Below are 117,050 nucleotides of genomic sequence, written 5' to 3' on the forward strand. Positions count from 1 at the left end.
TATAGTTGATTTTCTTCAGTAAATGCTTGCATTTGATAATGTGTTGGCAAAATTAGTTCAATTTTAACTTAAGTTTTCGTACAATTATTATTCAAGCATACTATCTTAGGCACACGCCATAGCTATCTGGGCTGTCTGTCCAGGGCCCAGTTCCAAAACACGATCGCAAGGCTACGACTGTCGTAAGTAGCTACTGTCGTAGCAATAACTACTTCTAAGACGGTCGTATCGTTACGATGGTTTCGTGGAACAGTGCCCCAAAAACAGTGGAATAATGGTTAGTTGTCATTGACTACTGAGCCAGAAGTCGGTGTGATGGACTTACACCTCTCCATCGAGTCATTAAGAAGACGTGAGAATCGGCGAACCCACTTGGACCCAATATCTACCAGCCGATAACCTAACCACAACAAAACAAGGCTGATGTAGCATTTACTACGCACTCCCTAAGAATACGCACACACCAGCGTTTAAATACATATAATTTACACTACCCCAGTTACAATTATACTCTGTGCCCTGGAGTATCTAACCCCGTTTCACGAAGCAATCTTAGCACTAAGACCACCTTAATTACATACCTACCGTATGCAATTACGGTGATCTTAGCGCTAAGATCGCTGTATGGAACGGGGCCCTGAATCTTAAGTGTATAGGGGCACGCAAAGTTCCTGTTGCTATATTTTATACATTACTGTCAACAAATGGTATTCATATAATACAGTTATTATGCACTGCAGCTTTTTACTACGTTTGAATACTGATAAATTTGCAAATAGCTTTCATAGTTCATAATTACTTAATAAAATTATGTCACTGAAAACATCAATACGTCATTTTTATATTCATTTGGAATAATGTTCTCGAGATATTTGGTAAAAAAAAGAGCCCCAAATAATGGTAGCCGTTTTGGACTCGATTTTAAAAAGCTGTGTGGATTCCTCGAGGAACATTTCTGAAATTTGTAGCTTAGGTTATAGGTATCTCTTGGAAATAAAGTAACAATATTTTTCATTTACATTTATTGTATTGCTAAAAAATTGTTGTTACATACAAAAAAGACAACAACCCAAAAAAAACCCAAACCCTACCCCTGTCCTTTCGAATCACATGTTAAAGCAATATATACATTTACTACAAACATGCAATACAAATGTAAAAATATCACAAAAACACAACTGGAGTGGAAGTGCATATTATATTTAACGAAGGGGTGCTTATTATTCAGAGGGTGTGCATTGCGTATTCCTCATCCAATCAAAAATCAATTCATTTTAATTAATTACAATAAAATACCACTGCTTAACGGTACAGAGAGTATAACAATGGCTAGCTTATGTTTCTAAATCTACTACCAATCATTGGCATAGGTAGGATTTAAATAGGGAGTTGGTGAGCTGGGGGGGGGGGGGGGGCGGCCACATAATAAATATTCTCGATGAAGAAATGATTGCCAGTCTGCCTCCTCCTTCCTCTCTCTCTCTCTCTCTCTCTCTCTCTCTCTCTCTCTCTCTCTCTCTCTCTCTCTCTCTCTCTCTCTCTCTCTCTCTCATACCCTCTCTGTGTGTGGCTGTAATAATACCACGCCAATTTAATGCTGAATAATGTCGCTTCATATTCAGTAAAAACAATTACATCAATAGAAGAGGTTCATTGCTCTCACGTGGTTATTTCTGGAGCAGCAGGTTAATTTCTAGTAAATGTTCATTAGACGACCGTACGACGTAACACATCACAACTGTACAGCCCGTACGATAATATATCGAACTCTCTTTACGTCAAACCAACATCAGTTCTCTCCAAAAAATAATAATTTAAAGCTAAAAGTGTTTATTATTAGGGCATGGTGAAATATATATATACATATACACATCTACTGACATTTTAGTATAATTATATAATTTACAAATGAAACAATACTGTCCTCTCTTTTAAACTTATCAGTATTTTGTACACAGTCTATGTCTGTCTGTCTGTCTGTCTGTGTGTGTGTGTGTGTGTGTGTGTGTCTCTCTCTCTCTCTCTCTCTCTCTCTCTCTCTCTCTCTTCTCTCTCTCTCTCTCTCTCTCTCTCTCTCTCTCTCTCTCTTTGTCAGTTTTAAAATACTAATTTGTTACAATAATTTTACAATATACTCGAATGACAAAATATCTATTTTGATGAACATAAATACAATATTTATAATTTATATCATCACATCAATTCTTAATTTTGGCAGAATGATGATTGTTAATATACAATAGCCATCTTAATCATGAAGCATTTAATCTCAATGAAAACACACATAGCGCAGCAAATCAGCAAAGCATTCTGACCGCATGAAGTTATTTAAAAGGAATTGTTTTTGTTTCATTTATCAATACGCAGCCATAATTCAGCTATATACCAAAACATTGACAGTAAGCGGTGCTGGCTAATGAAAGTACTGTTTGTTATAAATGAAATATATATGTTTTCAGGCCATATTTTATTAGACGATTTATAGGTGAACTGCCATACGCGTCTGAAGGGCATGCTTTATATTTAGTATCAAAACAGAATTCGGAGAAACATATCGTCGCCATTTCTCTTCGAAATTCAAAAAGTGGAGGTCGCTCGGTTTGCTTTTTTACTTCCGAGTTTTCAAGTCAAAAATAAAAGCTTCGGAGCATTTTGGACGGTATTTTCAAGTCGGAAGTTGTCGAAACAGTAATTACCACCACACCCGAACGAAGAATTATTTTTAGTATTGGCCCCATGCTTAGTCTACACACGTGATAGCAACGTCACTAAAATATCAATCTAGATCCTAAAGTTAAGCGCAGGCCCATGTTAGGCTCATATTAGGCCCAAACCATACCGAAGCTGGGTTTGAATCCGAGTCTGGAGAACGTTTATTTATTTTTCTTAATAACCAACATGAAATATGTAGATTAATCTCATAATTATTGTTGGTGTTTATAGAAGAAAATAAGTCTAAATATATAAACGCAGCTAATTTATAATGATAACAAGTAACAGTTACAGACGTCAGATGCCAAAATACACTAGACATGGTGTCTTTGCCACACCCTGCAGGCCTAGACCCAGACCCAGCTTCGATGTGTTTTGGGCTTTAATCTTCAAAACCAATTTCAGATGTGAAAACGTTAAAGCTACAATATCACCTCACCATCACTTAACAAAAGACAAAGTGTACAGCTTTAATTGTAACAAACTCGTGTGTGTTGACCATCGACGAACATGGTAAGCTGTACTGATACTAGACACATCTCGTCGCCATTGACACAGGTTTTTGGCCCTCTTATATGTTATCGTATTTCTGTCTAAACTTAGTTTCTTGCTTTAAATAGCACATTTTTGTTCTAAATCTAGTCATGATAATCTTATTTTCGAGTGTTTAAACACCCACAATGCAGACTTGCAGGTAACAAGCCCAAATTTTCTAATCTTATCTGAAAATGAGTAGGGGAGACCGGGGTTGGTTGCTACACGGGTTGGTTGTCACAGTGGCCATATCTCTTCCATTAAACGGCATAAACATACTGGACCAAGACAGGTATGTGGTTTGAAATGTTCATATTCCGCCATATTTAAATTATAAAGAATTCACGGCATTTTTCTAAGATTTCAAAAGTTGACATTTCTTTTCGCTCTGTATTTTTTTTTTTATAAAATTATTAATATCATTATATTCTAGTTTTTTACCAATTGTACATTTTGTTTGAGATTAGTACAGTGTTAAACAGATATGAAAGTCTGCTTCTTATGGTGTAGACGTATAAACAATAGACTAGTACACTGTCTGACGGACAGTAATTATTGTGAATGGGTCGTGAGGGGACAGGTTGTCACACGGTGTCGGGGGTTGATTGTCACATACAATAACACGTGACAACCAACCCCGGTAACGCAAAAGCATGGTGAATTGCAATTTACATACCTGCATGCACGCAATACATACGTACATGCATGCGTACATACATACATACATACATACATCCATCCATACATCAATACATACATACTTACATACATACATACATACCAAGGATGGTATATCAACTGTTGTGGTATGTACTATCCTGTCTATGGGATGGTGCATATGAAAAATCCTTTGCTACTAATGGGTACATGTAGCGGGTTTCCTCTCTAAGACTAAGTGAGAATTACCAAATGTTTGACATCCAATGGCCGATTATTGATAAATCAATGTGCTCTAGTGGTGTCGCTGAACAAATCAACGTTTAAAAGTTTGTATACATTCATACTTACATACATATCGTGGTAATCGTGGTGGTCAAGGAAATGTGAGCGATTGGGTGCCATATGTTCGAGTCCAGAAACGGCATGAGATATAATCTGAGGCTAAAACAGATTTTTATCTCCTATGCCCGTCAAATCCGACATGTATACAATATATAGATATTCATACATTTATAAATACATACATACATACATACATATACTTTTGAAAATTCAAGTATATCGTTACTGTTTAAAGTATGGCATATTAAATAATTATTTTCTTGAAAATATTTTTTATTTTTAAATTAATAAAAGTCTTAAATTTGACAACATTGAGTTGTGATATCCAATCACAAGAACTTCAATGTATTGTGTTTTACTGTATTTTCATACATTAAACGTATAGTGACAACCAACCTCAGGACCTGTGACAACCAACTCCGTAACGGGGCAGGTTGTCTCAACAATTCTAATATTTTCAATAGCCCGAATCCTATATTTAAATGAAGCTGGGCGAAATTTATCTTTACAGTATATGGCTGATATAAACGACTTCAACTTTACAAGAAAATCAGTTGACAATAAGACTTTATAAATTGTAAAAATGTAACGATATAAAAAGTTTGACAACCAGCTCCGGTCTCCCTTACATGTTTAAATATGCGAGTTCATTTGAAGTGCCGGTATTCCGAATTGTTACCCATTGTCACTGTTCACTAGAGTGTATTTCGAACAGTCTCAGCATGGATGAATGTTTCACGAAATAAATAAAGTTTGTTTTGTTTAACGACACCGCTAGAGCACATTGATTAATTAATCAATCATCAGCTATTGGATGTCAAACATTTGGTAATTCTGACTTGTAGTCATCAGAGGAAACCCGCTACATTTTTCCTAGGGAAAAAAAGGATCTTTTATATACACTTTCCCCACAGACAAGAAAACACATACCACAGCCTTTAACAAGTTGTGGTGCACTGGTTGGAACGAGAAACCCCCCAATCAGTTGAATGGATCCACCAAGGTAGTTCGATCCTGCGACACAAACGAATGTTTAACGACACGTGGGAAAAATAGTCTCCAGAGCATTTTCCATGGCAGTGTTGAGGTTAATGTGTAAGAGAGGAATTTAATATGTCAGTATTACTAAACAACCCCACCCACACCAACCCCACCCCAAAGAAAAACACACAAAGAAAACCCCACCAAACAAAAAGAAAACAACCCAAACAACAACAACAATTAATTACGAAAACTGATACAGAGAATTAAAAATTCCACGTCAAAAATACATGCCGCAGAAAAATAAAAATACCACGGCAATTTCCACGGCTTTGCTGATTGCCGTGGTTAATTGACATGATTGCTCCGTGCCATAAAAATTATGGGTGGGACTAAATAGTCACACACACATACTGTCTTGGGTTTTCATAAATATTAGGACAAGCAAGAGTAGTAACCTAAGTTTGCAACTTAATGTCTTATGACGACCATGCACCTTTAACGGGTTGTAAACTAATGTCTTATGACGACCATGCACCTTTAACGGGTTGTAAACTAATGTCTTATGACGACCATGCACCTTTAACGGGTTGTAAACTAATGATTTCATAAGCACCCCACTCTTGGTGATATGTAATTGCCAATAGTGTAATTGTTATCTTACCTAGATTGAACATAGTAGTCACCCACTCCTCCAAAAAAAAAATAAAGAGAGAGAGAGAGAGAGAGAGAGAGAGAGAGAGAGAGAGAGAGAGAGAGAGAGAGAGAGAGAGAGAGAGAGAGAGAGAGAGAGAGAGAGAGAGAGAGAGATGGGGGGGGGGAGAGGAGAAGAAGGAGGAGGAATTCAGTGTAACGGAAAGAAGTTTAAACTGCATGCTTTATTCTAGACGCTTGGATATTTAAAATGCATTTTAGAAACATTGCTCAAAAGTAGAAGAAAAGTATATTTAAAATGTACTTTAGAAGAAATGTAAACTATTTGATCTATTCTAAACGTTTGGATATTTAAAATAATCTCTACAATGCCGCATTTATTGCAGATTGAGATCAACGAATACTGCATGAACAAATCACCACTGATATCCATATGCAACTGCAGCCCCTAGTATTGTATAACATTTAGTAAAGTCTGTTATAATTTCTTGCTTTAAAGTCTCTAACCCAAGTTATTAGGCAGCGTGAATTATTTTGAGCACATTACGTAAAAGTTCTTGGTTAAATGTTCAATTTTGACAAATGCGCATCTTTGCTAGTCTTGTGCCAAATGATCAGGTCTAATCAAAGAATGCCTTACAACGAACAACCGTAATATCCAATCAAATAGTTCCTTATATAAAGAGAAACAGTCGCGTGTGTCATGGATAGTAATATCAAGAGGCATTTTATTATGTCACTTCCTGCACGAATTCCGATAGGTAATCGGCTATCTTCGGTTCATTACGTAGCACTTCATTCCGGTCGTGTTTACGGCTTACGATTAATATTGATGACTTGACTGAATGACATATTGATCTAAGACGCAGATTGTTAGCAGGTAACACTGCATGGTACCAAAACCTATGGGCTCGAATCCCATATTAGATATTACAATGCAGTGTCCAAAAATAAAATCGTATTCTTGTAATGCAAATTCTCTTCTGAAGTTGGATGCAAGCTTTTGGTATACGACCTTTAAGTCATTACCGGCGAAATACACATCTCAGCTCAGATCTGAAAGCAATATTTAATTGTGGGCTAGCCTTTCATTCATTCATTCATTTCAACTTATTTTCGTGCTTATATCCAATTAAGGTTCAAGCACGCTGTCCTGGGCACACACCTTAGCTACCTGAGCTGTCTGTCCAGGACAGTGGGTTAGTTGTTAGTTGATTAGTGGTTAGTGAGAGAGAAGAGGGTGTAGTAGTCTTATACATACCCACTGCCCTTAAGAACTCACTCTGGGTTGGAGCCGGTACCGGGCTGCGAACCCTGTACATATGGCTTAACCACTGCGCCACCGAGGCCGGTGACTAGCCATTACCGATAGCATGAAAATATCAACTCGTATATAAAAGCAAGACTGAACGTTCCATTACTACCAGAATAATAAAATCCGTCTTATATATGAAAGAGAGTTTTAACAGCGTATTAGTCATTACTTGCGGAATGAAAAATTCCGCGGACCCACAAACGCAGATACTCAGCTGGTATGTAAAGCAAGGGTGAATTAGCGATTCCGTCTGTTATGTTTCTTCTGCAGATTGTTCAGCTCGTGTATCGATCTTCTCAAACGATATTCGGTATTCCGCGATCAATTAACCTCCTTCAAAGTGACGTCCGTTGATTACTATGGCAAGACAAGAGACCTATTCCCAAGAGCAGGTGGCAAACCGTCTCAATGAAGGTGGATTGTGACCTGTTCGCCACCTTCACGTTATTGTTTTGTTTATAGGCAGAATGGCAAACAAAACAAGCCTAGGCGTGTTGGGCGACACGTTACAGAGGAGACTGGGTTGGGGGAGAGAGAGCATAAAACAACTTAAAATTAAATGAAAGGAATATTTGTTTATCGACTCGGCACAGTTTAAATTACGGCCGATTTTTTTTTGTACGCTCACTATCCCATAAGCATATTCACAGTACATATACATACCACGGTTTTTGATGTACAAGTCATAGTATAAGTAGCGGATTATGGGGATGGGTTCAGGGGTCCGAACCCCACCTACCCCCCACCCTTTTTGAAAAGCGCCCATAACCTTTAAAGAGAAACGTGATTATATTAATTGTTCTAAAAGCTTAAATAATAAAAATATCACATTTGGACCCCCCTTTCAGATTTGGACACCCCCCCCCCCCCCTTTAGAAATCCTGCATCCGCGCCTGGGTATGGACAGAACAAACTCCAGTCCACTGAGGATCCATCGACCCACCACACACGATGCAAGCGTTCCACTACTGATCCACGTACTGCACAATTAACTTTAGCCTCCTCATTCACAAGTTGCCATTTGGGAAAACAACCGGCAAAGCTTATTTTATTTTTCCGAAATAATTTCGTGTAATAATCAATATTTTGTTCTGTAAGGTTTGACGTTTAATGAATAATTGGACAAAATGCTCTGCTCACACTGAGCTAGCCCTGGCTGGTGAACAAGACAAGCAGCCAATGAACTATATTATTCACATGCATTCATTACTTTTTTCATTCCATTTATTTTCGTGCTTATTAAGGTTCAAGCACGCTGTGCTAGGCACACACCTCAGCTATCTGGGCTGTCTGTCCAGGACAGTGGGTTAGTTGTTAGTTGGTTAGTGAGAAAGAAAGAAGATGGTGTAGTGGCCTTACACCGACCCACTAAGCCCTTAAGAACTCGCTCTGGGTGGGAGCCGGTACCGGGCTGCGAAACCTGTACCTACCAGCCTGTAGTCTGACGGCTTAACCAAGACAACCAACCAATAAACTATATTCACATGCACTAATGACTTCTTTTCATTCCATTTCAATCTATTTTCTAAAGTCTGTTAGGCCGTTTCTAACGCATTTACTGCTTATTCTGACTGTGACGTCACGGCCACTTCCGCCTTAAATACTAGTTTAGCTAAACTAGTTTGCGTTCACACGTTCAAACTGTTTTAGTTATACTAGCTTAACTAAACCACACACCGAAGTATTTTAGCCATACCGGTATAGTGAAAAGACTGCGTTCAGACATATTTTAAACTGGTTTAGTTAGGTCAGGTTAGGTCAGGTCAGGTCTTAACATGCACATTCAGAGTAAGCTTTTGTAGCGCACGCCTATCATAGATGCAGGTGTCGACGTACGCCAGCCCCAACTTCCAGGACAGGAAAGGTATTTGGGGTTTAGTTATACCAGTTAAAATAGCCCTTATTACAGTTACTGTACTACGGTAGGAGGTGCAATGGTGGTCGCTAAGTAGCCTATGTGACGACAGCGCGTTTCCCCTCTAGACCAATTGGAGCCATCATTAAGTGCTAGACACTAAGTATCCGCAATTTAACATGTGTTGAGTTGTCGTTAAACGTTTATTTCCTTTCTCTGGCCATTTTGAATAAAACGAATACTTCAGGCACGTGCACCTGCTTTCCAGACAGGAAAAATCAATACTTCAATAACATGTTATGCCAGATAAGAAAACAAAAAAGACTTTCAATAACAATTTCTTCTTCTTCAAAAAGTGCATCCAGTACGGTGTTTCGAAAGCACCTTTTCTCCATCAGGATACATAAACACACATCGCACGACATCCCTTTGGGTACTGGCCTACAATTAATATTTTTGGCAAAGACAACATCAGTGAGTAGTCGATGCCTTTTAAACGAATAATGTCCTAGGATGTAGATTTTACCAAATCGATGCTCGGAACAACGCAATAAGATGAGGGCAGAAAGAAACTCAGTATAAAAATCAATCAAGGGAAATAAATTCCGAAAACAACTTTACAAGACCTTGAACCTGTTTAGGAATTGCACACGAGACGCATATTATATTAACAGCTTATCAAACTTAGCATGAAAAACAGGCGTTTTAAAGCGTCAATATCGAGTTTACTTTTACTTACCAGTGTTTGCTTGCTCTAGAGATGTGAATGAAAGTGTAAAAAGCAGACATTTTTTAACACAAGTTGGTCAGCCATTTTGAATGAGGACGCCTGAGGTGCAGTGGGTCGTAGGATCGATCATGTTCTAGCTTCGACCTCCGCATTTCTGGTCACAGCGGGTTAAAGTAACCTGCTTGACGACAGCGGGTTTCCCCTCTATTTAGACAAAGTGTAGCCATAACTCTATGTTAGACACAAAATATCTGTAATTTAAAATGTGTCGAGTTGTTAAACATTAATTAATTTCCTTTCCCTTTCTATTTTAAAATACTATAACACTATAAAGCTTTTCAGATAGGCGGCCCTAAGGGGAAAACAAGAGATGCAATAACATTTGTTTTCTCTTCTCAGAAAGTTCTTTTGATATAATGTTTTTCTATCAGAGAACATAATCACACATTGCACGACACCCCTTGGGTACTAGCCTACAATTATTATTTTTGGCAAAGGAAATGCTTTCGTAGCGTAGTCGTGTAGTCAGTCAATGTTTTTCAATTCGAATAATGTCCCAGCTTGTAGACTTTACCAAATCGATGCACAGAACAACGTAATAAGTGGAAGAAACTCAGTATAAAATTCAATCAAGGGAAATAACTTACGAAAACAACTTTTAGATTGCAAAACCTTGAACCTGTCTAAGAAAGACACTCGTGACGCATACATTACAACGTGCAAAGATTAGCATGTAAAATACATGTAGGTGTTTTAAAGCGTCAGTATCGACTTTACCTAGTAGATAATCGATTCTCGTTTTCTTTCCGTTACACTATTCTTCGATGTCGTCTGTTTGCAAAGGCTAATCTAGGTAACATAAAGATGCAATATCCATTTCAACACTCGAATTCGGAAAGGTGTGAAGCTTCTTTACTGTTCTTCTAGTAATTAATATACGACTCACTTACGTATCGTGTTGTTAATTACATCCACCGACACGAGGTTATTAAGTTTACTTTTCTTTATTATTACGTTTTATTAGGACCGGCTTGGCTTGGCTAGGATTTTAACCTTTGCGGTTTCGAACACGCCTATCTCGAATCCGGCTTTCGATCAGATCGGGGGATTAGGACTTTACAAGTCGTAGGCAAGGAAGGTGAAATTGTAGCTATAAGAAGTGACGTCAACAAAACACCCCAGAAAACCCAAAACTAAACGGAGACCTCTTAAATGGACTGCCCCCAGTCTGCTGCCATAGTAACATGTTTCTGATTTGCAGAGACTGATTAACCACTAAAACTACATGTTAAATAACATTTCTTGTTTAAAATATCAGTGTTTGTGTGTCAATGCGAATCCGGTCGTTTTAATGTTTGTAGCAGCCCAAACTGGATGTTACCTCTCAATAATTGCGTACGTACTGAAATCGCTCTCTCTCTATATATATACCTATACTAGTATTAGGAAATAAAGTGACGATTGAGCTACTGCAAACGTTATGACAATTATAAACACATGCAATATACAGACATTAATATTTATAACCTTTCTCCCATGAGACTAGTTCAAGGGCGGATTACAAAAATATAGTACTACTTGAAAAGGATTATTGAGCATTGATATATAATGATAATTAATCCTTTTGTTATACTCTATTTTATGTATATTATATGATATCTGAAATGGCTCCTCATAATCTGAGTTAGGAGAGCAATTAATCACCCCCCCCCCCCCCCCCCACCCCGGTTTGTTTTCCACGGCCAGGCCTCGAAAATGTACTGCATATGTAATTTTGGTGGTAAAACAGCCAAAACATCTTTACAATGGCAATGAAGAATCGTTTAGATATCAACTTAACGCATACCAAACTGTACAGTTAGGTGATAGGAGGAACAGTAAGGTGGTCTCTTAAAGCAGATGCCTGCTCAATACAGGTGGTCTTGTGAATAATTATGTCTATGCACAGCAGCATCTTCGCCAGTCAAGGTACCATTCCGTATGATATACATTACGAAATACTGTATACTATACGGAATGGCCCCCTGACTTTCAAAGATGGCAGAATGGACTCATGGACATAAAATCCCACCATGGACAGGTGTTTATCTTTTACAAAGACATTTTGTTTACATAGATTTGAAAATCAAACTGACTACTCATTGTAAACAAATATTGTAAACTTAATAATGCTGTATAAACGAGAAATCTTATATTTTTAATGGGTACGAAATACTATAAAATAAAATATAAATAAAGTAATGTAAAACATGACCAGCACAGTGAAAACGTGTCGATATGGCTTGGTAAAAATCACATTTGATCATAATTAATCCTTGTTTTAGTCACAATGATGAATAATCAGCGGATAACGAGCAATTGTTTTAGACATTATTAATAACTTTGTACATAAAAAGCTGCACAATATCACAACAAGAAAATACTTCCTCTGACAAGAGTTGGAACCACTGTAATCACAGACAGGGAGAACATCAGCAAACAATCAATTCCGTTTTCCTTCCCAAATATATAAGCAGACGACCAATTTGATTTTCCCGCGAAAATATAACACGTGCAATTCCTTTTTTTGTGAACAAATATATATACCAATCACAGAGAATCCAGCTTGCCGAATCTTGATTTCCATATTTCTAAATAACAAACACTATTTATATCCTCACAACACCCTTTAAATAATTGTTGGCCATTCAGTCTTTAATTTGTGGACAATTATCTACATTTTTATCCATATCGTCAAGCCACTGACGTATCCGACCAGCCTGGAAGGATTTCTTGTCCTTGCTGTAGTGATAGGCTACTGTGTGTGAACAGAAACTTTCGTCGATGATTTCCTCGGGCGACTTTAGCACTTGTCTTTTGTTCGCCGAGTTCTCCTGCTTGACGAGGTCCGTGGACAGCGACAGGTCCGTCTCGATCTTGTCACAGAACGACGAGTCGGACTCCGGGGCGTTCACCGCTTTGAGATTAACGCAGGATTGGGAAGTCCGTGTGGGAATCGTGTCCACGTCCGCCGTGTCATCCTCGGGGTTCGACATGAGGCGCCGCAAGTGGGACTGCTTGTCGTTACTGGTCACGTCGTTATTCCGTCCGGAGAGCGAGGCACTGTCAGAAGAGGAATCGTTGGAAATTAATCCGATACTCCTGGCGGTGCACTCGCTGTTGAGCGACACAGAACTGCCGACCCGGCTGGAAGTGGTGAGCACTCGCAGCGTGTTGGCCGGGTCGAACGTCTCCATCCACTCGTTGTTCGGGTCCTTCGAGCTGATCTCCAGGTCCACCGACCGTCTCGACATTCTCGGCGAACAGTACACGCCCAGTTTGTGGCCCGGCCCGTCCGGTCCTTCCCCTTCGGGTCCCATGAAGCGCTCGAGCGCCAGGTTGGGCATGCTGGACGCGGGTATGCCCATCTCCCCGCCGGGCGGGCGGTTCACGCCCTCGTACACGTCCGGTACACCCCGATCCCGGTCGTCGAGGATGATCTTCGGAATGTTCGTCATGTCGCTGGTTTTCGGAGCAGACGACGGTCTTCTGCGCTGCACGTCTGCTCGCCTGGGTTCCGCCGCCATCGCCAAGCTGCCGAGTTAAAGCCACATCTATTGGCTGATTCGCCGAGGAAGCGAGACGTAAAGAGATATATATCGATTGGCGGATTCGGCCGTTCACTGTGTGCCCATGTGGTTGATCACGTCTGGCGTCAATGAAATCGATCGCGGGGCTTTCTCCTTCTCCTGAAGGGGGTCTTGATTGCGTCATCTCGTTACGTCCAGTGTCTCCACTAACTTCTCAATTAAGACTTTTCTCTGAAAATTCTGTCTGGGCGTTAATCAGCTATAAAAATGGAAGGACTTTGGGGAGTTCATTTCTTTGCTAACAGAGCTATTAAAATCGATTCTACAAGACTGCGTTCTGCATTATCCAGTGTCAATGAACTTCATCGAGCTTTTTGGAGTGGGATGTACCAGTCTTGATGGAGCGATCGCTCATTAAAAAGTAAAAAGTACGTCCTTGAAAAGATCTGATAACCTACTTCATCAGCTAAATCTAGTTTAACAAAAGACAGCGACTAAACATGTAGTATATCTCTACACTTTGGACGGTTAACTAAGTGTGAAGGTCCAGACTCGTATCAGTATGGTTGATTATGTCTATTTATTTATCTTCTTTCAGTATCGGTAGACCAGGGGATGCGGTGCGTGTATGGATAAAACGAGTTTACTCTCGGACTATTACCGACTAGACAGGACATCCGCAGTGCGAGAAGCGGAGGGTTACGAGTCGACTCTTTGACTAGTAGCAGTCACGTGTACTAGTACACAGACTGTTTATAGTTGGACAGATACGGTCTGCAGGCCGCGCTTTCATGCCACAGAGAACTCATTAGTAAAACGATGCATTTATTATAATGGAGTTAGAATAAAGGTTTTAAATTTCAACCACACGGGAAAACAACATCAAAACATCCCGATGCTTTGCACGCGGCGTACTTTGTTGTTGTTCAGCCAATGGGATCCCTGTATTTGGGGTCAGGTCATCATGACTGATGAATAACGAGTGTTATCAGCCCACATTTACAGCCAAGATTGATCCGACCTCGATGGTTTAGCCACGGGACTTTAGACTTGTTTGTACGGAGTTCCCACCCCGGTACTGACTCCTACCCAGAGCGAGTTTAACGACTCAATGGATAGGCGTTAGATTACTACGCCGACTTCTCTCTCACTAACCCAAGTTGTCCTGGACAGACAACCCAAATAGCTGAGATGTATGTGCCCAGGACAACGTGTTTGAAGTAGATTATAAGCATGAAAATAAGGATACCGGTAAATGAAACGAAATACCAAGATGGAAACAGTTAACCGGAACGCTAAACGCCGCCTGTTTGGTGGTCGCTCTATAACGCGTCAAACGGGGAGTGACAACGCGGCGTAAAACTCTTAGAGTTTAGTGAATTAGGCCCTGGTCTTTATCACGCGTTTTAGGTAGCATTTTCATACTCCGTTTCACACCCCCGTTAAACTACCAGCAATTACTTTTGCTGGTCTGCACACCGGTCAACAGTTTTCATCTTAGCGGTGAACGCAGGCGGAAAGGGCTCGCTGTTCACATCCAAATGATCTGACCCAAAATACAGGAATCTCTTTGACATTGGAATCTTGTATATAGCTATTTTGTAATATCTATATATTCTGCGAAGAGCCCATGTTGTCATCTTGTCCTGTAAATACACATTGTACAATAATTTCCCCCATCCCTAGCCATGCAAGACAGGCGTATTCCATGACGTCAGCCCATGGGAATAAATCGGTCTTGCATGACCACGTGACTTCTGTTGTTTGAGCTGATATTGACATTGGGTGACGTCACGTAAACGGCAAAATAACGCAAGAAGTGCTTTTTATGTGTCATAAAACAAGGAAACCTGCTTTTATAATGAAATTATACTATCATTTTCGGTTTATACTTTTAGTATAAACCATTTTTGGGTAGATCTTTTCAATGGTTATGATTATTATATTGTAAGATAAAAAATAAAAAATGTAGGTTTTTCACCTTTTCCCGAAATGCTTGTTTTTCATCTACGGGATGGAAGAAAAATAATCCTCCATTATGTATCCATGTGGGACAGGGCTATTCTACCCTCGGGTACACAATATGATGTCAGGGATCCTTAGGTGGAATAGCCCTGTCCTACATGGACACATATGAAGGATTCTTTTAGTCTTATATGCTGTCGTTTGAAGGCCTGGGTTAGCCCGAGTACTCTGACTGTAAGAGAGCTAGACGGACATTTGGACATAAACACGCTCTCATTACAGTCAGAGACCAACCTATGTCTTTTTTTGGCAATTCCTGACTACCAAACGGTAGGCAACGAGTCCCGCTCTAATACCACAACAATCCTATGTTTGACGTCAAATACCTTTACATCAATCATTTTCGAGTTAAGTGATACAAAAAAATCCACATATTAATCACTAATACACTTACTACAGAAAGAAACCCGACTGCACCCACATTCAGCTACGCTTCGTGACACTCCGTCGCAACAATTGCAAAGCTCGGCGATCTATTTCGAGACGTAGACCACGTGATCGCGCACTGGGCGATTCCGCCTTGTGCAGCAGTTACAGGGGCCGTCTCATATCAAGCGAAGTTACAACATGGAAGAGTTGGCTAATGCCGTTTTGGATGAATTTGGATTTCATTACGTCATTAAACCAAAACAATTACACATTATTGATTCCATTTTGAATTTGAAGGATACATTTGGGGTGTTATCGACAGGATACGGCAAAAGTATGTGCTACGTACTGCCTCCTCTTATGAGACGACCCCTGTAACTGCTGCACAAGGCGGAATCGCCCAGTCTCGAAATAGATCGCCGAGCTTTGTAATTGTTGCGACGGAGTGTCACGAAGCGTAGCTGAATGTGGGTGCTGTCGGGTTTCTTTCTGTAGTATGTGTAAAATAATATATACTTATTGCTAGTTTACTCGGATTGATATTATTACAGAACATTGCGATGTATGCCTGTTTCGTCATCACTGAACAATCAGGTACGTTTGTTTCTTCAGTTCTAAGACTAATTCCTGACGTGACGCGTAAGTATTACGTAACCACTGGCTCGCCAGAGGGCGTATTTACTGCGAGGGAAGAAAATGGCTGTGCCCGTCACATTTAACCGTTTCATTAATTAAATATAATACTATACTTGTTGATATTAAGCAATAATAATACTGAAGTGTTAGAGATAACCCGCTACATTTTCTGATTACCAAAAAAAAAAAAGAAAAAAAAAGAGTTTTTTATGTGCACTTTCTCAGACATACCACGGCCTTTGTTATCAACATGGTTCCGACGTTTTGTGTCGTTATTGAATGAGTGTGGCATTTACTTTCTGAACATTGTATATTCAGACGTGTTTATGGATGTAATTTTACACCCATTTATCTAAAAAGAAACAAAAATAGCAGAGACAAAACCCTCCACACTTAACTACGGTGCCAACAAAACATAAAACAAAAAACAAAGGAAAACCCCCACAAAAAGCCCAAAGCCCCCCCCCCCCCCCCAAAAAAAAAAAAAAAAACCCCACAGAAAGCAACAACAACAAAAAAAACACAACAACAACAACAACATGGAATAAGTCAGTTAGAACTCTTTTATTTTCAGACGGGGTCAGGCTTACTAGGACATACGATATCTGTCTATTCATAGTGTATATATTCCAGCCTCTATTCAGCTATATTTGGCCGCATACACTTGACTGATTATATTCAAGGATACCCGATACGGATCACAAGTTCGGGTTGACTGCCGAACATATAATCGAATCCAACAGAACAGAACAGAACTTTATTTCACTCAGGGAGTTATTAAAGAAAGAGCATGTAAGTAGATAGTGAAATTCGTCTCCGATGTGATTTTGTTACATAGTGTACATAGTCTGCTTTCTACTGGGGTGTTGTTCCATCGCCCTGTTTCGATTGGTAAGTAATGATTTGATGTTCTAAATTTTAGTAACGTAGTCCAGGATATTTGTCGTAATTTTATAATATATTTTTCTAATGTTAGATATCCTTTAAATGTGATGTACATTTTACCCCTTGATGATGAAGCTTTATTTATTTTTTTATTTTTTATTATTATTATTATTATTATTTTTTTTTTTTGGGGGGGGGGGGGCAGAGGAGGAATGGCTTCATTTTTAACGTAAATTGATTAAATCAATTCTAATAGTAAGTATTACACATTAAGTCACATTTCAGAATTGAGCACTTGGGTTGGGGGAAAGGGGGAGGCAATTTTGTTGTATACTCACCACTAATAAAATGAATATTTTTTTTTTACCACGGATGCAAAGAGAACAAAATTGCAACAGACCTATGATACATAAAACAATAATTGCAGCCCATCCGCCCCCGCCTCTCCGTGTGATTATTAAAATGTCTGGATCTAACCTTGATCTAGGGGCGGGACGTAGCCCAATGGTAAAGCGTTCGCTTGATGCGCGGTCAGTCTGGGATCGATCCCCGTCGGTGAACCCATTGGGCTATTTCTCGTTCCAGCCAGTGCTCCACAACTGGTGTAGCAAAGGCCGTGGTATGTACTATCCCGTCTGTGGGATGGTGTATATAAAAGATCCCTTGCTGCTAATCGAAAAGAGAAGCCCATAAAGTGGCGACAGCGGGTTTCCTCTCTCAATATCTGTGTGGTCCTTAACCATATGTCTGACACCATATAACCGTAAATAAAATGTGTTGAGTGCGTTGTTAAATAAAATATTTCCTCCCTTCATGTGAGCTACAGAAAGCCTGAGATAATTGACAATAAACCTATTTCAGTTTGTTTCAAACCGGCTTCGGTGGCGCAGTGGTTAACCCATTAGACTACAAGCTCGTAGGTACTCGTTTCGCAGCCCGGTACCGGCTTCAACCCAGAGCGAGTTCTTAAGGGCTCAGTGTAAGGCCACTACACCCTCTTCTCTCTCACTAACCAACTAACCCACTGTCCTGGACAGACGGCCAAGATAGCTGATGTGTTTACTCAGGACAACGTGCTTGAACCTTAATTGGATATAGGCAAGAAAATAAGTTAAATGAAATAAAAGTTTGTTTGGAGGTTTCTTTTGTTCTTCGGGTTTTTTTTTCTCTCAACAACACTTCAGTACACGGCAAATGATGAAGATGATGATCATAATCATTAGCTCAAGAATTCTGCCGTTCGAGATAAAGCTAGTACGGTTATGATCGTACTCTCGGCCAGATATAACTCTATATCGAAAACACGGAATTGCTGCCTACCACCGGCAACGATTACTGCTCTAATACAACAATAACCCTAAGTTTGACGCTAAATAGCATTACACTGACCATTTTCGAGTTCGCCGATAGCCTAACAGATATTTCACATATTAATCCCTAATACACACATTACAGGAAGAAACCCGACATCACCTTCGTTTTACAATGTTCCAGTTAAAACATTTAGAGAGCGATCATAACATCCAAATGTCCGTCTAGCTCTCGAACGTCAGAGTACTTGGGCTACATCATCATCATTATCATCATCATCATCATCATCATCATCATCATCATCATCATCATCATTATTCTGGGTTTTATCCAGGGTATTTCGCCAGGATCCAATATTTGATGGGATTGGGGAAATTAGCGCGAGTAAATCATACTTGGAACATGCTTCAGGCCGCTGAATGATGCAGTACACCACTGTTAGATTAACTTACTAAGTATTAGAACAGATATATATATATATCAGAAATGGGGTAATCGTAATCAGTAATCGTAATCGACTGTAATCGATTACGTGTTTTCATGTAATCGCAATCGTAATCGATTACATTGTTTGAGAATGTCATGTAATCGCAATCGTAATCGATTACATTGCTAATGTAATCGTAATCAGCGATTACTTTCATGATTACTCATAATTATTTACTATATATATTATATATATATATATATATATATATATATATATATATATATATATATATATTATTTTCAGTGACACTTTCTTTTGGGAAGGGGTCTATGTTCGGACCCACAGAACGCCTGGATAAATCCCTGTCATCTGCATGGCGTTTTCTAATTTCAGTCTACATAGTGAGTGAATAGATATGCTTGTGGCTGGCATTCTTCTCGTGGTGGTTGTCTACATACTAGTTAGATGGCTTCTTGGCCTTCCGCGTGTTGGAGACTACGGCGACAAGTACGTCTTCATCACAGGCTGTGACACGGGCTTCGGCAACCTGCTGGCCAGACGTCTCGACAAGATGGGCTTCCACGTGTTCGCCGCGTGCTTCACGCGCGAGGGGGCAGACGACCTCCAGAAGGCGACATCCAGCAAGCTGCTGACCGTATCACCAGTCGACATCACCAGCGCGGAGAGCATCGAGAACGCCCATCGGTTTGTCGTCGATCACCTGCCCGAGGATAAAGGTAAACATACAGAGATTTTGTTTTTAAAAGTTTGTTTTGTTTAAGCACACCACTAGAGCACATTGATTTCTTAATCATCGGCTATTGGGTGTCATACGTTTGTTAATTATTATTAATAGTCTTAGAGAGGAAACCCCTTAGTAGTAAAGGGATATTTTATACACACTTTCCCCACAAACAGGAGAGTACATACCACGGCCTTTGATATAACATTCGTTGTGCACTGGTTGGGACAGGGTAAGAACGTAATCAGAGAATGGTCCACTGAAATCCTACGACGCAAGCACCTCAGGTCAGACGATCACTTTGCCGACTGAGATCGATCCCGCCCCTTTTGTTATGATAATAACACTTTTTTATGTTTTTGGAAACATTCTTATCAGGGTCGTATCTATCGGACAATAACAGCGAGGACAAGTAACAATAGTATCGAAGAATAGAAATGCAAGGAGTTCGAAAGGAGAACAAAGGCATTTTAGACTAAAGGCGACGCCACACGAAACGACTGCCTCGTACGAGAATAACCTATTGCATAGCAACCGGTGAAATCGCAATACAGTATTTGTCTTGTTACAATCAGTTACTCCCGTACCACGTACGCATATCATGTGGTGTCGCCTATCTCCTGCAGCGCTAGAGTGTGCATTTAAAACGACCGCCCGGTCGCTCGAGATGTGTCAAAACCGTATATTTGTGTCTCCCGTCTGCCAATACAACCCGTTATTGGTGTTTAAAATGTTTCAGGTCTGTGGGCGATAGTGAACAACGCCGGGGTGGGAGGGGCAGCGCTGGGGCCGCTTGAGTGGCACAGACGAGATGTGTACATCGACATCCTCGCCGTCAACCTGCTCGGTATGGTGGACGTCACGAGGATATTCCTGCCTCTTGTCCGCAAGTGTCAAGGTCGAATAGTGAACATGTCCAGCATGGCGGGACGCCTTGCCGCGGTGGGGAACGGACTATACTCCGTGTCCAAGTTCGCCGTCGAAGGTTATTCTGACTGTTTGAGGTACTAGTATTTATATGAGTAATACTCAAATTGGAGACATTCCTTCACAATTGAGGCAATGTCTGAAATTTGCAAGCGTAATCCGTATCATCGTATACGTGTACGTGTATCTGCACTGCGTCAGCACGTTTCCATTTATAACGGTATTTGCGCCTAAGACAGACCACTCGCCGTAATTTATAATCAGAACGATGAAAGAATCATACAATCTTCCATAAACACACCATCACCATAATACAAATCAAATCCCCCCCCCCCCCCCCCCACCAAAAAAAAAAAAAAATCCCCCCAAAACCAACATCCTCTAAAATACAAATAAAAATAAAAATCCACAACAGAACCTCAATAATCCACGTGTTAAACGTCATTATTAACTGTTAACTGTACATGGTAACTACAGTGCCAGTTGGAAACTAGAATTTGAACCCATCACCACACATTTTGTTTTTAAACCAACAGGATATTTAATTTTCAGAATTAGTATGATTTGACTTCTCCTTCCATCTTCAAACCTTTGAAGAGACATTTAAAGTTTTAACCACACGTGTCACGCCTTTTGTCATGATGCAGTATTTATAATTACTCTCAGATTATAAAATACACGTGTTTGTACTTGTCTGTTACAGGAGCGAACTATACAGACAAGGAATAAGTGTCTGCATGTTAGAGCCGAGCGGTTTCCGGACTCCACTCGTTGACTACACGAAATTAAGCCAGCTAGCAAGAACTGCATTTTCCAGTACCTCGCCTGCTGTACAAAGGTTCTACGGGAAACGTTATGTTGACAAATGTAAGTGCATTAAAACTACCAACTAAACAGTGGGTGTATTGTTTTAAATAATCTTACTGTGAGAATACGTCATTCACAATAACTGTCGTTTCGTTATCATTTAGGTACAGGAGATGTGTTTCGCAACCACAGTATGACTGTTACAGATAACCATGATCCGTATTTACAAAGCCTGTTTATGTCTTACACAGTTACTACATACATTTACGCTTTAAGAGAAACAGTATTTGGAAATTCCGCCCAATATGATTAGCTACAAGTAATAATCGTTTAGTTAGTTTCGCAGATCTAATGATGAATTAAAGATAGCGGCATTCTTAGAAGTGTTATTTATTTATTTATTAATTAATATTTAAATTATATATTAGCTACGAAATTTTATTACGTGTAGCAGGCATTTTAATCGTAAAGAGCGGGAAGCAAATTTCTGTAACTACCCTTAAAGTGGTGACCTATCACTATTAGTAACACTAAAGGTATGGTTGCGAAACCTATCCACAAAGTGGTGACCTGTCCACTTAGTAACATTAACGGTGTGGTTGAGAAACCTGCACTCAAAGTGGTGACCTATCACTATTAGTAACACTATAATATTATAATACTATAATATATGCTATTGATTTATTATATCCTGCCTGATGAAAAGGTGAAAGTACACGACGGATTAAACCTTTGGCGCACTTGAACTCGACTCATGTTAGCACTAGACGATTTGATGATAACAAATGAATTCGTTAGTGTATGCTCTCAACAAAACCTACGTACTAGTATCAAATCCGATTCAACTATTTGGTGCTGTTACAAAACCTACGTAGTAATATCCAGTCAAAATCGGGTATTTATGGTCAGGTAACAAAACCTATAATGTATTGATATCCAATCAAGTATTTTGTGCCAAGTTACAAAACCTAGAATCAGAATCAAGTATTTAGGGCCATTGTACTAAACCTTCCTATTAATATCCAGTCAGATCAGGTATTTGGGGCCATGTTACAAAACATAAAATGACCATCACTTGAAAATATTTCCAGTATATTGTATGTGTTATTACCATCACGTCAGCACACTAAAATAAGACTGGCTTTCTTTTTAAATTTTAACTTATTTAAAAAAAAGTCTGTTTCTACTTTACTCAAATGAGTAGCTTGATGTACTGAGATATTATGGGCCGAATTTACAAAGACTGGGTTTTTTTAAACGCAGATGTTTAAACATTTTAAATGTATGTAATGTAGTTACACGCATGTAAAACATAAACAGGCTTGGTAAATTTGGTCCTATTATTTTTATTGCAGTTTGTGAGTCTGTGAAGATCATGGTAGACACGATGGTGTGTGACGATCTTAACCGAGTCATCGACTGCTATGTGCACGCAATCACAGCCAAATTTCCAAGAGCGCGGTACAACCCCGGAAACTGGACTGTAACCGGCGCTCTTGCTATGCTGTTGCTGCCCACGTGGATGTCTGATTGGATTCACGGTCGACTGGCCACCGTACCCGAGCCAGATGTTAACGAGAGCAGCGCAACGCGCTAGGAAACCAGCGTATAGCCTTGATCGTTGGTGTATAACCGTGATCTTTAGTGTATAACCGTGACCTTTGATGTATAACCGTTAACCTTTGTCTATAACCCTGAATCATGTTGTTTTAAACAATGTTATTCCATCTGTGTTATGGCACTGGGATTGGTCGACGTCATGCATCCTTTTAAAGGACAATGAGTTTTTGATCTCGAACAATGTAACACATTTATCTTTATATGCAATTAAAAAATATTTTACAGTTGAACTGTGTTTAAGACATATTATATAGGAGAGGACCCAATAATGAATGAATGAATGCATGTTTACCGAAACCCCCAGTCCCCCCCCCCCCCCCCCCGCACACTATATATATATATATATATATATATATATATATATACACATATATATACACATATATATATACATGTGTGTGTGTGTGTGTGTGTGTGTGTACATGTATACATGTATATATATATATATATATATATATATATATATATATATATATATGTATACACACACACACACACACACACACACACCTACACACACACACACACACACACACACACACACATATATATATATATATATATATATATATATATATATATATATATATATATATCCGTTAATGCGAAATGAACAAACTGTAACAAAAGGCAATAATGAAAACTGAATAAAATTAACAGAAAACAGTAATGAAAACTGAACGAATTAATAATGCAAAGTGAAATATATTTAGTTAAATAGTTTATTATATTATCAAGTCATTTATGTTGTTTTACAAGTCAGGTTGATAAAAGCGTAGCGCCTTGTCGTAAATGACTGCCTTTGTTTACACTGTGCATACAGGAGTTGGTCGGAGCTGACGTCACTTCACCCCAAGCTAGAATTCCGGGCACACCGGAAACAAAAGAAAATGGCTACCCCCAGTTAGCAGGAATAATCACGTTTTTTAGTAACACTAAAATTACGCGGTTTTCATTTCTTAAAGTGTCAGTATGTGTTGGCGGTCCGGGTATGCATCTTTCCAACACATACGGCTTATGTTTGAGTTTACTCTCCCTTCAACTGCAGCAAAAACCAGTGAAGCGAACCGAACAAACTCTATCAGAAATCAATCACTATAATTCAAAAATAATAAAAGTAAAAAGAAATAAAAAGTCACCCCCCCCAAAAAAAAAAAAAAATAAAAAAAAAAAAAATTATAATAATAATAATAATAATAAATAATAATAATAATAAAACCAAACAAACTGTAAGTACAATCACTAATGAAAAATAAAAAATTCTTAACAGAAATAAATTTATGGGAATTAAATTGTGACAAAAAGAAATAATGAGAACTGAACTAACATAAATTAATAATAAAAACTGACGAATCTAGCAGAAACTCATTGAACTACGTATCTCGTAGTAATAATAATAATAATAGTAATAAATAATAATAATAATAAAAATCAATAAGAACTGGTTAAAATGTAACAAAAAGAAATAATGAGAACTGAACAAATTTTAACAGAAGTCAACAATGCGACTTAACAAATCGTAATAGACACCAATATGGTAATAATGAGAACTGAACAAACTGTAATATAAACCAGTAATGCGAACTTAACATTTTGTAGCATATTGGTAATGTAAACTGGAGAAATTGTAACACAAATGAATGTAAACTAAGCAAACTGTAACCGAAACCAGCGATGCAAATTCAACAAAGTGTAACACAAATCGGTAATGAAAAATTTAAAGTTTGTTTTGTTTAACGACACTACTAGAGCACATTGATTTATTAATAATCGACTATTAGATGTCAAACATTTGGTAATTGTGACATACAGTCTTAGAGAGGAAACCCGCTACATTTTTCCATTAGTAGCAAGGGATCATTTATGTGCACCATCCCACATACCACAGCATTTGATATACCAGTCGTGGTACACTGGCTGGCATCAAAAATAGCCCAAATGGGCCCACTGATGGGGATCGATCACAAACCGACCGCGCATCAAGCGAGTGCTTTTCCACTGGGCTACGTCCCGCTCCTAAACCGGTAATGAATGAATGAATGTTTAACAACACCCCAGCACGAAAAATACATCGGCTATTGGGTGTCAAAACTATGGTAATGCAAACAAATAAGTGATGATCAACATCAATATAAAATTCAGGATTTAAATAAATACACAGTGTAAAGAACTGTGCAAAAACACAAATACCACAGATAGATACTGACTTTTACTTAAAACTTTAATTGTATCCCGAAGAAAACAAGGGGATTTGTGCTGTATTGGCCATTCTCAAAGAGAATGTTACACCCCTGCACCACGGCGAGGTTACAGCACGCGCAATGGAAACCGGTAATGAGACCGAACAAACTGTAATAGAAACCAATAACATGATGTTTGATCTGAACAAACTGTGACAGAAACCAATAAGATGATGATTGATCTGAACAAACTGTAACAGAAACCAATAACATGATGATTGATCTGAACAAACTGTAACAGGAACAAATAATGAGAACTGAACAGATTCTTAACAAAGATCGTTAATGCGAAGTGAACAAACTGTTACAGAAATCAATAACAAGAACTGAACAAACTGTAATAAACTGCAATAATACAAACCGAACAAACTAATTGCAACATAAATGAATCCTGTAAGTAGTGGTAGAAAATATGAGTTGATAAACACTTACAGTCCTGCAGCAGAGGCTGAAAAAGAGCCTTAGTTTTTGAGTAACCGGGGCCGGAAGTATAACATTTGTCACTGTGGCTGAAATTAATCTCAAGGGTATGGAGTTCATGAAAATATAAGATGACATTTTCTAAAGTTGGTGCGAACAAGATGGCGGCCGTTTTTTAAAATGGCCGCCAATTCATCATCAAAACTATATCTTCAGAACTACAGCACTTAAAAATGTGATATTGGTGTCAAAGTGGATGTTTATGGGCTCAACGAGTTCATTAACACTGTAATGCTGTCAGATATTGGGTTGATAAACATTCAAAATGGCTGCTAAAAGGGCGGTCATTTTGGTATTTGAAAATCTGAAAATATTTGTAATATGACTTAGAAAAAGTAAATTTTATGTCTAATCCTAGGTTTAGATTGTTAATACCTTTACTTACATGTTTTGAAAATTACTAAAATAACATATAACTGCAAATTGTAATTAACTGTAAAAAAAAAAATCAAAAAAAAATCAAGTATGTAATACTATTGATCAAATGGTTCCCCAGTAAGAACGTGTTATCATTATACAACTATTAGAATCCACAAATACCTAAAAGCTAAGGCCTGAATAAATAAACGAATGGATACATTAGTGAATGGGTGTGTTAATAAATGAATGAATGAACGAAAGGATCAATCAACGAATGTTTAGCAAAATTCCTGTAACACAAAAAGTACCCCCCCCCCCCCCCCCCGAACAAAATCACCAACAAAAAACCCCACAACAAAAAACAACACAAATCCCTCCCCCTCCCCCCAAAAACAAAACAACAACCGCGAGTGTAGTTCACAAAACGACCTCAATGTGTGGCCATACTACATTTACTGTTTTCATATTCATTCTCCACTGACATAACTTGTGTTGGTGGATTGACAAATGCAACAGAAAGGAAGGAAATGTTTTACTTAACGACGCACTCAACACATTTTATTTACGGTTATATGCCGTCAGACATATGGTTAAGGACCAGACAGATATTGATAGAGGAAACCCGCTGTCGCCACTCCATAGGCTTCTCGTTTCGATTAGCAGCAAGGGATCTTTTATATGCACCATCCCATAGACAGGATAGCACATACCACGGCCTTTGATGATCCAGTGTGATACACTGGCTGGAGTGGGAAATAGCCCAATGGGCCCACTGACAGGGATCGATCCCAAACCGACCGCGCATCAAGCGAGCGCTTTACCACTAGGCTACATCTCACCCCCCACCCCCACCCTCAAAATCAACAGAATCATCTGGTGCATCCACTGGATACATTGCCCTACGTTTGCATGCTGCTGTGCAAGGTTGTCCAATGTCAAGACATGAGCACTTTGAATAACACGAAAAGGGCCAACTGGTACACATCAGGATGTTGAACCATTGTGGATCAATTAAAGGTCTCACTACACAGATGTCATCAGGCGCGGATCCAGGATTTTTAAATAGGGGGGCCCGAGGGCATGATCCCCCGTAGCCCGAGTACTCTGACTGTAAGAGAGCTAGACGGACATTTGGACATAAACACGCTCTCATTACAGTCAGAGACCAGCCTATGTCTTTTTTTGGCAATTCCTGACTACCAAACGGTAGGCAACGAGTCCCGCTCTAATACCACAACAATCCTATTTTTGACGTCAAATACCTTTACATCAATCATTTTCGAGTTAAGTGATACAAAAAAATCCACATATTAATCACTAATACACTTACTACAGAAAGAAACCCGACAGCACCCACATTCAGCTACGCTTCGTGACACTCCGTCGCAACAATTGCAAAGCTCGGCGATCTATTTCGAGACGTAGACCACGTGATCGCGCATGGGCGATTCCGCCTTGTGCAGCAGTTACAGGGGCCGGTCTCATATCAAGCGAAGTTACAACATGGAAGAGTTGGCTAATGCCGTTTTGGATGAATTTGGATTTCATTACGTCATTAACCAAAACAATTACACATTATTGATTCCATTTTGAATTTGAAGGATACATTTGGGTGTTATCGACAGGATACGGCAAAAAGTATGTGCTACGTACTGCCTCCTCTTATGAAAGATAAAGTAAGTAGTAATTTAATTTGATTATTTTATGTTTTATGAATTAGTCATTAGTACAGTAGTAGAGTGTGTGTGTGTTTTTTTTTTTTTCAACAATTACGTAACGCTCTTGAGGGGATGGGGTATCATAAGATGTATTCCGAGGCGTTAAGGGGAAGGATGGCAATGCTTGTTACTGCAAAATCAAAATTGAATCGGTGCATAGCTCATTCGATCTTTAAAACTTATCTTATAGTTGTTTTGCTATTCAGATCAAACTAAAAAATATTGAAATTTGTTTTGTTCAACGACACCACTAGAGCACATTAATTAATTAATCACTAGCTATTGGATGTCAAACATTTGGTAACTCTGATATGAGTATTGGAGAAGAAACCCGCTACATTAGCAATGGATCTTTTATATGTACTTTCCCACAGGCCACTGACCAGTTCTGGTGCATTAGTTGGAACGACAAAGAAATCAATGGTTGAATGGATCCATCGAGGTTGTTCGATCCTGCGACGCGAACACTCAAACGACTGAGCTGAAACCCACTCCCTAAGAAATATGTGGAAATGACTCAAATGTGAAACTGTGGTGTAATATCTCATTAAAAAGCAAAAAGAAAAATAAAGAAGAAAAAGGCGGTAGGATACTAGTAAATTAAGTAATAAAAATAGTTCAAATTTTGATTTGGGTTGGTTGTAAGTATTCTGTTTGCTTAATAACTAATTTCATATGAACGATCGTTTTATCCAAGCAAATGTAAATCACATATATGTATGGTAGTTAATAATTATTGACAATGAATTAACCTACGTAGAACACAGCCCAATTGTTTTCAACAACTGAACAAAGACCGATTCTGTAACACAATACTCAAAGATCAGTTGTAGACAGGAGTTCCGTCATAGTAGACAAGCTGACGCCTAGGGACCGATGGCGATGAGTTTCGCCGTATGCATGTATGGCCACAAATGACTGCCAGGTCCGATGTCGGGAATTAACCTGCTTATATCAGTTTGATGTTCAAGTACGCTACCACGATTTCTGATCAGGGCCACAAACTGTACTCAGAACGAGAGGGTGTGTGGGAGTTTTAAAAAAAGGTTTAGAACTTTTTCAGCGTAGAATGTAGCCACAATTAATGAGATTACCCATCGATACGCATTGGCAGTTAACAGTAGGACAATGATATTTGTCGCTGATTTACAAGTTCTTTTTTGACTGACGATTTGTTTATGAAAATAATAACCGCTTGATATGAGACGGCCCCTGTAACTGCTGCACAAGGCGGAATCGCCCAGTGCGCGATCACGTGGTCTACGTCTCGAAATAGATCGCCGAGCTTTGCAATTGTTGCGACGGAGTGTCACGAAGCGTAGCTGAATGTGGGTGCTGTCGGGTTTCTTTCTGTAGTAAGTGTATTAGTGATTAATATGTGGATTTTTTTGTATCACTTAACTCGAAAATGATTGATGTAAAGGTATTTGACGACAAACATAGGATTGTTGTGGTATTAGAGCGGGATTCGTTGCCTACCGTCTGGTAGTCAGGAATTGCCAAAAAAAGACATAGGTTGGTCTCTGACTGTAATGAGAGCGTGTTTATGTCCAAATGTCCGTCTAGCTCTCTTACAGTCAGAGTACTCGGGCTAGATCCCCCGCTAAATTTTGAAATAAGTGCATTTTTGTGTAATTTCACTCTAGTGTATGCTATTGTTAAAACAAAATAATAACTTGACCCCAAAAAATAGGGGGGGGGGCCGGGCCCCTTGGGCCCCCCCACTAAATCCGCGCCTGGTCATCTGCCATTGAAACCCATGTTAAATTGCCCAACTTCAAATCAATTAAAGCAAGTGGAGTTTTGGAGTTAAGATGACGTATTAACTTTCGCAAAGTAAGTTAACATGACGTCATCAGTAATCTGCGGCCATGTTGGACTTCACGGTGTCAATCTATTCAAACCAGGTTTAAGTGGATTTTGTTGTTAATTTTTTGTTATCTTTCTCATTTTTATAGTAAATAACGTCAAGCTTTGGTGATGGTTTCACTCTATACACTAGTATCTTTATGAAAATGTTATATGCCAGGGACGCAGACCTCGCCAGGGAAACGACTGCGGCGACTGATTCTTTGCTTCCGTGACTTCCTTCTCTGGGCAGGGAACACCTTTTTTCCCCCCATGCTATGGAATTTACTACAGTTATTTATTTTTGAGCAAATTGTTTTGTAAATTGCACACAAAAATGTTTCTTTGGGTTTTTTTGTTGCTTTTTTTTTTTGGGGGGGGGTATATTTTCAAACGAAACAAATTATTTACACACACACACACACACACACACACACACACACCGCCCCCATTTTTATAGGAAGATGGGACGGACTATAGATTATGGGGAGCTATGTAAGTTATTACCATCAAGAGCACTGGTATTTTATCCTTTTGTAGTACTTAACCAAAAAACCCAACAACCAAACATAGGCCTACATGTTAATTGGCGAGTTCTGGGGAAGGCAGTTAAATTTGGTACATATGTTGATAAATTTGATTATTTTCCACAAGATTTTGCCATCTCCTGTTCATACTTATTACGTTTATTGCCATTTAACATGTATTTATTTTTGACACAAATTTCGTTTAACATTATAATAAAATAATACAAGGTAAGACAGGGTGTTCAGATTTTCAATGCAGCTGAGGAATTATAGTCCGAACTACATTGTTAACAACTACGATAAATTAACTTTATTTATCAGTAGATTATCCCCACATTTTTTCTAGACAGAAATCTTGAGAGAAAACAAAAACCCATTACAGTGACACAGATTCCACATACTAGATGATAACTATGTTACCTATATCAACTTCGCTGAGGTGCAAAAAGCATGTAATTGTGTGCCGGCTGCCATGTTACCTTTTTATGGAATACTCTCCAAAAGGGGTGAAAGAATATGACATAATCTAACAACATGATAACGTTATGACATAAAAGCAATCGCGATGACGTCATTAATAACACCCCACTTGAATTTTATTCCATAAAAAAGTAAAATGGCAGACAGCTAAAAATATATTTATTGCATGCATTTTGTCCTAGGAAATCTTAGCGAAGTTGAGATAGGTGACATGTTTATGATCTAGTATGTGGAATTTGTATCATTGTAATGTTTTTCTGTCTGGACAAAATATGAGTAAAATTTATTGTAAATCCGAACCACATTGTTAAGAACTACGATACATTATTCTCCTACCTTTAAATACGGCCAGAATTTCCCCATGTAATTTTGTGCCGGCTGCCTTTTTATGGAATACTCTTCAAGAGGGGTGAAAGGATGCGACGTAATCTAACAACATATCGGGTTGTGATATAAAGGCACCCGTGATTACGTCACGTACTTCGGAGGCTTCCACTCCTCTTGAAGAGTTATTCCATTAAAAAAAGTAAAATGGCTGACGGCGAAAAAAAATGCATGCTTTTTGTCCTAGGAGATCTTAGGAAAGTCTAGATTGTGGAATTTGCGTCATTGTAGTGTTGTTTTTTCACGATTTCTGTCTGGACAAAATGTGGGGGAAATCTATACATAATTAAAGATAGGAGAACCATTTATCGTAGTTGTTAACATTGTGGTTCAGACTTTAGATGTCTACACATTTTGTAATTTTGAAGGCTTAATATTTTAATAGTGTAGTTTTAAAAGGATTCCATCACACCTATAATCTTATTTTTGTTTTTCTGTTCGTGATTAGGTCTAAAGGACAATCGTAGAATTGACTGATTAAAAAACACCTTAATTTAATAAGCTACTTTGGGGTACCTTTACGCATTGGCCGATCCGGTTGTGGTTACATGGGTCCCGTAAAACACACACACACACACACACACACACACACACACACACACACACACACACAAAGCCGTCGTAAGAAGTGCCTTTTTTTTTCTTCCTTTTTTTTAAATAATAAAAATGGCTTCTTCTTTTTTCGCGACGACATATCAATGTGATTTTCTAATGATCGCATAAACGATAACCCATTTATAATTTTGTGACCCACCTTACAAAATCCTGGATCCGCCTCTGTATAATGCATGTTTTCACAGAGCTTATCACGAGAAGGAAACTAATGAATAGGTAGATATGAGACCAAGGGTGCGAGGAAACTAACCTTGCTTATGTTGGCTTACTTTTTAAACTAAAATATTTAAAAATGTCAAAACGTGTAGAAATCCAATTCCTCGGCTACATTACAAATCTGATTCCGTTCAGTTCCGGTCCAGTCCGCGTTTTACCAAACCCGGTAAAGCACTCGCCATCTTGCCTAGCATGGTTTTTCTATTTCTAATTTTATTTATTTATTACGAAATAATCGACCACCTGCTGAAACTGTGTGTGGTGGAGACTCAAAATATAACAATAAAACACCTTCCATACTTACAACTTCGTTATTCACTTTATTTTTTTATTGGAATCGAATTAAATTGTCATCATAATACCGGAAAACATTTTGTCCGGTACCACCTCCGGGTACGGAAGTACATTGTGTAGCAAATCACGCCGAGGACAATGGTCAGGTCATTCGAAAGGTCGCTAGTATGTGTAATATAGCAAAGGAATACACAATCCCTCATCATTTGATTCTAAAATAGGTAGGATTGGGATATTTTCAAAAAGTGGGGAAACACAGCTGGCTAACCACTGCAAATCTATGGCGAAATTTGCTGACGGCAATTTACGGGTATTGTTGATGGCAGGTGATGGCAGAAAGTCTAGTCCCGTTAAATGGAGGGAATTCCACCAACAACAAGACCTGGTTTGATGGATTTGTCAAGCGCCTCAAGGACGCACATTCAGAAAGTAAAGAAGCGAGATAGCATAGGACCACACTGAGTTATAGAAAGTACTGGTTATGCTAAGTGTGAAAAATAAGCCACAACATATATGGAATGTTGATGAGAGTGGTATCCAGTTGAACCACACCCCTCCAAAAGTTACTGCTGCCAAAGGAGAACGACCACTTGTAGTTACCACCGGGAGTTCTGCCAACACTACGGTGATCGCTGCGGGCAGTGCCCTGGGTGAGACAATACCTCCATATATAAGGGACAGCCCCAACCAATGATCGTATATCTGGATGCCTACCCGAGACCAAACTGACCACAACACTTTCTGGGCGGTCAACTTCAGACGCGTTCTTAGATTTCTTAGAGCATCACTTTATAGCTTATGAACAAACAAGGCCAATTCGTCTGTTATATGATGGGCATTCCACTCATATTACAACTGATGTAATAGAGAAAGCAAAAGGTGTTGTTACCCACCTGTTTGTGTTGCCATTACATTCCAGCCATGTTCTCAAACCTCTAGATGTTTGTTTGTATAGTCCAATTAAAGCTGCCCTATCATCTGAAAGCCACATATTAATGCATTCATAAACAGGAAGGAAAATTATTACAGAAGATCTCACTTCGTTAAATGCCAGATCTTATGAGTCAGCATTCACTGTGCAAAATCTGACGAGTGCATTTCGCAAGACCGGGATTTTTCCATTTAATCCGGAAACTAACCCCACAAACCCACAGGAAACACCACAGGTGGGCAAACCAAAATCAAGACACGCATTGCAAGGGTGGATATGAGGAGCATAAAGCTGCTACTTACCAATAAAGAAAATGAGGCAAACAGCAGTTTGAAGCAACAACAGCGACAGGTAAAATTTATATAGTATGTCATTTCTCCAAGGTCACGGCAAGAACGCAGGATGAATGCATCAATAAGCTTCAAGAAAGCAAAACTCATACAAGTGCAAATGAAATCAAGAAACAAAAAAATCAACGTAAACGTTTTTGTTAAATACTTAAAATGTATTGACAACATACGTTTCTGTCCAGTTTATTTGATGCAATTAAAAGCTAAAAATATTTAATGGAAAGGACACCATTCATATAAAATAAAGTTCCATAATCTGAAGTAATTTGACTATAACTGTTACTTGTGGTCTACCCTACTATCTTGAGCGATACTGACGAGACCTGATTTTTGTTGATAGTGCCTGCTGCTCCGACTAATGTGCCGTCACGCATGTTAGTGAATACACGGGGATATCATCACTAAAGTAGAGTTTGGTTAAATAATTCAACTTTTAAAATTATTACTAGTAATGTCTTTATTGTTCCATAACAATGTGACACTTGAAATATATATACATGTATATATATATATATATATATATATATATATATATATATATATATATAATGCTTTACGCAAATAACAAATATTTTGTTGCGCAGAAATGTTGTCAATCTGGTTAAAACCAGGTCCACTGGTCTTATAACTATTACCTGTTGTAAACCAGTAGAGCTGAGTTTAATCGGATTGAAATTTTGTAAATAGCTTTATCGTGTACTGTTACAGATCAAGTTTGACTTTCATTGGCGATTTATCTGTTGTTCAGGGAGTTAGAGTTATGGCCACTGGACTTCGGAAATACGAAAATTTGTCCTTTTTTTTTAAATTTTATAATTTTTTTTTTTTTATAATGCCTTAAGATATTGAGCTGAAATTTGTGTGCATAGCTTTATTATGTACTGTTATAGACAACGTTTGATTTTCATGGCAATTTACTCATTTTTCACAGGACCGGCCTCGGTAGCGTCGTGGTAGGCCATCGGTCTACAGGCTGGTAGGTACTGGGTTCGGATCCCAGTCGAGGCATGGGGTTTTTAATCCAGATGCCGACTCCAAACCCTGAATGAGTGCTCCGCAAGGCTCAATGGGTAGGTGTAAACCACTTGCACCGACCAGTGATCCATAACTGGTTCAACAAAGGCCATGGTTTGTGCTATCCTGCCTGTGGGAAGTGCAAATAAAAGATCCCTTGCTGCCTGTCGTAAAAGAGTAGCCTATGTGGCGACAGCGGTTTTCCTCTCAAAATCTGTGTGGCCCTTAACCATATGTCTGACGCCATATAACCGTAAATAAAATGTGTTGAGTGCGTCGTTAAATAAAACATTTCTTTCTTTCTTTTTTCATTTTTCACAGTTATGGCCCTTGAATTTAGAAATAAAAAGATTTGTTTTCTACACTTTTTTCGCAATGTCCTAAGATACAGAGCTGTATAGTTTGTTTGTATTGTTTAACGACACCACTAGAGCACATTGATTTAATAATCATCGGCTATTGGATGTCAAACATTTGGTAATTGAGCTGTATAGCTTCATCATGTATAAGTTTGAAATATGAACGTTTATTGAGTGCGTTAAGGGACATGTCTTGCTTCAGCAGTACTCTGAGAATATTTATTTATTTATTTTTATCTTTTATATTTTCCTATATCGGTGACACACGACGAACAAATAACCAACACTATAGGTCTTGTAGTACATTAAATTTTGTAATTTACTCTCCTTTTTTTTCTATTTCTGTTGTCTAAGAATGTATTTCTGATTGCTGTGGGCATCAGCATAGCCTACATGGTCATCAGGTGGCTAGTCAGTGGCCTCTCCGTTGGACACATCGAGGACAAATATGTCTTCATCACCGGTTGCGACTCTGGTTTCGGCAACCTGCTGGTCAAACGCCTGGACGCCTGGGGCTTTCACGTGCTTGCCGCGTGTCACACAGTCAAAGGAGCAAATCATCTTCAACAGGAGTCGTCTCCCAATGTGAAGGTTTTCTCACCACTCGAACTGGCCGACGAGGAGAGTGTGAAAAAGGCCTACCAGTTTGTACTGGAACACCTGCCCGATAACAAAGGTAAAGCGATCTGTATCGAACTCTCTTCTTTGTTCTTTTTTTTTTATTACACGACTGGTAGACCAAAAACAATACGGTTTTGAAAGTTTGTTTTGTTAACGATACCACTAGAGCACATTGATTTATTAATTATCGGCTATTGGATGTCAAACATTTTGTAATTTGGCATATAGTCTTAGGAAACCCGCTACATTTTCCCATTAGTAACAAGGGATTTTTTTATACGCACTCTCCGACAGATAGGATAACACATACCACGGCCTTTGGTATACCAGTCGTGGTGCGCTGGCTGGGACGAGAAATAGCCCAATGGGCCCACCGACGAGGATTGATCCTACACCAACCGCGCACCAAGCGAGCGCTTTACCACTGGGCTACGTCCCGGCTCCAGTACGGATTTGACTTCAAATTACACCAATGATAATATAAATTTTATTCTTCATGTAAATAGCATTTCCATATACATGTTCGATCCTTTTTTGACACCCAATAGCCGATATGTATTTTTGTGCTGGGGGTGTCGTTAAACATTAATTCATTCCATTCCATTCAAATTACACCAGGGTAGGCACATGGGCGTAAAATGTTATGGCCTAACTAATGGTGGGTGAGTAGGGCAGTACGTTTTTTCTAGCCAAAAATAGTGGGGGAGGGGGAAGGGGCGCGACAAAGAAGAGTCCGGTCACACTGATATGTAAGGGCAATTTTTCGTTTGTGTGTTTGTTGTTTTGTTGGGTTTTCTTGTTAGGGGAAGGGGGTTGTGAGAGCGGGTAAACTTGCCCCGTTTGCACGTTAAGTAATTACGAGACCCGTGGGAACGATATCAGAAGTGAGCATTTATTACATTTAAAAATATATAAAATCAAAATGGTAGATAAATATAGGTTTTTTTCCTCTCTTTTTTGGTTGTTTGTTTTGTTTGGGGTTTTTTGTTGTTGTTGTCGGGGTTGTTTGTTTGGAGAGTTTTTTGGAGGAGGATTTCTTTATTAAATTAGACGCTGTTATAACAGGACATTTTGTTTTCTCTACAGGTCTTTGGGCCGTTGTAAATAATGGTGGCTGTCAGGCCTCGGGGGTCGGGCCGCTGGAGTGGCACCAGCGAGCCGTGTACGAGCGCGTGTTCGCCGTCAACGTGTACGGCATGCTAGACGTCACGCGGATGCTGTTGCCCCTCGTACGTAAAGGTCAAGGTCGTATCGTCAACATGTCCAGCCTGGCAGCTCGATTCGGAACATTTGGTGTGGGACCTTACGCCATGACGAAGTACGCAGTTGAAGGCTTTACAGATTGTCTCAGGTTAGTCTGAAAGTGGTAGTATTTCCTAATTTTTTTTGTTTAATTTGTTGTTGTTGATGTTGAGTGTGTGTGTTTTGTTTTGTTTGTTTTTGTTTTGTTTTGTTGTTTTTGGTGTGTGTGTGGCGGGGTGGGGTGGGGTTATATTGTTTTGCCAGTGTGTAAGGTCCCGAATATTCTCCAGTAGAGATTTGGTCCACGACATTATATGAAAAATAAAGAAGGCTCCCCATAATATCTTCGAAACATTTGTTAGTACATGTCTGTCACTTACTTATGCCCATTGTCCCTCCTGGAGAATAGACCGTCGACAACCGCTTTCCGGAGTCTTCTGTCCTCGTCTCCTTTCCAGCTGTCTCTGGGTGTAGCCTGTGTTGTTGGTGTCCGCCTAGAGGTCACTTCGACATGTGTTCTTCGGGCGGCCTCTTTTTCTCTTCCCTTGTGGGTTCCATGTCAGAGCATGCATGGGGATAGATGATGGTGGTTTCCGGAACGTGAGACAAATTCATCCCCATCTTATTATTTCTTCGGTCGTCAGCTAGTATGTTCTCTGCCTCAGGTCAGTGTTGTCGATAGTGTCTGGCCAGCGGATCTGTAGGATTCTTCTTAGACAGTTGTTGATAAATAGCTCTAGTTTCTTGACGGTGGTGTTGTTTTATCACCTATCATCAATGTAAAGGTTCAGATCTTCTATATTTGAACCAGCGCCTAACGACTGGTATATGTCTGTTCTAACAAATCAATTTAACATCGGTGTACTCATCATTCAGTGGCCTGAACAAATATTCCAAGTATGATTTACTCACGGTAATTTTCCCAATCCCATCAGACATGGGATCCTGGTCAAACAGTTCAGGATAAATCCCTAGAGTATTAAAATGTCTAGAAAAAATGGTACTTTACTACTAGCTATGACCAATTGGACTTGCTTTATGCATAGATACAAGTTTTAAGATATACAGAGAATTTGGTGCAAGTAGTAGGCCTATACCTATAAGGAAGGAAATGTTTTATTTAACGACACACTCAACACATTTTATTTACGGTTATATTGCGTCGGACTTATGGATAACACATACCACGGCCTTTGATATGCCAGTTGTGCTGCACTGGCTGGAGCGAGAAATAGCCCAATGGGCCCACCGACGGGGATCGATCCCAGACCTACCGCGCAACAAGCGAACGCTTTACCACTGGGCTACGTCCAGCCCCATAATTTTCAGACCAACCCCCCCCCCCCCAAAAAAAAAAAAAAAACTACAAAAAAAAAACCCAACCAGCCCTTCAGTTGCTAATCGATTCTAAACTCATTTAGGTGCCTTTATTCACTGAAGGTTCATGCACGGTTTAGATCAGTGGCCGAGTGCGTTGTAGTACTAGTTACGTAGTGGTAAGGACAATGTCACTTGAATCATATATTGGTTTATTAAACAATTTGTATTACAAGCTAGTAGCTATACGGCATATCCAAACGTTCTCTCAGGTTCGTTCCGGCCCATGTCTACATAGGGGACTCATCCCCCATTGTCCGTGGGTGAGTCTCGTTGTGTATACACCGCGGGTCGAGATGTGGGTGTGCTCCACCCCGTGTCTACGTAGGGGTCTCATGCCACATCGCCCGTGGGTGAGTCTTGTCGTGTATACACCGCCGGTCGAGATGTGGGTGTGCTCGTTGTATTGTCGTCAACATCATGGGCCATCTATTTCTCATAGCTGGACAGATGTAATGGATTACATATGTGATATTGTCTTCATACTAGGTTATTAATCGCACCGGTAACATCATTGAGACAGTGCGAAGTTCCATTAATTAAGAATTACATCTATATCGCCTATTTATCATGCAACCATGCTTACTGTGACCCGATAATCCCTACCTGATCATTGGAAGTATTAGCATGATAACCTTGTCGTTGCTATGTGTTATCAGTTCACTAGGAAATGAATTCTGCGCATGACAGATGTTTTGAACTTGAACTATTTTACCATGCCCCTATACCACTAGGGTTTCAGGCATATCCATCCCGGTCTCTGGCAAAGCCAGGGACCTGACCTGCGACAGAAATCAGCGTTTTGAATTAAAAAATTTAAAACAAAAAGTCAAATAGCTTTCTGCAAATAATGTTTACATTGGAAGTACGTCTGACGTCACAGTCAATCAGTGATGTAGATCTTCACGTCACACATAAAATTGCGTTTATTTTCACAGAAACATTTACAAAAATTGTAATGTTGTGGGTTTTGTAGTTCTGTGTGTGTTTGTTTGTTTTCTTTTCTTTTTTTGTTTAATTTGTTGTTGTTGATGTTGAGTGTGTGTGTTTTGTTTTGTTTGTTTTTGTTTTGTTTTGTTGTTTTTGGTGTGTGTGTGGCGGGGTGGGGTGGGGTTATATTGTTTTGCCAGTGTGTAAGGTCCCGAATATTCTCCAGTAGAGATTTGGTCCACGACATTATATGAAAAATAAAGAAGGCTCCCCATAATATCTTCGAAACATTTGTTAGTACATGTCTGTCACTTACTTATGCCCATTGTCCCTCCTGGAGAATAGACCGTCGACAACCGCTTTCCGGAGTCTTCTGTCCTCGTCTCCTTTCCAGCTGTCTCTGGGTGTAGCCTGTGTTGTTGGTGTCCGCCTAGAGGTCACTTCGACATGTGTTCTTCGGGCGGCCTCTTTTTCTCTTCCCTTGTGGGTTCCATGTCAGAGCATGCATGGGGATAGATGATGGTGGTTTCCGGAACGTGAGACAAATTCATTCCCATCTTATTATTTCTTCGGTCGTCAGCTAGTATGTTCTCTGCCTCAGGTCAGTGTTGTCGATAGTGTCTGGCCAGCGGATCTGTAGGATTCTTCTTAGACAGTTGTTGATAAATAGCTCTAGTTTCTTGACGGTGGTGTTGTTTTATCACCTATCATCAATGTAAAGGTTCAGATCTTCTATATTTTTGAACCAGCGCCTAACGACTGGTATATGTCTGTTCTAACAAATCAATTTAACATCGGTGTACTCATCATTCAGTGGCCTGAACAAATATTCCAAGTATGATTTACTCACGGTAATTTTCCCAATCCCATCAGACATGGGATCCTGGTCAAACAGTTCAGGATAAATCCCTAGAGTATTAAAATGTCTAGAAAAAATGGTACTTTACTACTAGCTATGACCAATTGGACTTGCTTTATGCATAGATACAAGTTTTAAGATATACAGAGAATTTGGTGCAAGTAGTAGGCCTATACCTATAAGGAAGGAAATGTTTTATTTAACGACACACTCAACACATTTTATTTACGGTTATATTGCGTCGGACTTATGGATAACACATACCACGGCCTTTGATATGCCAGTTGTGCTGCACTGGCTGGAGCGAGAAATAGCCCAATGGGCCCACCGACGGGGATCGATCCCAGACCTACCGCGCAACAAGCGAACGCTTTACCACTGGGCTACGTCCAGCCCCATAATTTTCAGACCAACCCCCCCCCCCCCCAAAAAAAAAAAAAAAACTACAAAAAAAAAACCCAACCAGCCCTTCAGTTGCTAATCGATTCTAAACTCATTTAGGTGCCTTTATTCACTGAAGGTTCATGCACGGTTTAGATCAGTGGCCGAGTGCGTTGTAGTACTAGTTACGTAGTGGTAAGGACAATGTCACTTGAATCATATATTGGTTTATTAAACAATTTGTATTACAAGCTAGTAGCTATACGGCATATCCAAACGTTCTCTCAGGTTCGTTCCGGCCCATGTCTACATAGGGGACTCATCCCCCATTGTCCGTGGGTGAGTCTCGTTGTGTATACACCGCGGGTCGAGATGTGGGTGTGCTCCACCCCGTGTCTACGTAGGGGTCTCATGCCACATCGCCCGTGGGTGAGTCTTGTCGTGTATACACCGCCGGTCGAGATGTGGGTGTGCTCGTTGTATTGTCGTCAACATCATGGGCCATCTATTTCTCATAGCTGGACAGATGTAATGGATTACATATGTGATATTGTCTTCATACTAGGTTATTAATCGCACCGGTAACATCATTGAGACAGTGCGAAGTTCCATTAATTAAGAATTACATCTATATCGCCTATTTATCATGCAACCATGCTTACTGTGACCCGATAATCCCTACCTGATCATTGGAAGTATTAGCATGATAACCTTGTCGTTGCTATGTGTTATCAGTTCACTAGGAAATGAATTCTGCGCATGACAGATGTTTTGAACTTGAACTATTTTACCATGCCCCTATACCACTAGGGTTTCAGGCATATCCATCCCGGTCTCTGGCAAAGCCTAAACACATAACTTGTTTGGTTAGCTAATAGTTTCTATACCACTTTTGATTGAAATATATTGTAAAAATATAGCTTGAAATGGGTAGCATGATAAATAGGGAATAACTGGTTACTGTCTTAATATATCGGCTTTATCCTGCATTCGACATTCGACCTGAGCAGGATAGAGCCGATATCTTAAGACAGTAACCAGTTATTTTTTTTATCATTGATAATTTGGTTGTCACGGGTCATAGTGTTTCAGCATGGCCTTCTCTTGTCATACGTACCGTGAAAAATCTCCCTTTTGTTCACAGGGTGGAGCTATTAAAGCAGGGTGTAAGTGTCCATGTCATCGAACCGGGAGGTTTTCGGACAGCATTTGCAGATGAAGATAACTTTCGTAGATTGGCTCAAGAATCATTTGAAAATACTTCACCAGATCTTAAACGATTTTACGGCGGGAATTACGTCGAAAAATGTAAATATTCTTCAACATTAAGACCTATTGTCCGAACCAAATTGTTAACAACTACGAAAAATTACTCTCCTACCTTTAATTGCCGTTAGATTTCCTCCAAAGTTTGTCCAGACACTAATCTTGAAAAAACCATTACAATGACACAGATTCCACATACCAGATGATAACCATGTCACCTGTATCGACTTCGCTGAGAGCGCATAGGGAAAAAAACACGTAATTTTGTATCAGCTGCCATTTTGACTTTTTATGGAATATTCTTCAAGAGGGGTGAAAGGATAGGACTTAATCTAACAACGTCATAACATGTTATGATATAAAAGCAAACGTGATGACGTCATATTATTTTTTATTAATTATTATTATTATTATTTTAATGATACCACTAGAGATAATCGATTTCATATTAATTGTGTCACATACTTTGGAGGCTTTCACCCCTCTTGAAGAGTATTCTATAAACAAGCAACATGGCAGACGGCAGAAAACTGCATGTATTTTTCCCTATGCAATCTCAGCAAAGACAATATCGGCGACATCGTTGCAATCTCGTGTGTGGAATCTGTATATTTGTAGTGGGTTTTTTTGCGATTTGTGTCTGGACAAACTTTGGAGGAAATCTAACGGCAATTAAAGGTAGGAGAGTAATTTTTTGTAGTTGTTAACAATTTGGTTCGGACAATAGTGTTCCCTTTCTTGTAAATATTCTTTCTTGTTTGATTTTCTTTTTTTCTTCTTTTTTTTTCTTTTTTTTTTTTCTTCTCTTTGTCCGTATAACTTAATTATGAATGAATTAATGAATGAATGTTTAACGACACCCCAGCACGAAAAATACATCGGCTATTGGGTGTCAAACTATAGTAATGCAAATAAATAAAGTGATGATCAACATCAATATAAAAATTCAAGATTTAAAAATTCAAGATTTAAACAAAAACAGTGCAAAAACACAAATATCACAGAATTTTACAGATACTGAATTTTACTCAAAATTTTAATTTTGTGCTGTATTGGCCATTCTCAAAGAGAATGTTACACCCCTGCACCACGGTGAGGTTACAGCACGCGCAGGGGAACTTAATTATGAATGACGTAATGAAGTTGTCTCCTGTTTGTTTAATGACCTGCACTTTTTTCTCTTGCAGTTTGTGACAGCATAGCCCAGTTGAGACCTGTGGTCAGCGATGACCTTGACCTTGTAGTAGACTGCTACGTGCACGCCGTGACATCCCGCTTCCCCTTAGACCGGTACACCCCAGGGAACTGGCTAGCGGTTAGTTCTCTGGTGCTGTGCTGGCTGCCCAGGTGGATAGGCGACACGGTTATCAACAGCACTGTCGTACATCCAGCGGGGCTGATCCGTTGAACATGTATCCCTTTCCTGTTCTCATCAAATTCTGAATACAATTAAAATGGGGAAGTGAACTCTGATGATGATATGCTAGGCTCAGACCATCAGCTGTTACGACGAAGTTGGTCAACTTGACGGTGGTGTTGTAATTTCCCCAACTCCCGACTTAGACGTGTGCGCTCAGATTAACAACTAATGGGGTATACGACGAAAATCGAGTTGTAAGAGTGCTTAGACTTGCAAATGTACAGTCGTAGAAGTCGTGACAGCAGAAAGTTGGCCAACTTTGTACTGGCAGTTGGTAGTCTGAATCTATCATAAGGGTTATAAAAGAGATGGTAATAGAAGTAGTCCAGCAGCAGAGACAATTCAGAATTCTTGGTAATAATGTTTGGGATTTTTTATTTTTTATTTTTAATGCTGTTTATCTTTGGGGATACATCACAATATCCAGATAGGTGTAGAATTGTCACCTTTGAGCAATTTAAAATATTCAATATGGCCACCAAGGCGTCTGAAAAGTCAACAAAATGCTATATATCTGTAACCAGATATGATAAAAACACGTGTATGTTTTAAAAGGCAAGGATTTCAATGAAATAATTATTTGAAGCAAGTAGTAGAAATCATTAATATAATATTCAGTATTGCCACCAAGGGATGTGAAAATCGACAAAGGGCTGTGTACCTGTAACCAGATATGAAAGAAGCATGAATTATAACTGCTGAAAAGCGATCTGTGACACAAGTGTTTGGAGTACTATTACTGATCGGTGTTTTTTCAACCATTCAGAACATAGAATTTTGAATTTGTGTTGAAAGGGGTGTGTTCAAATGTTTTGCAGAGATTATATCAGTATTGTATTATATTGATCAGTATGATATTAAATAGAAAACAGATTATATTATATCAGTGTTATATTAAATAATGAATTCAGATTAATATGATATCAGCGCTATACTAGATAACTCATATTGTATTATATCAGTTTTATATTAAACTCAGATTTATAGGATATTAAACGAGCTTCCATTTCGTATCATGTTTATGTCCCGAGTGAAATAATTTTCAGTTGTCACGAGCTTTAGCTTTAGCTCGTGTCAATAAAACTTATTTCACGACGGACATAAATATGATACGAAATGGTAGCGAGTTTAATATCGTATTTATTACCCATAATCGATCTTAATTTAAATCACTCAACTCGTTTGGCTGACGTTCCTGTAAGGTTGAAGTACGCCAATCGATGGCGTAATTGTGTGACGTAGAAGTGTTACGTCCCACTTGGCGTTCTAGTGGTACGTATCACTTTGATATGTACCAATATATTTTTAACCATATGGGTTATAATATATTATATTAGTTTATATTAGATAACAGAGATTATATTATGTCAGTGGTTTATATATAGATGTCAGATAACTTAAATATGTCAGTGTATATCAGTGTTATAACAAAACTGAGATATATTATATCAGTTTTATACTAGATAACAAACAGATTATGTATATATCAGTGGTTATATTGGATATCTCAAACTGAGACTTTTTATATCAGTGATATACTAGATAACTGAGACTATATTATATCAGTTTTATACTAGATAACAGAGATTATAGTATGTCAGTGTTATATTAGATAACAAACTGAGACTATTTTATATCAGTGTTCTACTAGATAACTGAGACTATATTATATCAGTTTTATACTAGATAACAGAGATTATAGTATGTCAGTGTTATATTAGATAACAAACTGAGACTATTTTATATCAGTGTTCTACTAGATAACTGAGACTATATTATATCAGTTTTATACTAGATAACAGAGATTATAGTATGTCAGTGTTATATTAGATAACAGGAGATGTATGTCACAAACTGAGACTATTTTAATAGTGTTCTACTAGATAACTGAGACTATCAGTTTATACCTTATAGTATGAAAAGATAACATTCATTTTAGATAACTGAGACTATTTATATCCGGCTTTATATCCAATTATAGGTTCAAGCACAGCTGTCAGTGTTCTACTGGGCACAACTTAGCTATCAGGACTATTTTATATCAGTGTTCTACTGTAACTGAGACTATATTATATCAGTTTTATACTAGATAACAGAGATTATAGTATGTCTAGTGGTCTTATACACCATTGGGTCGTTAAAACTCACTCTGGGTGGGAGCCGGTACCGGACTGCGAACCCAGCCGTATGTCCGATGACTTAACCACGACACCACCGAGGTCCAGGGGCGGCGGACGGTACAGACGGTACGGCCGGTACGGCCATGGCCGTACCACTTTTCAAAGGGCCGTACTTTTCAAAGAGGTACGCATGGCCATACCACTTATGTGTGTGTGGGGGGGGGGGGGGGGGGGGGGGGGGTATATTTGTTAAATATCTGTGAAAATGCCCATACAAGTAATTTGAAAGGCAAGTCTGGCAACCACGAGCCGTACCACTATTTGTTACACTGTGCCGCCCCTGAGGCCGGTTGAAAACAAAATGTTCCGCGAGAGTTTTAGCAGATAACTCGGTTATATATTAGTCTTAATTTTATGTGACTGGCGACTCAGTACCTCTAGGCGTTTTGTGGTCACTGTTGAAAACCAAAATCATATTTATATGCGATACATTTAGAGAAAGTAGAATGGGTTTTTTGGTACTATATTAGCGAATAGTTTGTAACAGCTTCGAAAATACACTCAGTATTATGAGCAAATGTTCTAAGGTGGGGTTTTTTTGTTTTTTGTTTTTTTTTTTTTGGGGGGGGGGGAGGGTCTACAATAGAGAATACTACATAAGTGATCGTTAAATACTATTTATCTTTTAAAACAACTAGTTGTAAAATAAATGGTATATAACAGTGTGGTAACCTATTTCCTACAAATCCTCAGAAAACCAAGTTTATAATAATTTTAAACGTTCTTTTCCAGTTTACAGCCCTAGCTCTTGTAGTTAACTTATGCGTCGCAGATATATCAATTTCAGGTTAACTTATACGTCACAATGGAGTTCGACCGTGCTAATTGTTTTTATTGGATGGTATGGCAGTGGCGACCTGGTCATCACCTAGGAGCAGCCAGTCATTTGTCTTTAAATTGTTATCACACATATGTGTGTTATTAATTATGTTATCAAAATAAGTCATGTTCTCACCAACGGGTACGTAAGAAATATAATTTTGACAGCTGTGTTCATCTTTCCTTGTTATACTTCATCAATTCTTACATTATTATGCCTCATATGTACAGAAATATTCTGGTATGCCTTAAATGATTTTGGGGTTAGTTTATACATACACCCGCCCAAAATGATCTGGAAGGCTTTGTACGAATTTTGGGCCAATTTCACACCTAATAGCTTAAAAGGATGTGGAATGCCTTTCATAAATTTGGGATGGTTAACGTACACCCCTAACTGCCTCAAAGGATATGGTGTACCAAGTGTACGTTATGGGGCCAAATTTGTTGTTTGTTGTTTTGTTTGTTTGTTTGTTGTTTTGGGTTTTTTAAATTACCTAAAAATACAACAACAATACAAGTTTGTTAAAACGTCTTATTTTATAATATTACTTCAAAATAAACTGTATTTATTGTTCCTGCACTGACATTTTACTATTTTCTTTTATGTGTTCCAGTTGTGTAAAGATGCGTAGATATGTTATTCAATCCCAAATTATACTCTAATAACTGTTCTAGAATGTATCACGGAGTGTGTGCATTTGTTTTAATAACAGCTCCAAAACACTTACTTTTCTTCTTATGTCAAATCAAACAGAAATTATATACAAAAACAACAATGTCCATGGAGTCTGTGATGGACTATAGCTACAGAAGATCCCTTGTTATGCTCTGATATATGTATTTCACCTTTTTCTTTATTCAATTTAAACGCAGGGTCGTACCCAGTGTGATGGGGGTAGGGGCAGAAAAAGATAGGATATTGTTATTTTTAGTTTAAAGTTCTCTTTGTCTAACTGGAAAAGACCCTATATCAGGGCGCCCCGATTCTCGTTTTACTGGATACAAGTTCTTTAGGATAGGCAGTGTTAGGACTGCTCTGAAATGTCAAATGTAACATACCACTTGAGCCTTGAATAATATAAACTTTAAAACTTTAAAAAGCGTCAGCCAAGAACTCCAGTCCAAAATGGTTTCAGTCAGAAACCAAAGTTCACTGTGGGCGACTACGATTTACAAAATAGTCCAGTAACAAACCACTGCATTGTGGATAACTGCTATTTACAAACAAGTTCCAATTTCTGTATCATGGTACTCTACAGCTCACTGACATCGGATAGTCTTTTACCATCACATAGATCATGTTCGAAAAATATCCGTGGTCCTCCTACGTGCACTGTCGTTCACTTTTACGCTAAAACCTGTAGCGTTGTGAATGTCTGTGTAACGACATCGCAGGACGATATTAAATCAGCGGCTGTTTAGCATGGTGTAAACAGAAGGAAGAAACCAACTGCGGCCAAGTGTAGTATTGTAAAGTGTTTTGTGTTGATGGGTAGGTAACATGTCATGAATTTAGAGTTGTATTGTCAGTTGTATTGATGGAAATCTGGACCCGTATTCACAAAAAAGTGTAAATTTACGTCTACGACTAGCACTTACATCTGCCGTAGATTTACGTTTACGTGCAAGAAGCACCTTATTCTCAAAGACGGTCGTAAATGTAAACGTAACTTAGTTGGACATAAATCTATGATTTAACACTCTCACTGGAGTAATTAAAAATACCTATTAGAAACGATGGCTACCAGGTAAATAACAAATGCGCAAAACGCAATTTTGTTTGTCGTCTGCTAACAATAACATCGAGAACAGTGAACCATAGCATTTTGGTATTGGTGAGGGTCCGCGTTTTGGCACGAACTTCAGGACATTTCTTAAAAAGGAAAAGATAACTCAGGAGAAATTGGCCGAGTCGAAAACATCGGTTCGATCGCCGACAAAAATATGTTCAATCCGTGGGTGTTTGCCATCGCAAACTGCTTCAATTACTAAAAATACTGCCAGTTTCCGTAAATAATAGTAAATAACGGCGATCGTGCTTGATTTATTATATGTACACGACTTACGTGCAGAGTTAGTTGTAACCGGAGGCACTCTTATATTTACGTCCAACTTTACACGTAACTTACGTTTTCGTTGTTTCGTGAATAGCTCTTCAGTCGTAGATTTACGTTTACGTGTAAAACTAGGCTTACGGTATTTTGTGAATATGGGTCCAGGTGGATAACATGTTATGACTTTCGACATGTATGCTGGCTGGTAGGTAATGCATTTTGACCAGAGATGTGAGCTGTATTGATTGAAATCTGGTGAGAAACGTGTTATGACTTTAAAGCTGTGAGCTGTGTTGATCGAAATCTAGTGGGTATCGTGTCACGACTTTAAAACTGTTGATGAAAATCTGGTGGGTATCGCGTCATGACTTTAAAGCTGTGAGCTGTGTTGATCGAAATCTAGTGGGTATCGTGTCATGACTTTAAAACTGTTGATGAAAATCTGGTGGGTATCGCGTCATGACTTTAAAGCTGTGAGCTGCATTGGTGGAAATCGGTTGGGTAGCGTGCCACGACTTTAAAGCTGTGTTGATGGAAATCTGGTGGGTATCACACCATGACTTTAAAAATGTGAGCTGTGTTGATGGAAATCTGGTGGGTATCACACCATGACTTTAAAGCTGTGAGCTGTATTGATGGAAATCTGGTGGGTATCGCAACATGATTTTAAAGCTGTGAGCTGTATTGATGGAAATCTGGTGGGTATCGCATCATGATTTTAAAGCTGTGAGCTGTATTGATGGAAATCTGATGGTATCGCGTCATGACTTTAAAGCTGTGAGCTGTATTGATGGAAATCTGGTGGGTAGCAGTGCACGTCGTCGTGGAAATCTCGATGCCGACTGTAAAAGGATAAAAAAAAAATTGTTTACAATACTGTTGAGATGTAGTCATTACAAGGAGCGTGTGTTTAACGACACCTTCACAGATGCTACTCTCGAATAACAGCAAGGCATATTTTATCTGCATTTAGACTGGACAGCACATATGACATTTGATATACCAATCGTGTGACACTGGCTAGGCCTGTGAAAACCCGACTAGGGCGAGCATTCGCGGTCGCTCGCTAGACTGGTTTTTGCATCTAACATTATGCAAATGTAATTTAATAGAAGACGATGGTACAAGGCAAATTGTTCGCCATCATTCAGCCTGAACACGGCAAAGATGTGCTAATCAAGGGCGATCAATCGCACCACCTACTGCAGTTCAACCATCGAGCTACATCCCGTCATCTGGGCTATGCATAACACATATTTAGGCTTTGGTCAAGGATGACGGGTTTTATTTAAAGACGCAAAGAATTTGCAAAACTGGCGTTAAAAAATTAATACTTACGTTGTACATTTGCCGTAAAGCTTCGTTTTCACACTTCCAGGCGTTGCCTGAAATTACAAGAGCAAACCAATATATAATGTAGCAAGTGGATTCTAGTCTATATATATTAAGTAACATTTACTTTTTAAAAACACATAAATATATCTTTATTACATTTACAATATTGCTATGCTGAATGGGGTTGTTTTTTTTTTCATATTTAAATATACACGTATGTACATAGTGAACTGTAACCCTGTTTAGTGACGTGGGCGGGGGGGGGGGGAGGGAGAGGGGGGCACTGGGTTCATGTCTCGCCCCAATCAAACCTTTTTTTTTACTGTATTAAATTTGATAAAACCATACATACATACATACATACATACATAGTGTGGGTTGGCCCCCCACCTCCCACCCCCACACCCCCCACCCCAATATAACATTCAGTGACTATTCTACCCTGTTGTTTTTCTCCTTTTTAAAAAATAATGATTCTACACGTAATGTGATATATTTAACTTCTTTTTTTAATTTCAAATACTGCTTTTGAGATGTGTAATATCAGATACATACCAATCCACGTTCTTGCCCTGCTCTTTTGAACTGTGGACCTCCTCGTAAAGTTGAACTACAAAGATAAAATTTAAATAACAACATTTTGGTTTTGATATAGGCCCTATATATATTGTCAACGGTAATATTTGTAGTAAATCTTAAGGCAAAGATGAATTTTACTTGTGGAAAGAAAGACAAAAAATGTTTTATTTAACGACGCACTCAACACATTTTATTTACGTCGTTAAATGAAACATTTCCTTCTTCCTTTTAGCAAGTCAGATTTGTTGCCGTCTGCTGATCGTTCATTTGTAAGGTTTTATCTTCACAATTCTGTAGCATTTTCATCAACAGTAAAGTTTAAATAAGTCAGTATCTAATTAGAAACCTTTACAAAGCCCTAAAACCAGTAATTTCACTGTCCTTTTTTGTCAGTTCATTAAAATTTACGATATCGGGTCCATATTGACTCATAGAAGTTGCTTAAAACAAGACATTTTCCAGTTTACTGGATAATGGGGTGCACTTTTGTTTGGTTTAAACAGAATATATTGCATTAAAAAATGTGTTTAATAATAATAAAATAAAAAAAATTGCGGCATGGAGATTGGCCAACGGGCATTAGACTATATTAAGGCCTCGTGTAATATTTTACAATAAGAATACTTTACAAGCAATAAAATAAAACATAATAATTACAACTGTTGTTTAAATACTAGGAAGGATTTGTTTTATGTTCAGGTTATTTTTCACGTGATCTGATCGGGATATATTTTATTTCACGTACAATAATTGCAAAATGTAGAAAGGTATTGTATTCACATTTTGGTCATCATCCTAATGGAATTTAGGATGTCGATAGTTTAAAATGTTAAATATTCTTTCATTAAGTATCGTATTGACGTTTTTATCATCACCCTAACAGAAAATAGAACGCTGACGTCAAGTCCCTGCCTATTCACGTGGATACTTTGATTCAAATCCAATACCACCAGCCCAATCCCAAACACAAAGTCGGCCCATTTCAAATCCAATACCACCAGCCCAATCCCAAACACAAAGTCGGCCCATTTCAAATCCAATACCACCAGCCCAATCACAAACACAAAGTCGGCCCACTTCAAATCCAGTACCACCAGTCCAATCCCAAACACAAAGTCGGCTCATTTCAAATCCAATACCACCAGCCCATTTCAAATCCAGTACCACCAGCCCAATCCCAACCAGCCCAATCCCAAACACAAAGTCGGCCCATTTCAAATCCAGTACCACCAGCCCAATCCCAAACACAAAGTCGGCCCATTTCAAATCCAGTACCACCAGCCCAATCCCAAACACAAAGTCGGCCCATTTCAAATCCAGTACCACCAGCCCAATCCCAAACACAAAGTCGGCCCATTTCAAATCCAATACCACGTGCCCAACCCCAAACACAAAGTCGGCTCATTTCAAATCCAATACCACCATTTCAAATCCAATACCACCAGCACAATCCCAAACACAAAGTCGGCCCATTTCAAATCAGGGTGTCGGGCTTTCTTCTCGTTACGTTTGTATTAGTAACTAACATGTAAGTTTAATGTCATTAGTAAATTTAAAATACCAGTTTAAATATTTGTGACGTTAGATTTAGAAAACAGTGTATTCTAGAGAATATTTGGCGAAAATAACAGTTTCCAACCTTAGCATTTATCAGAACTTATCTGAATGTGTTTCCGACCCTCTTTCGCTCAGTCGATACGTTTTGAAACAACTTGTTGTAAGGTAAATGGCATCTGGCCCCGTGGCTTAACGTCATGGCAACGCCATTCAAATAGCATTACGTTAAAGTCTGGACTTTATTAAAGTCTAGATTTTAAGTTTCATAAGCGCGGGCCCAGCTGTTTGCAAAGTATCCTTGAATAATTATGAAATATCATACCTGTTTGTATATATTTATCCCATATAGAAAACTAAATTCGTCTAGAATGCAACACTTTTCCTCAATATAGTCAAGTGAATCCACGTAAGCAGAACATTCAAACAGGTCTCTCTGTTGTAAAAGTCTTTCACGTCGGTGAGTATCGCTCACTGTGCTCACAGCTGATTTTGCCCTCATGTCAGATCTTCCGGAAAGACTTGACGGACATCTCCGATAACACACGGAAACTGATCGGATGTAGTTGGGTTCGACAACACCTGTTAAAGTGAAACGTTTTTATATACTGAACGGGAAAATAGCAATAACGTCAATGGACAACAATACAGAAAGATTATGAATCAAGATACGAGCTTAAAAACAGGAAAATATTTGTTCATAGATATCCTACAGTGATTGCAAACCACCCCCACCCCCCACCCCACTTCCACCCCAAAAAAACAAACAAAAAAACAACCAACAACCCCCAAAACCCACCAGAAAAACAACAACAAAAAAGAAAAAGAAAAGCAAAACACAAACAAACAACCTATTTTGCTAATAAATTGGAATAAGAGAATATACAGGTTTAGTCCATTTCAACAAAAGTCAGTGTAGTGTGACACAATAATACATGTACTTTGAAATATAATACGGGACTAAATACGTGTGTCTATATGCGTCTCAAATAATGCCATGGATCAAACATGAGAAAACTGGGGGTTTTCTTGTGGGTTTTTTTTTTTTTCTACAGTAGAGCTAATTTTTTTGTCTATTGAAAAACAGTATATGAACTATTGTGCGACCCTGCCTATAACATGTTCGGTTGAAAATAACAGACATATGCACGCACACGCACATACCACACGTTAAACATGTGTTTTAATATATCGTACATTATTGTAAGAAATATATCTGCAAATTTAACATTTTAATTTCCGTGTATACGTAGTTCATTGCCCTATTATTATTATTATCCATTCTTGATCAGTATTATCAACCGTGAAAAAAAAATTCGGTTAAACCCAGATTAGTAAAAGTCGACATGGATTTTCGATCTCATTCCATAACTTTCTTTCGCGTAATACATACGTATAATCTATATATACATAATCATGTATATATGAAAGCTAACAAACAAACGAGAGAGAGAGAGAGAGAGAGAGAGAGAGAGAGAGAGAGAGAGAGAGAGAGAGAGAGAGAGAGAGAGAGAGAGAGAGAGAGAGAGAGAGAGGGGGGGGGGGGTTGTTTGCTTTTGTTTTAACGACACCTCTAGAGCACATTGATTAATTAATCATCGGCTATAGGATGTCAAACATTTGGTAATTCTGACCCGTAGTCAACAGAGGAAACCGACTACATTTTTCCTAATGCAGCAAGGGATCTTTTATATGCACTTTCCTATAGAAAAGCACATACCACAGATTTGATATACCAGTCGTGGTGCACTGGCTGGAACGAGAAATAGCCCAATGGGCTCACCGACGGGGATCGATCCCAGACCGACCGCGCATCAAGTAAGCGCTTTACCACTGGGCTAGACAGACAGAGACAGACAGAGAGAGACGTTGGGGCGGGGGTGGAAAGAGAGAAAGAAAGAAAGAGACTCCGACAAAAACAATCACATAGACAGAGAAACGGATGGATAAACATTCAAAGAGACAGATAAATGCACCGACGAGGGTGACAACTTCGACACTTAGAAAAATGTTAGATGTTAGGCATACCTAACCACCTACTATAATTTGCTACAACAAGCTAGTGCCACGGGACAGATCAATTTCATTGACGGCAAAGAACATAAAGTCTAAGTGAGTTCACATAACTGTAATAAAGAAAACGAAAGTTTAACGAGGCCTCAGCACAATGGAAATGAGCGCTCAACTTCTTAGCTATGTACAGACTGCAAGCCCCGATAAACACCCTAAAAACAAACAAATTGTGTACAAAGAAAGATAACAAATTAAATAGAAATTTATCCAAACACAACGGCACTTGAGTACATGTATTTTTCGTGTTTGTCACGAAAGTCCGATACTTTCATTTATTTCCATGTCAGTGTACACAAATAAGTCGCCTCCTGTGAGCCATAATACTCTTTTGTATTCATGTCGTCACGAAGACTACTTCCTTTTCCCAATCGGCTGTTTATTTGTTTTGTTTGTTTTGTTTGTTTTGTTCGTTTTTACTCCACCAGAAACCACCTGTCTTTATTTATGCTTATGCACTCATTTTTATGACGGTGTCATCACATATTGGGGTCGTAAAAAAACAAAAGAACAACCAACCGGTCTCGGTGGCGTCGTGATTAAGCTATTGGATTACAGGCTGGTAAGTACAGGGTTCGCAGCCCGGTACCGGCTCCAACCCAGAGCGAGTCCTTAAGGGCTCAATGGGTAGGTGTAAGGCCACTACACCCTCTTCTCTCTCACTAACAACTAACAAATTAACCCACTGTCCTGGACAGACAGCCCAAATAGCTGAGGTGTGTGCCCAGGACAGCGTGCTTGAACCTTAATTGAATATAAGCATAAAAATAAGTTGAAGTGAAATGAAAGAACAAACAAAACAATGTGCTCTAGTGGTGTCGTTAAACAAAACAAACGTTTACTTTCTATACTGTGTTGACAGAACAGAACTTTATAACATACATATTCTGATTTTGACAAGACAAATAATAGGAATACATTGCTTGGTACATAATTATATGAATACAAATACAGTACATAATATTACATTATAAAGATATGTGTATTAACAATATAAATACATGATATTAGTACATTATAGAGATATGTATATTAACAATATACATGTAGATACATTCCGCGAGGTAACAGTAGAGATATATTGTAAAATATAATTATTCAATTTTTATAAACGTGCATAATTTGATGTAAAAAAAGAAAAAGAAAAAAAGTTTCATAAATTAACACTAAAGACATAAAATAATGTAATACGGTTTAATTTCATTAACTGTTTAAAATATGGTAATTTTGGTTGTTGTTGGGTATTGTTGTCGTTATGGACGTTTAAATACTTGAGAAAAAAAAAATAGATTCATGAATTTAGCCCTTTTTGTTTTACTTTTTACTGCTCATAAGTTCTCTAAATTTATATATATTTGGTCGGATATAATAATATGGACGTAAACATTCTTTCCGGGTATTATTGAAAAAACTACATACAAATAAATAATGAAATTCGTCTCCTATATCGTTTTCATCACAAATAGTACAAAGTCTATCTTCTAATAGAACTGTATTCCAACGTCGTCTCAACAGGTTAAAAGTTAATCAATCAATCAATCAATCAATCAATCAATCAGATAAAGAAACAAATAATCAATCAATCTACCAATCTAATTAAATTAATTACTAGACCAGTAGACCAGTAGAGCTAATTTTAATCAGATTGTCAATCTACCAACCAGAGAGTCAATCAGTCAAACAATCAATCAGCTAAATATTTTTTATACAGGAATGATACGAAAAACACACATCAACATATGAAACAAAACAATACATCAACATATGAAACAAAACAATACATCAACATATGAAACAAAACAATACATCAACATACGAACACCCATATTAATTTAGTTGTCTTTAATGTATTTAAAATTATTGTTTGAATCGCATTAGTTTTTGTGTCTGTTAATATCATTGTCTTGTGATCAAATTAATTTTACCATTATATATATATTATTAATATTAAAATATTCGCATATATTGAGTGGAATATTTAAGGCGATGAACGTAAGTCTCTATATAAGAAAAAGAAGAAGAAGAAGAAGAAGAAGAAGAAGAAGAAGAAGAAGAAGAAGAAAGAAAGAAAGAAACAGAAAAACAAGAAAAATCAAAGACAAATTTACATCTTGTTCCAGACTTACATCCCATAGTAAATCCAAATAAACGATGATCGTAGACGCTAAGACTGGTATTCGGTGTTGTTCAGAAAGTGTTCTGTCCATCAATATATCCAGTACCTCTTAATTAGTTTTCCGGCAGCCACGTACAAACATCAACACACAAAACAACGCCAATAGTGCATACAGACATGACTGGACATATTACTGGAATTCCAGAAATCATTAACATGTCAAATCCTCACATCTACGCCATTATGGCATATTCAATGAGCAACAAACCGTATTGTATTGTACCCTAATTACAAACACTTCACAAGGTCTTTTCACCCCGGTGAATAAAGACCCGGCTTTATGTCGAGTCAGTCAGTCACATTGTATATATAAATTAATATATTTATACCACGGCTTACTGATTCTATGGCGGCAGTAGCATTACAACAACCCTTATAAATCCGAAATATAACAGTAGTCTAATTAATAACTCTGTGATGTAGGCGATAACGTCATGTGGCGTAGGTTGGAATACGCGTTTTGGCATGAACCACAAAACAGACACGTGTGCATAGGGAGGATTTCGTGGGTCGAATACGCTGCCCGAGAGAGAGAGAGAGAGAGAGAGAGAGAGAGAGAGAGAGAGAGAGAGAGAGAGAGAGAGAGAGAGAGAGAGAGAGAGTGAGAGTGAGACCCGACGACACATAGGCTACTCCAACTACCAATAAAGTAGCAAAGTATAATTTATAAGCAGGACAGTACATACCGCTGCATCTGATGTATCAGTTGTAGAGCACTAGTTAGTACGGAGAAAAATCAATTACATCGAGGTCGATAGATCCTACGATCAATCGAGCATCTCAAATTAGGCGAGCTACGACAAACATGAAGAGAGTAACAGAGAGAGAGAGAGAGAGAGAGAGAGAGAGAGAGAGAGAGAGAGAGAGAGAGAGAGAGAGAGAGAGAGAGAGAGAGACGAATGATAAAGCATAAAATCGAAAGAATTGTCATTCTGAGCATCGCTATATGGTGACTTTGACCCAGCATTCAATAGGAATATTGAAAACTACTAAACCCACTTGACGAACACACAAATATTTACTTTATTCTCTGTCCATCTAACATGTCCCAGAATGATGCTAAGCGACTCGCTGTATTTTCCTTACTAATTTTATGTCACCCTCCCTTACTGCTCCGGTGTGCAATATTCTAAAGGTTCAACGAAGTGCAAATTCAGTTTCAGTTTTCATACACACGATCCTTGGACAGTGGTCTATATCTTTGGTTGACTATGACAACGCGTACATCTCTTATACCAATATCCAGTGTATTCCCTTCATTAAACATGTCATTAAGGTGAGGCAACTCGCTCCAGTAGACACAGGTATATTCATATTAAACGTAAACACAATCTAGGGTTAGACCGCTTTGAGAACACGCGTGAAATTGCAATCAGCAGTTAAAGAGATATATCACATATAAGCGATAATATTAAAACCCGTTCAGGCGTAGGTGGAAAGAATGAGCCGGAGCTAGGAAAATCAATTAGTGTACGGCAATCAACCTTCAGAGGCGTGACGACTATCCCGTTAATAGTCATTTATTGAGCTGCATTGTGGGCCATCTTTTGTTGGGATTATATATATATATATATATATATATATATATATATATATATATATATATATATATATATATATATCTCCTGTTATTTATTTATTTATATTATTTATTCATATTTATATAGTTATTTATTTTCGTACTAATATCTAGTCAAGGTTCAAGGACACCGTCATTATATCCGTTTATACCGTAAACTACCGTCTGAATGTAAATAAACTCAATTTCACTTTATTTGTGATTGGTAGACATTTTGTGCATTGACATATTGACCACTGACATTTTGTCCTTTGACATTTTGACCGTTGACGTTCTGTCTGCACACCCACTTTAGTAATGGACACTGCACTGCACTGCACTGCACTACACTACACTAATTAAATCGTTAAAATTCACACCATCTTAAGTAGTGATACAGATAGCGATGTAATAGTTTTAAGCCATAACTAGACCGTTAAAACTAAAGATTGTGAAATATTTTAATTAGAAGATTTAATAGACAGAAATAAGTCAACTTATGTCTTTATTTAGTTATTTACCTGGCAGTCACTTCAGTTAGTGATAGTTATTCAATCAGTCAGCGAGTCACAGTTAGTCGGTTATTTATGAAATCAGTCAACTAGCCATAGTCAGCCAGTCAGGTCACTCCATTCAGATAAAATCAAGTCAGCCAGTCACAGTCAGTCAATCAATCAATGAGTTAATCAATCACTGTGAGTCAATTAGTCAGTCAGTCAGCCACAGTCAGTCAGTCACAGTTGGTTAATCAGGCAGGCAGTCACAATCTGTCAGCTAGTCACAGACAGACAGTCAGTCGGTTACAGTAAGTTAGTCAGTCAGTCGGTCAATCACAGTCAGCGACTCAGTCAGTCAATCAGTCCGTCCGTCAGTCAGTCAGTCAGCCTGTCAGTCAATCAATCGACCGACCGACCGACCGACCGACCAACCGACCGACCGACCGACCGACCGACCAACCAACCGATCGATCGATCAATCAACCAATCAGTCAATCGGTGAGTCAGTCAATAAGTGAGTCAGTCAATAAGTGAGTCAGTCAGTGAGTAAATCACAGCTAGTCAGCCAGTGAGTAAATCACAGTCAGTCAGTCAGTCAGTCAGTCAATCAATCAATCAATCAATCAATCAATCAATCAATCAATCAATCAAATCAATCAAATCAATCAAATCAATCAATCAATCAGTGAGTCAGTCAATAAACCAGGCAGACAGTGAGTAAGTCACAGTTAGTCACTCAGTCACAGTCGGTCAGTCAGTCAACCAGTTAGTCAGTAAGTAAGTCAGTCAGTCAGTCAATAAACCAGTCAGTCAGACAGTCACAATCAGCAACTGCAAGTCAGTCAATCAGATTTTTATAAAGGGAAATACGTTTATTTCTTGCTCTTTTACACTCTTTGTTTTCCTACCCTCAAACTATTTAACCTACTTAACTATTTTTATATTAACCTCTCGAGGAACACTGTGTGCAATAGATATCCAGTGACGCCTAGAAACATTATAATTAGTTTTCTGATTAATGTTTGCAGGGGACCTTGTGTCAATGCTGTTGGCCTTGTGTCTATAGTAGACAACAGAACCTGGAGAGTAAACACGTGACAGTACGTGGTGGATCAGTGCCATGTTTACACACTATAAATTACTGTATGTCGCTCGCGCATATTGATCTCACAAACAGCATGAAATCCAAATCTCAGTTCCATGACACATTCGTAACTAAGAAGTCCAGTTAACATTTGAAATATACGCTCTACCTTCATTTTTTTCACCTTTTAAACAAAACCTATACTTATTTTATCTGCTGTTTTCTATTATAACAAATTGTTTATTTTTCAGTCTCTCTTTGTATGTGTCTCTGTCTGTCTGTCTGTCTGCCTCTCTCCCTCCCCCACCCCCCCTCTCTCTCTCTCTCTCCCCTCTCTCTCTCTCTCTCTCTCTCTCTCTCTCTCTCTCTCTCTCTCTCTCTCTCACACCCACACACGTCTCTCTCTCTCTCTCTCTCTCTCTCTCTCTCTCTCTCTCTCTCTCTCTCTCTCCCACCCTCCCTCCCTCTCACTCACTCTCTCTCACTCTCTTTCTCTGTGCGTGCGTGCGTGCGTACGTGTGTTCATGTTGTACTATAAATCATGCGAACAATTTTGTGATGGTCCCATTGAGTTTAGCCTGGAGAAGAGACGTGTTCATACTCATTATCTAGACTATAACGCCCGATGTCTCGCTAATAGTTAAACTACTATTCCCGATTCAAGTTAAACTCGACCATCTAGATATGAACCAAGTTAATATTGTGCACACTTTCTCAACACTACTTACGCATAAACTTAATGTGTTTCAGTTTATACCTGCATCAACTGTAAAAATCAAGGTGGCCAGTTTTCTCCTGAATTGTGAATCATGGTTGAGCCGTCAACGAGAATTCGGACCTAAGTACATGTAAACAATGTGCCGGGGTGGTAAACAAGCACACTTTATTCTCTACATAATATGATTCACGATACACATATATTACATAGGCTCCATGAACGTATCAGTTGAACCTAGAGAGGATAGAGGAGGCAGAGGCCAACTGTCCTCCAACAAACATTCTTAAGGGTGTTATTCAGTTTCCAAGTGTGCTATTCAGTTTTCAGTTTCCAAGTGTGCTATTCAGTTTACAAGTGTGCTATTCAGTTTTGAAGTGTCGTTTTGAAAGACTATATTACTGTACCATACTGGTACCCCCTCCCCCCCCCCCCCCCCATAATGAAATTGTTTTAAGCTATGTTCTGGATACATGTACACCCTTACTAGCTCAAGAATATTTACATGCATCAACCCTGAAGCTATAGTCCTTTAAAACGGAAGAGGTTTTGCATGTAAAAGCAAAGATTAAGAAATGGAACCTTCACATCAGCGGTTATTTTATAAACGCTAACACACAGAACACCCTGATAATATTCTCTGTACTATGAAGCTAAACAGTCGGACAAAAGATGACAGTTCGGGGTACGCCCTGTATTGATATGTTTTCAAAACATAAAACGTACCTTTCAAAACATAAAACTTTGATAATGTATACCCTACTCATAAAAATAATAATAATACAAATTTAAACAAACAAACAAAAGAAGGGACAAAAAGAAAGGGGCGAAAAGAAGAAGAAGAAACGATACAAAATGAAAACAAACAAGCACAAATGACCAAAAATATCTGTTCATGATTTACCAAGTATGCACGACTGGTGAAGATTATTCAAGCAAATAAAAATACCACTATAGCTCACCGCTGTCGTTGCCACGGTTAATGAATTCTATCCACTTTCTCCCGTCTCGTTGAATCCCTCCCGATTGCATTGTAACCGTATCACTCGAGGATCCTCGGCTTGTGGCTCTTATCGAGAGAAAACGACCCTTAAATACGGTTATAGTGCACGACTCCAGAAACGGTACACAAAAAACACTGTCGTTTCGAAATGGATATCCGAGTGTCAAAATACGCGCATATGAATGTCCGCACGCAATCATTATACGTATACAAGGTATAGTCTAAAATATTAATTAATTTCTCAAAGGTGTAGGGCAAATCTATATTTTTAATTTTCTTAAATTAAACTAAAACTAAACAACCAAAACGCAAACGAACTTCCGGGGGAAAAAAACCTTTTGCTAGTGGGTTGAAAGAGCCAGGCGTTGTCCGATGTTTACAACAAAAAACGCTGTTTCAAAATGGGCGCCAACGGTAAAATACACACACACACACACACACACACACACACACACACAGACACACACACGCACAGACAGACAGACACACACACACACACAGACAGACACACACACACACACACACACACACACACAGACACACACACACACACACACACATTACGGAAGTCGTACCGAACTTTGCGCGGATATAAGGGATGCTTCTTGATTAGACTTTTTGTAACAAAATTCTGGATAATTTAAAATTTGCGTAACCCATTTATCGGTTGCGCAAAAACAAATTCAGGTAACCCATTCCTCTTCTGTGTAACCTGTTATGTCCACGTAAATGATGACCTTCATTTAGGCGAGACGTACCCAATGGTAAAGTGTTCGTTTGATTCGCGGTCGGTCAAGGATCGATCCCCGTCGGTGGGCCCATGGGTTATTTTTTGTTCTAGTCACTGCACCACGACTAATATATCAAAAGGTCATGGTGTGTGCTATTCTGTCTGTGGGATGGGGCATATAAAAGATCCCTTGCTACTAATGGAAAAATGTAGCAAGTTTCTTTCCTCTTGTAAACATTACCAAATTAAAATTACTTTTTCTTGAGCATTTACACAATTTTCACAGGTCTGTTTCTTGGGATAGCTGTTATTTGCTTCTCCTTCCTTGTTCATCTATATTTTTTTTTTAAAGTATTCTAAAGTTATACGCCGTTTTCAGTGTCGCGTAGTATAACTATTAAAAGTCCGGGTGGCTCCGCACGAACTCGCTCTAGAGAGATCGAGATGATTGTCATATTAGATATACAGATCAACCGTCTACCATTACTCACAGTCAGCTGACAAGACCTGCTGGGATTTCACACAACGTGTCAATAAAAACACACACACACTCACACAACAATAATTATCATCACACACACACTTAACGGACGCACTTGAAATATTCCTTTGTGTGCAATCATGACTGTCTCTTGACGCGCGTATAATATGGTATATATACCAGTATTTAACTGAAATGGTCGACTGGTAATACGTGTAACATTATATATTACCAGTGGTACAGCGTTCGCTTGATGCGCGGTCGGTCTAGGATCGATCCCCGTCGGTGGACCCATTTGGGCTATTTCTCGTTCCAGCCAGTGCTCCACAACTGGTGTAACAAAGGCCGTGGTATGTACTATCCTGTCTGTGGGATGGTGCATATAAAAGATCACTTGCTGTTAATCGAAAAGAGTAGCCCATGAAGTGGCGACAGCGGGTTTCCTTTCTCAATATCTGTGTGGTCCGTAACCATATGTTTGACGCCATATAACCGTAAATAAACGTGTTGAGTGCGTCGTTAAATAAAACATTTCCTTCCTTTATATATAGTACTTAGCCATGTCCAGGAGCCTGAGCGCTCGAGAACATTTTTACTGGTACTATCGTCTTCTACGACCCTATCTAGCAATCGTGATATCTCGCCCACCTGAATATGCCTTTGATATATATTTAACTGAACAGGTTCCAGCCAGTGCACCACAACTGGTATATCAAAGGTCATGGTATGTGCTACGATGTCTGTGGTAAAGTGCATTTAAAAGATCCCTTGCTGCTAGCGGGTTTCCTCTCTAAGACTATAGGTCAAAATTAACTAATGTTTGACATCCAATAGCCGTTGATTATTAAGTCAATGCGCTCTAGAGCTGTTGTTAAACAAAAGAAATTTTTAACTTTTAACTGAAATGGTTGACTGGTGATAGGTGCACCATGTCCATTAATATCTCTAACAGCAGGCTACAGGTTGTTGATGTCAACTTGACTTTCGTGCTTATATACGCTTCAGGTACAAGCACCTCAGACTGTCTGTCCAGGACAGAGGTCAATGGTAAGTGTTAAGTTAGAAATATTTTTAAAAAGAAAATATACATTTGTTTTTCCTGCCTTGCCTTTCCACAGTTTTTTTCCTTCACTCAAACTATTAACCTCTTAGGAAAACTATATACTGCGGTCCAACAGATACGCAGTGACGCTTTGAAACATTTAGCTAAATTTACGAAACCTATTCTTCTTAAACGCGGTGTTTAGACATTGTAAATGTATGTAAGCTACACGCGTGTTAGTCAAAAACACGCTTCGTAAATTCGATCCATTATGATTAAGTTTCTGATCAATGTTTGCAGGGGACCTTTTGTCAGTGTTATTATTCTAATGCCTATAGCAGGCTACAGGTTGTTGATGTCATGTCAACTTGACTTTCGTGCTTATATCCACTTCAGGTTCAAGCACTCAGTTCTGGGCACACAGCTCAGACTGCCCCGGCAAGGTCGATGGTTAATGCTTAGTATAACGAGCTACACCTCCCCGTTGATCCGCCCGTACACACGTTCAACTATTTGCACAGTCCCAGAATGAGACAATCACGTGTGTTTGGTCTTAACACCTGCAGTCTAATTATTATTTTAAGTTTATTAACCTCAGGGACAAATATGGTAGTGTCATGTTGTAGTAAACGATTTTATACAATGTCAGTGATACAGATGCATGTTTATAGTATACAAAAATAATAAACATCGATAGATATATATGACATGTGGGGTTTACGATAAAGCTCGAAGTAAAATGAGACAAAATTAAAATATGGCGGGGGGGGGGGGGGGGGGGAGAGAAAAGAAGGAACGAGAAAACAATGAAATAAAGAATGATTTTGGAGACAGACGTTAGTATATATATATATATATATATATATATATATATATATATATATATATATATATATATATATATATATATATACTCTTTAAAAAAAAGTAGGGGAACCTGAAATAGAAATTTTAATATCAACTATTAGACCGAACATACGTTTTGACCACAGACATCCTAGTAAAGAACGTTCAGGTCGGTTTATCAACACATCGAAACGCATTCCATAGTTTGCACGTGCGTGGGGCATCATTCTCAATTTTGACAATTTCCAAGAAGGTCGATTAATCACTGTGGAACATTATTTCTGTCAATCTTTCTGTTGATCATACAGTTGTTATTGTTTTGTTTTTAGTCATTTTTATTGTTTGAATTTGCGATTTACTGATTAAAAAAACGTCAGCTTTCAAATTTCACTTTTGACCCCAATCGTCCTTCAAGATCTTTGGTGGTCATAAAACCTACTGTAATACTGAACTACCGGTTGTAGTGTTTGCCCAATTAATTCAATATTATCATATAACCATTCCCCACAGCTAATATGCCTTACAATTTTGGCAATTGTAAGTCCCCCTACTTTTTTAAGAGTATATATATATTTTCAAAAAAAAAACTTGACATTGATTTTCAAAGTTTAATTAAAAACAAAACCTGGAAGACATGATACAAGCAACCAAAGTTCAAGACGCCTTGGGAAGGGGATTACTCTGTACATGTCCGAAACAGTATCTCTGGGAATCCACCTGAAACATATACAAAGGCATATTTGTGACATAGGGGTGGGCAAAATGTCAGTATCGGTTATGACCCCCAGGAGCCCTGATGACAACTGCTTGACAACGGTAAAGCACTGAAGTAATCAAACGTTGCACGACACGTTGTGGAATGTTCTCTCAGCTGCAGTGCCGTAAGAAATTGCGGAAGTGTCTGGGGCGATATATTCCTCCGGCGTACACGCTGATCCAGTGCATCCCATAGATGTTCTATTGGGTTTAAATCCGACGAACGGGTAGGCCACGGTAATGTCTCATCTGAGAACAAAACAGTCCATCTCACGTAGAACGTGTCCATCTCACTCTTTGCTGGCACCATTGCAGACGCTCTAAGTGACGTGGGGTCAAAACGTTACGTCGCACTTGTCTTCTAGGGAAAATTCCTGCCTCCCGCAGCCGATTACGAACCGTCTGGTCAGAAATTCTGCGTAGTCCAGGGATTTGTGTCGCTGTGGTTGTTACTGTTGTGGTTCGATTTCGAAGATGATACACCCGGATGTATCGATCTTGAGCGGCGGTGGTTACTCTGGGACGACCTGACCTTGGCCTGTCATTAACACTGAGTGGTGTTGTACCGTGCCCATAAAGCAGAGATGGTCTGTCTGGAGACGCCAAAGTGCCTTGCGACAGCTTGTTGAGTTGGCCCTGCTTGCAACCTCCCAATGGCATTATTGCGTTGAGCTGACGTCAACCTTGGCATCATTGCGTTGCCAACAGTGTAGTTATGAGGTCTGTTTGAACCACTGCTGATGTGGCCTTTTATGTCCCACCAACGGAAGGTTCGGCATGCAAAGTTACAGAACTTCATGATGGACGTGCTTCTCTGATGATTGCACTTTTGCGTTTCAGTACAAACGTCGACTAATGCTATGTGTTGAAATAACACCAAGGACAATTTTCGGCATGCCCATTTTCTAGAAATCTGGACCAAGGTGCCCAATATTTCATCAAATTATTTGAATTGAGATTTTATGTAAAATATTTATTTTCCAGTTTGTATTTTATCTTTTGAAATATTTAAATCAATATTTATATCAATATGTTAGGTTCCAGCTTATGCATTTTACTTCTGTTGTATATTATATTTTACATTAATATTGAGTCAATCGACAAATACCATCATGGGTTTATTAACATCAACAATATTACTATTAGCAACTGTACTTGATAATCAACTGCTATCCTCCAACAGCACAACAACGGCACAACAACGGCAAAGGGTGTGTTCTTGAAATGCATGAAACGACTGCACATGACTTTTGCAAATCCTAATCGAAAACTCAAATTTAATATGTCTGTATATTTTCTAAAAGTGTGTCCTGTAAAAAGTAAAATACATCTGAAACGCAGCATGGGTCTAGAATTTTAACAAAAAAACCCACGAAAGACGATCATACAACAATTTTATTTGAAAGCATATAATTATGAAATACGTATATATGCTTCTAGAACAATCCACCGATCGTAAAGTACTCTATCCAAGTACAAAGACTTTAATAATGTTAAATGAAATGAAACTAAAACAATACATGATGGCTGGTGACTGCAAATCCACTGTATTTTAAGTCATAAAACCCCGCTGATCACTCTTCGACTGGCTGTATCCAATATGGCGCCGGATTATGATAAAAAGGACAGATGACTGACGTAACTGATGCTGATATCCTTCCCATTTACTAGAGACTTCACGTGCCAACCGCCCACTGGATACGTCACTGTAAAGAAAACTCACGTCTCTTTATACAGTTACGATTCTACATTATTTATTCTCTAAATATTTAAAAAACAAAGTGTCAACTAGCAGGATTCGTACCTATTCGCATGACATTTGACAGCCCGCGACCTTACCCACTCGACCATTGGGTCTTCCACACACTTTGTTTAAAACAAGGATACCTTAGGCTCAGGAAAAGCAATAAAGATAAATAACAAGAAATTTTGAAACTGAAAGCCTCAGGCAACAATACAAGATTATATTTACTACTCAAAAGAATTTAAGGGTCAGACGATATTTTCGACATTATTTTCTGAATGTCAGTTATATTAGCTAGACTATAATGTCACGCATGGTATTGTTCCATTTTGACGAAAGTGGGTCTAAGCAACCCATAAATGAATTAAAATCCACTGTCATTGACACTGTCGACTAGTTCTAATGGCGAAAACATGCTTACATTTGCACGTAAATTAGGGCGAAAGCGAAAGGTCTGCTAAGTGCCCATAACTTGCTTTTTCACAAAGCGCTTCATTTGCACGCTTTGCATGTGTATTCCATGTTCCCAATGCTGAATTTCTGTATAATTGGAGCTTGCGTTCGTGTACGGTGCACACTCCAAATTCGACAATGGTACGACTTCAACTGACTATCGAAGATCGAGGAAGGGCTATTGCTTGGCTTCAGGATGGCAATACGCAAAGAAATGTTGCTCTGAGACTTGGTGTCAGTCAGAGTGTCGTTGGCCGACTGTGGCAACGGTACCAAGCAACGAATTCTGTTCGAAATCGTCCACGTTCGGGAAGACCCCGAAGCACTACAAATAGAGAGGACCGCTACATCACCAATACGGCTCTACGTCAACGCACAATCACTGCACGCCGATTACGTGACAATCTGCGGACTGCGACTGGAACTCGTGTCTGATCAAACCATACGCAATCGTCTGAGAGCCAATAATCTACGCTGCCGTCGCCAGGCTGTTCGACCACCACTCCTACCACGTCACAGAACGGCCAGACGTCACTGGTGCACGCTTCATCTGCGGTGGCAACGCGTTCAGTGGGGTCGAGTGATGTTCACTGATGAGTCCAGGTTTAGACTCCAGTTCAACGACGGTCGGGTTCGTGTCTACAGACGTCCTGGGGAGCGCTTCGCTGACGTTAACGTTAGACAACGTCACCGGTTCGGTGGTGGCAGCGTCATGGTGTGGGGCGGCATCTCTATCCACCACAGGACCCCCCTCTATGTGGTGGATGGCAATCTGAATGGAATCCGCTATCTGAATGAGATTATCCGGCCGTTGGTTCTCCCAGGCCTTCAGCAGATTGGCGGCGGGGCAGTTCTGCAGGATGACAATGCCAGACCCCACCGCGCCAGGGTGGTAACGGACTTTCTAAGACAACAAGGTATCGCCAGGATGGATTGGCCAGCATATTCGCCTGACTTGGCCCCAATAGAGAACGCCTGGGACGAATTAGGCAGGAGAGTTCGGGATAACCATGCCCCTCTGGCCAACCTTCATGATCTGGGTCAGCTTCTTATGGCAGAGTGGCAGGCCATTCCCCAAGAGTTCTTCAGACGTCTGATCAACAGCATGAGGCAACGATGTGTCGAGTGTATCGCGCCAGGGATGGATTCACACACTATTAAACGAATGTTCTAATGTGTAAAATCCATGTTTGACAACCTTCAACTTTGACAGCATGTCATGTGACTTTCTTGTATACAGTGACGTTTATTTGTGGGTTTTTGTAAATATGGAACAATAAATAAAATATTTGGTGTAGTTTACATCATCAATCTAATACACTCTGAAACTTATTTGGTTATAAATTTTTGACCCTTAAATTCTTTTGAGTAGTATATAGATACTTAGCTTTTTAGTGCCTACTTTTGGGACAATTTCAGTTAAGTTTTTCTTTATTTATATTACTAAAATTGGAAATACTATGGAGTGGTAGGTTCCTCAGCCCAAGTCACAACCTTTGATCTGATGGTTCTTTGATCTGAGGGTTATGAAGAAAAATAAACATGCACAAATTTGGTGATTCTGTTTTTACTGAATACATGCATATAAAACGAGAAACACTTAAAAACAGGCACGTGTGCAAATGGTGTTTTTTGGTGGTCAACACGACCCCGCCCACTCCCTCCGCTCCAAGAACATTTTCTTTTTGTTAATTGATTTTCCGGGGAAGCATTACCCGACCTTCCCGAGAAAACTTCGCCATAGTTTAAACACCACCCACACGCACGTAAACGATTATCCGATCAACAGAAATACTAATACACTAGAACCTACGAGAAGAAACATTTAAAAACTAAACTTTTGAACATGTATCAGAAAGTGAAAATCACATGCTTCATACTCACAGAGATCTCCCTGGTTCATGGTTATTTGGAAGGAGTAACATTTGTCCTGGCAGTGACCCAAGGGGGTGAATAACAGGGTCTTCGTGCCTTTCCCCTGCGCATACCAACCGTACTCTCCGGGCTGTCCTTCATGCTGCAAATAGTTCACACAAGGTTCGTGTCTTTGAGCTGAGGTTTTTGTGGGGCTTTGTTTTCATTTTTGAATTTTATTTTTAGGTTTCTTTTATTGTTTTAATGTGTGTGTGTGTGTGTGTGTGTGTGTGTGTGTGTGTGCGTGCATGCGTGTGTGTGTGCGTGCATGCGTGTGTGTGTGTATGGAGAAGGAATTCTTATGTTTTATTATTATTATTACCAACTAGCGGGAATGTACTTCACTGTAGCTCTATATTAAAAGAACAGAGTAATGTTCTGAGAACTGTCCACTGTGTTTGGTTTTCATAGCTGTGTGGTTTCATGGGAGGTTATGTGATTTTGAAAGGTGTGAAAATAGGGTTGAATCTTTGCATCTAGAACTACGTCATGTAGTGTGTTGCCTCTATACTGTGGGTTAATTAGAACGACTTCCCGTTTCGGACCCCTCGAAGTAAAGAGTGGTAATATTTTAAACATTAGGTGGTGAATTTCAACCTCTCATTTTCATTTTAGTAGAATGATGTCACATGGACAATTCTCTTTGTTGTTTTTTGTTGAACTTCTTCGTATACTAATGTTTGCATGCTTGGCTATGTTAAAGTTTGTTTTGTTTAACGACACCACTAGAGAACACATATTTATTAATCATCAGCTATTGGTAATTCTGACAGTCTTGAGGAGGAAAACCGCTACATTTTTTTTCCATTTGTAACCAGGAATATTTTATATGCACCATCTCACAGGCAGAATAGCACATACCACGGCCTTTGATATACCAGTCGTGATGTACTGGCTGGAAAGAGAAAAACACAATAGGCCGATCCTAGACGTGGCTATGTAAAATCAATAGTGGTGATATACGTAAAGTAACTCACCAAAGGGTATTCCGATGAGTGAGGCCCATCTATCATGATATCCTTCACGATGGACGACTCCACCTCGGGAGGAAAGAACTTGGGTCGAGGGAAGAGTTTCCTCATGAGTTGACCATCAAACAGCTGATTCTGACTGTTCCTGGACACGAAGGAATGAATGTTTAACGACACCCCAGCACCCAAATATATACTGATGGAAAGAAATAAGGGAACACATGGAAATGCAGGCCAAATTTAATTTATTGCTAGCGCAGTGTTGTCTGTATTTCATACAACGTTGCAATGTGACATTGTATGTAAGTGGTATCGACTTCCGACACCTTGGATTGGAGGGTTTGAGGTGTCACTATTTGTGTGATCCCTGATTTCTTTTCATCTGTAGATATCGGCTATTGGTGGAACACAGGTGTATGTAAAAACTGAAAAACATCACAGCACAGTGTCGTTTATTTTAAACATACTAACCACGGGCGTAGGAAGGCACCAAAAGGTGTGTGTTTGTGGGTGGACACACACACACAGACAGACAGACAGACAGACAGACAGAAAGACAGACACACACACACACACACACACACACACACACCTACCTATATATAAATGAGTGTAAATATATTTTTTAAAACATCGCTGCTGCTACAACGTAGGCGGGGGAGGGGCAAGGGGTACTCGCTTCTTATGCCAGTGCTAACATTCTAATAATACTATAATCGTTGCAATAGTAGGAAAACATTGAAGGAAGGAATGAGTTTTTAACGACACACTCAAAACATTTTAATTACGGTTTACCATTGGACTCAATGAATAGCATTGGTCCATTTCAATATTCCTGTCTAAAGCATCGTTTATTGCTTCATATAGTACTGTGTTTCTTTCCCTCATTTAGTCATGTGAAATTTATTTCTAAGGGTATAATCATTTACCGATTGCACCACCACCAAATATTTACAAATATGATCGGTTGAAATGTTTATCATAACAACAATGTATTTCGTATATGGGAATTTGACAGTCACATTCTCTCGTAGCACCCTGCCATATGTCTATTTCACGTTTAGAGCATTTCCAGGTGACCTATATTGTAAAAATTGAAAGGAAATATAAAACAAATGGTAGAAAACTAAATGTTCACAATGTTTTCTAAGTTAAAATATTAACAACAGTCTAGAAACGGCAGCTTTAAAAATACTAGTCTAGTTACTGACAGCTATTTACCAAACAAGGTGGAAGTTTTTTTCTCCATTAATCTTTTCCTCCAGATCGTCCACAGCTAGGTCGAGCGTTGTCTTTATCCACGGCACCGACGACTTGGTTCGATTACTCACCGTGTTTCTGTTCCTGTCAATCAGGGACGATAACTCCTCTATCGTCACATTCTTTGGCATGTGTTGCTAAAACATAGCATATCAGATTGCATTAGTGATCATTTTAATATATTTATTGGCAGCCAGTCACTCTTATAGGCGGTACAAAAACACATAGTAGCACACACGGTACCACGAACCTGACGCGGGTGCAGGGGAAGAGGAGTTTAGGGATCGAAACCCCATCTCCGCTCAAGCTAATTTTCTTCTTCCCCCCACCCCGGGGGGAGCACGACTCCCAACACATTATAACTTCGCTAGCCACAGTCTAGATCTTCCCTAAAATTCCTGCAAACGCGCCTGCGAATCTAATATTCTACACGAAAATAGTGATATCACTTGAAATTTGACTGGCAACTCATTTTCGTCAGGTTTGATTGCAAACATATTTTATTGTACAAAGAACAAAATAATTGGGCACAAGTCAGGTATAAACAATCATTTGAACTCGGTATGATATAAAGATACGACTGGATGCTTAAGTTTGTTTTGTTTAACGACACCATTAGAGCACACCTATTTACTAATCATCGGCCACTGGATGTCAAACATTTGGTTATTCTAACATAGTCTTAGAGAGGTTATAAAATCGGGTAGCCCTCAGTAAAAATTGGTAGCCCCATAATAAATTTTTAAAATAAGACAAAAAAAAAAAAAAAAAAAAAAAAAATTAAAATCATTTATTTATACTTAAATATACTTTTATTATAAGCACTAACAAATTGAAATCAATTATTTAAACTTAAATATACTTTTATCATGAGTAATGAATAATATACTTTTATGAAAGAAAGAAAGAAAGAAATGTTTTATTTAACGACGCACTCAACACTTTTTATTTACGGTTATATGGCGTCAGACACACAGATTTTGAGAGGAAACCCGCTGTCGCCACTACATGGGCTACTCTTCCGATTAGCAGCAAGGGATCTTTTATTTGCGCTTCCCACAGGCAGGATAACACAAACCATGGCCTTTGTTGAACCAGTTATGGATCACGGGTCGGTGCAAGTGGTTTACACCTACCCATTGAGCCTTGCGGAGCACTCACTCAGGGTTTGGAGTGGGTATCTTGATTCAAAATCCCATGCCTTGACTGGAATCCGAACCCAGTACCTACCAGCCTGTAGACCGATGGCCTGCCACGACGCCACCGAGGCCGGTATACATTTATGAAAACATTTACAAGAACATGTAAAAGTCACTCTCAGTCTGTGTGATTAGTCACTATCAGTGTTAGTGTCACTGTCACTGTCGGAAGATTCCTGCTGTGTAACACTGACATATGGCCGTCTGCTCCTCTCTCCTACCCCATGAACCACAAATCCATGGCTGCTGTTGGGTCATACTCCTCCACTGGTGGTGATAGCAGGGTAATTCTCATTGGGTCAGTTACAGAGTCTGGTGACAGAGAACTCCTCCAGTCGGATTTGATCTTCTTCATGTGAGAGAAACCTCTCTCACAGTCGGAACTGTGAGCTGGGATCGTCAACAGCAGGTCCACAAGGGTCAAGACATTAGAAAACTTCTCCCCATGGTGGAGGTTCACTAGAATCCAGCTTAGCTTTTGGGTCCTTTCTGTGGTTATATACCTGCAAAAAACAAAGACAATATATAATACATTCCACAATTAAATATTCTAACATTATTAAAGAATGATTACATAGCCAAGTACTTTGAATATAGCACACAACTTAACAAGAAGAAGCAAATAGATAAACACTAATTATTATAACAATGCAAATAACTGACCTGCTGTATACACCATCCTTCAAAAGCATCCATTCAGGGTGGATGTCATCAAGTGAAGCATGCATGGTCAGCTGATCATAGTAATGTTCCACTAGTGTTTTCACGTGATCTTCTCCGAAACCTGAAATATTTATAATATATATGTTTTTTATCACACGATGGAATCAAAAAATAGGAAACAAATTGTAAATATCTTTACTTAAAAACAATATTAATGTTTCAGTTAATTTTTCAATGTTTGGAGTGAAAAACCATGTCTGTCTGTTCGTCTTGATGTTTTAAGAAAACATGAAAAATCAAACCAACATATATGAGCCATTGACTTTGAAAAAGAAATGAAACCTCGTGAAAAAACAGAGTCTGTATGAATCACAAGAATATAAAGCAATTAAAGATGCCATGATGTTATTTCATTTCCTCATTAACGGAACATTCCATATTCAACTATTTGTACCACTTTTGGAGCTGTGCATTGAACTACGGGCAACTAATTTGAGATTTTTGCAAAAAGATGGAAATGCATCATACACCAGTATGCGTACAGTTGAGGAAATTCTTACATGCCTAGGCGACGTTGTAGAAGAAGACACTGTTGCAAAATTTAAGGACACATTGAGCTCTTGCTTTATGATGGATGAAGGCACAGATGTTGCAGTGAGAAAAGAATTGGTACATTGTGCAAAGGTAATCACTGATGGCCTACCAGAGATGGTGTACCTTAAAACCACGCAGGTTCCAGATGGGACAAGTGGATCCATTATGAAAGCAACCACTGATTACTTCGATTGTCATGGCATACCTATAACAAAGGTTGATTCCTTAACACTGATGGTGCAGCAGTAATGACTGGCAAAGTAAAAGGAGTTGCAACTAAATTAAAAGAACTTAATCTAGCAATCATAGACCTCCACTGTATGAATCATAGACTGGCTTTAGCAGCAAAAGACAGTTTTGAATCTATATCAGAATTCTGTGCAGTAGATGAAACACTGGAATATTCAAATATTACCATAACAGTGCAGTACATTCACGTTCACTGCAAGAAGTTCAGAAAATTGTTTCTGGTGCGACACTAACAATGAAGAAAGCAGCACACACCAGATGGTTGAGCCATGAAGCAGCCGTGAAAGCTGTTACCAAATCTTACGAGGCCATCTTGCTTGATCTGGAGAATTGTGTTTCTGCCTAAAAAGAAAACATTCTCCGGAACTCAGGGCCTACTGCTAGTGGGCTTTTAAAAAATCTGAAGAATAGCAAGACACTGTCTATACTGATGTTTCTTGCTGATTGTTTACCACTTCTGTGACGCCTGGCACACTAGTATTCGAGAGTCGTTCAGTGGATTTGTCTGTTGTACATCCAAAGGTACAAGGTACATTGATGACATTAGAACACTTAAAGAAACACAAAGGTGTAAACTTCAGGAAAGTAGACAAACTCTGCAAAAATCTAGAAATCCCAAACACAGTCAGTTTTGAAGAACCCATTAACAAATTTCTTAATAACTTGAAAGGTAATCTAGAAAAGCGACTTTCCAATTCTGAATGTCAGTGCTTTAGGAGTTCTCGATCTCAGGCAACTTCAAGATGACAGTGTAACCTTTTATGGGGATGAAGAAATACAGATTTTGTCAGAAAAGCTAGGAATAGACGAGGATGCTACCTTATCAGAATGGCTGGACTTCAAGTCAATGTTTTTGGCTAAAAGGAAGACATTTGATGACATTGACGGACTGGAGACCATCACTTGTGACCATGTTTCCTAACGATGGTCAAGGCTCTCCAAAAGACTGTCCACCACCAGCACCCTTTCTTTCTCTGAGATTACTTGACCTGTAAGCATCTCGCCTTGAAAACTGTCAATATCGAGTACTTTCTGAAGCTTGGGTCCTGGTCTAAAATATAAAATAACAAAGATGAACACATTTACTAACATGTAAAACATTACTATATAATAAATAAATTTATTAGTACCCATTCAAACAGATTTATGTTCAATAAACACACCTTCCTTTAAGTCTGGTAAGGACAGAGACAGTACTTTGGACGCTTTCATGGATCTCCGACACTGAGCACTTTGTTGCTTGAAAGGTGAGGGACACTGTACTCAAGATGTTGATGATATCTGTCAGGTGATGGCCATATGTTATGAAGTGCTTTGTTCGTAGATTTTTCAAGAAAAACAAAGCCTTGTTTTTAATTTTGCCAGATGTTTGACTGTCTTGCTGCATCTGTAATTAAAAAAAAAAAAAAATACATATATTGTTACACTGCATTGTATAAAGATGCTTCACCAAAAGAGAAGGAATAATAACACAGAATTATAAAAAATTTGTAGAATACGATAAATGTAATTTATATATTTTAATGAAATATATATCTTTACATACCTGACCAAACAACAAGATGAAAACAGCGTGCATCTTCCAGATTCGTTCTAGTGTTGTTTTTTTGGTGTATGGCATCCATCTTGTTCCTCCGGCTCGGGATGGGGCTAGGCATTTTACATTCAATGACTCGGCTGTACGATTTAAGTTGCTCCTGTTCAGCGTAATGTAGTGGAAGAATAAATACAACCCTTCGATCACCTCCAAGAATTTACTGTGATATGGAACCTTTTTCAGCATATCTTTAAAAGCCAATTACAGTCTATGTGCGAAACAGTGGATAGCTACAAAAGCTGGTTGTTTCACTTTCAATCTAGCTGCCACTCCATTTTTAACACCTTGCATTACAAAGGCCCCATCACTTCCAAATCCAATAAGCTTCGAAACAACCTGACCTTAAAAATAAAATATAACGATTCACACATTTGTAATGTACCAAACATTATAACAAACTTTGTTATATTCAGCTAGAAATATTGGCTTATGTACAAGTGTTACTACATGCAAGTCTGTAATTTGAGTTCTAGAGACTAATGTTAAATAAAGTATTATTATTACTAGACAAAATTAGTTTCATTTGGAACTGCAGGTAATAAACATCATTAAGTAATTATTAAATAAACTACTGTATATTTTTTCGACTTACCTTCAAAGAGTTTCAACTGTTTTTCACAACTCGTGAATAGTACTTTCTCTATGGTCTCTGCAATGGCTCTTTCAGCAGCAAGGTTTTCAACACTGATGAACTTTGTGTTCACTTTCCCTTTACTAGCATACCGAACGTAGACGATCTCTGCTTCTGTAACTGAAGTGTCGGTTGTTCCGTCGCACAGGAGTGACATGAATGGCGCTGATTTCACTTCATGTTCAACGTTGATACGTTCAGCCTCCGATATGAATCGTGAAAATGTTTTACAATATTTATCTGTCAGATATGCCCCGTTGATCTTAAAAGCTTTCATCGTGTCCAGTTTACACTGCCAAACGTAATCGGTAAACGGCCTGGCATATTTGGTGATGGCATGAGCGTTGCGAAATAGATAATTTAACTGTTCAATGTTCGTTTTATTTAGCATCAGTAGTGCTTCCACTGCTTTTGTTGTTTCCGGTTTCCGGGGGAGATATTGGTAGCCAAAAGAGCCCAGGCTACCACTAACGTCGAGCCCTGAGTATAGTGTGTAGTCTTTAAAATCATTTCATTGGAATCTAATAAATCGTTATAGTTTTACGTTAGAAAGCACGTGTTTTCGTGAATGTAATTCAGATGTTGTTTTGTTTTGTTTTTATCGGGGGGGGGGGGGGGGGGGGCGTTGGGGTGTTCGTTTTATTGTTTTGTTGTTTGTTAGGATTTTTTTTTTTTTTTTTTTTTTGCGATGGTGGTGAGTGCTTTTCCAAATAACTTTTTGGCCTCGAGTGCCAAGTTACCTACAAAGTATTACCTCACTCACTACAAGACTGTCAGTAAACCATAACAGGGCAATGAAAACACCGCACTCACCCTGTGGACCAACACGTAGCCAAAGAGGAATGGCTTCATGCTTTTAATGGGAGTCTTGAACTGCTTCACCTGTTTCAGGCCATCGCACACGTGACAGTCTGACGTCATTGGGTCCTCCCACAGAGGGTTGTTTACCATGCACTGAGCATTGTAATTGTCTGCAAAAACAGTGTAAACAAAAGGAATAAATCAGTGTGCTCTAGTGGTATCGTTAAACAAAAACTATGTTTAACGACACTTAATCACATTTTTCAACTGCCGCTATTTAGTATCTAACAATGTATTTCGACAGTTCAGAATAAATTTACCAAATACTCCAAGCCGTGGGGGAGGGTGGGGGGGGGGGGGGGGGCCAGAGGCCATGATCTCGCAATCATACAATTCCTCCACCAAATTTTATATTTGCCTATTACCCCACAACACGAATCAAACAGTTTTGGTCTCCCACCCCGCCCCCTTTATAAAATCTTGGTTACGCCAATATATCGATAGCACTTCCCCGTATAGACAGGACAGTATATTCTAGTCTCTGATTAGATCAATGGGGACAGGATTTAGCTCAGTCGGCTGAGGTGCTTGCGTCACAGGATCGAACCACCTCTGTGGATCCATTAACTTGATTGGGTTTTTCTCGTTACAACCAGAGCACTACAACTTGTCAATGGCCGTGGTATGTGATTCCCTGTGTGTGGGGAAAGTGCATATAAAAGGTCCCTTGCTGCATCAGGAAAAATGTAATGTGTTTCCTCTGATGACTACGTGTCAGAATTACCAAATGTTTGACATTCAGTAGCCGATGATTAATATGCTTATATCCAATCAAGTTTCAAACACGTTGTTGTCTGGGCCATCTGTCCAGGACAGTGGGTTAGTTGTTAGTTGTTAGTGAGAGAAAAAAGGGTGTAGTGGTATTGTACCTACCCACTGAGTCGCTCTGGGTGAGAGCCAGTACCGGGCTGCGAACCCAGTACCTACCGGTCTTATGTCCGATGGCTTAACCGCGACACCACCGAGACCGGTAATTAATCAATGTGCTTCAGAGGTGTCGTTAAACAAAACAAACTTTAACTGATCAATGTGACAGTCGTGGGGCATTGGTTGTGGCAAACCGGCCTCGGTGGCGTCGTGGTTAGGTCATCGGTCTACAGGCTAGTAGGTACTGGGTTCGGATCCCAGTTGAGGCATGGGATTTTTAATCCAGATACCGACTCCAAACCCTGAGTGAGTGCTCCGTAAGGCTCATTGGATAGGTATAAACCACTTGCACCGACCAGTGATCCATAACTGGTTTAACAAAGGCCATGGTTTGTGCAATCCTGCCTGTGGGAAGCGCAAATAAAAGATCCCTTGCTGCCTGTCGTAAAAGAGTAGCCTATGTGGGAATATTTTATATGCACCATCCCACAGACAGGATAGTACATACCACGACCTTTGTTACACCAGTTGTGTAGTACTGGCTGGAACGAGAAATAGTCCAATGGGTCCACCGCCGGGGATCGATCCTATATCGATCGCGCACCAAGCGAACGCTTTACCACTGGGCTACGTCCCGCCCTTCGGCTATTGGATGTCAAACATTTGGTATTTTGACATTTTAGTATTAGATAAGAAATCCGCTTCTTTGCTTTTTTCCATTAGTAGCAAAGGATCTTTTATATGCACCATCCCACAGACAGGATAGCACATACTCTATCCTTTGATATAACAGTCGTGGTGCATTGGCTGGAACGAGAAATAGTCCAATGGGCCCACAGACAGGGATCGATCCCAAACGGACCGCGCATTAAGCGGGTCCTTTATGACTGGGCTACGTCCTGTCCCTGTCTTGTAATGACGTAGACAAAAAGCAAGATATAGGCTAGGTATTACGTGTCCGGTGACGTTGGCGACGGTGTCAACGTGTACATGGCTTGAACGTTAAATTTACGTTTAGCTTCATTTCTCAGAAAGTAAAAGTCGTACATCAATTAAACTTGGTTTATAGCTGCGCCTATGTATGTTTATTACAATGCATGTTTTAAAAAAAAATATTTCAAAGTTATAATTTTTAATTAAAATAGGCTTACTATTAATTATTATTAGCAGTTAGCTTAATGTTAAATTTTAGCATTTATATAAATGTTTCGCATTTTGGTACAGGTTAGAAGTCCTTGACCAATGAATAGTAGAATAGAATAGATGTTTAACGACACCCCAGCCCGAAAAATATATTGGCTATTGGGTGTCAAACGATGGTAATTGCAAAACATTAAGTTCTAGATCAATGAAATCTGATTTATAGTTCTATCTCTGTTCATTTGAAGACTTTTAAAGCAATTTAAAATTTATTAAATTTTATTAAATTAAGATTTAAAAGTTAATTAATTTGCCTTTAACATGCATTGAACATGTCTTAATGCAACTATGAGCGACATGGAATATAAGGTTAGCGAGACATTTAATTCCGAGGAATTCTAGTCTTTTATTGTTGTGTAGTTGCCAAGACTGAAAATGTAACGTGTTTAAGAAACATGTGTCATGTATGTTAACAGTGTGGAACAAATAGTACATTTCCGGAGAAATGATATGAAAATGATGCAATTGCATAAATACGTTTGTACTTCCACTTGAAATAATAATTATGCATCAGCTGTTATTGTTATTATATACACTTATTCATTATAGAACTCAAACATGTTCGTCTCATTTTTTCCGAATGTCTCCATCGGTTTTGCCCGATTGCGAAGCTTTGCTCAAGAGAAATTGACTTGCAGACCAATCAATCCTTCATTCAGACCGGCCTCGGTGGCATAGTGGTTAGGCCATCGGTCTACAGGCTGGTAGGTACTGGGTTCGGATCCCAGACGAGGCATGGGATTTTTAATCCAGATACCGACTCCAAACCCTGAGTGAGTGCTCCGCAAGGCTCAATGGGTAGGTGTAAACCACTTGCACCGACCACTGATCCATAACTGGTTCAACAAAGGCCATGGTTTGTGCTATCCTGCCTGTGAGAAGCGCAAATAAAAGATCCCTTGCTGCTAATCGGAAAGAGTAGCCCATGTAGTGGCGACAGCGGGTTTCCTCTCAAATTCTGTGTGGTCCTTAACCATATGTTTGACGCCATATAACCGTAAATAAAATGTGTTGAGTGCGTCGTTAAATAAAACATTTCTTTCTTTCTTCTTTTTTTTCCTTCATTCGGAATATCTAAGCTGTTTAAAAACATCAAAATAAAACCGATAGCAGAAGGGTTCACTGTCAACCTGATTTTGAGCTCAGGTTTTTCCAAGTCTGGCTCCTCGACTATAAATAATTTTACGACTGAAAATAAATATAATTATGTATGTATCCATGTATGTCCATCTTTAATCTGGATAAAATATATCCTTTTTTTAAATGCTACTCTTTTTCATACCCATGTACATGATTATACAGACATAATGATTAATTTGCTTTCAACACTACATGACAATCTGTGCCATCTGCTAATAAACCGGATGTTCACCATACACACGGACTCTGGCGGATCTAGATGGTTAAGTTTGTTTTGTTTAGCGAAACCGCTAGAGCACATTGATTTACTAATCATCGGCTATTGGGTGTGGAACATTTGGTCATTCCGACAGTGTTTGAGAGAAAACACGCTACATTTTTCCATTAGTTGCAAGGAATCTTTTATATGCACCATCCCACAGATAGAATAGCACATACAACGGCTTTTGATATTCCAGTCGTGGTGCACTGGCTGGAGATCACCTCGCCCGTCAGTTTTATCATCAATAAAAACAAATGTCAGACAAATATGTTTTTAATCTGTCTTGCAATTAAAAATTAACAGGCCACTAAATACTGTTAAAAAGTACATGCATACATTTTGATTTCAGATAATACAAATCTAAAGTCATCAGTTTTTTTATTGGGGCGGATCTTGATCAACGAGAACAGGCACGGCAGAAGCAAGTAGACATTGGTGGGGGTAGGGGGCTGACAGATCGAGGGAACAAAGCAACGTTTCCAGGGGGTTCGGGGTATGCTATCTCGTTAAATTTTTAAAATTTGATGTCCTGAAATGCAATTTCCTGCATTCTACAGTTAAATTCATCTCTGCCTAGAGAAGGCGTGTTATGTTTTAGTTTTGGTGGGTAGTGGCTACTGTTGATGAATCTAACATAGCACGCCAAGGTCCTCAAGCACGGGAGCCTCGGCTCTTGGATATCAAATTACTATTGCCCAGAAAAACGTCAGTCTAGAACTCTTCCATATTATTCGCTCCTCTCTTCACCGTTCTCTCGCTGTTTGTGTATTTTTGTGGGCGTGCGTGGGTGTGCGTGCGTGCGTGTGCGCGCGCGTGTCTTCACATCTATCTCGCCCCACACCACCTCGCACTAATTAATAATAAATAAATAATAACTATCGAAACATACCAGTTAAATCCACAAATGGCAAAATATGCGCTACCATCTTTCTGTAGGAACTCATAAACGCGTAAAACACTCCAGCCGACATATGCGGGGGCAGGATTTCGATGGCCACGTTCACTGCTGGAGTATTCAGCAACACCAACAGCAACACCGGCAACATTGCGACCCCGAGGTATACCAGGTGGCGTCGTGTCGCCATCTTGTACATCCACGCCTTGCACGACGTCCACAACTCCGTCCATCTGTCGGTACACACGTCATACGAGCAGACGTCTATCTCCTCTTGATCTAGTCCCCAGACCTCACCTAGTTTCCTCAGTTCGGCGACTTGTTTAGTTAAAAAGTCCTTACTGCGCGCGACCGCTTCCATGATGGAAATGACTGCACGAGCGATGTTTGTAATACAAACTAATACAAAACTGATTGATTGACTGACTAACTCAATGCACGCGGGTCCGGAGTCACGTAGCAGTAAAGTGATGAGGTGAGAACTGCACGTGCTGCCAAGTCTTTCACACTGTGCGGTAACATCCGTGATTTATAATGAATAGAATTGATTACAGTCAGCCCCGTGTTAAACAGACACGTGGTGAACAGACGTTAATTAATAAAGTAGATCTAATATGATTAGAGACAGCGGCAAGTAGATCTAATATGATTAGAGACAGCGGCAAGTAGATCTAATATGATTAGAGACAGCGGCAAGTAGGTCTAATATGATTAGAGACAGCGGCAAGTAGATCTAATATGATTAGAGACAGCGGCAAGTAGATCTAATATGATTAGAGACAGCGGCAAGTAGATCTAATATGATTAGAGACAGCGGCAAGTATGTCTAATATGATTAGAGACAACGGCAAGTAGGTCGTTTTTTTTCTTCTTTTTTAATTGTCCCCAGACCATTAGACAGTGCCAGGGTTGGGGAGCCCTGATACACCGCCTTACAATTTATCTTAAAATTAATATTCATACATATGCATACACGAACGCACGTACGCACTCACATTACATTCTATTCTGATATATGCAGGTACAAATCAAAATAAAATAGTACTTCCTTTGATTTGAGACAGCGGCAAGTAGGTCTAATATGATTTGAGACAGCGGCAAGTAAGTCTAATATGATTAGACAGCGGCAAGTAGGTCTAATATGATTTGAAACAGCGGCAAGTAGGTCTAATATGATTTGAAACAGCGGCAAGTAGGTCTAATATGATTTGAAACAGCGGCAAGTAGGTCTAATATGATTTGAAACAGCGGCAAGTAGATCTAATATGATTTGACACAGCGGCAAGCAGGTCTAATATGATTTGAAACAGCGGCAAGTAGATCTAATATGATTTGACACGGCGGCAAGTAGGTCTAATGACTTGAGACAGTGGCAAGTAGGTCTAATATGATTTGAGACAGTGGCAAGTAGTTCTAATATGATTTGAGACAGTGGCAAGTAGGTCTAATATGATTTGAGACAACGGCTGTTTTTGTTCGCTTGTGTTTTTGTACCCATTTTTCTCCAGTAAACTCATAGGCGTAGCCTACGGGCTCCCATTTCGGAGGGGGGGGGGGGGAGGCTGCTTTTTACCCGAATTGAATTAAAATGCATTTATTTATACTAGCATTAATGCTAAGCAGTTATATAGGGTTGCATACGAATCGCTACACATTTTTACATGGATTACAGCTACCCTCGGTAATATTGTGGCAGGACTGATGGAAAAAACGTTTCAGACTCAGGCTTATTTTGCCCGAATTTGAGAATTCTTCCCTCGTCCCCTGCCCCCTGTCTCGTACGCTTATGAGTAAGTTGTAAGTTTGAGTAAACAGTGAGGCGGAGGGACGATAATTTTGGCAATAACAGAATTCCCATACATTTCTGAGATTAGGGTTAAAAAAACAAAAAAGGTTGAACGTGTAAATTGTGGCATCTCCAAATCGAACTAAACACCTGTAAAGTATCATAATATAGTATGTCCCTACAACAAACCGTGTTGTTATAAATAGGATTCGTTGTAGTTGTAAATATATTTGAACAAGGAAAGCAAATTAAATGTTTTAAAAATCACCGAAACCCTTACACAATCAATAATTGTCATGACATCCTGCTTTTATCTTTATTATATGAGAGAGAGAAGGAAGGAAGGAAATGTTTTATTTACACATTTTATTTACGGTTATATGGCGTCAGACATAATATTATGGTTAAGGACCACATAGATATTGAGAGAGAAAACCAGCTGTCGCCACTTCATGGACTACTCGTTTTGATTAACAGCAAGGAATATTTTATATGCACCATCCCACAGACAGGGTAGTACATACAACGGCCTTTGATATGCCAGTCGTGGTGCACTGGCTGGAACGAGAAATAGCTCAATGGGCCCACCGACGGGGATCGATCCCAGACCGACCGCGCATCGAGCCATCGCTTTACCACTGGGCTACGTCCCGGCCCATGAGAGAGTGACGGATGTGGGGGGAGCGGGGTGTAAGTGAAGATATTTTAGCCACCAGTTGAAACCTAATTTATAAAAACGTCCCCACCGGTCACTGTCATCTAATTACGCCTATAATACAGACAAGAGAAAAAGAGATGAAAAGAGACAGAGATATAGAATAGACCGACAGAGAGAAGAGAGAGAAACAGACAGCTGATGCAGTTCTTCGAAACAAAAATATTCGCAGTGGGCCCATTAGGCTATTTCTCGTTCCAGCCAGTGCGCCACGAATGGTATATCAAAGGCCGAGGTATGTACTATCCTGTCTGTGGGATGTGCCATATAAAAGATCCCTTTCTACTAATGGAACAATATAGCGGGGTTTCTCTCTAAGATTCAGTGTTAAAAAATTACCAATGTTTAACAAAGTAATAAATGCTCTGGTGGTGTTGTTAAAAAATATATACTTTAGGTGTTTTGTCAGATTTGTTTTACAAAAATACATAGGCCTATATATCTGTAAAATGTATTTAAAGCAAATATCCAGAAGACATAATTTTTTTAAGTTTTTTTTTTTTGTGGGGGGGTTTTGTTTCTTTTACCATTTTCTATACTCACCAGATAAATCCACATGTTTCAATAACAGCGCCGAGATCTTTCTACAGTAACTGAGCATGGCAAACCGGACGTGAGAAGCGAAAACGGGGGGAAACAGCTGGATGATCACCTCGGCCCCGCCCTTCTTCTCGACCGCAGAGAAGATAACCAGACACAGAAGAGCTCCAAACAGAATCCACTCGTTCCGGGTCGTCTTCTTACTGTCCCACGCCTTTAGCATCTTCCACAGGTCCAGTTGGTCCTCCACAAACACCTCTGACGCACAGCTGTCTATCTCACCCTCGTCTAGACCGCCTGCTTTACCCATCTTCCGAATTTCAGCAACACGGTCCGTTATAAAGCATAGCGACGACTTCATCGTGCCTTCCTACTGGAACAATATTTTGTGTTTAGAGGATAAAGCTAAATTGAAAATGTTAGCATTTCGATCCATGCGCCCACAGGTGACAACACCAGATGCTTCGTAAAGATCTTGTTCTCTGATCCACCTATGGCCACACGGCATTCTGTTGTTGATGAAACATCATTAATAGAAAATGTCGATTTGTTCCATTATCTACTGCGCAAAGGTGACAAAAGTAGCGTTTCGTGATTTGTTAGTTTGATTACACGGGTTTCCATGCATGATAGCAGACATTTCATTTCTGATTATTTCAGACAAATCTGAAATGCATGTTATGGCAGTGGCAGGGCCCAATTTCACAAAACATCGTACCGGTAAGCTTAGTTTTGCACGTAAACGTAAATCTACGACTAAATCACAATTCTTATTACTATTATAGTACAACAAATATAGTTAGAAACACACATATCTAATATTATTTTGTCCTTAAATGCTCCATTTTCCTTAGATGCCGTCCATAATTTTCAAAATTTTCACGAGCGTACAAACCGTACGTGGGGGGGGGGGGGGGGGGGGAGAGGGGGTTAAGGGGCCAGCGATTTTCATTTGGGGATGTACACTTTTAAGGGGGGGGGGTCAAAAGCGTACGGTTTGTACGCTCGTGAAAATTTTGAAAATTATGGACGGCCCCTTAATGATTTTCTTCTTGAAAACGATGCCAAACACTTGTTAATGTATGCCCGATATAACTGCTACTCGCAGACGTTAATTTGCGATGTTTTGTGAAATTGTCCCGAGGCTGGACCATTTGGTTTACGTGGCGTGGCATGGCGTAGCGACCGATGCATTTTAATCACTTTTAGAGCGATTCAAACTCCCTGCAACCTAGTCATATTACGCTGACTGGATCCCATATTTTTAAAACTCCAGACTTTATTCTATTGGCTATTAAATTACGCTAACCTCAGACTGTCAACTGTAACGACAAAGTTGGCAAACTGATGTTGCGTTGTAATCCCCCCCTCCCTCCAACTCACGATGGGTGTGCTCAGATTAACAACTAGTCGAGTTGTAACAGCGCTGAGACTAGCAATTGGACAGTCGTAGAAGTCGTGAGAGCAGAAAGTTGGCCAACGTTGTGCAGACAGTTGGTAGTCGGAAGGAAGGAAGGAAAGGTTTTATTTAACGACGCACTCGAACACATTTTTTTTTATTTACGGTTATATGGCGTCAGACATATGGTTAAGGACCACACAGATATAGAGAGAGGAAACCCGCTGTCGCCACTTCATGGGCTACTCTTTTGGATTAGCAGCAAGGGATCTTTTATATGCACCATCTCACTGGCAGGATAGTACATACCACGGCCTTTGTTACACCAGTTGTGGAGCACTGGCTGTAAAGAGAAATAGCCCAATAGGCCCACCGAAGGGGATCGATCCTAAACAGACCGCGCATCAAACGAGCGCTTTACGACTGGGCTACGCCCCCTTCCCCCCGTTGGTAGTCGAAGACTAGCATTACGCGCTAATGACACTACACTGTGTCGGGCATAACAATGCGTCTGTGTGTATGATTATGAGCGGGTGAGCACACGATAAACAAGAAAAATGTTCTTCACACCTACAGTGTCATTATCCTGTTCTTTTGCTGGAAATTTTGCAAGATGAAAATTTTGCAAGGAGATTGTTCATTTTAGGATGTTCCGGGTTTAAACAGTTGTGATGAATGTACAAACGGTAACGATGTCAGGTGTTCGCGAAACGTGAACATCAAATATGTACCACCATAAATTGCATTTAGTTTCAGTGTTCAAAACCCATCCACCCCAACCTGTTGAAATCAAATTTCCATCGATATTGTTTTTAGGGGAAGCATGATCCAAAGCCCTAGAAACTTCGCTCGGCTGTCTACCCCCACCCCACCCCATACACAAGTGTCGGATATGCTTATATTGACTCTTTCAACGAGGACATGGAAACTTCGCTCGGCTGTCTACCCCCACCCCACCCCCTACACAAGTGTCGGATATGCTTATATTGACTCTTTCAACGAGGACATGGAAACTTCGCTCGGCTGTCTACCCCCACCCCACCCCCTACACAAGTGTCGGATATGCTTATATTGACTCTTTCAACGAGGACATGGAAACTTCGCTCGGCTGTCTACCCCCACCCCACCCCCTACACAAGTGTCGGATATGCTTATATTGACTCTTTCAACGAGGACATGGAAACTTCGCTCGGCTGTCTACCCCCACCCCACCCCCTACACAAGTGTCGGATATGCTTATATTGACTCTTTCAACGAGGACATGGAAACTTCGCTCGGCTGTCTACCCCCACCCCACCCCCTACACAAGTGTCGGATATGCTTATATTGACTCTTTCAACGAGGACATGGAAACTTCGCTCGGCTGTCTACCCCCACCCCACCCCCTACACAAGTGTCGGATATGCTTATATTGACTCTTTCAACGAGGACATGGAAACTTCGCTCGGCTGTCTACCCCCACCCCACCCCCTACACAAGTGTCGGATATGCTTATATTGACTCTTTCAACGAGGACATGGAAACTTCGCTCGGCTGTCTACCCCCACCCCACCCCCTACACAAGTGTCGGATATGCTTATATTGACTCTTTCAACGAGGACATGGAAACTTCGCTCGGCTGTCTACCCCCACCCCACCCCCTACACAAGTGTCGGATATGCTTATATTGACTCTTTCAACGAGGACATGGAAACTTCGCTCGGCTGTCTACCCCCACCCCACCCCCTACACAAGTGTCGGATATGCTTATATTGACTCTTTCAACGAGGACATGGAAACTTCGCTCGGCTGTCTACCCCCACCCCACCCCCTACACAAGTGTCGGATATGCTTATATTGACTCTTTCAACGAGGACATGGAAACTTCGCTCGGCTGTCTACCCCCACCCCACCCCCTACACAAGTGTCGGATATGCTTATATTGACTCTTTCAACGAGGACATGGAAACTTCGCTCGGCTGTCTACCCCCACCCCACCCCCTACACAAGTGTCGGATATGCTTATATTGACTCTTTCAACGAGGACATGGAAACTTCGCTCGGCTGTCTACCCCCACCCCACCCCCTACACAAGTGTCGGATATGCTTATATTGACTCTTTCAACGAGGACATGGAAACTTCGCTCGGCTGTCTACCCCCACCCCACCCCCTACACAAGTGTCGGATATGCTTATATTGACTCTTTCAACGAGGACATGGAAACTTCGCTCGGCTGTCTACCCCCACCCCACCCCCTACACAAGTGTCGGATATGCTTATATTGACTCTTTCAACGAGGACATGGAAACTTCGCTCGGCTGTCTACCCCCACCCCACCCCCTACACAAGTGTCGGATATGCTTATATTGACTCTTTCAACGAGGACATGGAAACTTCGCTCGGCTGTCTACCCCCACCCCACCCCTCTACACAAGCTGTCTACCCCCACCCCACCCCCTACACAAGTGTCGGATATGCTTATATTGACTCTTTCAACGAGGACATGGAAACTTCGCTCGGCTGTCTACCCCCACCCCACCCCCTACACAAGTGTCGGATATGCTTATATTGACTCTTTCAACGAGGACATGGAAACTTCGCTCGGCTGTCTACCCCCACCCCACCCCCTACACAAGTGTCGGATATGCTTATATTGACTCTTTCAACGAGGACATGGAAACTTCGCTCGGCTGTCTACCCCCACCCCACCCCCTACACAAGTGTCGGATATGCTTATATTGACTCTTTCAACGAGGACATGGAAACTTCGCTCGGCTGTCTACCCCCACCCCACCCCCTACACAAGTGTCGGATATGCTTATATTGACTCTTTCAACGAAGACATGGAAACTTCGCTCGGCTGTCTACCCCCACCCCACCCCCTACACAAGTGTCGGATATGCTTATATTGACTCTTTCAACGAGGACATGGAAACTTCGCTCGGCTGTCTACCCCCACCCCACCCCCTACACAAGTGTCGGATATGCTTATATTGACTCTTTCAACGAGGACATGGACATCAATTCTAGAAATAGAACATACGCATTGGAAAATGCAAGCTACTTTAAAATAAAAGATGAAAACAAATTGGAACATTAAGTTCGGTACTGAACATGCAACTGGAGTACCTTCTCTATACCATCAGGGATTACTAGACCTGTGGTCTTCCTCGCTTTATCGTCAATCACAAAAACTAATATTGAACGTTTTTCCTGCTCTGGCTGCCTGCCTGAACTCGGCCCTCGCGTATTTCACAGCCACCAGCAAAAGATTGAATACATCAAATACCACTTACCACACAACAAATTTTGTTCACAGTTAACAGAAAAACATGACAATATGTACAAATATTTTATTCCATGATAACACAATACTTATTATGTAAATAAAGTCGTCTATTCACAGACTCCCATATAGCTGATGCTGAGATCTTCTCCATTGGACAACACAGAAACGACCCAGTATCCAACAGGGTAAATCACTGGAAAAAACAGAAATGGAAATTAACATTGTTAAGCAAATACCGAAACAACAGCAACAATTTTTGTTAAAATAACTATTTTTTTCTTACTTTTTTTCTTCTGTTTTTTTTTTTATAATTATTATTTTAGTTTTTTATTATTATATTAAAAAACATTTTTACTTGACTTTTATTAAAAAGACTTGAGAATACTAATTCACATGTTGTTTAGTGCAGTTGAAACTTCTCAAAATATATAATGTTTGAGGTGGGTGCTCAGATATATATGTAGAGACAACATGAATATTCAGAGTACCTCTGCTCTTTAAATCATTCCATTGAAGCACATCATGTACTTGACTGACCCCCTAGATTATGAAGACATTAGCAGGCACATCAAAGAAATATCACTATTAAAAAATACAATAACTGAGGAATGAAAAATCAACATCACTGCACCTGTATGAAGTAATGACTTAATGTCCTGCATATCACTGTTGGGGGAAAATCCTGTATGCTGGGTGTGGGTGTCGTCAAGTTACCAGGAGTGGGAATTTCAAATCCATCGGCCTTGCTGATTTTCATAATGGACCATCAAAACCATTGGCAGCCACCAATATTCCTGACTATATTTTATTTATAGCCTACTGTAGTTGGAAGTTTTAAATATTTGTGATATCTGGAATTGTCATCCAGCTTTCACATATTTATTTTTTATTCATTACTTAAAAAACTATTTTTAAATGACATACCAGTAATTACCCGAACATCTATTTTCTTGCCTTATTTTCTAATCCAGATGAATACAATATGTATATTGGATGTATTCCTACAATCTGTAATCCAGCCTGTTAGTTAGTAACAATGGGTAATAGTTTTAACAATAAAATAAATTACCAACTTACTGCAAGGCAGATAATCAAATCTGGTAAAATTGGTTCTGAATCTAGTATAAACATAAAATGCATTTCATGAGAGCAAACTAAGTGATTATTAAACAAATTAATTGATCTGGAGACCTAAAGATATGTTTAACAAGCTTATTGTTATGTATAAATAAGAACAGAAAGCACAATAGTGACAACAAATTTAATTATGTGTTTGGTAATGTTTTTCTTCAAATTTAAATAAACTTTTGCATAAAACTACAAATTTGTCTAAAATATAACTTAGCATCCTATAAATATGTCAAAATGACAACAAAAAACAAGTTCTTTACAAATTTGAGTTTTCATAATTTCATACAAGAAAAATTAACAATGTTAATGGAAATTAAAGACATTAACCCAGTATTGACACACGTTCTTTTTAATATAAAAATAAATTGCTATTAAAATGTAAGTTCAGGTTGCCGAGATACCTGTATATCACCATATTTAAGAGCAGTTGTATATGGCAAGTCAAATACCATGTAAAAGAAATTATTCAAATCTTTACAGTATGAATTATAGGCCAAAACCAACAATAGTAACATATGTGGCTAAAGCGTATCAATCGACATAAACACCACAGATATAAATACTACCACCCCTCACTCTTAAAGTGAATCAGAAAACATTGGGGGTGAAGCTGCTCATTTCTGAGATAACTGGTAGTGTCTATGACTACCCTAGTTCCACACAAAATTTGAGTACTTTTTTTTTTACAGGTACCCCTCAAGTTTCAAGCACAAGGCTACTTGACCCAGTGGTACTAGATGAAATAAAATTGCATACATTTTTTGCCCAGATGAAACTTTTTTTTTTTACACCCAACACACTCATATTTATCACCAATCACAGGACTTGTGGTGTTAACTTCTCTATCAAAAGTTTGGTGCATCTTGAACTTTGACCCAAATGGAATGGAAGTTATTTGGTTTAGTGCTACTTGTAGATGTATAAATGTGCACGTAAAACGATAAATATATTCATGCATTGATTTTTAAAACAAATATGTGGTATGCCTTGATTTTCTGGGGTGTTTTTTTTTTATGTGCTTCAGACCTTCTCACTGGGGGAATGATTTATTTTTTACACACCAATCCACATTTAGCAGACTTCTGTCAAAACCAAATATTTTTCATGGTCCCTTTTTAAAAATCAGACTTTTTAGATGATCCCATGGGTGTTCAGTTTAGAGTGGCATGACTGTGTATCAAAGAGAAGATGATTCTTACAGACATCGCGCTGCGCGACGTTCATCTGAAAGCTGGAACACTGGTCTGTGCACTGCTGTACTGGGGTGAACGTCACCGTCCTGACACCAAATCCCTGTGTGTACCACGCAAACCCTACTTCCCAGTCAGGCTGTAAACAAAACACAAGGACAACGTCAATAAATATTACAATATTCGTCAAACAGTAATTTACAATTATGCAAGAACGTTGTGCATTAACATGTAAATATTCTGTAAATTGCATTTTTATAGTTTCACACCTACCACGCCCCTGCCCCCACTCACCCACACCACTCTTGTGTTTACCTCTCATAGTTGATAAGTATGAATCACATGTTTTCCTCATATTCTCTGTAGTCCCCAGGATCGAACCCCATCAGTGGGCCCATGCTGCTATTTCTCGTTCCAGCCAATGCACCACGACTGGTATATCAAAGGCTGTGGTATATATTATCCTGTCTGTGGTATGGTGCAAGTAACAGATTATGATAGATCCTTTGCTGCTAATGGAAAAAATGTAACGGATTTCCTCTCTAAGACTATATGTCAAAATTACTAAATGTTTGACATCCAATAGCCCAATGATTTATAAATCAATGTGTTCTAGTGGCGTCGTTAAAATAAACTTTAACTGTAGTCCCCATAGATATCCTCAGTACACATTTCACAATTATCAGCATTTAATAATATAAACTGTTTGATGGAGAAAGGGGGTTACTTCTAGCATACACAGGGCTCCAACTTAATGATGGTACATGTGGAACTTCCCTTCATTCCGAAATCAATTGCTGTAAAATTTGTTTTCTTTAACGACACCACTGGAGCACATTGATTAATTAATCATAGGCTATTGGATGTCAAACATTTCGTAATTCACCAGAGGAAACCCGCTAAATTTTTTCCTAATGCAGCAAGGGATCTTTTATATGCACTTTCCTCATAGGACAGGAAAGCACATACTATGGTCTTTGATCAGTTGAGGGGCATTGGTTGGAACAAGGAAAAAAACAATCAGTTGAATGGATCCACCGAGGTGGTTCGATCCTGCAACACAAGCACCTGAGGCGAGCACTCAACCGACTGAGCTAAATCCCACCCCTGAAATGCAGTAGGTCAGGTCTTCACTGACAGCAGTGTTTTACTGCTGGATAAAAATTACTGCTATCAGTTCAAGAGATAATTTTTGGTTTGGTTACTAGTTTAAAATTGAAAGCATTTTGCCTACAGCAAAAACATTTAAAAATTTATGTACATAACAAATTCTTGAGTTCATGCCATGTGTGCATTACAAAAAAAAAATAAAAAAAATTTGTCTTTGTAAAAGCAATTTCTTTAATATACATTTTTAGAAGGATGGAGGCAATTTGTAAATAAATATCCAGGGATGTGAGAGGGGCTGGAACAAAAAAGCTTACTGCGACCGGGGTCCAGGGGTCCAGGGGCCACTCAAGGGCCCCTGAAGAAAAATTGTTGTTTGCAACCCCTGGAACTGCCAAAAATGGCATTCAATGCTAACAAATCTAAACTGGTTATAACTTATAACATAAGGCACACATCATAAACTTGAAACTGTGAAAACATGCAAATGAACCTTGTGTGGTCAACAGTATTGAACATCATGTTTTGGGGATTTTTAGACGAAATGAAAAAGCACATTTACGCTTAGCTCTCACATCCCTGAATATCCTCTTTGTATACTTGCGATAATGTAGACCAGTTGTGAATGTTCCCATATCAGGACATTATATCTCAACAATTAGCTAACTGTGATGATTGAAAGTCCATTAATAAGGTCCCTATCATTCTCACAACAGCACACTTCAGACTCTTGGCTCCCCACAAAATGTAAATCCTAGGGGAGGCACTGCACCTATGTATTACACTTTGTCCAATAAACATTTTAAATACACAAATGTACTTGTAATCTCAATATAACATTACAATACAAATATTGCATCATCAATAGCCTAGATGCAGATGACTTAGAAGAATGTCAAGAGTAAAACTAGATACCAGAGAATAGCCCTCTGAGTTTGGTCCATCCACATACAAATATTTCTTCACAGATACTTCCAGTTCTTTTTCAAATACCAGTGGCCTTGGGAAAAGAGTTCGCATTAATCGACCGACCTCCAGATTGAAATCGCTCTTCCTTAAAAAGAGAAAAAATAAAAACAAGACTCAGTCACATTCACAACATTCACATGTAATACAGGACTTTTGTAGTTATGTTCCAGTGATCAATTATAACTGAAAATTAATCACTTTGTTTCTAACGATGTGATGATCGATTATAAAAATCCAGTATCAATTGTGTGTGAAAATTTTAATTTTAAATATTCCTCCAGTGTAGATGATGGATTTGTTGAATCTACAACAGAATGCATCAGAAGTCCATCAACTAGAAAAGGGATGAGGCATGACCGACGCAGAAATTAATCGATGCATTGCCAAAGCGATGAGAGCCAAGATTGACACTACAGACCAACTTTCCTCAACCAAATTGCAGCTAAGTTTAAAACATGGAAGTCTTGGAATCGTGTCCGCTGTTTTGCGAAGTACATGATTCTGTTGATGGGGTTGGTGCTTGTCGCAGCTGTGAGGGTTATTGTTTGCTTTCTTGTGTACAAGATATTAAAGGTAAAATTAACCATTTGTAGCATCTAAATCACACTGCACACAGTCACATCAATAGCTGCATGATCCTTTTAATTCAAATTTTTCTTTCATTCATATAATTCTAACAGATTGTCTAATCGAAAGTTATTGGTTGGTGCCAACTGATTATAACAGATGGTCGATAAAAAAATGTCAAATTCATTATGAAAATAGTCAAACATTTTGCTGATTGTCCTGAAATTGTTGTGATAATGGCAAATTTTGTTTGAAAATACTGCCAAACATACTTTATTAAAACCAAATTATAAGTAACCGAAAAACCCCTCATGAAACTTAGTCAGACCTTGCTGTTTAAGGAGAGCTATTACTTCCCAACACTCCCATTACTAGTTCAAGGAGAGTAGCTTCCCTTAGCATGTGAATTTATATATGGTATCAGTATGTAATATATAATCATGCAGGCCCATAGGAACGACATCCGGAGTGTATGTGTGTGGGGGATGGCACGATATCTAGTGGGGGGGGGGGGGGGGGGGGTCTCTAGCATGAGCACAATCCAGATTTTTATCTTTATTTACAAGAAAGTGAACATTTTCCCCATAATTCAAGTCAGCTTGGCAATTCTTAAATTAACATTTTAACAAATGTGGTATAAAATATAACTGTCAAATTCAATGTGTCAGCAAACTGCACTTAGCAAATTGGTGAACAGAATTGAATAGCACAATCTCGGGTGTATTTTTATTATTAAAAAGTTAGAACAGATCCTCCACATTACATTTCTTCCCATTTTTTTGATGAGCTTTAATCTAGGTCACATCAACATGTATTATGTCAGGAGTTTTAATCTAGGTCACATCAACATGTATTACTTCAGTAGAAGTGACAGAAAGATGGGATGCTTGCTTTACTAATCCCTGTAAAAATATATAACAAAACATGGAGGAAAAACTCTTTGTTGTATTAGTGCTGTTTATCAGAAAACTATGTTGACAGCAAAAATACACTTGTAAGTGTGTAAGAATGTGTGTTTGTCTTTTGCATTGGTAAACACAAGACTAGCTCTGCCACTAACCAAATTCGCCAATTCTGAATTTTAGGAAACATTTGCAAATTTTATTTTAATTTGGCAAACAAATTTCATGTAAAAATTCATATTTTGTTGGAAAATAACTGATTTAGCATTTTTTAAAGATAATTTGGAGAAATCTTTTGCTCATCCAGATCGAGCTAGCCCTGTAGATAGTACTAAACCAAATAACTTCCGGCTGGGTCAAAGTTCGAGGTGCATCGAACTTTTGATAAAGAAGTGAACACCACAAGTCCTGTGGTTGGTAATAAATGTGAGTGTGTTGGTTGTAAGAAAAAATTGGTTTGATCTGGGCAAAAAATGTATGCAATTTTATTTCATCCAGTACCACTGTGTCAAGTAGCCTTGAGCTTGAAACATGTATGGGGTACCTGTAAAGAAAAGTACTCAAATTTTGTGCGGAACTAAGGTAGTCATAGACGCTACCCGTCATCTCAGAAATGAGCAGCTTGAACCCAAAATTTGTCGGATTCACTTTAAAGGTGACAGGTGGTAGTATTTATTTCTGTGGTGTTTATGTCAATTGATACGCTGCAGGTAGCAGTTTTAGCCACATATGTTACTATTTTCATCTATGGGATCTGATTTGGTAGTATACACCCTGTAAACAATACAGTAAGATGGAGCAGGTAAGACTAATTTTTAACGCTAATCTTTTTTCTTTTGTTTCAATTATTATATCAAAATACAGTATTTGTCACCAATATACACAGCCTTTGAAATTGATTTGCAATAGAATTTTTATAAGTTTCAAATATTCAGATGTTTACTTTGTTATTATCTGTACTAAACTGCTGATCTGTACCAAATTGCTGTCATAATATGATCTGAATTTCTGAGGGTTGCATATTGTTAATTCCTTTTCTTTCATCTGAGTAGTAATCAAGATTTGTAAACTTGCCCGTGGGAATATTCCTTTAAGATTTGGAATCATGGAATTTACCATCGATCTGTCATCTTGTGTAACTCTGAATTACATTTTCAAATTGTGGGGAGAGGCCTTGATATAGGCATTTTGCCTGTTGGCCAATCCCCAACCAACATTATAATTGGGAATAAATATTGTTTAAACCAATTCCGAAACAAACTAACCAATGAAATTGAAAGCCGTGAGATTTGGCAATTTTATCGACGGTGGCGTTGTTAGCGAAATCGACAGCTGTCCCACTCCAGTCTGCTGTTGACTGGATGGGTCTCGACAGGTCCACCTTGCTATGCAGTATCACAGATGTCACATCCTCGAGGGTCACACCACGGGGCATTAAGTTCTACAAAACAGTCAAGGAAAGGAATGTGTTATAAACAAAACACCAGCACTGTGTTTAATCAACAGCTATGAGATGGGTAATATCAGAGAACATTTTGTTCAGTATCGCGTCATGATTCGCTACACAAGATTCAGAGATCACCACACAATTTTAAAATATTAAACAGTACTAGTAGTTGCTAATCATTTTTACGTGACTAGAAATATCGCTAATCAAGATTTTGAAAACAAACGTTTCCCGGAATATGCCTTCCACCTCACTCCCATCAACCCCTGTTTATACTAGTGAAAACAAAATTTAACAGTAAAAAACAATTAATATAATTATGGTACTTTCAAATTAAAATTAATAAGATACCACAGTCATAGATCAACTTGAGGATGCGCATTCCACTGGAGTCAGACTGCGTGGATATAGTTCTAGGAGTGCAGTGAAATGACATCACATCAGTTGTTACCGGCTATTTAAATTTTGGGGTGGAACGTAACCCAGTGGTAAAGCACTCGCTCGATGTGCAGTTGGTCTGGGATCGATCCCAGTCAGTGGACCCATTGGGCTATTCTCGTTCCAGACAGTGCACCACAACTGGTATATCAAAGGTCATGGAATGTACTATCCTGTCTGTGGGATGGTGCATATAAAAGATCTGTTGCTGCTAATCGAAAAAGAGTAGCTCATGAAGTGGCGACAGCGGGTTTCCTCTCTCAATGTCTGTGTGGTCCTTAACCACATGTCTGACCCCATATGACCGTAAATAAAATGTTCATCTTTAAATAAACCATTTCTTTCTATCTAAATTTAGAAAGAAAAAGGAAATAAAAGAAAACAACACAACATATAGTTTTTTATTTCGGTTTGCTTTACAAAGGTCCTTATTATTTTCTATTAAACTGGACAACCTATTAAATTTACATTAATCTGACTATAAAGGAGATTTTCTCTCAAAAATGGTTTGTGTGTGATGACTGTAAGAAATGACCCAATTGTACTATGGCAAAAAAACATTATCTTTTTAAAATCGTGATTGGTGATATTTCTAGTCAATTGAAAATGGATTAGCAATTACTGTTTAATTACTGTTTAAAATATTGTGTAGCGATCTCTGAAACTTATCTGAACAAAATGTTCCCTGTATGGCATGAAATGGTAAATACAAGGTACCATACGAAATAATTATGGTTACAAAATTATTAAAGGTCCATAGTATAGACGGGTTTATTGGGTTTATTGGCCTGTGACGTCAAAGTACTGTGCACAGCCATGTTTAGAATAACGTGATCGGTCCACCATTAAGGAAGTGAAACTCGCACAACAATAACATGGGAAGGCATTGCATCCGGGTGGATTTTCAGTATTTATTACCTTTTTAGTACATTTTGTGAAAGCAAAACCAGTATGTCGAATAATACAACCTCATTGAAAGACTGTCAATGCATATCAAGGTTGGTGGAAATGTATTAATAATTAAAAACGTATATAATAAAGCATGTATACTGTAAATCATGAAATTAATGTGAGCAAGTAATTAATGCAAAAAATGCGGCGAACACATCGACGCAATAATAACTTGACGGATTTTGTTTAGACTCATTCCCAATACAAAAAATGTACAGGATTTTATTATAATACTTTTAAATAAAATAAAACTTTTATAATATAAAAATGAAACAAAATACAAAAACAATTTTTGTTAAATGTCTTTTTGTGAATACTTCAAGAATCTTTCTTTCGTTTCAATGTTGCCACTCTATTTTCACTTTCCTGGAATATCATAGCGGTTATATAATACAGTGATGTTCCAAATGTTTTGTTTTTAAAAAGCTCATTTTGCGATGTGAGTATTTTTCAAATTTTCTTACACTTCTGGATTACTGTATACATTTAAACTGTTTTGAATATTTGTAAAATTATAATCAACAAATTTTATTACTAAATATATTCCTTTAAAAATGAAACAGTAGAAAATTATATAACCGTAACCAACAATCCATGCATATTTCTTCAAACCATTTGGCTCGACTCTATACATGGCATTTAATTTAGACTGGTCGCAAGTTGTCACTGTTACAATATATCGCATTTGTTAACGTCTATTCCTGTGCTGCACATCAAGTGTATAAAATTAGTCTAAAACATTTGTTAGAATAATACGTCTGCGTTCACGTGAAATATTGTGCCCTGTAATAGCGACCCGTTTACCTTTTATTCCTACTGGTGGATTAATTAGAAGCAATCACCACACAAAAGTGCAAGGCATACCCTTAACAATAAGGTGTAGTTATACTAATTACCCTACTTTAAGTAATTGGGGCTTCTTGGTCCACCTACCATGCGATTAGCTTCAGGTTATGTAGTAGTTGTGAAAACAACTACTGACTTCTTTTAACATGAAAGATGAAGCCCAAACAATATAATAACAACACAACTGTGGTTTTTATTTTGCCCGACGCATTAATAAAAATACGCATTTTTGTTCACTCATGTATGGACGCAAAAATATCATGATGTATTAATTACATGATTTACAGTATATACACGCGAATATAAAAGCATAACGAATAATTTAAACTTATGCAAGCAAATATAATTTCCCTGGACACTTGTATAGCCTAATATATTGAACTTTAAAACAATATTTTAGCCTCAGCAGACGAAGGTATCAGATGATCCCCCCACCCCACCAGCCTAAGCTCCTGTTTTGTTGACAAGTACTTGTCTAGGGCATCACCAGTAAGTGTTAAAGGGGTTCATTTTGTAATTAACTAGTATATAGAAATTTTCATGACTAATCAGAGGTGCATTTTTCGGGTAATTTAGTGTTTTATATTGTGGATGATTAATTTATTTTTAAAAAAATTCCAAGACACAAAAGATAATAATTTAAAAAATATATATTATAATTATAAAATAATAACAAATAAGTACTTAAATTAATTTTAAAAAAAATTGTTTTTTTTATTTTTATTATTATTATTTATTAATTAATAATAATAATAAAAATAAATAAAAATAATAATAATTATAAAAAAAAAATCGACGAAATGGGTGGGGGTGCGATTTTCGGTGTAGCATGCATGCATGTTACTCAGTAAATTATTTATCTTTTTATCGCACACATTTAACACCATAATAACTCGTATGTGTGTGTGTATATATATATATATATATATATATAAATATATATATTGCACTTTTTGTCCTACGCTATTACTCCGAGTTTCACGCCCTTCGACGATCTTCAGATAGCTGGCACTGGTGAAAAGATTGCAGGGGTTTTATTTTTATGTAGTGCGGTTGCGTGGTTTGAGCTTACTGGTGTGACGGCATTTTGAGATGAGCTCAGTCCTTTTGTTGAGATTGTTTTTGTCTTTTGTTTGTAGGATGGCGAGCTTTTCCTCAATGCACAGGTTGCATTGGCCGGAGTTTCGTTTGTACGTGTTCGACTGTTTGATAATTTGCCAGCTTATTTCATAATTTGTTCGCTGTTTTTTTAGTTCCCATACATGTTTAGATAGCTCGGTTTCTTTTGAGTATTTTTCGTGTTTGAACGATTTCGTGTGATTGTTGTATCGTTGTTTGAAATTACCGCCAGATAGACCGATGTATGTAAGTATTGAGCACCTTTCAAGCCTTTAATGATAACCACCAGTATTCTATATATATATATATATATATATATATATATATATATATATATATATATATATATATATATATATATATATATATATATATATATATATATATATAAAATAAAATAAAATAAAAATAGAGGTAAATATTTGGCAGTGTTAACTGCGCCCCACTTCAACCCCATGAGATCACATCTGGAATATCCCAGAGCTAATAATAGTAACAGCTAAATGTTGACATCTACTCTAGATCTAAGGTCAGTCTTTCTCTTTTTTTAAATGGTACACCACGTTTTCTACAAACGTACATAATTGAAATACTTTTCTATATTTTAGGATACATCAATAAAGTTTCACTTAATAACAATCAAAATTATTTACACTTGTGTGCGTTTAATTTATTCACAATGCTTTTGTATTGGCGTGTATAGGTGCTTTATATTATTTATGTTTTTAATCATTCACAGATTTCCACCGAAATTGATATGAATATACAATCTTTAAATGAGGTTGAATTACCCGAGAGACTGGTTTTGCTTTTGCAAAACATTCCAAAAAAGTCATAAAGACTGAAATTACACCCAGCTGCAATGCTGTCACATGTTATTGTGGCGTGAATTTCAGTCCCTTAATGGCGGCCATATGTTTACGCCATCTATCGACAAGGTCATAAACTGCTGGGAGACAATCTGAAAAACCTGTCTATAAACTGACTATGGTTTTGTTTGTTTAATGACACCACTAGAGCACATTGATTTATTAATCATTGGCTACTGGATGTCAAACATTTGATAATTTTTACATATAGTCTAAGAAAGGAAACCTGCTAGATTTTTCCATTAGTAGTAAGGAATCTTTTATATGCACCATCCCACAGACAGAATAGCACATACCACAGCCTTTGATATACCACTCACAGTGCAGAGGCTGAAACGAGAAATAGCCCAATGGGCCCACCGATCCAGGCCCTAATCTAGAATTGAAAAAGTAGGAGAAGTAACTTCTCCATTCCCCGAAAAAAGGGGAAAAGTTTGATAAAAATAGGCAAAGTGAACATTTATCAGTACATTTTGTAACGTTTCGCCAGTTTCCGCGTTCAATCGAAAAAATTACGAATTTTACACTCGGATATAATCGTAAAATTTCAATATAAAAATTTAAACAATTGTGTGTTTCATTAAAAAGTGATATTATTAAGAAGTTGATAATGATGCGTTGTGTTAAAATTAAAGACTTCTTCTTTTCATTCGCTTGTTGACTACAGTCGAGGCCAGCAATGACTATGAACGATACTGTTCTCTGTAGATCACTTCTTGTGCTGTACAGCTTCTTCTGGAGAGTTGTAGTTGTCCAGGTAGTCTCCAGAAGCATATGGAAGAAGGTACCAGCCTGAACCTCTTATGTATATGCTGGTCCAGCCTGTTGTCCAATCCTTAGTCGGAAAATTATGACCTGTTCCTGACGGGACAGCAGGTAATAATCATAGGTTTGTTTGGGAGGTCTATAGAGAGATTTAATATGGGATTTCATCTCTTTGTATGTCACCCAGTTACCCTCCTGTTCTTTAGCTGCATCCAGTTTTGCCAGTCTGTCTGCATTTTCATTTCCTGGCATGCCACAGTAAGCAGGGATCATGCAATATTACCTAGGTGTTTCAGCATTTCATTAGTAATACCATCCAGTCCTGGAGATTTCTTATTTTTTAGATATATGAGGGCATTTTCAAGTTCTGGTAGAGTTATACTATTCGTCATGGAATCTTGTGGGGTAGCTCTACTTGCCGTTTCTTTTTGTTCTCTTGGTGCTTCTTTCGTTTCAATTGTTGTGATGGTAATGTTACTTTCCTTGGCATAGGTCTTGGGCTAAAAGATCAGCAGATTTCTTACCCGTAAGTATATTTCCATCCTCCATTAGAGTGATCTTCTGTCCATGGGATACTTCCTCATTTAGTTGTTTTGTAAGTTTCCATAATTTGGTGCTGTCCTTTTCAAGGTTAAGTGCAGCAGTTTTGTCTCTCCAGCTTTTTCTTGTGGTCTTAGTTCTGAGGTATATGGCTTTAGCATGCTGAAGGTTGTTGTTTTGGCTCGGGTTAGACTCTGCTTCTTCCCTTACCCGGGTCAGTTCATCGTGTGCCATTTGAAGCATTTTATTCCAGTAAGGAGCATATATTTTCCTGACTCCTCTTGGAATATTTTCTTTGGCAGCTTTAATGATTTGCAGGTTGAATTCCTTCACTACAGTGTCTATGTTCCTTCCCTGCACTTCAATTTCTTTGGTCAATTAATCCGTGCGAAGCTTGAAAAGTTCCCATTTGGCTTTCTTGTAGTTCCATCTTGGGAAGTGTGAAGCTGTATGGATATTGCTATCACTTAAGGTTAGGAGGACCGGACGATGGTCACTTCCCCCTAAATGTGGTCCTACTTATCGAGGGGGGCGGGATGTAACCCAGCGGTACAGCGCTCGTTCAATGCGCGGTCAGCGTGAGATCGATTCCCGTCGGTGGCCCCATTGTGCTATTTCTTGTTCCAGCCAGTGCACCACGACTGGTATATCAAAGGCTGTGGTATGTACTACCCTGTGTGTGGGATGGTGCATATAAAAGATCCCTTGCTGCTAATCGAAAAGAATATCTTATGAAGTGGCGACAGTGGGTTTCCTCTCTTAGTATAGATCTGTATGGTCCTTAACCATATGTCTGACGCCATATAACCCTAAATATCTCCTTTCCCCTTTTGTCCATGCTGTTGTAACCCCAGCTCTGGGATTGGCTGTTGAAGTCTCCAACATGTAGGAAGTTACTGTCTGATGTCTGGATATCATCAAGGGAGAGTTCTTTGTCATTTGGGCAGTAAACATTTACAATGTGAAGCTCAGACATTTTTGTTTTGATCTTGACCTCAGTGAATTCAGCTTCCTCCATATATCTATTGGTTTCAATGGCACTGGTGTTGTTCCTAACCAAAGTGACTACCCCACCCTTGGTCCTTCCACTGCGATCACTTCTGAAGGTCTGGTAATCTCTGACTTTGAAGCTCATTGATTCTTTCAGATGGGATTCTTGGATGCAACAGATGTTGATCTGGTTTTCATGCATAAAGTGCTGAAGTTCTGCCTTCTTGTTTGAAACTCCCTTTGCATTCCAGTGCATTATGTTGAAAGGGGTGTTTTCTTTTGTTACTTTTGTCTTGCCAGTAGCTTTACTTCCTTGTCCCCTGGCTCCGCAAGACGGTCGGGAAGGACTTCCATTAGCTGAGGAATGGGCCCCCTCAAGGTAAGGAGCCTGGTGCTGCACCTGCCTGGTGAGTCATCACAGGGTGAGCACCGATCACATCATTATTGTCCAGAAATGTAGTAATAATAGCTGTTGATGCATGGTATTGTGGTCTATTAGAGTGCGCAGTGTGGCCCAATACTTCAGCACTCGAGGTTTCTGTTAGGGTTACCTCAGCCTTAGTCCATATCAGTCTAGCCTCTACCCACTGACCAGTCCAGCTTGGGTGTCCCTAACAGAAGCCAAAGCTACTGCTGGTATGGCTATCTGGGTCACTGAGACATACAAGCCACCATACCATGTCAAGGAATGGACAATGAAAATTAAAGTAATAATTAGTATTTTCTGGCATTACTGAAATGAACGTGGCTGAGGATTAACAACGCTTGACTGGTCACAGCACACGGTGCAACACGTGTCACTTTGAAAAACAATAACCCGGTTTACGGGTGTATCTAAACTGACAGCGCAATTGACTACGGCATGAAATTACCTAAAAGTATGGTATGAAATGGATGACACGAAATGGATTTGGTTCAAAATGACTGTAAACAATTGCAAATGTTTAAATAATAAAAAGAAATAATAATTTAGTTCTAAACCAACATAAAGCAAACTGACCTTGAATACTGCTGGTATTCTGAAGGTGTCTATGTCCAATTCCTTTCGTGGGTTCTTAAACTCTGTAACCTTCGTCGCAAGTTTGCACACTTCACAGTCAATATCCCAATCCACCCACAGGGGGTTTTTGACAATGCATTCTTCTGTATAGTAGTCTGAAATGGTTCAGTAATAATACATTGTAGTACATATACACCTGAAAATAATCAATAATAATTTATTTTTGTACATCTGAAATTATTCTATTATAACTCATTGAAAAACATCTAAAATGATTCAGAAATACATGTTTGTATTTCACTGTTACATTCTATATAGCTGAATAGTAATTCACTGGTTATCTCCCTTGCATCTCAAATGTTGAACCAACAAGTGAAACTAAATAAAACGTTTATTTATTCTTATATATTATTATTGGAAAGGTAAAAAAAAATTAATAGCATCCACTCCGACACACACACCCCCAAAAACCCCACACAAAAAACAGAAGAAGAAGGGGGAAAACAAGAAGGAAAAAAGGCCCCAACATAAAGTTCACGTCAAGCATTCTATACTGGGCACACAACTGTGATGGTGAGACAGTGTAGTCTGTCAATGAGTTCTAGTGTTATGAAGTTAGAGGACAGATATTACCGGCCTCGGCGGAACAAGTGTTGGGAATCAGAATTTAATCAATGAACATTGGCTATCCCATAATTAAATTGGTTTCTGTCAACTGATAAACATTGGATTATACATCAGTTCAAGAATATATGAATTTAGAAGAAAGAATTTTAATTATTAGGATTATGCACATACAGTTTGTTTACTTCAATAGACCCAATAAAATGTTTCCAATTTTTACCTTTAATACTTACAACTAAGTATCTGACTTGAGTGGGTTTGTTTTTGTTGTGGGTTTTTTTGGTGGGATTTTTGTGGGGGTTTTTTTTTTGGGGGGGGGGGGGGGGGGGGGGGGGTATTTTTGTTTTCCGTACATATATTCATGAACACATATTCAAGCCCTAGCAGAATACATGTATTTTATCATCCCAACTGTACACATAAATTAGTTAACATTTTCCATGACAACTGATTATGAATATCATGACTGATCATCACATCATTAAAACTCAACCAATCAAGTTTTGATAACAATCAATCATCGGAACATATTTTAGGTAGCATAGTGGTTAAACTCTGGGACTTAAGGCTGGTTGGTATTGATTCTCACACAGACTGAGTTCTAACAGCTCAGTGGGGAGATTTCTCACACAGACCGAGCTCAGTGGGGAGATTTCTCACACAGACCGAGTTCTAACAGCTCAGTGGGGAGATTTCTCACACAGACCGAGCTCAGTGGGGAGATTTCTCACACAGACCGAGTTCTAACAGCTCAGTGGGGAGATTTCTCACACAGACCGAGTTCTAACAGCTCAGTGGGGAGATTTCTCACACAGACTGAGTTCTAACAGCTCAGTGGGGACATTTCTCACACAGACAGAGTTCAGTGGGGAGATTTCTCACACAGACCGAGTTCTAACAGCTCAGTGGGGAGATTTCTCTCACAGACCGAGTTCAGTGGGGAGATTTCTCACACAGACCGAGTTCTAACAGTTCAGTGGGGAGATTTCTCTCACAGACCGAGTTCTAACAGCTCAGTGGGGAGATTTCTCACACAGACCAAGTTCTAACAGTTCAGTGGGGAGATTTCTCACAGCTCAGTGGGGAGATTTCTCACACAGACCGAGTTCTAACAGCTCAGTGGAGAGATTTCTCTCACAGACCGAGCTCTAACAGCTCAGTGGGGAGATTTCTCACACAGACCTAGTTCTAACAGCTCAGTGGGGAGATTTCTCTCACAGACCGAGTTCTAACAGCTCAGTGGGCAGATCCCAGTTTTAATCCGTAAAAAATGCACACTACGTTTAGTTAATTTACAAACATGTAACTCATTTGGATAAAGTTACAATAGAGTGAAAGAAGAGTCTGTGATGTTAAAACGGAAAATATCCTTAAAAATAGACTAGAACTCAAATCAATAAACTGCTACTTCTTAGACGCACTTGCATTTTTAAAAATATGTAAAATGCATTTTTTGGTATTAGAAACACCAGGATGACCAGAAACACTTCGGTTCTACAGAAATGGATAATCTAAAGAATAAAATATAAGTATGCCTACTGGTAATGTTTGATTTCAATGATCAAAAATGGCTCCGATAGTGAAACATATGCTGTAGTGTTTAAAAACAAGGGTATGTCCATTTAACCACTATAATGCTTGACAACCCTGTAAATGATAAAAATATGGGAATTTTTTGTTTTACTTAGATGTAACTACATGCAACCTCCCACCATTTCCATGATCAGTTTAAAGCTGCAATCCACCAACGTTTTAATATTTTAAAAATATAGGCATAGTTGTTTTTTTCCTGTAGCATAAACAGGGGCCAACATTTTGAATTTTTTTTAGGTTACTAGAAAGAAATGTTTTATTTAATGATGCACTCAACACATTTTATTTACGGTTATATGGCGTCAGACATATGGTTAAGGACCACACAGATTTTGAGAGGAAACCCGCTGTCGCCACTACATGGGCTATTCTTTCCGATTAGCAGCAAGGGATCTTTTATTTGCACTTCCCACAGGCAGGATAGCACAAACCATGGCCTTTGTTGAACCAGTTATGGATCACTGGTCGGTGCAAGTGGTTTACACCTACCCATTGAGCCTTGCAGAGCACTCACTCAGGGTTTGGAGTCGGTATCTGGATTAAAAGTCCCATGCCTCGACTGGGATCCGAACCCAGTACCTACCAGCCTGTAGACCGATGGCCTAACCACGACGCCGGTAGGTTACTTGAAGTTTGTTCTGATTTTTACCCGACTGCTATTTTACCACAAATGTATTTAAAGTTAACTTAAACTGAATAGAGTCGAGATTGCAACTTTACAAGTTTAATTATGTCTCCCTAAGCTCCACGTACCACGGATCATTGGGTTAAGAGCTTGAAAAGGTGGACCGAAGATACGCACTACTTTCATTATTTGATAAGCATATGGTTGTAGTAGTCGATCAGGCGTCATCATAAATAGTGGTTTGCCCTGGCACCACAAAACAGCGGCGCCACTTGCAGCCGCAACCAGCACCAACCCCGTCAACAGAATCGTGTACTTCGCAAAACAGCGGACGCGATTCCAAGACTTCCGCGTTTTAAACTTAGCCGCAATGTTGTCTGAAGAAAGTTGGTCCGTAGTATCAACCTTGGCTCTCATCGCTTTGGCAACACATTGATTAATTTCTGCGTCGGTCATGCCCCATCCCTTTCCTAGTTCACGGACTTCTGACGCATTTTGTTGTAGATATAACAAACACTCCTGGATTTCTCTATCCATTTTCTTTCTAAGGAAGTGTGCTTACGTGTCTTTATTTACTTTTGTTTCTTCTCATTTTATTTCCACCCTTATAGTTCCTTTCCAAGAGTTGCTAAGACGGACAATTTCTTGTCCTGGACGGAGGAGCCAGCGAAAGTCGACACATGCGCCCATGACAGGCGAAACCTATTACCTGACCTGATCTCAGACGGACATTGTCTAGCTCTCAAACTGAATATTAGCCTAGGTCGAACATGACAATGCTGACTTATCGGACACCTCACCAAAACAAAAGGAAAGGAAATAAGTCTGTGGTGGGAGAGTAAAAACAAAATCAGGGCTTAGAAAATGTAGGAGCATCTTCATCAAAAAAAAAAATAATAATAATAATAATAATAATAATAATAATAATTAATAATAAATTAATATAAATTAATAATAATGATAATAATAATAATAATAATAATAATAATAATAATAAATCCTCCGTAATTTCATACCCGTGAGGTAGGCCTATTATGCTTAATTTCACAGGAATTCATGTGCTAATAGTGGTCTGGGGGATAGCATTCTACTCCTGCTGTAGTGCGTTTTCCAGTTTTCTTAGGGTTATTCATTTGTGGACGACGTGAGATGCGTTGACCAAGGTAATCCCAAAGAGCTCTATTGGCGATAAATTAGGGGACAGTGCTGGCCATTCAAGCAAAGGGACATTATTGTTCGCTAGATACTGTGTTGTAACAAGTGCTGTGTGCGCTCGGGCGTTGTCTTATCCCGATGCTTATAAAAGATTAAAAAGCCCATGCCTCGACTGGGATCCGAACCCAGTACCTACCAGCCTGTAGACCGATGGCCTAACCACGACGCCACCGAGGCCGGTCAAGCGGCAAACACGGAGTGCTGTTCGGTGATGATAACTGATCCCGCCCCATACCATGACACTCCCTCCACCCCATCGATCTGTCTGGACACGGCTGTCATTGTGGTAACGTTCTCCACGCCTACGCCACACCCGCAACCGACCATCAGCATTCCTTAAATGGAAACGGGATTCGTCAGAGAATAGCATACCATGCCAACATTGTAATCTCCAATGGCGATACCTTCCTGCCAAACGTCGGCGCTCATTTCGATGTCGATCAGTCAGGATAGGTCCAACATATAGTCGTTGAGCACGCAGCCCAGCAGAGCGAAGACGGCGACGCACAGTGCCTGCGCTGATAACCCCTCGTCGACCTTGAACAGTTGGTGCAGTCCTGACAGCTGGCAGCGTTCGATCACGAATATGGGGGCGAACAACATGGCGATCTTGTCATGGTGTCGTAGCACGTCGTTGGCCTGGACGTGGATGGTCCCTGGTGATTCCTGTCTGCTGGTATCTCCAGTGGAGTCTAGTGATTGTTCAATGGTGGTATCCAAACCGCTGTGCGATGACTCCACTCGAAATGCCAACTTGAAGCATGCCTGAGGCACATTCACGTTTCTCAGCTGTCAACTTTCCCTCAAAGAATATTTCATAAATGAAAGTGGCTTTTCAGAGACCATCTTTTATAGCCCCAATCAGCATGATTTGCTCATTCAATTTACGTTTTTCATGCTATGCAGATGTGTTTCACGGTGTGTTCATGCAATCGTTTTTTTAAGTTATTCGTCGTCATGCATGCTTTATAAGGTAGAACGGTACTTATTCATTGATATTTTTAATGCTGATATACGCCCCATTCACATTTGTTATAATCAGTTGGTGGTGCGTTTTCAATGTTGTTCAGTATATATATATATATATATATATATATATATATATATATATATATATATACATACATACAAGGGCTATTACTGACATCGACATAGTACTTTCTAAGGCTAGTAAGGGACAGTTAGCAGTCGTCTTCCCACCTGAGTTCTCCACATCATCCCACCCCCACCCTCAAAAAACAAAAGTTCCTTCTTATCTACCTGGACAATCTAGAAACCTGCTCACCTGTTTGAGTGCTGAACCTGGGCATATAGAATGCCGCTATCAGTCGTATTGCACGCATGATGTGGTACTCCACGTGTGCTGCCACCGACTCGGGTATTCCAATCTCGCATACACACACACAGCCAATTGACAGCCCGACTATTAGGAGTACAACTGTAAGTCTCCACAGTCCATTCACGTCACACAGATTAGTACGTCTAAATATAATATATTAAAATAGACAAATGATGCACAGTTAAATCCAGTTTCTGATTTAATTTTGAAAGTCACAAGTTTTCTTTTATTGCTAAACTTTTTTCTCATAATATAGTATCAATTTCGACTCCCAACTAACATGATATGCTGCATTTGAAGGAAGGAAATGTTTTATTTAACGACGCACTCAACACATTTTATTTACGGTTATATGGCGTCAAACATATGGTTAAGGACCACACAGATATATATATATATATATATATATATATATATATATATATATATATATATATATATACATATATATATATATATAGATATAGAGAGATAGAGAGAGAGAGAGAGAGAGAGAGAGAGAGAGAGAGAGAGAGAGAGAGAGAGAGAGAGAGAGAGAGAGAGAGAGAGAGAGAGAGAGAGAGAGAGAGAGAGAGAGAGAGAGAGAGAGAGAGAGGAAACCCGCCGTCGCGATTAGCACCATCCCACAGACAGGATAGTGGTGCACTGGCTGGAACGAGAAATAGCCCAATGGGACCACCGACGGGGATCGATCCTCAAGCGAGCGCTTTACCATTGGGCTGCGTCCCGCCCCTGCTGTATTTGAATTATGATTACAGAGGGTCAGTACTCCCAGTAACACGCACCCACGTGTGGGTACGCACGCATTGCATTTTATATCATCTGATAGCTACAAAAGTGAAATATCTAAACCATTGTTAATTATTTTTTGCTGAAAACAAAACCAGGTGTAAATTATTTACCTTGATCTTGACAATGACAATTGGACACAACTGTCAACAGCGGCATCGTCTAAATTCCATTTCCCCCCAAGGTTGCGAAGTTCATGCGCGTTTGCATGCAGTAACAGAACACGTTCTTGGTGTGCTTGTCTTGCCATATTATTAAAACAAAATCAAAAACACATTTACAATACTACATTTTTGCTGTTGCTTTCAAAGAAAAAAGAAAAAGCAACACAAACTATTAATATCCGGTAAGCGACTGTTATTGATTTTGGATTGATATATTTTTAGTGTTTCGTGAAAAAAAGGTGTGAAACGTACACCTGTTCCAAACATCTGTTATAGGCTAAATCACCTATCGTTGTCACTGAACCGGATGCAAGCTCAAGGTAGGGTTTGATAAATGAGAGGCGAGAGGCAACATGTAGGCCAGAGGTGAAGCGTTCATTTGAGATGCGATTGGTCGCAGGTTCGATGCTCCTCAATGCATCCATGCATTAGGTTACATATTGCTCATATGTCCGTGCTTCACGACTGGTATATCGTAGTCTGTGGCATGTACCATATTGCGCGTCTGTGAGAAAATGCATAGTATTATATATTGATCAGACTCCTTGGCGGCTTTTTGATAGGAGTAGCCTGACATTGTGGTTCCCTCGTCAGTCTAGCCCGAGTACTCTGGCTGTAAGAGAGCTAGACGGACATTTGGACGGTAATAACCAACATTACCGTCCAAATGTTCGCCTAGCTCACTTACAGTCAGAGTACTCGGGCTACCATCAGTCTCTCTCTGTCTCTCCCTCCCTCTCTCCTGCACCCTCTCTCCGTCTCTCTGTGTCTCTCTCGGTCTGCCTCTCTCTCTCTCTCTCTGTCTGTCTGTCTCTCTCTCTCTCTCTCTGTCTGTCCGTCTCTCTCTCTCTCTCTCTCTCTCTCTCTCTCTCTCTCTCTCTCTCTCTCTCTCTCACACACACACACAACATCTGTCTCGCTGCCTCTGTTCGTGCAAGTGTCAAAAATAACCCCATGTTAGACACCAACTAGACGTAATTTTGAAATACATGTTCACGTATATACTATTATATTATTCTCGTAACACCTATATCATTGCTGAACAAACGTCAGTACGTACAAACCCCTCTTTAAAAATGTTCTACTAGGCGTAGTGTGTGTGTGTGTGTGGGGGGGGGGGGGGGTGTGTTCTTGGATAAAATGTACTTTCTTAAAGGTTGTTTTTGTTTAACAACACCACTAGAGCATATTGATTTGTTAATCATCGGCTATTGTATGTCAAACATTTGGTAATTTTGACAAATAGTCTTAGAGAGGAAACCCGATACATTTTCCCATTAGTATCAAAGGATCTTTTATATAATATTATATATGCATATATGCACCATCCCAGGGACAGGATAGCACATACCATGGTCTTTGATATATCAGTTGTGGTGCACTGGCTACAACGAGAAATAGCCCAATGGGCCCACCGACGGGGATCGATCCTAGACTGACCACGCATTAAGCGAGATTTCCTTCTTCTACCGTGAACTTATCCGCACAACCGCTGTGGATTTCATTTGAGAACGTTCCATGTTTAAAAGAGAAAAAAAAATCAAAATAACATTTTTTTAAATAATAATTAAAAAAAGAAGTCTTTTTCATTACGGAAAAAAATCAAGACCAAAGGCTATGGAAGCAGACGAAGATATCAGTAGATGGATGTTGAGTAGCGTCTTAGGGGCATAGCTTCTTTTGTTTCTTTGTTTTATACACTAAATTAAGTATCACCCACCGTTTAAAAAGTAGACTATTGTATCGAAGTGATACTTTATGAATCAACAGACAACATAATAACCTGGTTTTGAGTACGTTTTGTGTTGCACACTGTTTCTGGTATTCAAGGGGCGCCACGTAGCCACTGGTAAAGCGCTCGCTCGGTCTAGAATCTATCAAACATTGGGCTATTTCTCGTTCCAGCCAGTGCTCCACAACTGGAGTAACAAAACGTGGTATGTACTATCCTGTCTGTCCGTATAAAAAACATTTGCTGCTAACAGGAAAGAGTACCCATTGCGTAGTGGCGGCGGGTTTCCTCTCTTATCATATGTGTGGTCCTTAACCATATGTTGTTCGATGCCAGTCGTTTAATGAAACATTTCTTCCTTCCATCCGGTATTCAATTTCAAAAAGTGGAATGATTTCGGTGAATCAACCGGTATATACATGTACATGTATATATATTTACTATAGGAACAAGGCATTGGGGGGAGGGGGGGGGGGGGGGGTATGCGGGGACATGTGCCTCCACTTGTATAAGAAAGTGATGTACCTTTTTGTTGTACTCATTTGAAATAAAGACACAGTACGGCCTGTGTCATACCACTAGAGACTGCGTCACCTTCACTAGTGTGCATTTCAAAAATGGAAAAAACAACAACAAAAATTACGTAAGTTTGTAGAATGTAGATCATTGTTTTTTAATTTTGATAGATACATGTCTTAGTGAATGGAATCTGACAGGGTTGCATCTTGGAAGCCATATTTTCTAAAATAACTGAATAACAGTAACGGTAAACAACATATACGTTACATACTGTCTTTCAGTAACATAACCAAGTATTCATGGTTGGTGTCTTTAATACAAAACAGGCGTTTGTTTTCTTGAAAGATATGCCTAATTAGGACATAAATGTATATATTTGAAACAGAACTGAATTACGAGTTTAATATTTACAAAATGATAATTCTTTCACATTAATCTGGATACATTTTCCATTCAAATCAATGACACATTGTTATGAATATAATATATTTTTATTGCAAAAACAAGAAGAAAAAAAAAAAAGACTACAATTTTTCTGCCAAACGTTACTCCAAAATGTTTTCTGTTCTGTGACAACCAGTGGCTGATTGCATAGCTATTGTCACATGGTAACGTATCTGTATTCAAACGATCTATCTTAGAATCTACAAGTGGTATAATTAACTCTTTAAATGCAATCCATATTTCACCTGACTTTGATGACAATTTTAAAACGATCTGACGCCAAACTCTGTGCTTTGATATGAAGGGTATGCGTGTATCCATATCATTAAATCAGTCTGTAGAACCTAACCAATGAACCAGTCATTGCCATACATGACAAACACCGAACCCCCACAAAAGGTGGCAATTTTTTGGATTCTCATTATCTGGTTGGAATGCCGACTGACCAACTGAAGCCGACTCGACCTCATGTTCTGAAGTGCGGCTATTTCACAACATTGTGTTGTAGATCTGAACAAAGCTTGCACGGTACCCACCCATTACATGGATGACATACCGCATTGTAGCCAGATGTCTCAAGAGTATATATCTATCCATCTATCATATACTGTAGATTGGACAGCAGGTAACTTCACTGGACATGGATTTTATTTCTCGAAACTGGTATTAATCAGCAGGTGCATCAGCTGATCAAATTGGAACCGTTCAAAGGTTTTATTTTTCTTTCTCTGCAGGATTTCTGCCCGTGTTTTAACCATTGTAGAACTAAAATGAATTTCACTGAGTAAAGTAAAATTCAGTACAAACGAAATTTTATATTAATGGTACGTACACTATCGACCGATATATGCATTATTATTATTATACAAAGTGGAATTAAAATAAAAAAAACCCGCATTATAAAAGATACGTTACCACAACACCAGACAAACCTATTAGATAACTGATTCGATTAATTTAATATTACAGCTGTTTTTCTTTTATGTGTACATGGAATATAAAAACAACGATATAGCATGCATATCATTATTATGTAACAAGAAATAGACAGGAATTTATCACATTGATGCAATGATTGCACTTGATTTTAATTAGATACAAAATATATCTGACCAAATTTGTTTCAAACACTAGACCTTGGTTCTCAAATTTATCCCGGAACACTTCTAGCTGACTCGTAATCACACCGACGTCACAATAGGCAATGTAAGCGGCGGGAAAATCAAAATATCCCAAATGCAACCGATTTTGTATCACGTATCTGGTCTTTATCGTATTTGGACATCATTATGCAATTTCAGTGAATTTTATGTATGTATGGCCAATTGATAGTGTATGCCCATATATAGTCAATGTCTACCGTGGGTGTTATGGATACATAGCTGAAATGGTACTACATAATAGATACAGTGGACGCATCCATGACAAATGTTGTAACGTATCTATTTACAATCTTGCGTAACACGAAAAATACAGACGCCTATACATCCTTAACTATATTACATTATTAAATTGAGGTTTTAACGGGATGTACCTAATATTCTGTAAATGAAGTAAGCTTCAACCTGCACACATTGTGATCTACATCCAATTATTATATTCTGGTAATGTGGAACTACGCTTGAAATTTGCGACAGGTATTTTAATTTTTCTCCAAAAGTATCCCCCCTGAAATTAACATCAGATAATGTTTAGTGGTGTTACTATTATCAGACCAACCAGGGCCGTAGCTAACGGAAAGCATTATAGAAACTTAAAGAAAATTCTCTTCTTAACTGTTTAAGGAGTTCTAGATTATTAACTACTCAGTTGCCCCCGCCCCCCCCCCCCCCCCAAACAAAAAATGCTAGCTACAGCCCTGCCAACCACAAAACCCTTCATTCCTGGTACACGCAGGTGTATTTGACAATTACAAGGAAGGTTAGCCTACTAGTACTGATGGCACCCTTGCTTGGCGACAGAGCAAATTTCGCTAAATGCAGCTGTTCACTGACACATTGTCGAGAAACTGGGAGACTGAGGGATATATAAACATATCACAAAGATAGAACAAGTATATGCAGTTTTGGTAAACTTACGACAAACATATAGCAAATAACACAAAAGTATATCAGGGCGACATAATGGGCAATTTCCACACTTAGTGGAGAATGGGCCACTACACAAGTCTAAAACGTTAAACAGTAGTTGCTCAAATAAAATTTTAAAATGGTCTCTCAAAGAGCGGGTTTATTAAATACTCGGTCTTTCTAATATATTTCAAGGGATGAGATTTATATGTTTGAACGTTGTTACTGTTTCGGTCCCTAAACATTGGCGTCAGAAGCGGGGGTGGTGGGTGGGGGTGGCTGGAGCACTGCCTCTCAACTCTGAAAGTGGAGGGGCCAGAGTTGCACTGTCCCAATCCACTTGAAAGACGATCTAAATAAGGAATATTTAAGTGGGTTTTTTTTACTCCCGACACACAGTTCACAAGAATGTTGCTCCATTATGTTAGAAACGTTTAACAGGACCAGAGTTGATTATATTGTAAACTGTTTTAAAAACTGTATCAACTTACTATGATGTGTGGGTTTTGTTTGTGTGGGTTTTAAAAAATATATATATATGACCTCACATTTAGTAACTGAGTTAGCGACCACCAAGCAAAGGGCCGCAACTCTAAACGCTTTTTATCATGTCGCCAAAAACGCGACCCCGAATACCTACATGTCGATTACGGCTTTACAGTCATTAACGGCCGACTTAATCGTTAAACATCGGTAGTGTTCGTAAACTAGAATGATGAATAAATTGGTTTACGTTAGTCTAGCATCTTAGTTGCAAATTAAAAGTGGTAAAATTATTTTTCCAAATATAGGTTATCAATTTGTAACCCTAAACCAGCCATAAACACCATTTATATTTATATGTTATTATGTGCAGTATTTTAAAGAACCGATTTATGTCACTAACATAAATATAAACCACCGTAAGTAAAAGAATTGATTTATTAAAGTAATTATGATTGACCGGGATTTTTATACCAAGAGACATAACTTTTGAATTTCTCGCCACTAATTTTAAGATTGTTTCTTTCATAGCGCACACAGAATCTCAAACTTGCATACATATTGCTATTATAAACAAGACTGACTGATGCCAAAAATAAAATAAATAAATTGCAAACAAGATTTAATAAGCATAAATCATTTCCAGTCTAGATTTTGTATAATATTTGACTAAATAACAGTTATGGGCCAAAGGTTTTCAGTGTCACAGTGGTAAACCAAAAGTATAAATGTAATACATAAACATGACAATTTGGTATATTTACAATGTGAAAATGAAAGACAAGTATGTACTTAAACTATACATTAAAAAAAGATATTGCAATTTGTTCACATATGAATATTTATAGTTCACATTTATTTACCTGTAAATTAATTTTCACCGACAGCCCATAACGACTCCATACAGCTTTCAATGCTTTCTTTATGTCATATTAAAAATACTCTACACCAAATAATTGGTTCCCTACCCTGGGTTTCTGCTAGAGGGTACGCAGGTAGAGGGTACAATTGCATGTATGTACTAAAAAATCTCGGAAATTAATGGATATGTTTTGTTTTAAAAAAATTATAGATTATAGTAAGATAATTGCTGTTTAAAATTTGTAAAAGTACATTAAATAAAATGGTCCAATAAAACATTTCAAATTCATAACTACCCAATATATGCCTTTGAATATATTTTGTTTTTATTACGTAACCTCGAATTATGTTCTGGCAGAAAGCCTGCTACCTTTGACAGAGGTTAAAACAATTGGTCGTCTAATTTTCGACTGTTACCATAAAGTAATATACTTAATCACTTTTGGCATCTAGCAATTTAAAGCAAATTTTACAGTAGTTAGCACTTGGAATAAGCATCATATATTATTTTGTTTTGTTTTACCTGTAATATATTTTACCTGTAATATATTTTCACCAGGACTTCCTTCTTCCTCCATGAATGATTAAAGAAAATAACACTGGATATATTGTAGTTATTTTTGTTTTATTCCAATATATAATAACAAATGTGTTTTATGTCAGTATGTGGAGCAGCTGATACAGTTGGTTTGAAATCATGATTACAAAATCCTAAAGATAAAAGGAACTGGCTCCTAACGTCAGCCTCTACATATTGTCCACATCTGTACCGGCCTGTAGGAACGATATTTGAAGTGTGGGGGGTGGGGGGTGGGGGGGTATACAGTCTCTAGTGAGGGATACAAACTAGATTTTCATTTTTATATCATCTTTATTTATGTGGAGTAGTGAAAATTTTAAACATACATTTTTGTCTTCACGTGTGGGATGGAGAACAAGCCCCTAGGCCCGCCCCTCACACACCCACCCCACCCCATCCCAGTTCCTACGGGCCTGATGTATTTTATATTAATAAATACAAAGACTACACAATGATATTGTCTACAGGACATATC

General features: G+C 38.9%; 6 protein-coding genes across 8 annotated transcripts; 2 read left to right on the forward strand and 4 right to left on the reverse strand.

Moving 5' to 3' along the window:
* Positions 1–11,517: 11,517 nt before the first annotated feature.
* Positions 11,518–13,349, reverse strand: LOC121382058. Its single transcript, XM_041511538.1, has one exon. It carries the CDS (start codon positions 13,347–13,349, stop codon positions 12,471–12,473), a length of 879 nt encoding a protein of 292 aa, XP_041367472.1. The 3' UTR covers positions 11,518–12,470.
* Positions 13,350–19,418: 6,069 nt separating this feature from the next.
* Positions 19,419–23,305, forward strand: LOC121382366 (retinol dehydrogenase 7-like). Its single transcript, XM_041511953.1, has 4 exons — positions 19,419–19,745; positions 20,490–20,754; positions 21,381–21,544; positions 22,840–23,305. Exons 1-4 carry the CDS (start codon positions 19,424–19,426, stop codon positions 23,079–23,081), a joined length of 993 nt encoding a protein of 330 aa, XP_041367887.1. The 5' UTR covers positions 19,419–19,423; the 3' UTR covers positions 23,082–23,305.
* Positions 23,306–29,739: 6,434 nt separating this feature from the next.
* Positions 29,740–43,890, forward strand: LOC121381960 (retinol dehydrogenase 7-like). The gene is made up of 5 exons (XM_041511394.1): positions 29,740–29,809; positions 35,275–35,596; positions 36,628–36,892; positions 41,475–41,638; positions 42,784–43,890. The coding sequence occupies exons 1-5, from the start codon at positions 29,774–29,776 to the stop codon at positions 43,002–43,004; spliced, it is 1,008 nt and encodes a 335-aa protein (XP_041367328.1). The 5' UTR covers positions 29,740–29,773; the 3' UTR covers positions 43,005–43,890.
* Positions 43,891–48,239: 4,349 nt separating this feature from the next.
* Positions 48,240–61,005, reverse strand: LOC121381195. 2 transcript variants are annotated; one of them, XM_041510384.1, is made up of 5 exons: positions 60,603–61,005; positions 51,866–52,122; positions 49,963–50,017; positions 49,411–49,457; positions 48,240–48,914 (listed from the first exon to the last, which is right to left on the reverse strand). In XM_041510384.1, the coding sequence occupies exons 1-5, from the start codon at positions 60,841–60,843 to the stop codon at positions 48,834–48,836; spliced, it is 681 nt and encodes a 226-aa protein (XP_041366318.1). In that variant the 5' UTR covers positions 60,844–61,005; the 3' UTR covers positions 48,240–48,833. The 2 variants fall into 2 exon arrangements, with proteins under 2 accessions (XP_041366318.1, XP_041366319.1); XM_041510385.1 differs by lacking the exon at positions 60,603–61,005 and adding an exon at positions 55,737–56,315.
* A 4,874-nt stretch (positions 61,006–65,879) lies between these two features.
* On the reverse strand, positions 65,880–106,954 carry LOC121381652. Its single transcript, XM_041510991.1, has 13 exons — positions 106,509–106,954; positions 103,539–103,693; positions 95,839–96,014; positions 93,051–93,189; positions 91,038–91,167; positions 88,827–88,900; positions 84,056–84,409; positions 80,993–81,506; positions 76,587–76,744; positions 70,802–70,977; positions 69,587–69,725; positions 68,580–68,712; positions 65,880–66,204 (listed from the first exon to the last, which is right to left on the reverse strand). The coding sequence occupies exons 1-13, from the start codon at positions 106,915–106,917 to the stop codon at positions 66,110–66,112; spliced, it is 2,652 nt and encodes an 883-aa protein (XP_041366925.1). The 5' UTR covers positions 106,918–106,954; the 3' UTR covers positions 65,880–66,109.
* Positions 71,997–76,580, reverse strand: LOC121380612. Of its 2 annotated transcripts, XR_005958969.1 has the most exons (6): positions 75,735–76,580; positions 75,092–75,483; positions 74,709–74,932; positions 74,365–74,596; positions 72,703–72,823; positions 71,997–72,542 (listed from the first exon to the last, which is right to left on the reverse strand). XR_005958969.1 is itself a non-coding variant. In XM_041509511.1 (5 exons), exons 1-3 carry the CDS (start codon positions 75,326–75,328, stop codon positions 74,464–74,466), a joined length of 594 nt encoding a protein of 197 aa, XP_041365445.1. In that variant the 5' UTR covers positions 75,329–76,580; the 3' UTR covers positions 71,997–72,542; positions 72,703–72,823; positions 74,365–74,463. The 2 variants fall into 2 exon arrangements, 1 of the variants encoding a protein (XP_041365445.1); XM_041509511.1 differs by having other exon boundaries at positions 75,092–76,580.
* Positions 106,955–117,050: the final 10,096 nt, after the last annotated feature.

Source organism: Gigantopelta aegis, chromosome 9 (genome assembly GCF_016097555.1).
Source record: "Gigantopelta aegis isolate Gae_Host chromosome 9, Gae_host_genome, whole genome shotgun sequence".
Taxonomy (NCBI): Eukaryota; Metazoa; Mollusca; class Gastropoda; order Neomphalida; family Peltospiridae; genus Gigantopelta; species Gigantopelta aegis.

Coding starts and splice junctions, on each gene's coding strand:
- LOC121381960 (XM_041511394.1), top strand. CDS start 29,774: ATGTTGGACTTCACGGTGTCAATCTATTCAAACCAG. Junction 29,810..35,274: donor TGTCAATCTATTCAAACCAG/GTTTAAGTGGAT, acceptor CTGTTGTCTAAG/AATGTATTTCTGATTGCTGT. Junction 41,639..42,783: donor CGGGAATTACGTCGAAAAAT/GTAAATATTCTT, acceptor TTTCTCTTGCAG/TTTGTGACAGCATAGCCCAG.
- LOC121382366 (XM_041511953.1), top strand. CDS start 19,424: ATGCTTGTGGCTGGCATTCTTCTCGTGGTGGTTGTCTACATACTAGTT. Junction 19,746..20,489: donor TCACCTGCCCGAGGATAAAG/GTAAACATACAG, acceptor AAAATGTTTCAG/GTCTGTGGGCGATAGTGAAC. Junction 20,755..21,380: donor GGTTATTCTGACTGTTTGAG/GTACTAGTATTT, acceptor TGTCTGTTACAG/GAGCGAACTATACAGACAAG.
- LOC121382058 (XM_041511538.1), bottom strand. CDS start 13,349: ATGGCGGCGGAACCCAGGCGAGCAGACGTGCAGCGCAGAAGACCGTCG.
- LOC121380612 (XM_041509511.1), bottom strand. CDS start 75,328: ATGCTGAAAAAGGTTCCATATCACAGTAAATTCTTGGAGGTGATCGAA. Junction 74,933..75,091: donor TCATCTTGTTGTTTGGTCAG/GTATGTAAAGAT, acceptor TTTTAATTACAG/ATGCAGCAAGACAGTCAAAC. Junction 74,597..74,708: donor CTTACCAGACTTAAAGGAAG/GTGTGTTTATTG, acceptor TTTATATTTTAG/ACCAGGACCCAAGCTTCAGA.
- LOC121381652 (XM_041510991.1), bottom strand. CDS start 106,917: ATGGATAGAGAAATCCAGGAGTGTTTGTTATATCTACAACAAAATGCG. Junction 93,190..95,838: donor CACGGCTTTCAATTTCATTG/GTTAGTTTGTTT, acceptor TCTCTTTTTAAG/GAAGAGCGATTTCAATCTGG. Junction 88,901..91,037: donor CGTCGCGCAGCGCGATGTCT/GTAAGAATCATC, acceptor TGTTTTTTCCAG/TGATTTACCCTGTTGGATAC.
- LOC121381195 (XM_041510384.1), bottom strand. CDS start 60,843: ATGATTGCGTGCGGACATTCATATGCGCGTATTTTGACACTCGGATAT. Junction 52,123..60,602: donor TAACCGTGGCAACGACAGCG/GTGAGCTATAGT, acceptor TCACTTTAACAG/GTGTTGTCGAACCCAACTAC. Junction 48,915..49,410: donor CTTTACGGCAAATGTACAAC/GTAAGTATTAAT, acceptor ATCCTTTTACAG/TCGGCATCGAGATTTCCACG.